Genomic DNA, 128678 nt, shown 5'->3' on the forward strand with positions numbered 1-128678 from the left:
AAAAAATCTTAATTCTCACATAAATAAATCAAAAGCCTCATTATCATCTCAGCAGTTTTCCTAGCAGCTGTGTGTCTTTGAGGAATTGATAAATAGTGCAAAGTTAAGGTGTCAATGATTTTGTGTTAACATCTTTGTGATACAGTATTCAGTGCAGGGAACAGATTGCACAGAGGGATGGCACTGGAAGCACTGCGGGATGGCCTGTCCCATGGACGCTGCTGCCCAGGAGGGTGACCACCACGCTGGCTGTGGGAGCCCATCACCGTTGCAAAATGAAATGCGTGCTGAACTGGTTACTTGCAGCTAGCCAGATGCTGGCTGAGCCTTCTGGCAAGTGGTGAAATATTGTTAGATGCTGCAGCTACTAATTGTTTTAACCTTATTATGAGCAGACAGAAGCCATCTTTAGAGCAATCATGTTATGCTGACTGAACATAAAGTCAATTAAAAATTATAGTGAGGACAAGCAGATCTCCCATCTACTTCAGAGGGAAACCCACATGTCAAATCTGACTTTGAAATACCATTGCAGTGAACAGGGTAAATACAATTAGATAGATACTAAGATATTACAGTATGTTTTAAGTACTTATGTTGTTCCCTGAAGCCTTTGCCCAATTTCCCAACATTTATGTTCTTTTTTTGTTGTTTTTGTTTTTTGTTTTTGTTTTTTTTTTTAATTCTTTACACAAGAGGAATTTGTGTGCTTGAAACAGCAAAATGCTGGTTTATTGTGCTTTGGAGCAACTTCCAGTTTCTCCAGTATTTATTGTAACTGGATTTCCTGCCTGCTTCTTCTACTCAGCTTTTGGTGCCTCCCTCTCCAGCTCTTGCTTTACTAAGGCATTGCCCTACTGCTGCTGGCTTTCCTTCATTCGGTGTCACTTTGCCACCACTCTGCGCCTCCTGAGCCATACCTTCTTGCCACTCATCCGTTTGCTCTCCGGTGAGCCCCTGTGACAGACAATCAGCTATTTTCTTATTCTAGTTTTAATTCTTACATTTCCTAATTATAGTTCATGTTTAACTGCACATTTATGTGTCCACTTGTATACTTAAGTCTCCCTCCCACCACCCAAAAGGAGACACGTACACTGGCTTTGCTTCCTGCTAAACTATCATGCTTTGAAATTGGCTGGAAAGTCCATCAGTGGAATGAAAACTTAGAAAAATTGCAGTTCATAGCAGACACTGAGCCAAGTTTGCCAGCTTGGTCGACATTGTTCTCATGCCAGCTGCCCACTAAAATAATTGTTATGTGTTAGAGAGGTTTTGCACTGGATAAAACGTATAACAGGATAGTGAAGACAGCACCCTTGAAATGGAAGTCAGATGTGAAATTGTCTATTGTGCTGAAAGACACACTGCCTCACCGTGATTTATTTTTATATTTATCCTTGTTTTCTGTAGCATGTCAGTGTGAACCTGACATGCTTTCTTACTTATTTCAGCCTCTTTTATGTCTTAACTCAGGCATGAGTTAACAGAACTAGAACCAGCCTATCTGAACAAACCAAAGCATGTTTTAACAAAACTAGAACCAAACGCGTTTTGGAAACACACCGTGTTGCCCACCGAGGGCACAATGTGACCCCTCGTTTGTTCCATTGGTAGAGTATTGCATGACTCCCTAACACTTTGCCTCTGTCTTACCTTGGTTTTGGTACATCGGTTTTCCTTGCTGGATCAGCAGTTACTTGCAATCAGCATTGCAGTTCCTGTGGTTAATTGCTTCACACAACTCTCTCTAACACAGCATGACTTCTCAGTAGGCTTGTTTCTTCAAAGGGTAATCTCATAGGAGGTGGTCTGGATACAGGATTACTCGCAGAAGGACAATCTCATTAATAGCTTCCCCTCCTGAGATAGATACATTTATGTATTTTTGGCAACTCTTCATTGTTATTGGTAACGTAATTCCACTAGAGACAATGTTTACCAGAAGTTCTTCCTAAACCAAGCACAGAAACTCCATTTTATTTTTTTTCCCAGGGCGTTTATTACATGTGAAGACTACCAAGTAACATAAATTCAAATCTAAAGTATCATCCCTTCTTAAAGCAAGGCAATTTGGAAACGATAAGGCATCCTCTCTCTTTGAGTCCAACGATAAACGCAGTGAACATCCTACAGGGCTCTGGTCATTAGGCTTGTCAAATATTTAAATTTGAGACTTAAAAGCCTTAGAGCATCCTAGACCAAAGAGCTCCAACAAGCGGTTCAGTCAGTTTCCAAAGTGGAAGGTTTGAGGTTTTTGCTGCTTATCCTAGGTAGGCATTTCAATTAAGTGCTAAAAAAACCTTCTAAAATCCTATAAACAGTAACAGAGTAATGGCACTCACTCTTCTAGTTGGGATTTGCACCGATTCCTCGTACAACATTTCTCTCCCTTTTCTATAACCCTCTCAACTGGAATATTCTGAAATTAATCTAGCAGCCACCCAGATTAAGCCCCTCTGCCAAGCACAGGAGCATTCCTAGGCAGAGTACATCACTCGAGTTGATTGCTGATGCTTTCACCCTTCCTCCCAGAAGTATTCTACTACTTCAGTGGCTCACACAGCAGGGTTAACCACAAATTCTTGCTTAACCCCCCTCCCCACCCTGGGGGACCTTTCTGCTGCTGTTAAGCACCCTGCACTGTTAGTGCTCCACTTATGCCCATTAGTGTGAAAAGATATTAACTGTAAATATACTTTTCAGCCTAGAGTTCATATCATGTTTTCAGGATGAACCAAATCACTTTTAGCAGCAGCTCACAACTGCTGAGTGCTGCCAGGCAGTTCCTCTGGCAGATTTCTAATTCTAACTTCCCTGGTTTTGCTCCATGGCTTTTATTTTTATTATATCAGACATAGCTGCATCGAATGGGAAAATGGTTTTTGTAGCACTAGTACAGTTCTGCTTTGAGCTGCTATTTAACCAGGGTAACAGTGCTGCATTTTGTGGTGAACTTATTATGTTCCCTAAAATGGCACATACTTGGGCATTGGTTTGTTTAAAAGAGAACAATGAAGTGCTTCATGGTGATGTTCTCAATAGTTGGCTCAAGTGGGTTCCATCATCTGGGAATACCTTTCCCAGATATTCCCTGTAGTATCTACACAGCTATGTTCAGCATATTTTACTACTACAAAGTCAACAGGTGAAACCATGACCCTAATGAATCAGCAGTGAATTTCCTTTCACTTCAGTGCTTTCCCTCAGTTTTTTTTAATCTTCCTCTGTTGGGTTGTTTGGTTGTTTGTTTTTTTTTTCAGTTGGTATCGTTTATCAGGCTTTTCTCCCTCCCCAGTCCTACATGAGAGAAGCGTATTAATCACCTCTGACAACTCCTGCAGCAAAGTTTACATGCAGAATTTTACATGGCTTATTTCTATCCCCTTTGCTTGCCAAAACCTTGGGTTTATGTGCCATGAGCTTCAGTAATATCCCTGACATCCCAGAATAAACTTGCCATGGTAAAGGAATCATGGGCTGCTGGATGTCTGAGAGACAGGAAAACCAAGCCCAGTTTCTCACTGCTTCTTGTACTGGGCAGGTTAAATGTGAGGCAGTGAGGAAAGCCAACAGCATGCTGGGCTGTGCCAACAGCAGCACAGCCGGTGGCTGGAGGGAAGCAATCACTGCCCTTTCCTCCGCCGTAAGGATAACTGGGGTTGGGAGTAGTCAGCAGGAAGACAGAGCCAGCATGGAGGAGGAAGAGAGATGGTGAAATAGGAGTGGTTCAATCTAGATACAACGAAAACATTTTTGACTCAGAGGATAAACAAACACTACAACAGGGACCCAGAAACGTGGCAGATCTTGGAGGCTTCATGACCCAACTCAACAAAGCGTTCAGCAACCTGGTCTGACTCCAGTGTGTATCCCACTTTGAGCAGGAGTTGCCCTGCATGACCTCCAAGCATCCTTCAAACCTGACTGAAGCATCCATGATTTATATCAATTTCACAACAGAAGTCACATCAGATCTAAGGTTAAGCATGCAATCATTATTTGGTCAACAAATGAACTCATATCAATAGTTTTATATGGATACCATCTATCTTAGTTTAAATTATTCTCTATTCTAAAATTTCAGGCTGCATTGCCCTGGAGAAAACAGTAACTTAGAAGTACAGCATTTCATTGGAAGACCAAGATCACCGAAGGCTACTACTCAGCCGATTCTGGCCAACAGATTAATTTCAAGTGACTTTACTCTCCAAACATATTCCTGGGTAGAATCAAACTGCAGGAGCCCACTTGTCTGGCCACAGATCCATTAGAGAGGGACAAGTTAGACAATAGAGCCAAATGAAAATCTGCACAATACAACTTCTACTTGGCTGTTTCACAAGTCTTTCCTAATAAACTAGTCCACTACAACTACAAGAACAAAAGCAACTGTTGCTGTAATTGTTTCTCTGATATCTCACTGTATTATCATTAAAATCTGAGAATAAACAAAAAGCTACAGCATATACAAAGCAACAAGTGAATCAATACAAGAGGTGGGTTAGGGAGAAACTCTGGCATACAACATATATAATAGCTGCTAAATAATGAATTAATGATGAAGTTAGCAAGAGCACTAAACTTAATTTGTCCTAGTAGTTTAATGGGAAGTTAGTACATTGGCAGGAGAAACAGCAAGAAGTTTTCCCAGTAACTGTGGAAGTGGGTCACCACAGGCACTGCAAAAAAGTCTGCCAGTGTTTGGCATGTTGACATGAACAAAGACAACTGCCTTTTCCTTATCCAAGAAAGAATTGAAAATACTATTTTTTTCTATTTTACCTGTGGATTAGGACAAAAATGCTAGAAAATTGTTTTCAATATTTGCAGGCATTTCGTTAGAGACTCCTAACAAAAAAACCCAAACCAAACCAAAAAAAACCCAACCAAAAATATTTTTAATAACTTTCTTTTAGCTACACCTAACACACAACTGCATTTTTTATGATTGTCCCTTTAGGTGAAAATGAAACATTTAAGTACCCTGACTTCATCATACTCAACTGGTAAATTATCCTCATCTCTTGTTTTATACCACTGTATGTGTTTTCTTCAGAAGAATCTATTTTGATTTTTAATGCTATTTACCTTGATGAAGGAAAGTGTAATTATCTTCCCACTTCTATTTGGAAGACAATAAATAAGGCAAGACAGTCCTCCATCAGTTAAAACTTCTGGGGTATCTAAGATTTGTAGCTCTCACAGGGAGTAGGGTTTGCTAATGAAGCTTTTGAAGCCACAGTGCAGGGTCTGATTGTAATTGCTGAAAGGTGACTCTTGAAGAGGTTTATTTGCACTAATCAACACCATGTTGTGCCTCAAAGCTAGAGTTCCCTTAGATGCACTGTCCCTACCGAGTTATTCTGCAGCAACTAAACAGGCTTTTCTGTTTACTTCTGTTCTGGCACCATATCTGTTTTTTTAATGGGATCCTTTGAAGTGGCTCTCCAAACCTGTTGTACAGTTAAAACTTTGTAATTTCTAACACTTTCCTCTTGCAGCCCCCAACCCCTTCCTCTCTGATACCTGAGCCAAAGGGACCTTCAGCAAAAGTGTTAATGTAAAATATCCAAGGGCTCAGGGGTGGGCTGCAAATATTGAATCTAGTACGTGCAGAGTAACAATCATTTCTTATTTTCCTGATGGTGGCCATTTAGAAACATGACATTCACAGCACTAGGTGCAGCTGGACAGTATTAGAGTGATCCTTGTTCACAGCTGAAACAGCTCTACGCTTCCCTTAATTTTTGTTGCCTGCGTTCTACTGTACAATTGCTCTCCAGTAAAGTAGAAAATAACCTGAGCATCTCAGTTACGAGGTGAGATTATTGTTCATGCTTCAGAAGAACTGCTGATCCATTAGCAGCCACCATATCACTGAATAAATTTCCAGAAAAATAATGTTGATCTTAAGGGGAAAAACAGAACAACTCACCCCAAACTTACTCCCAGCATGTTGTATTATGTTTGTTTTATCAACTCAGAATAAATTGTTCTAACTTTGCTCTAAATTCCTTTCAGACTAGATGTAATATGTAGTTCATATTACATATTCAACAGTCACATTACATAGGTCCTCCTTTTTTACAAAGTCTTCACTCGTGGATGCTGAGCTCACTGAATTTATTAATGCTTATTAACATGAGGCAGTTGTGCTAGGTTTGGATTTGTAGCACTATCACTGTGGCAGCCTAAGCCAATTACAGATGTTGCCTTAATGAGCAGACCTTTCCTGCATAGACCCATTTCCCTGGATGTGCACAGTGCCTGTGGAAGGCTGTCACTGAAGCCAATTAAAGAAGAAAATTGAAAACTCCATAAAGGTGTTTGGAAAGTGAGAAATAAATCCTACCTGTCATTTCTTACTCAATCCAGCTAGCAAATCGTGATTCATTACCACCCTTGCACGTTGTAGCTAGGGAAGGATCTAGCTCTGAAGAGCAAGGATTGCACATCACTTTGGGGACTGTGATTAGCCCAAGTCATAAGTAAATGAGCTTGAAGCTGACAGTTCACTCAATACTCCAAAGCCACTAAGCGTAGCTGGCACATGCTGTCACCAGCGGCGCTCCGCGTGCGGTGGAGGCTTAGTAGGAGCGAGCCAGGAGGCTGAATTATGATTCCTCCTGCAGACAGGGTGAACCTTGTGGGCCGAGGCTGAGATCATCGGCTAGACACTGCGAGGAGCTAAGTGGCAGTGAGGCCATCAGACCAGAACAGAGATATAAAGCAAGCGCTTCAATAAACAAAGAAGCTTTTGCAAGGAATTAACACCTTCTCAAGCGTATGACAAAACACCCACGGGGTCACCCACCAGCTCTAGGTTTGTGGCACTTGTGTGTTGTAGCTCTGTAAGGAAAAGGTGCAGGCTGCCTGCTGGACACTGAGCAGGGGACCCTCCCGAGTCCCTCACCTCCTCCTGGCTCTTTATTTTTTTCCCTCAGCCCACTTCAGAGAATTTCCCCCACCTGGGTATGTTCCACATATTCATTTTTGGAAATGCTTTAAAGTAGAACATGAGGGTACTTTGGCCACTAGTTGCTGCTTGTGCTATGTCTCAGTCCTAGAGAAATATTGAGGTGGCAGAGAATACCTGGTGTTATTTGCTGTTTCAAGATGCTGGTCACTGTGATCCTACATCCATGTGCGTGCCATTCCGTGGAACACTGGCTGAGTGTTGCTGGAGTTCAGAACCCAAAGTTGGATTTAGCTCCCTTAAGCCATAGTTCTGAGGTCACCGCCTCATCAATTCTCAGAACAGCAAAGCCTTCTCTTGCTTGTTTAACTATATCAATGCATTATTACAGTCACAGATTAAACATTTTGCGTGGGTACAATTTTACACAGATCTGTCAGCAGCTTTTACTGGACTGTAGCAGAAACTAATCTCAAAGTGATTTATTAACATTTTGAAGCTATCTGAGGGTCACATACAATCAAGATTTGAGGCAAAAAGAGGAGGATGCTTGTTTAAAGCAAACAGGGGTTTGATTACCCTTGAAACCTTTCTGAGCCAAAAGCTTTCCTAGCAGGCAGAGGAGGTTCCCGCTGTCAGCCAGGGTAACGAAACCTTCCAGAACTGACATGCAGAAGGTGCAGGTTCATCTGAGTGTTTCCAGCTCTTGTGCTGATGACTGACAAACAATTTTAAACTTTCAAAAACTTTAAAATTTAACCAAAAAAATGTCAATCAAAAGATTTAGAGCCCTAGATGCTGAAGGCAGATGACTTTAGGAGGCACTTAGTTGTCATTAAAAACACGTAGTCCTCATGATTGCCCGCAATCAAATGGTCAGGTTTGGGGTGGGAGGAGGGGGGAGCTCCAGAGTTGTTGCATTTTACATTTAATCTGCTGGGTCTGGCTGCTAGTTTTTGTGTACCTGGAGTTGGTGGCATGAGGGAGGGGTGAACTCAATCAATAATCAGTAGGTCTTTTTTTCCACTGTGAACACTCAGGGAATTGTCATCATCAACAGTAAAGTCTAAATGCCACTTAGCTGAGATTTACAACACAAAGAATTAGAAGCCTCCTTTCCTCAAAGTTAGAGTACATACAATCCTTGCCCAGAAGACACTGATTATTTATTATTTTTACCTTTTTCCTCACACTGCAAAAGGTTTGATTTTCCACAGAATGTAAAATCAAACATCCCTTCATTCCTGACCCACATTTGCTGTAGGTCAAGTAATTATGAATGAAAATGCCACTTTGCTTATATGAACTCCATTTACGACAGAGATGAAGCTATGAAATTTGTACTCCTGGCATCTTATTAATACTGATCTGCAGTAAAATTCCTCAGGCAACAGGCAAAATAATGACTTAAAACTGCTACAAGATAATTACCTTACAATGCAGGCATTTTGAAGATGAAGTTAGCTCTGGATTTGAAAACACAGTTTTTTTAGGACCTTATCCTTCCTATGAAAGATTGTGAAACACCTACAATTACCTTAATTTATTTCCATGACACTTTGGTTTAGGTCCAATCAATTCCTAGTACATTAAGGAAATTCTTGTCATTATTCAATAACGGGATTTAGCTATTCAAAGTAATTTTCTTAACCTTTAATTTTGAAAAGGTAAGTCTTCAAATCTTAGCAAAATTAACTTCATACCATGGTGAGACACTTTGATCTATACAATATCTTTATTGCATCTGGTGTGCCAAGATGCTTTGATGAATGAAAGAAATCAGCAAATTCAGCACTTCCCTTCCACTCCCAGCTGAAAGCCCAGTGTACATGTGCAGAGGAGCGATGCCCTCCCTGATAAAAGGCCACAGAGGAAGGTTCCTCTGAAGCCTCTCTATAGCAGACGACATAAACTACATCTAAAACGTAAATGGACTCTCTTCAAAATTAATTTGATTTAGCTTCCTCCACTTTCATATGAAGTAAACCAAGCTTCTTTCTGCTTAGTTTCTTTCTGCATCCACAATAACGTCACAGTTCAGGATCATCAGCTTTCCCAAGAGTCCCCTTGTAGGTAACACCTGACGGGGAAACAGCACAACAGAGTAATTCAGCAAATGAATTTCCTTTGTGAGTGGAGCAGGTCAAACTCCTGCAACGGGAAAAGATTTTCACAAGCGCATTTCACCCTTGTCAGTCCTGCAAAGCCAACAGACACCAGAGGGGACACCCTGCCTCCGTCACACATGGATACAGTTTCTCACGTGCCCAGTTATTGGAACATTACAAAAGGAGACAGCAGCTACTCAGGACCATTAACAGGGGAACACTGCTACTGATGAAAACGCACAAGCCCATGGAAATATTTCTCTGAAAACCTGCTTTCTGGTGTTCCAGCTACACAAAGCAAAACAACTTACCCTAACAAGGCAGCCTGGAGAAAATTTTCCATGAATTTCTTATTCTCAGTTCTAAAGTTGCAACATTCTGGCCAGGTAAGGTGCTTATTCTTGTCGTCTCCCCACTGAAGCCCAAAATTAATTCAGCTTACCTGGACACGGTCAGAGCTCACATTGCTGTCTTCAGAAAAATATAAACTTTTTTTTTTTGCCCTGCTTTCCCCCTATAAGCAAAGCAAAACTACTATCAGCATCCAGTCAGGACAGTCTTTCACAAATGGAAAACATTAATTGACCAGGCACCTAAGGAAACCGTTACAGGTATTTCTTCTTGGACGCTTACATGCGGGAGGTGGCAACCCAACAAACAGGAACACAGAAACAAAAATCAGTTGCCTTCCTGAAGTGTTTCCTGCCCTCTTTGCAAAAATCTGCAAACGTGGAAAATTAAGGGCTAATCAGAACACACACACCCCCCCCACCCGCCAATAACTGGTCTTGGTAATGATTGCTGAGAGAATTTATGCATTATATTTGGAGAGCATGACTAAAGCAGATTCCTGTAATAACTCTGGAAGCATTGACGTTTACCCCTGGTTCTACCTTTGTTTTCCTGGTTTGGTTTGGTTTCTTTTTAGAGGTACTGTTAGCAATTTCTGAGAATGAATGTAACTGTTCCCCAACAATTAAAATAATCATCTATCTCCATAAAGTGAGTGTAAAAGACAGGTGAAAACAGAGTCTTTGAGCAAGAAGATGCAGCTTTTCCCTTTTGCCTCTTAACACATTCCTCCACCCTGAAAAGTATGCCTGGCTGCTCAGTAGCCACTACAGAGCACGTCCAGCCAGGACTTACAGAGGTTTCATTTCTCAGTTGTTCCTAATGTAAATATCAGTTTACACAAAAACTAGTCAATATCGCACTCCCCGGCAAAAATACCAGTAATGCCTTTAACCTTTAGCTAAGGTCAGACATATTAAGAAAGTGACATTAAAACAGCCATCCTACAGTAACAGCCTGCAGAATGGAAGTCGGCAGCTGTGTAGGGGCAGTGATTAAGTGCCGGTATGTGTACATGTATACCTTGCATCCAAACTGGTAGCCATCTTTTGCGGCACTGCGTTGTTTCTTGGTAACTCTAAATACGGACTTTAAAAACAACCCTACTCCACTGCTTCTTTCCTCCCTTCCTATTTAGCAAACGCTTTTTTATCTGTGCAGAATCTCACTTTGATAATATTAGTTGCAAAAGAAAGCAGCTATAATAGATATAAAAATTCCAAGCAGCTGCAGAAGGCATCTCTTTAAAGAACAAAAAAGCCCTGCGTCACTGAACTGGTCTTTCCAAGTGAACGTGATTGAGAACAGGGTAGACAAAAAGTGTCTGCGGACAGTTTTGTGCAGGGCAGGTAGGTAGTTACCTATGTATTATGTGAAATCTCCAAGAGGAGATGTACACAAACCAATATTAACACTCAGAAAGAGGAGCCGGGGCTTTTCAGTAACCTTTACTTAATCAGGCATGCTTTTATCATTTTACACACAGTGAAGAAATTACCTCATTGTATTTTGCTGCTCTGAGAACTGGGACCAAAGTGGTCCTCTTAGATACACAAAAAGGGAAAAAAAAAAAAGCGGGGGGGGGGGGGGGAACAAATCTCCCATTTTTTAGTATCACCTGTTCAATTTACCATTAAAAAACCGAAACACTAAAACCTCTCTTTTTTCTTGTTGTTGGGCAGGTAAGCTACAGAAAGGATTTTCAGTGCAAACCTTTTTCCATTTGATCTAGAGCAAAGCTGCCTGTCAGGCTGAGGTGTGTGACCTGCGGATAGCAGCCAGCCCGGTGGCGTTGTAAAGACAGCGCCATCTCTGCTGCGCGCAGGAGCCGCTGTCCTCGGCTCGGCAGATTTACAGCGGATCGACCATCACGATCTGTGCTCCCTGGGGGCTGTGACAGCTTCTTCAAGCCTCTGCAGCAAACATCAGAAGAGGGTGGCGCAGCGCTACCACGAGGACTCGGCACATACCCATGCTGCCTTTGACTGCGCACCAAGTGCCACTTACCAGAACTGTCAGGTAACCCCGGCTGACAGCTCCGTGAAGTAGAAGTTGATGGTATTGCTGTAATGGGGTTACCAGTGACAGATACCTCTTATCCAGCTTCTGGGTCACACTCACTTACGCAACGATAAGTGAAAATGACATACTATTAGCACAAAACAAGATCATAAATGCTCAGTTCTTAGCTAAAAAACCCTCAGCTTCAGACAACTGTGGCATCTTGCAGTTTCCACGATTATGGCTGTTCTCACTCTTGTTAAAACTGTTCCACAAAACAATGAAAGGTGATGTTTTGCAGATACAAAAAAACCCCCACAAACCAAAAAAAAAAAACCAGAAAGGAAAAAAACCCAGTCATCCATCCAGAGCAAATATTGCATCACCCTACGCTGGCTAATACACAAATACATCTGTGAACCTTAACAGAGTTTACAACAGCTTTTGGTATCCCAAGGTCCGACATCCATCTGTCCATCCTTCTGTCATAGAAAGCTGCTTAGGCTGCGAGCATGCAGGCTGGAACATAAATGTCAAAACTTGTGACATTCACTCGTCTGGGACTCCACCACCCAAGTATGACATGGGTGGGAGGCCAGTGGTTTGCCGTGGAGAAGACTGGGAAAATTCCACAGGGAAGCAGCCCTTGCAATTGTGCTTTGCCCCTAAGGGGTTATCTCCACAGGCTCCAATTGCTTTTAACAATTAATAACGCATATTCCTGAGGGTGTCCGCTGATCACAGTTAGATTGGTGACAGCTTGGGACAGGAGACTGGCAGCTGCTTCCCCTCTGCAGCAGTGGAGTGAGCACCTTCTGCGTCCCCACCACCTGGGACTTGCAGGGTACAACACCAGGGGCACAGTCTCTCCTCTACCCAGTTACCTCCCTACCAAAAGCCTGTCATCTCCAGATTATCCCACACATAGCCAAACACCACCTACAGAGGAGGACACCTTTTTGGACATTTACACCTACACCCAGGAATGACAAACTGCTTGAGGACGCACCGAGACCTAGCGTGCGGCAAGAGCCAGCGTCACACGGGGCGCCCTGCCCCGCCACAGCCAAGCTGCTCAGTCCTGCTTCTGCGGGCACGCCTGCTGGCCCACGTCCTCGTGACTGCCACTGCTGCTGTGCGACACACTGAATCCTTTGGTGTCAACACTATAAACTTTAGTAAGTGCGGCTTATTAAATAAAAAACAAAACAACAAAAAGCCGAACTCTAAAAACCTTGAAAAACCTAAATCCTTAAGAGCAATCAGAAATTGTACTTTATCCTGATTTTCTGCAATACTAAAAAAATTAGTTCCTTACCGGCTTAAAACAAGATTTTTGAGTAACAGTTCTATATCATCTCCCTTCGGAGGATGTCGCTCCCACTTTTATAAACCATGCAAACATTTATGCAACATGTTCATTACTCATATCTGTTTAGGGGTTTATATGTTTTTATTTAGTTACATTGCCTTCATAAGGTTCAAAGAATAATTGCTTGCTTGCTTACCAGAAGCAAATAAGCAAACTGGGAATTAACATTGAAGCATCTCCCTATGCCCATACGCACGTATGAATTCTCACATTCATGCCAACACCCTTCCAATTTACAGTAGTTCCTTCCTTTTTACGTTGCTACGTGGATGGGAGCAACTGTTACAATATTGTACAGTAAGAATAAATCATTTAGCCATATTCTGTGTGTCAAAATACTGGAATTATTAAATTTATTGCTAGAACTATCTGTAATATTGTGCCACTGGCATTAAAATGTGCTGGAATTTCTCATTCCTGGAAAGTATGTTATGAGACAAAGCACACAATATCGCTTCAGTCAGAATTTTTTTAATCGTATTCCTACAAAATCATGTAAACATTAGCATACAGATCCAGAAAAATCAATATAATATAAGGGTGCATAAACTGTAAGTTTAGAAGAATGTCAGGAACACTTCAACAGTTTATAAATTAATATATACAGTAATGGGTACTCATCATTAGATAAGAACACCTCAAAACTGAGGAATTTGGGTGCAAGAGCTGTAAAACAACCGAAGTGCTCAGACACCAAACTTGACTAGGAGGCAACATTGCAATCTACATGACTGCCTGTTGTTTCGTATTAAGCATTCAATTTAGTGCTAAAAAATATAAACCAAAAGTTTTGGTAGGAAGTTTATTTTTATTTGAAATCATATAGCAAATATCCCTAAAATAATAAAAAAAACCCCAAGAATCGGAATACTCCATAAACAGGTTTCTAGAAGAGTAAAACTGAAGCTTACTAGGCTGCACAAAGAGATCATCGGCATCTCCACTCCACGCTACTTCAGACAGAGCACCAAAAGCCATTTCTAGGTAGAAAAAAAATCAGTTTCAGGTGGTTTATAAATGGAGTGGCAGGTGGAGGGGGGGGGGGGGGGGAATATGTACCGGGCCAATGCAAAATTCCTGCTTCCACATGCAGCACTGTGGGCAGTTTAGCTTTTTATTAAATTCGAAAGCCATGGGAATGTAACACTGTTGTTATTTGTTAACACTGGGCTATTTTACTTTAATAAAACCAAACAAAAACAAAAACCAGACAAAACACCAAAACAACCAAGAAAAATACAATCTTCAGCCTGCCTGTCATCAAAGTCATATTCAGAGTGTTCTTACACCATTGCCCACTACAAGACGGGGGACACAGTAGAATGCAGGATGTATCACACTCATTCTAAACAGAAAAGTTGTTACTTTCCTTTTCTCCTGTCATATTTCATGGGATGGGATAGGGGGGCAGGGGGGGAATGTATGGGAACATATGGTAAACACGTCCTAAAGAATGATCTCAAATAAAAGGCATTCTTCCTCATACTAGAAATTTCTCGGGTGTCGGTGAAATTACAGACTACAAAAAATGACTGGTATCATCCTGGGGTCACCTGGCGCTGCAAAAACTCTCTGAACTGGACACCCTACAATATGATCTTCAGAGAATCTTTCCAAAGTTAAATACATTTTTTCTGTTTCTAGAGTTGAAGTAGAATTTTACACCATCTTATTTTGGTACATTTTTCATACCTGACCAATCATTTCCCCTCACAATGAAAATTAATATTGCACTAATAAAGATGTATTTACTTACAATTAAGAGGAAGTCATGTCTAGCCACCTAAAGGTTTTTGCTGTATTTTCTTCCAGTTGTTTAGGAACAAATTCTGTCCACCTTTTCTATAGGAAATCCTGAGTAGTAAGATGAAGAAGGTTTGGCAGATAGCACCAATTTTTCATCACTTGTCTTAATTAACAGGGTACATTTATCATCAGCAATGCATCTAGAAGCACTACCACAGCTGAACATAAACACCCAAATAAGAACTTATTACGAAACACTGTTATTCCCATGCCAGAATCTGAGCCAACACTGAAACACCAGGAGCAGGAGAAAAGATTTCTGCTAACTCCGAGGACACAAGTTGTAAACACAGAAAAAAGCCTGACGTTCTAACCCAAATCTTTTCCTTGTAATGGATGGGAGAAAACTACAGCTGGTGGGAAGAATAAACCCCTCAACTGCTGTGTCTGTCACCTTCCAAGCAACACAATTCCAGGCTGCCCGCTCAGCAGGAACGCAGAGGTGCAGCGCTCCGAAGATGTTTATAAATCGCCCAGACTCTGCTATTGCTTTCACAAGAGCAGCTCAAGCAGCAAGTGCTTTATTGTAAGCCAGGCCGCCAACAGCTGCCAGCGTTTAATTACCATGTCGTGTTTCAGGCTTGGAGAAGTGTTACCTGACATTAGCCAAAAGAATTTCTTGATACTAGAGCCTTAGCTCCCTACATTCCCTGCTGCAGTTTTCACTTGTATTGCTAAACTCATAACAGCAACCATGACGGACCAGAAAATCTAACATAGAAAAGGCTAAACTTAGCAATTTGGGCTTAAACAACTAACAGACAAACATTTCATTGGATTGGCCCTGTATGTAGATGTTGAAAGTTTTATCACAGATGTATCTTCATTTTTCTGTAAACTATTAGTGTACTACAGCAACACTAATTTGGTATTCACAGAGATAGTAACAGCACAGTTTTACACATCTTTTGCCCTCTCTTCATCATCATTCCCATGCCTGAAGACACACGGGTGTGAAGTCCTAACAAGATGGTACGTTCTTATCTGTAGCCCGCAGACTTTCCCCCCACTGATATGCAAGTGATTGCCATTTCCTCACTCACGTTATCCCATGGGGACCTTATGCTCATATATATGCATACTGCAATAAAGAAGAACTGATATGACAATATAAACACAACTAGCAGACCTTAGTTCAAATGACTATCGCCAACAGCGGTGACCCTTGAGAAACTTCAGATATACCAACATGTCTAAGACCTTGTTCAATGTTGTAACAGATAGCACCAACAAATGGCATTGCAGTTTCACACGGAAATATTCCCCTCTGCTTCTAACTTTGGTCACCTTTCTCATTTTCCCACCCTCCCATACTTTCTGATTTTTCTCTACTTCTTCATGATAACTTTTATGTCTGATTCAATAAAGACCATGCAGTTATGAAATGCACTTTAGCTCCTCCTGATTCTTTTCCATTTTTAGCTATTTATTAAAAAAAATAGATTTAAACCAGGACATTTTAAGTGAAATGAATGAAAAAGTTGGTAAGAACAATGATGGTACCATGGCCGTCTTAAGAGATAACCACATGATGATAGTTTTCAGTAAGAACGATCATTACAACGCTTCTCTCTGCAATCATCCCAGAAGTTACGTGGCTGCCTGTACTCCAGCACTAAACTTACATGAGAAATCTAGGCAAGATCTCCGAAAAATAAGGACAAATGAGTACAGAGAAATCTTCTGAAGTCTTCCAGCAATCTCTGACTGAAATACTACTGAAAATATCCTTCTTAACAAGGTATAATGCAAACCAGATTTACCAAAGAAATCTTCTCTGTACGCATGAACAAAGTTTTCATGTATGCAACCATCAAACAAAAAGAATCTTTCAAAGGTGGGATTTTTTTTTTCCTGGGTATTATACAGAACTATCAATGCAGTCAATATAATATATTTAGTCAAGCCAATGCATACATTGTACCCAGCAATTCACACGATATACCAGTGGGAGGAGATGAACAATATTCTGATCAAATACATTTATTTTAATCCTCAAAGCACAACCCTTTTCCTTCTTCATCATCATCATCAGTAGAATCTGCATAGGACTCAATGGCGTTGTAGATGAAAGAGTACAGCTTGACATCTGGTCCTGAAGTTGAACAGCTTCTGCATTCCTCATTGTAGTATCTCAGTAACAGCCTATAAATGTCCCCTTAAAAAGAAAAAGAAATAATTAAAAAACATTAAGATCATACAATAGGAAGAACATATGACTGCAAATGAAGACTAGAAATGAACACTCACACTGAGGAAGTGGCTAGGAACATCTCTTTAAATGAGCAGTGAAAGAGGAGGCAGATAGCTCTATAAGGGGAACATGAGCGTATCCAGGTTTGTTCAGAACACAGGGTGGGCTCCCTCAGCTTTTTGCTGAGCTCTCTACACAAGCTATCCGAACATTAGGCTTGCATACATGTTACTTACAAACATACTGCCAATTACCTAGCTTTGTGCTTCTGTCCCAGACATTTAACGATTACAGTGGGGAAATGGATACACTGCTTTTCTTGTATTGCTACTAGATAATACGTCTGACCACATCTTTCAGGATCAAGGCAGAACCACTGTGAGACACATCTGCGTCAAGAATGCGTAAGCCGATTTTCCCTTCTCAAAGCATTTTGAACTATATTAAAAAACTTTTGCAAATGTTCTGTCTACCCCATGTACTGTATTTTCCAAATTCTGGAGCGTAACTCCCAAGTGAATTAGAACAGGATTCTAGAAGTCTTAACAGGTTAACACCGTGCAGCTGACCCTGAATCAGAAGAGTTTGCACCTGTTTCCAGAGTGGACAATAAACACAGACCCATTTGCTTGTGTTCAGGACCTGATGACAATAATTCTTATGGGACAAGTTCCACTTACAGAGATGGTTAAGTCTCTTTACTGCATGAAAAGATTTCTTTACACTCACCAATAGTTTGGCCCTTCTCACAGAGAAAAGTGTGCATGCTGTAAATATCCCGCATCAGCTCCACATCTCCAAAGGTAAAATAAACAACATCACGTCCAGCCTCAGCAGCTGCCAGTATCTGTATTAAGGCTGAAACCACAAAAAAGATGACACCCATAAATACGGAACAAAACAGTTCGCTGATGGGAAAAACACCGCCTAAGTTTACAGCAAATAATCATACCACCCATCTCCAGGTGAATGCTGCAAAGCAATTTGAACCGTGGTTAGATAAGTATTACCTCCACTTTTAAAACAAAGAAAAGAATACTGGGCACTGCAGCTCAGAGTGTTGAAGTATTCTGCTGGAGTCAATAGTGATGACCACACTTACCTTCCAGATGAACAATGTGCTTAAAAATGAAAGGGTTTTTTTTTCGGTCCGTGTCTGCCCCCAGCAGCATGCAGCCATTAATATCCAATAAACGTGGGTGACAGCATAAAGACAGAGCACCATCTTACATCCCGGGTTAAGCTGCTTGCATAGAGTCACAAATAGCGGGGTAAAAAGCACCCGCTAGCACATCAGTTTCCGTTCTCTGCCACCCTTGAGAAGGAAGGGAGCCAACCCCCCCACCGCACAAAGTACACTACACAGAGCAGCCACACAAAGCAGGTGCTGACCCAACTTTCAGCTCCCCAGGGGAGCTCTGTGGTTCTGCAGCCTCTTACTGTGCAGCGTGAAGGTGTCCACCTGACCCACCACAGAGGTATGCAGCGTGGAACACAACGGCTCTTTCTGACCTATGAGAAGTGAGTGGCGATGCCAGGAATGCAATTCAGGTTATTGAAGTTCCAGCTTTATGTCAGACTCGCTGGGCCAAACTGCATCCCAAGTTCTGTGAACAGCTAACATTACAAAATAGACTCTGTTCTTCTATATGGAAAAGAAAGAATGCTTCCTATCTTGGAAACAGACTTTTGAAGATTCATCTTGAGAAATCACCTGGGGTATTGACCAATGGTCCAGCTGAGCTGAATAATGACCCGCTGCAACTGCAGGAAGTGGCTCTAGTCCGGCTACATTTTCTCCCTTGTCACCCACCTCCTGACTTTTCTGCAGCTCTCAAGTGCTCAAATATTTCACTGAGCCAATTCCGTTCACAAACCTGGCAGAAAAGTTACACACAAAAGAATAAAAGCCTATTGTTTTCTGCCAGATTAGCAGCTGAATTGCCTGAGTAAAGGGTTTGCTTAAGCGCCAGAGCTGATGCAAGAGAGGGCACTAGACCATACAGCCAGGAAGGAAGGGGGGAAGGAAAACCAAAACCCCTCTAGGCAGCACCAAATTCTTGCAAGAACGCAGCTTTTTCACAGTACCGTGAGGCTGGGGTGTCACAGACGCATGCAATCAATTACACATTATTTGGACTGTTGTAACATTACCTGAAATGAATGGACCCAGCAACTACTTAATCTGGTGCAGCTTGTCTTATTTCAGGGTCTGCGAGTGCAGTTCTGATATTAATTCTTTCCTTTTCTACCCAGTAATTAAAATGTGATTGTCTCAGTAAGATTAATTTTAAATAAAATAGTGCACATGCTGCATTACCACCTGCTACTGGAAACTAAATAGAAAGCTGCTCATAGCTCAGCTCAAGATTCTTTCACATTTTCAAACAGAAACCTAATAAAATAATGCATTCTTTAATCAAGAAAACCTCTTGTAAACCCATAGCTAAAATTATAAATTACACTATTCACATGTGAAATTAATCTCAGTCTGGGAATGATATTTTAATTAAACTACTGAACCAGCTGTGGACTTGGTAAAGCTTCAGCAGTTCAGCTTTTAAAGGGTCTAATTAACTAGCTTGCATAGGGGAACAGAACCTAATGGATGTTATTATTCATTCCAAACAAACAACGCAGTTTCACTTTACAGAAGATATTAAAAATATTCTCCTGCTTACTTTGAATTGCTGTAAACCTTCTGAAATGAGGCTCAAAATTTCTGTCAAGAATCAGGCTTCACAATCCTCTGTGCATTGATGATATACAACACCATGTGAAAATCTCGTGCTACCAGTACAGAAAGGAGCATCGCAGGAAGAGCCATAGAGCCTGTGGTACAGGGGTCTGGAGGGATGTGGTCTCTCTTACCCCTCGCGCTCAGCTGATGAGATCCCATTTAACTCTTCTGGACTCACACCTGAAGGAATGGCTGCGTTGACACACCTTCTTCTATCACCCAGCAGGGGTGGCAGAAGCAGAATACAAATCCCTCTGGGGACCCAACTATCCCTCAGAGGCCCTATACATCCCTTTTATCCAGAGGAAAGAATGTTATCGCCAGGGGCTCCCCTCCTGCAGTACTGTTGCGGCAGTGCAGCCAAAGTCCAGAGATCTGTGCGAGGAACGTGGCAGCAGAGACACAGCTGGGGCAAGCAGAGCAGAACCGCACCACTGCAGGCACAGCAGCACAGCTCTGGGCAAAGCACCCAATGCTCCTCGTGTCATCGCCTGCTGTGTAAGCTCAGAACTGCAGTACTATCACGGCCGCACCTCACTATCGTATGCATTGCCATGACGCAAGGCACATGCTTTTCTCTCCTTCCACTAACCCTACAAGGGTCTCTTTAAAGCTGATGGCAGTCTTCCCATTGAACTTTATTTTCTCAGATAAATAAGAACACCAGTTCAGCTAAAGATTACATCCTCACAATCATTAGTAGTTAAATTAGGTATTTATGAGATGCCTCATCAGAACATCTCCTTTGCATTTTCAATAAAACAACACTTTTCCCATCTTCAGACAGTTGCAACAGAGCCCCTGCAGCTATTAATTGCTAAATTATCCTCTGGTTGAAAAGATAAGCTCTTCCAACCCCTTCCAATCATATAAACATACTTTTTTCAGTATTGAGAGTCTTAAGTTTATACTAAAATTTTGTGGAAATATCCTTAACTTAGCTGGAATCCAGCTTGTTTACATACCAGGCCTTTAATTTATTAAGCCAGATAATTTTTTTCCTCCCTTAAGAAGACTTCAGTTTCTTTAATTCATGACTAGAAAAAAGAAAAAAAATATAAAATACCATAATGCATTATGGCGCTTATCCAGTTACATCAAATACTTTGGTGGTTCTGAAGCCTCTGTTACAGATCCAGATACTACTTCTGAAAGGACAAGGGTGTATATTTAGGAACATTAAACGAAAAAGCAAAATTTTAAAACTATGAAAACTATTTTGTCATTGCAATACACTGCAAAGCCTGTGCAGTCAACAAAAGCTATTTATTTGGGTTCAGTGAAACTGCAATACTGCTAATCTCAGAGTTTACCAAGACATGTTCTGAAATGAAGTATTTATGACTCCCTTTGAAGTGTAAAAGATTATTCACCAGCGTAAGAAATTTACTTATAATGAAGTGAAACCATTGAGAGTATTTGCAGTTTAGAATAACCCTACACAGCATTTTAGAACATAAGGGAGAAACAACTTTAGCACTTATGACTGTGCAGGGAATATCTAAACTAGAAAAGACTTCATTTGTTTATCACACACCAAATGCAACTCTATTCTGACAAAAGCACACATGACTAACTACTGTACCCTTCGTTGCTCATAGTTTACAAAAAAAAAGAAGCCATCTTGTTTCTCATCAGCATCAGCTCAGAGTAGAGTATCAAATACTAAACGACTAGCTCCATATCCATAGCACATCACTGCTGTTTAATTGTCTTTACTGATTTTTCAGGGTCAACTAAGAAATCAAGCTGTTCTACAAAAAGAGTAACCGAAATGCAAGTTAAACCAACGTCTGTCTTTGTAAGGTCTGCCAGAAGAATAGCAGAAGACTTGAGAGTGCACACATAGATTTAGATTTTTTTTCCTCACAGCAGCAGTGCTGTTAAGTGTTAATTCTCACAGACTTTTGGCGGGGGAGGGGGGGAAAGACTGACCAAAAACCAGAGGAAAAGTTACATAAGTGAAAGCTCAAACTAAAATATTAAGTTAAAATAAAACTGAGAGAATGTTCACCCTTACATGCTCTTGTTTTGCCTGGAGTTCCTAGCCAACTTACAAAGCACCACATATCTCGTGGCTCATTTCTTGATCTACATTGAAGACTTTCCCTATGGGCTGCCTCACCAAACGGGCTCAGCTCTGGTGGTCTCTGTCAGCGTGCTTCAGTTTCGAGCTCTGACCAACAGGCAGAGGGAGTAAAGCACTGCAGTGAGCAATCACTATTCTAATAAAGTCCAGTGTTGAACAAATAATGGCTTAGAGCAGATGAGCCTTATTTTTATCAGAAACCCAGACATTAAAAAATACACATGGAATATCACAGTTCAGATCCAGTAAGAGACCTTATGCAAATCAAAGCATTTATTAAACCTTCCTAACATAATCATAATCAAGCACGATCAGATCCTGCAGTAAAAACTACTTCTGATATTGACAACCTGTACTTGGCAGCCCATTTTATCTAATGGAAATCAAAAAACAACTGTCAGGAAATCAATGAGCATGGGGGGGGGGAAAATAAATGCTCAATGAATAAAAAGCATTAAGAAAGAAAACTAATGAAGCTGGTAGCCTGATGCTTGTTTGTCTCAATGTAACTACCAAAAGCTGTTCAGAAAAGCAAATTTTAAATAGTCTCCGAATGTTTGAAAACAACAAAAATGTAAATGTCTACTTAGAACCATACGAATCAGAATATCAATTTAAATGTCAGGATCCATCAGTTCTTAACTTGATGGGAAAAAGTCTTGAATTAAAGTAGGCATGTGATACCTGCTGCATTATAAATACTCTAATTAAAAATAAAAGAACATGGGAAAGTTAGTGATACAGCAAGCAAGTCAGGAAAGAAAGGCGTACTTCTGAGTGACTGGAAACCTCTCTGGCATACAACATATTAAGGAGCAAAACTAAACATTAAGAATTGCCAGCAAGTTTGTGAAGCCTTGCAAATTACCAGGAACTATAAACAGCTTTGCAGACATACAAATTTTAGGCATAATCTCTAAAGACTGCTCCACAAAGGTCAACTGATTTATAGCACTGCAATGAACATGTTTCTTTTGTGAACAAATACTGTGTGCTTGCGCTTTTGGTTTCAGTGCCACAGGTCCTGTAAACGTGACATTTCACCATCACATACTTACCTCAAACAAAGCCAAACCCCAAAAATAACGTAAGAGCAATGTGCATTTTTATTGCTAAGGCCACATTACTCATGGTCTAAAGATCAAAGCTAATGAATCAGTTCTACGGACAGTTTAACCATTATTCCAATTCGTGGCTAAAATGTATTAAATTTGAATAAAACCAAAAAACGTACTTGAACAACAACAAAAAAGTCCAAGAACAAAAAAATCAACTTGATTGATTCATTTGGACATTAATGATTTGCTAAAATTTACCTTTTAATCGGGAGTCCCCTCCAAAGGCACCACATCCCCAGTTTCCTGTGGCTATTGCAGAGAGATGTTGAGGTGGAACATTGGGTCGAGAGAAGCCACAGTAGGCCTGCAGGCAGACAAGAGTCAGAAGATGAAGCTGACAGGCAATCTGGTACAGTATTTTCAAAAAATAAGGTGGCAACAATAATCAGTACTGTCTTCTAGCAATACCAAATTCAAAAGACTTCAATACACAATTAGTCCTCCTTTAAATTTAAGGTGAATCACTAAAGACTGTAAGGCAAGAATAATTTTGCCTCATCAAAGTGAAAAATTAAGATACAGATGCTGACTCCTAGGGATTTCTTCACAACTACAAGAAACTTGTCAGGACAGCCAGAGCACGGAATAACTTTAACTGTAGATTATGTCAGAGTTGTTGCTTTTTGGCTTATTTAGCACACATGACAGCTGAACTGCTGTGTCCAGTATTAATGAAATGTCTCAAAACTAAAAATAAAATACAAAATGGCATCTTAGAATACAGGTCTAATGTAATAAATGAGGTTAGGAGGAAAAAGTGCAATATTCACTAAGAAATCTTGAGTAAAGGCAGGTGCTTCCATACATGGAAAAAAGGATAAAACTCTTTAGGATGTTTTTCAACAGTACAAAATGGTATTGAACTGGTACAATTGTCTGGTACAGACTGAAATACCCATAGTTTCACTCCAATCTGATCTAAGCTGCAAATTCAGGCTTGTGTTAGTTACAATTTCGCACGATACCAGATTCAGAGTTTGCATAAGGAGCACTTACACTTCATCGGGTGCATGCAGCTGCTCGAGCTCTTTCAGGTCAGAGGTATTATTAGTATGCTTCATGTCCAGAACACATTTGTTTTGTACAAAACTAGTGGACCAGGCAAGCTACTACTCTGGTTGCCTGGACAATAATTCTTCAAAATCCATCCTCCCAGTGAGGGAAATGGATTGGTGTTGTGATAAGTTGCTGTTTTATTTTCAGCTTTTACTTAATGGGCATGTATTTCTCAACTCGCCAGGACACAGAGAACAAAAGCTGTCTCAGACACAGTAAGGAAGTCAGCAAATACTTGGAAGGACTTCAGCAGCAGTGACAAAAAATATCTAAGTGCTCCTGTATGATCTTTCTTTGCAAATAAAGGGTAAAGATAAAAATAATCACTTTTTTAAACAAGAGATTATGAACCAATATCTGAAATAGGTTTCGCCTAGGAATATGAAAAGCAGTTTTAAAGCAGGTACTTTTCTATGGGAAGCAGAAGAGGTGTTCCTCTTGAACGACATAAATGAATCTGTTTTTAAGCTGTACAACACAACTTCAAATAATTGGTGTCTCATATTTAGAAGTTGTATCATGTTTACTATTGGTTTGTTTTCATATAAAAAGTGTTATATATAGTTCTCACTGTTAACACTGAAACATAACTGTTTGGCTTACCATAACTCTTAGGGAAGCATTTCTTGCCAGATACGAAGCTGTAACTTTTTTTTAATTGCTGACTACCTAAGTAGGCTTAATGACATCTACAAATGGGATTGCAAGCCCACGGTAAGTCAGTTGTTCCTTAGGATTTGGGAAGTGGAACTTGCAACGGGAAAAGTTATTGCTAGTGAGAGTCTTTATTAGGCAATAATCTCAAGGGGCTACCAAGGATGAAACAGTGACATCTCTTGCACATACATCTGTAAATCTTAATGCTGGAATCAGATTCAATGATTTTTTTGTTTCTTATTCTGAACAGCTGACTTCAGACAACATTAATCTTGTTTTCTCAGTACGGCTTAAACCAGCAACAAAGGTCAGCCTCAGACAGCTACCTTTTGAGAAAACTAACCAAAAGTGAACATCTGGTTCTTTAAGATAAATGGATTTTATGCAGGAGAAAACATACAGGCTTGTAAGAAAATACAGGTTGCAAGAAGAACCACTTTTGTTTCAATCATTTCCTAACATCTAACAACAGACAAACAAAAGACCCTCTGAACACTGAGCTGTGTCTACTAACACACAATACACTCATATTTCAAAGCCTGTGTGCATATACTGTGCATACTGAGTCCTGATTTATTAAATCATAATAGAAATAGAATTGCAGCTTATTCCATCCACTTGTTCTCACCCACAGTCTTAAGACTAATTTTAAATCAAACCGAAAAAACCCACCCACAGTACGTTCAAAAGTATAGAACCTCCAATAAGTGTAATGAAATTTTTACTGTAGTAAACAGAATTAACTCAGGCTTACAATTTTCTTTAAATACCAATCAGTCCTCAAACAACACCAGCCATACTGACACACTGTATAAAAGCTGCATATATCTACCATAATTTATTTTAAAAATCCAAACCAAATCAATACCACTGAAAATTGTAGGCAGATCATAAATTCACTGGAGTAGGTAATTTGAATTCTGTTCTACGATATCACTGAAGTTTACAAAATTCGTTTACTGTCTTTTTCAGGGCTAATTTCATTACCAACCATGAAGAAACAAGCTGATGAATGTTACTTTAGTCAAGATACTAAGATTTTATGACTAAATTAAATTAGTCCTTCAGCACCGTACATCATTTCTGGGAGGTGCGTGTGTGTGGGAAGATGAGCTTCCAGGTATATTCCTTTTGCATTTCCAGCTGAGAATACGAAACACATTGCCATATGTTTGTTTTGAACCCAAATACAAGCACAATAATACAGTATAACTGTATAAGCATTCTTGTACTCAACTGTCCAATAAAACTATCATTGCCACTGCTATAACAGACCACAGACCTGTCGCTACCCACGCCTTACACTAGCCATGCAAGGCCCTCGTTCTGCTCCATTAGCAAATACTTAGAAGTTAATAAGGTGGCTATGTGAACCAGAGACTGATACCAGGCATTTCTTGTTAGGAGATAATATTTGTGCCTGGGATAACAGCAAAGGCCTTGAAAACATTGGCACAGGTTGAAAGCGAAGGTCTCAGAACTATAAACAGCTCAGCGATGGCAATTACTAGTCACTGAAAAGGACAACAAAAGCTGGGAAAAAACTGTCTTAGCCTCAAGAAAAGGAACAGCAGCAAAGCAAGAATTAAAACAAGTAACATGGAAATCTCAGCCATGCAAGATGATAAAGCACCTGCCATGGCTTGGGAAAGTAACCCCATGTTCACAAACATTACGCAGCACACAGTCCAGGGCAGAGACCAAGGGCTAGGAACCATCTAAAAACTCAAGTGTCTTACAATGACAGGATCCCAAATTAGGGAGAGCAAAAAGATGCCCACCACACTTCCACCTTCCCTTACCAAAAAGCTCTTCAGCCTGGCAACTTAGATGACCAAGGCCACCCTATCAAGGACCGTAGCCATCAGATCACTGCAGTTTTGCATACATACAGCCAACGCAGGGTAAGGCCAAGGACTGTCTACTTTGACTACATAGTGATAATGATTAATAATGTTTAAGAATTGTTAGTAGGGAGTGTGCTTTTGCTGAATGTCAGTCTAAAGTTTTGTTAAAATGGTTAAAACTGGAAACATGAGGCACCCCCTTCTCTACCTTGACTGCAGGGCTGAGTAGGATTCAGCAGAGCCAGTCACAGGAAGAGAACTTAAAATCATGATTTAGAAGCAGGACAGGGAAGAGTTAACAAAATGTATATCCAAACTTCACTTGTATTTTTGAAAGTGAAGTAAAATACACCTTTGAATAGCATATGAAATGGTAAGAGTCGTTCTATTTGACAAGCTTCTGCTTTAACACTGGACAGCAAAACCCTGAAATACATCTAAAGAGACACAACTAAGCAAGAACTTCCTTAGCTGAAAATAATAATACAAAAATATTTGAAGTAGTACTATAAACATTAAAATGCAGACTGTTGTAAGAAGTTACTGGCCTTGTTGAGCTCTCTTCTAATTTTCTCTGGACCAAACTGATCAAGGAAACGTCTGAAGTGAAATGCATCAATAGCAACAATTTCAGTGTAGCGTCGCTGCCATTCATCCCTAAAATCAGAGGGAAGAGAAAAGCAGATGACATTAGTTTTTTTAATGTTGGTCATATAATCATGATCCAAAATGAGCAATTCCCTGCAGAGCTTCTCTGTTAGAAGCAGCTAGAAAGGTGAGCTCATAACAGACAGTGGGTCAGGAATGAAAGCACCATCAGAAATGAGACAGGTCTCCTTAAAAATTCAGAAATAATCTGGCCAGACTTTGGACATAAATGTGAAACAAATCAAATTACACAGTACTATTTATTACGTAAGAATACTGCAAGGTCAGTGAAAAGCACTTTGGCTCTCTGTCTTCCTCCAACATTCAAATGAGAATGTATTATGTATGTTTCTACACCAAATGAATAACTTTGTGTATACACTATGGTAACAATTTTTAAGAAATTCAAGACCCTACTCAGATCCATTTTATTAAATCTTATTTTGCCACATACCAGCTGCACTGCAGCACCTGAGGTATCATTGTCAAACTTTTTGTGACATTACAATCCAGAGTTCAGTCAGTACCTTAACAAAGCTTTGGATTGAATACATATAACTGTAAAAGATGTTGGTTTAAGAACTGACATCTTGGCAGGTACCATTTATTAGCATTAATATCTCATCATTAATAAGAGATAGCTTTGTTAGCTTGTTGGCTCTACCGAAGAGAGCAGGATCAAACAGCCAAACTCTCCATTAAGGCAAACACTAGGAAATACTTAAAGCACCAAGTTTTCAAATCTGTAACATTTAACTTACGCTTTCACTTTAAATGTTTACATGGAACTTTACCTTGGGGTCTTATCCTCATGGCTTCTTGCCCACCGGTAAGTTTCTGCATAGCCTGTATACTCACTGTACTGCTCAGTACCTGAAACAAATGATTTTTCCACATTATTAAAAAATATGTACATATTTTTTTATCTTGGCAAATCTTTCATAGGAATCACTGCTTCTCCGAATGAACACACAGCTCTCTGAAACAAAGGAAAACAGAATTCATATCTGCACCAAGAATGCATTATCTTCTACCAGCAGAAGCTTCGTTTCCACAGATGATGTGTAGCATCCACCACAGAACACTGCAAGTGCAGATCTATGTATGCTGTCCAGTACATAACAAGACAGTTTTCAACTTTGCCACTCTCAAGTTCAATAGCTTCTCAATAAACTGCCTGTCATCTTTGAAGTTTTACTGGCTAATATCTGGTTAAGACTGTGAGCCTTCGGGCCACCAGCATACATTTTTTTCTTCTTTTTTGAGGCTACTACCTGTAAACATGATGATAAAATAGTCACTCCGCTATTGAAAACATGGCAACTATACTTCATCACAATTTAGCAAACATCTGGGCTGACAGTTTAGGAAACACAAGAAAAATATACACAGATTCAAAAGTGTATGTGGTGAGCAATACGTTCACATGTTTTATTTCTCTAACAAGTTTTGTTCCTCTAACAAAATTAAAATCTATAAAGCCAAAGAAAACCCTGACGGTCAAAAACGATGCAGATTTCCAACACACCAGTATTAACCAGTTTGCTGCCCTGCAGTCTCACTGCCCAGTACACCTCTTTCCTTGTTACCATTTTGCCTTACACTTTTTCAGCAATTAATGACACTGACTGAACCCAAAGATCACTGCTGTCAGCTGGAGTGGTCAGTGCCAGAAAGCTACTTTATAAAAACTTGAGGAGCCACGAAATCATGGTCTGGCATGCATCTGGCTGCTCTGTCAAAGAGTCCAGCAGGGTATGTTGGCAAGCACCAAGAGCTGTAAGAAAGTAGCTCACTAAGAAATCCGGTATTTTTACCTATTATGCTCCGCTATACCAACTCCTTTTCAAAGGTTTATCTGAAGACCAAGGAGGAGAGCATTTTAACTGACAGTAAGGATCAGAACCTTTCTAAAAGGCTGCCTTTCACATGTCATTTTACTGAGCTTCAGGACCTTGCTTCAAAACCTGGGAATGCACAAATGCTTCAAAGAAATACTTCTAAAGTAATGCCACAGCAAAATCACAACTTTTCCCCATTTTGAGCTCACAACAGCCAAATTTCAAAAGCAGGGGACTGAAAAGAATACCTTGTTTGGAAAATTTCAGCTCATACCTGTACAGTTTGGCACAGGCTTAAGCAGTAAGAGTAAGGAGATAACTGTTAAGCAATCCCTTAATTACAAACAGTAACACCAGCTATGCCTATATATATAACAGAAAAATAGGTTTTAGAAAGATGTGTGTCAGCAGGCAGCACAAAATGTCTGATTACTAAGACAAGATTAATGCCTAACTATTGCACAGGTTGGTGATACTCTGAGAATACAAATGTTTAAATCTAATCTCAAAGTTATTCAATTTCTAAATAAAAATAAAACTGAAGTTGAACAATCAGAAACCTGGAACTATTAACTTTTAACCGCATCTGACCAGGGAATTTGAATGCTAGCTATCTGTAGTCTCAAACATAGGAAACACAAGCTGTTAAAAACTGTTTAACATGATACATCTACTTCAAGACATTTTCCCCGCTTACCCTAATTCATTTTAAGTGAAAAGACTTATCAGTGCTTCTTTAAATCATCTGCCCTATTATTCACTCATTCATTTAGATTCGTCTAGATGATTAACCACACTGAGGGCACACAAATTCCACTCAAGGCTATTTTGAAAAGTTGCTATGCAAAATGAGTGGGATGGTAAAAGATTCCTCACCAAGAATTCACTTCCTGTTACAAAATCAAAGTCCCCCAAAATTGCGACGGCAGAATATGCCTGTATATTCACACACACCCATGCCCTCGATCAAAGGACAACTGTGAGCAGCTTAAATATTCAGAACAGTCTTCTAATAGAATTTACAGGCTACCAACCTTCAGTAACTTTTCCTGACACGGGCAAAATTCAGTTTTATTTATATGCTTGGAAAAAGTATCTGAGCAAATAGTAAGCAAAAACAGAGAAGAGAAGTATAAGACTTTTCTGACAGCTCTCTTTAGGGGACAACCTAGCAAAACTTCCAACTTGGAAAAGGAAGCATTGCCTTTGGTGTCTAGCATGTGGAAAGACAAGACTACCCTCTCACAGTATCTTGATAACCTAGATTAAGTGACAGTCGAAGTATTAAGCTAACTTTTTCAAGGTTCATTGTTTTCATTATTTTTATCGAAGCGCAGTGTCTGATCACAAAAGCACCAGGAAACAAACAAACAAGCAAATACAAACACACACACATATATAAAAAAATAATAACAGAGATATTCAAAGAAATCACACAAAATCTATACTCACGTCCCAGAAACCCAAAGTTAATGAAAATCAATGGGTTTTCATAAGTGAAGCTCTGGAAATATGTCAGACAAAAATGGGTATTCAACTGGCAGCACTTTTGCGTATGAACCACCAGGATACAAACTGCTGTAGCTGGGAGAACAGAAGCAGTACGGGATAAACTGGATATGCTAATGTTTCTAGTGAATTTTTTTTCTTCCCATAAAAGAAAAAAAGGGGTAAAAAAAGCCAGGCCACAAATACAACATAACAGTATAGTTCCATCAGAAATCTAAAAACAAACTACAAAAACTACAAAAGCCTTAAGTCAAAAGAAAGTATATACAGGTATCCCTCAAAACTACATTCTTTGTGAAACTTGTAATAACCACAGCATCAAATGATAAAACTGCCGAGTGTTAGTGCTTATGGGACCTCATCTATCTAGAAAGACTTGCAATTATTACTAAAAATAAATATTCCTTTCTCAGACTCTATAGTGTAGCTTTTCATTTTCCTGTCATCTGTATGGCATTATAAAGTTCCCAAGGACTGGGAAAAGCCTCACCATGCTGTCCCTCTAGTCTTTCTTACGAACTAGAAACTATGCCTCGGAAGAGCCAGTACCAGTAGCACTGAGTAACAAGGAGAACATGCGAACAGTGCAAGTATAGTTTTGTAGTCACCAATCCAAAGAAACATTTACTGCCAAAAGTGAAGGGAAGGTCCTTCTCTCCCTTTCAACCAATTCTTCTGATCCTTATCTTGTGCTACTGTTAATCTTCTGGGTCTCCAGACAGTAGCACAATCAGCCTGCTAAATCCAGCTGAAAAACAATTTTTCCCCTCTGAGTAAATTTTCCACTGAACCGATTATCTGATCTCATTTACTGCACGAGTAATGTGCTTAGAGGTCTCTGAAAATGCATCACTAAGATGCAACCAGTACTGGTTGTTGTTCAATCTGTAGATTTAAAGCAAACATGGAACACTGCTTCATCTGCTCTTAACACCGCTCGAGTACACATGAACTCAAGATGGGGCTGGGGCAGGAGGTGGGTAAAAAAAAAGAAGAAAAAAAAAGCCTGAATGAGAAACACTGACCCTTATTCACAGCTGTAGCAGAAATGCAGCTGTAAGACTCTCCGGCAGTGCTACTGACATTTCTGTAGGGAGATGTCTGTGCTGAAGAACCTGAGTGTTTGCATGGCCAGTTCCATACTCATTACAGCAGTGATCTTAACCAGATACTGTGCAATCAAAACAAATTTAATTTCTCTCCAATTTCTCAGACTCTTCTGCAAATCTAAGCTACACAGTTATACCCATTAGGCTGCTAAGCCAAGACGCATCAGAAAGAATGTAATTTATCAAGAGGATTGTAACACGCAGCAAGGAGACTTGGCTAAGAACTGAGGTGGAAGAGCTCCAAGGATTAAATGAAAATGATGGAATGGCCATTTCCATTAGAGAACAACACTGTAACACAAATACTAATTGCAAAACACTATAAAGTACTCAAAAAAACCAAAAAAACAAAACAAAAAAAATATTGCTGTGAAAAAATATCCCCACCTTTATTTGTTCATGCCAAATCGGTGTTTTTTGCAGAGGAATGGAAGATGCTCTTTCAAAGCACTCAGTGTTTTCTCCCCATCAGTTATTACACAGACTGATAGCTGTGCTCTGCTTTTACCCTTGTCAGAAGGGCCTCACCCAGAGGACAGTACTTCAACATCTTAATCTTGTTATAGTATCATACCCAAAATACACAACAGAAATCAGCCACAGCCAAGAATTTTCTGACTCAATTTTTTAAAAGGTAATCACAAAAAGCCAATTTATCAAAAAGTTCTCACAGAAAAAGAATTAAGCTTTGGCAGGGTGGAAAAACAAAATAAAACGCTGTCTTAAAAAGATTACCAAGTGTAAGACTGAAAACAAAAGATGCTCTGCCCAGTACAATCAATAGCTCAGGACAAAGTAAGATTTGCAAGATATAAAATCAAATTCCTACTGTGCATGCATGTGAAAAGTGCTTTGGAAGGACTTTTCCAAGAAACGTGTTCTAATACCTATACAAATTACTGACTGTTGAGGCAGCTCACGTAACCAAACCCAACATTTTTACTGAAAAAAATATACATAATTATTACCATATTTGCCTAGAGGACTTCTCTGATCAAGTTTTGTGGATTTTTTTTTTTTTAATAGCTGTTCTTTAGAGTACATAAAAAAATATTATAGCATCATTTTATTTTTCAGTCATGACAAATGCTCACTGTGTTCCCATGTATGAAACAGACATATACAGCACAACCTGGGTTTCTCCAGTTCTTAATAGTGACGTTTAGTGGTTTGATGCTCACTGTTTTGATTCAATGGATAATAATAAAACATTCCAAGTTCTGTAACAGAGGTTGAAACAAAAGGAAAAACTTCCAGTAAAGCACTGGACAGACAGCGCATCTCCATACACAGCCCATCAACAACATACTGGAGAAGTGTTTAGTTTTTGATGTTGTAGTTACAAACTCATAACTAACTTGCAAGTAACACAAACATGGTCTTGTAAGTTATGAACAAAATCCTTAACAGACATTTCCTGACTTTCTAACCTTTTTTAACAGATGTTTATTTTCTCCTCTTCCACTTCCTCCCCCTTTTGCTAACTAAAGGGCAGTTACAATGTTACAAATTCCAGACAGGAACAAAAAAATCCCACCCCTGCTTCAAGGTAACAGAAGCATTACCAGCTAATAGCTAGTAATAGTGGCTTTTACCTATATTGCCCAATATATTCTTGAGCTAGGCCTAAACACCAAAGTCCTCAAATATGTTTCCTTCACAAAACATCTACTGGAACAGCAGCCCTAAGGTCTTAAGAGGTGGAGTGAAGAAGGAAGCTCATTGTCAAATGAGTATTAACTTTACTTTTTTTCTTCCTTTTTTTATCCCTAAAGCATTTAAACATACTAAACTTCCAACCTGAAATGTATCATCTATACGTAAAACCAGAATAAGATGCGAAACATTTTCTGCAAAAGACCAACCTGTGATGATAAGACATTCATTGTGATCCAAGACTTCAGTGATGAGCCTTGATACAATCAGTTCTGGGTTGATTAAAAACCGAATTTCTTCCTGGACTAGTCCTGCCCCAGTCACACCACCTCCAACAAAACGGTTTGCAAAATCAACCTAACAAAAATATATTCACGAGGATTATGAGACAAGCAAACAGCACAAAATTCTTTCATTTACCAAGGTAAATAAAAGTCCTGTACAAATTTCAGTACTTCTGTTGAAACCTGCTATCACTTCAAAATACAAGCAGCCTCATTAATAATAATAACCTAAGGGACAGAGCCTTAATTAACAGTGTAACTATCTTTTTTTTTTTCTCTTTCTAATTCTCCAAAAACTTTAAACAAGCAAGACATTATACAGCAAAATCAAGTTTTGCACCTCAAATGCTCTGAATTCAAGTTTTGTGGGTTTTCTTTTGAAGAGCACATACTGAACAATGAAACACATTTCAGTAAATGTGAAAGATGATAATAGCACAGTATTCTTTTCGCATTTTATGGACATGGAACAATTATTAAGTTGTCCTTTAATAAGCATTCTGCCCCAACTGTCCACAATGAAACATTTTAAGATTAGCATTGCCCCCCTACCAGTTGCTCTGCACTTAGAAGAATCTCTTATGAATTCTCCTTGAAATGCACCTGAACAAGGCAAGTAATTTTGATCATTAAGGTTTCTACCTAAAAGAGAGAAGCTCTGGACTCTTATTTTTTGCTGCAATAATACATATTTTGCAAATCACATTTTTATATAGACAAGTTTTAAAAGGATTTGGTTTATCCAATAAAGTGATTACTATTTACGCAGATTAACTGCCCATATAAATTTATAGTTTAAAAAGTCAATTCATCTTTCAAATGCTATTAGCTTCCTACTGATTTTTATTTAGATAGCTGATGAGAGCACATTTTTTTTTTCCCCTCCTGTAAGAGTTGCTGGAGCAACACGAACATCCGTGTAGATTAGAAACTGATTCAGGAGTCAAGAGTCAAGTCTAAAGCACAGCGAGAGCCAGCCACCACAACAGCATGCGTTCCTCCAGTCTATGCTGGAAACGGCAACATGCTCCAGTTGTTTAAGAACCGCTGAACTTGACTACGATAAAAAAAGTAACACAAAAACAACCCAAACGTTCAGTGTCAGAGCCCCAAATGCACATGAACTGCCCTGAGTAGCCTCACCTTGGGCCCCCATCCTGGCTCCCGTGTAAACACACATCCTTGTCCTTGACCTCACCTGAGACACATCATGTATGGGCCCATGCCCAGCCCTGTTCTCTGCGGATGCCCACTTGCTGACCAGATATCTAGGATTGACCTTGGTGACCTGACACATCACTTTGCCTTTGTCTGATGACCACCAGCCTGTCGGCAGAAACTGTCATCACCACCATCCCTGCTCTGCTTATCCCAGCCAGTGACCCTGCCTGCTGAGGCCGAGGTCACTGAGCAGAGATATTTCACTTGATAAGACTGCAAATGGCCAGGAAGAAACATATTACATCCCAGGCAATATTCACTTTTACAGAGTGCAACAGAAACAGTACATGAAAAGGTATAATTAAATCTCTCACTTCTGAGGTTATATAGTTAGATAGAGACAACAGAAAAATGGTTATTGAGCAGTTGCTCAGTTCTTAATAATTTCAATACACTCAATTGCATGCTCAGGTTTCAGTCACAAGGCAAGTTTGAGCAAAAAGCATCACAGAAAAAACTCCTATTCACCTTCCTCCTCTTCCTTCCAGTACTTGTTCCTGGCTGAAGTTGTAATTTTTATTTTTTTTAAAAACAAACTCTAGAAGGCACTTTCTTTTTTTAAAAAAGAAAAGCAAAAAGCTAACAACTAATTTGAAAAGTCTGAGTGTGCTCCGTAGATATGGACAGGACATCCTCCTTATGAATTTCTTTTGCTGACTGCCTCCCAGACCGGAACAGTGGTGCTGGCAGCAGCAAGAAGGTCTCCTGAACCACTGACCTGGTCACCGTCTGGGGCGCAGAATAATTTTTTAAAAACAAACTGAAACCCTTGACAACTCATCAGGATCACAGCCTGAAACTTTTATCTTGTCAATCTTTAATCCTGGCATGAACCATAAGACCCGAAGCTGTCCAGAGCTTCTGATTTTCTGTCAGCTCGTTCTGTACCAGGTAGATGGGCAAACCTAGATGGGCTGGGGAACACTGACAGCACCAAGACTGGCCACGGAATTAATTCTGATGTTTCTTTTAAACTGCATAACATCTTGTCATTTAAGTCAATTGAGGATAAACAAATAACTTCGTTATGCTGGCAGACCACAAAAGTATGACAAATCCATGACATAAAGCCACAGTTACCGTTATATCTGCTTACCTGTAGCATACCTTGTCCATTGCTTTCAATGGTGCCTTCATAGGTGACATGCAATCTAGACAGTTTTTTCTGAGATCTATCATTGAGGAAAAATATTGTACGAAAGGACGATTACAGAATCTCCACACAAAGACATCCATTTAAAAAACAAAAAGATATCCCAATCCAAACTTCTTACACACCTTAAACATAAGGTGGTTTAAAAAAACCCCAACCACCTGACGGATTAAAGTGCGTTTGCCTCTCAGAAACAATTTGTAAAAGTTTAACACAGTCAATTGTGTTAAATTTGAAACTGAAGTTCGATGTTTTTTTACACAAGTTTGTCCCACTTAAACTTGCTAACCAGCAAGAAAGCCATAATAGTCGTGTTTTTATGCTGGTTATCACCCATACTTCATTATATTTCCCGTGACTTCTGAAATCAAGTCATCTCTTTTTTTCCCCACTCAAGCAACAGCACCAAAGATGTGCTACTGTTCACTGTGTAAAATTCACTTCAGACTTGTTGGCTTCACAGGCAAACATACTGTAAAACCCAGGACACTCAAACTACTTGTGGCAGTCCACCCACTTCCCTCTGTACTTCTCTCCATAACAATCCATACCAAACATTGTGTTCTGTAGTACTTCCAGGCCTGAATTAGTGTCATATGAATAGGATTCAGTTACTGATTTAAGAAATTTCTTACGTTAATTGGATGTTTGACTTACCTTTCCCAGTCTGGAAACTCCTGGAGACACTGCCTTGTAAATGTCACCAATCCCGTAGGTTCTACAGGCAAACCAACCCCAGAGGAAAACGTATTAACTGCTGGAACTTTAGTCCTTAGATTATTTTAAGTGGTAAGCTTTTAAAATTACAACATCATTCTTGGCAGAAACACAAAAGCTTAACTTTCCTCAGGAGCAGCTTTGAATCTTCCCCTGACAGCCCATGCTCAAACTGAAAGCAAGTAACATGAAGACCAAAATACTCACTTCTCCCTTTGGAGTTTGAGTATTTTTCTTTTTCCAGATCAAGGAGAAACTATTTATCGAGTGATTTTTAAACTGTAAACACTAATAGAAAGACTTGATAGTTGGAAGTAAAATGTGCTGCCACTTAGAAAAAAAGAAACTCTGAGCGTTTAGAGGTTGCTGCTGTTCAGAGTCAACAGACAACGCACAAAGTACTCAGCCTATGGATGGATGAAGCAGCAGCTCATGTTTCCAAGAAAATCCTACTACATCAGCATTAGTGGATTCCAAATCAAGCTGTTTTCAGCCCTGCCAGGATGCTAGTCAAATTCACTGTATTTCAACCGAGAAATGACTCCTGCCCTCAAGAGAAAAAAAGGAGCTATTGCTCACTGCAGGAAGGAAACATTAGCATCTTCTCTCCTTGTTTTACTCAAAAAAGTTCGTTTTGCAACAGAAAGTATCAATCTTTAAGTCATGCAATCCTAGTGAAAACTGCATTTGAGACTCATTTCTGTGCTCCAGTAAGTCTATGCTTGTGAAAAACATTCAAAATAGTTGGTAAAGCACAAACATATCTTTCCAAAAGCCTTAAAAAATCCTATGCTTTTCTTCAAAATTACAGGGGTTTAGGGGAAATAAAAGGACTACTGGCTCTTAAAAAAATAAGTGCACAGCTTTCAGTAATCAAGTGGTTTTCCACAAAGGAGCTCTGGTTATCAGTGGCAATGACTTACAAATGAAGCATTCACCTTTTGAGCACAGTCTTCAGTTGATATAGTCTCCACTGTGTTCTTTTACAAAGAATTCAATTACCATTTCCAATATGCAACAATAAAGAATTGCAAGATTATTACAGTAATTTACAGAGCTAAGTTACTTCAGTCTTACCAATTCCTTGGACAAAAAAGAACAAAGAAATGGGGTCTCTTTTGGACGTATGATAGGAATTCTTAATTCAAAAAAAAGAGCACTCAAGAAACTCATTAAATGTTATTTAAAGTTATCATGTTAGGAAATGCAGTTTCATAAAGCATGTTCCCAACAGATTTCACATGCACAGGGGGTCAGGGACAGCTGCATAAATTTAGGATTTGGTTTGCATGAAAACATTATTACTCAACTGAAAAAAAAGGCTAGCACTCTGTCTCTCTTCAGTCCAACACTTAGATCACAATTTACTTTTTACATCAGAGATTTAGTTCTATTGACATTGCTGAAAGTTTGATAGCTGAAACAGGATGTAGCTGGACTTAATTTGTGGTGAACTAAAATTATGAACTGAAGATGGACAGAACCAAGGAAAGGGATTTTAATATTTAATATCTTAAAGCTGTCTGTCTTTTAAAAAACCCTTCCGAGAGAACATGAAGCTGATAGTGAAATACTGACATGTAAAGAAATAAGGTTCTTTTAAAAAAATACTGTAATGAGGATATTGCTGCGGATATGATGTATGCTTGCTACTGCAGTAAAATCTCTTTCTCCCGCAAAATACAATATATAAGCTCTAATAAAATTATCACAAAAATTTATTTTTGAAAGCTTATGCAAATGTTCAAATTCATGGCTACAACAAGAGATCTGACTACGTACGCTAAGGAAAATACTGCACTAAGTTCTGAAGGAGTTGGGGATCTCTCATGTCTTGCTATCAGTTGTTTTATTTGAGCAGTGCAAACTTCACAACAGCTTTGATTTAGGAGAACAGAAGGTAAAAAACTGAAATATCAGCACAAGTAGGGGAAAATCCTTCAGAACTGCAAAGGTAGTCAGAGGACTAAATGTGCACACTGATGGAAATCTGAAGCTTGAATCAGAATCTTTAAGCCTATGATTTTAATGACTACATATGGTGCTAAGTTCCCTCAACATCCTCACTTTGATGCAGTGTAGCAAGTAGTTGCATATATTACAAATATACCTAAGTATACTTACATATACACATTTATATACACACAATTTGTATAAGGGGGGGTGAAAATATTTCTCTGCGTATTTTACACGTTCCCCTCATATCCCCCTCTCAGAAAAAACAAAGCCCTGCGCAAAAAATTTAATTGCATGCATCATCTATATGAGAAGAAGTTACATTAATACAAATACCAGTGTACTTAGCAAGCTGGCTTTTGTTGCACACTTCCATCATAATGCTGGATAGCCATTTCTAAATTTAATGGGATTAATTTTTTCACGTATCTGTTTGTAGCTCAGAAAAAGAATAAAGGATATACTTTTTTCTGTGACTCTTCTAAAATAGCAGAAAAGGGTCTTAAGTTTCTCAGGCTTCCTTGGTGACCGTCCTTCAAACAATCTGAAAAACAAGAAATAAAAGCAATTAATTAGATTTCAGGGATATAGTGCATAGTTATTAGGCTACGAACTGTGATTGATTTTTTAATCATTATATGCACATTTTGATTAGCCTTGCATTTAAATTCTGTACTGTGGAAAGAACTCTCTAGACAGCCCCTATAACATGGGCCTTTAAGAGTAACAAGTTCATTCGCTTGCTAAGTTTCTTATTAAGATGCTAAGTGAATGCCTATCTCATATTGATACTGTAATATCAAAAAATATAACTTCAATATGAACATCCAAGAAAGCTAATAGTTTGTTTGCAACAGACTGGCTTGGATTAAAGTAAGTAACCAAGGGGTGACAATACATACATTGAGTACTCCAAGATCCAAATGCTTTACCCTACTTTCAGCTCAGTGAGTTGCACAGAAGAATTAACGCAACCATATTGCTTTCAAGAGTTGCATTGCACCAGCAGCATTTCTAAAGAAAAGAACCTACCCCCAACAGAAACTGCTTCATCCGCTGGGCAACTCCTGGCATTCTAACATTCATTTGTAAAAACCTAAGCATTAAAAAGAAGCGCCCTATTTTTAGCCATTAAGTGAATGTATTCTTTTAAGGTTAGCTGAAATACTTTTACTGCATCATCTGTCCTCCAGCAACTTGAACACGCATTAGTTAATTTCACTTCCAACAAAGTGACAAGGCATTGTTACTGGCAACACATAATGGAATTTATCTGGAAGGAAGAATAGCAGCGACTTCAGAAATAATATCCTTTGAGTAGGAAGTTCACTAAAAGATGTATGATTCAGTGAAAGCCCCAAGGATGTAAGATTGTGCCCCAATAAACAGTCTAAGTAAAGGAATGACACGACATTATTTATTTGTTTCTAGGTACTGGGATGACAACCTGCCTTTAAAACCAGAATGCTGTCAGGTGATTGCAGCTTTTAGTAGCAAACTACATTTTTTCAGTACTTAAGAATTCTTACGAAGTATATATGCTGAAAAGATCAATGTCGTCCGAAACATATATTAAGTCACAGTAGCAAGTTTTGAGGTGGTTAAAAAGGTTTTATAAAATCTCTCTCATTCATTGAATAATGAATCAGGCAAAGGCGGCAAACTCCAGACTTAGTCTATTTTAAAATGGGCCAATATGCAAGTTCTATCAAGAAGTTCTGCTTGCATGACTAATAAGGTGTTCATAAACGGAAGAGTTGATACACGTGTGTGCGCACGTGTGCAGGTCCTCCCTACGTGCATAAATAATCTCTGACCTTTTATCTGGCAGTCTCATTTGGTATGAATCCTTTGAACTGGTTAATTTATCTGTTCGTCCAATCATACCCTTACTAGCTTTTTGCCTCTTTACATCAAATTGAAATCTCACTTATGTTGCAAACTCTCAGGATGTTCTTCGTATCACAAAGGCAATATGTGACTCAGCATAACTAACAGACTGGGGAGGAGAAGTCCAGAACTGGAAAAAAACATGACTAAAATAAGTCACATCAAGCTAAAAGGCAATGGCAAGGCAGATGAACTTTGTTTCATCCATTACAATTACTCATCAAAATGCAGCCACTCTGTCAAGTAGGGAACTCCAACCAAATATTTTCTCTTGTTAAAAGCTGCGGTAACTACCTCTCTTTTTTTCTCCTCTGCGATCAAAGCTAGAGTAACACCGATTTGCTTCTGAAAAGTCTCATTTTATTTTACAGCAGATAAAATATTCCCCAAACAGCATCTATAATTACAATAATGAGAAGAAATACCTGTATTTCTGTTCCAGCCCTACATGGCTGGGTAAAGACCACAAGGCAGCACAAAAGAATCTGAGAAGCTCTGGGTTCTGGCACAGGCATCCCTTGCTCCGGAGGGATAGTCCATACCATGGAGATTGAAGAATACTATGGCCTTCAAAATTACCTGTATTTTGACCTAGTAGCTGTATTAATCCAGTAACTACATGCATCAGATCTTTTATAACAGTTAACCCCAGAGCTCTCATCACCCTTCTCCGCACAGCATTTCCTTTTCTTTGCTACGACATAACATAAATTGTACTTTCTCTTTGAAAATCCACTGTTAAATAAAAAAAAAAATAAAATTAAAAAATGTTATTTATTAAAAACAAAAGCGTGCAACACTAGTCCTGCACACACATTTTAGGACCACAAATCATGTTTGTCTGAAACAGAACACACTCATAAAAGGATAGCCATTTGTGGCAGGCCAAAACCACCGCGTCTTAGATCAATTAATTCATATTTTCTGTGTCTAGGATTTACCTTTACTAGTGAGCTAATGGTAAACTGAAGATAGCTATCTGCAAACATGCTTTTTATTTATCTATAATGTTTGAAAAATACAAAACACTAGTATATCACTTGCATATTTCCATATAACCAGACCAAGGAACTCTTGTCTTCAGTTATTTCAAGTGAAAGTGCTTTACATCATTAGGAATTTGATTTAAAGGCCAATTAGACCTGTGGAAAAATCCCCAAGGATTTTAATGGGCTACAAATTAGCCTTAAACCCTCACAGTATCTAATTATTTAAAGTTATTGATATTCATTCAGTTGAAACTGATTGCTTCATATGTTCTCTCAAATTTCCATAGAAATCATGATATCAATGATTCGGAAGCCTTCCACCAAGCTATACTAAATTCAGAAGAAAAGCACAAGAGAAAACCCAACACCTCCCCCTGCAACACACACAGGCAGCCAAGCTTCCTGAAGTACAGCATAAAGTAACCAACATGCAACAGTAAAAGCAAGTGATACCTAGAACAATCAAAAATGGCCCAGTCCTGCTCCATTAATTTAAGTGAAGATATAACATGGCAAAGTTATGAACGTTTTAACCTTGATCCTTACTTCTGAAACGGATCAATTAGGCAACATTATGATAAGTTCTATTTCTGAAGCAAATCTCTATTTTGAAGAACAAAGCTGTATGAGGGCATCAATAAGATATTAAATAAAATTCTTCCTCAAGCTCTGTGACACAGATCCTACTAAAAAAAAGCCGCCCAAAATTGTAAGTGGAAACCACACAATCAATTTCCTGACAGAAGAACCCAAGGCCAAAACCCATTAATTCCAATTAAAGAACTCATCCAAATGAAGTGCACCGTAAATCAAATGCAAAGCACTGCAAGCCTACTTTCAGTCGAAGTAATTGAAATATTACTGGCAACTGCATATGTAAGCTGTTTTGCTTTGTACAAGATGTTCTCACTGCCATGCAGATAACTTCAATTTAGCAGATATGGGAGTTAAGAAAGCTTGCAGAGCTGATCGCCAAACATAGCCACAAATTTATCTCTGGCTCTCCAGCTTCCAAGCCAGGGTAGCAGCAACGTTAATGAATGAAGACCTCTACAGGGCCATACTTAAGTGTTCGAGGAATCAAGGTCAGAGATTTAAAAACATAAGAAAGCAGATGCGTGAACGATGCCATAAACACAAAGTAGACTGTTAAAGTCATTCTGGCTAACCAAAAACTCTTTCCTAGCAAGTATTCAGACAATCCAATTGTTCTGAAGAGAATTCCTATATATGAGAAATATTAAAAATAACAACTGGTACTGGGAAAATGTAAAAAAAAATAATTTAAAAATTATTCAACGAATGTCAGTAAACATACAATGAAGTTACAAGGCAACAGTGTATACTATTTCAGTAATTATTACAAAAACACGTGCATTTCTTTTGCTAAATTTCCCTAAATTTTAGGGTGGTGAAAAAGCATTTTAAAACTGTAATCAATATTCTGTTTTCTGTAGTCTCACTGACTGCAAACACAAAATGGTCTTATTTCGTGCTCTCTGACAGCACAAAAGCTGGAGCCAAAAGCTCTAAGGAACCTGCTCTTAGGTCCCTGGAGTGCTGAGACAAGCGGCAAATCTTCAAGGGACTTCAAAGGGTGCACTTCCAATCAAACCAACATCAACATGATTTAACATTAAAAGCTACGCAAAAGTGACCCTGGCATGCACATAATGCATGCTTAAGTGAACAGTTCCAAAACACATCGCTTCCGATTAAGGTATGATTAAAATACAGAAGTTTACTTGCAAAATTTAATTTCCAAAGGTGCTAAACTGATCCTTTCATGTTACTTGAAGAAATGGCTCCAGTAATTTTTACAAGCAGAAAGAACCATTACAATCACGTGGTTTAACCTCCCAGTTAAATAAATCTGTTATCTGTATTTCTATCCCCAGCCTGTATCTTCCCACCCACAGGCTGGGATTCCTTTGAATGTTTCTTTTTCAAGATTATAATGATGCCTTTACTGAAATCTGAACCTACCAAAGGACTCAAAGCTGCCCATGTGAAAACAATATGCAAAATTTGCAGTGTGAATCATACTTCAAAGAATACTTCCCATTCATAAATCCATGACATTTCATGTGCGCTAATTTTGCTAAAATAGCAAAAAAAATTTGCATTTTTGCTATTGCAAAAGCATGGATGCACAAGTTTATACTTATGGTCCCCACAATTAACTATGCATGCTTTTACCTAACTGCCAGACACACTACACAGTGCCTTTTTCTTTACTACTGTAGTTGAAGACACACTTGTACTGTTTCTTGTATTTTAGTGTGGTCTCACTAAGGGCAACACAGCATCTAGACAAGGGCAAGCCGTTTTACTAAAACCTCATTTTTCTCCTACAAATAAAGGTGGAAGAAGAAGGATTTACAAGGAAGTAGTATGGACAGATGAATTTCACCCAGTAAAGGGACTAACCAGGGGGAAGGATGGAAAGTTAAGGCAGAAATAAAAATATCAAATAGACCTTACCTCCAATATCAAGAACAGAACTAATCACTAAACAGAGCTTTAGTCTAATGTATAGGATCACAAAATACTTGGGAAAAAAAAAAGAACAAACCAAGCACCTTGCTTTTTGTATCTTATTGCATTTCAAGCCTAAGCTTTTCTGATGCGTATGTGTAGGGGTGGAAATACTATGCTTACCTATGTTATCGTCAAATCTGTATAACTCTCCATATGACTGAGGGCTATTTTCATTAAAAGGCTGAGCATTCTCAGATGCTAGCAGTCTCAACAGAAAGTACTAAAATTTCATACTGACACACAGAACCCTGAAGGAAAAACTAATACAGTGTTGAATGGCACAATAAACTCATCATTCAGGATTACATCAGTTGCACTGGGGAGCACATAAGCAGCCTCTCTTCCATCTTTCTCCTGCAATTTTTTTTCCCCCGGAAAAAAAAAAAAAAGTGAAGTTCCACAAACAAAAGCGCAAAACAAAACTCTCCCTTTTTCAGAAACAGTATCATATTTCTAATGAAGTATTTTTTTAAGCTTGAATATGCAATGCTAAGCACAGTTGATCAAAACATTCTTTTTTCAGTAAGGGTCTGTCACGATATTATTTGACATTTTTATTCAATTGTGCTCAAGGTAACTATCACATGCATATTGAGGACTGCCTACGATATTAGTCTAGCTGATGTCTAGGAAATCTGTTTGCATTATGCACACGGAGAGAACCCCATAATGTAAGATTTGGAATGTGTATATAATTATGTGTGCTTATCACATGCTTACACAGGACAGAGAACAATTTCTTTCACTCTCTCAATATGGAAAAACAATTCAGCCTACCATATAGGAATAACTGGAATTACATTAATTACCTGTGTGCTTTGCCTGAAATATTTTCTGGGAAAGCCATTTCAATCGATTAGGTATTGGGTGGGGTTCTTCCCCATACAGAAATATTTGTCTGCCTTTTAAACCAGACTGCTACATCCCTGAAGCTTCACTCCAATGAAGAAGATGGAAGATTGTTCCAGTCAGTTACTGGTCAAGGACTTTTCATGAAGAATGGAGCTGCAACTAGTGTTTCATTGCTACCATTTATATTCCACATATCAAAAGAAATTAATTACAAAATGTTTCCTTCCTGCTTACATACCTGTATGTTGTGAAGAGCAGCACCCCAGACCCACTCTGGTCTCCAAAGCCCCCAGGGGGTGTGCAAGTCAATCCACTAAGATTCAGGTAGAAAGTACTTTTGCACCATTCATTAAAATAAAATAGTAATATTTTTTAAAGTAGTATTTACTTCATCTTTAGCTCGTCCTTTTAAAATTTCTCTTTTTGTGCACATATTAGAATGTAATATATTGATACAGTAGCACATGTATGTAATTTGCAAGTAAATAAATATGCGTATGTTGGGGGTGCATGCTCAAAAATTTTTTGTTCATAGGTATGCGCAACCAAAAATGCTTGGAGACCACTGCCCTAGACAGCTTTAAGTACTTAAACATCAATAACATGACGTAAGATGACAAAACCTTAGTAAATTTTAAATGGGAAATTCTTATAGCCTATATAAAACTTAAAACCCTTACTACAAAGTCCTGCTGCCATTCAAAAAAATGTAAGTGAGAACTAAAAGTAAAGCTATTCAGAATATCAAAACTTCAATTCATGCAATGTGGACTTTATATAAATCAAAAGCAGAATAATCCAGATGAGAAATTCCTCCTAGAGAGATGGAAGGCAGACAAATTAACCAACCAGCTCTCGGACAGCACAAAAGGAAATGCCACTGTCCAGATCTTGCACTTCCCAGTAGGGAAACTTAGCACCACCTTACACAAATCAGGTACAGCAACCTCAGTTCGGCTTTTCTGGTGCCTAGTATATGTCTCTTCCACTTGATAACATGAATTCCACCTTTCTGTATCAAAACTGCTTTCCTTTTCTGTTTACCCAGGATGGAATTTACAGTTTTTTAATTCCCTTCGTGTCAAGGAGAAAAACAATACGTTCAATAATTCAACCTCATAGGCCATTTCGCATTTACTGTCATGTGTCCTGGGTACAAGCTGTTGTCATCTCAAAGTTATATAACAACATCACACCATTCAACACCCTTATATTTAATTATAACTTCACCTCTAGATTAAATACTGACTTTCAAGATTCATACAAAGAAAAAAATAGAGCAATGTCATTCTGTTGGTAATCTGGATGCAAAAACTATCTTTCCAGCTCAGACATTCACATATACCCACATCTCCATTCTCTGTGCCTTTCATTTTGTACTTTTGTTTATTGTGGAAAGTAATATGGAGCACTATAAACCTGTTTTAAGGAAAATTTTAGTGATTTGGGACTCCTAAAATACACCAGATTGATAGCTGACTTTGATGAAATGCTAAGATGCTAACTCCAAGTACTTGCCGTATTTTACCCTAAAGATCTAAAAAAAAAAGACATCCCATAGCATGGTACAACTAAGTTCTGGACTAAATTACTACCATTTACAAAGCTAAAAAAAAATATTCAGATTGAGTACTGCTTTAATCACTACAGGAAAGTAATTATGCCAGGCTTGTTAATAATAGTGTCCTTTTGAAGTTGTCTGTTTAAAGAGTATTTAATCATTTACTACATGCAAATGTTGATTTTAAATTTCTCAGAAAATTACACTCTACTTAAAGTATTCCATCCAAGGCTAATTAGAACATATACTTAAGGCAGGCATACAGGATCAGTTTTGTAGGATCAGCATCTGTAAACTCAGAAACCCTAGAACCACTTTTCAGGAGTAATGCATCTCAGTCCAAACCAAGTTCTCTCAAAGTCGCTAGGTAATTTATTCCCCACAGAATACTCATTAGTGTTGTGAAATTGATGTTGTTTATGAAGAGACAATTGCATTACTAGTAAATCAGATTTCAATTCTCCTGCATAAATGTACTATACAGTTTTCCCATTTCCTTTCATGTATTATACATTCTGTTACAGACATATATATCTTAACTAGTGGGTTTTTTCCCCCTCCTTTCCTATCACTTGAAATTACTTTAAAAGGTCTGTTTAATAAAGATGAAGAAATTCAGTCCTAGTGGAATACTGGCAGTTTCAGACCACAGCATCCACTAATATATGTGCCAAAAGATAGACACGCTACCTTCAATGATGAATTCAACCTCAATTGCTTTGATGGGAGCTATTACAGCTGCACAACAACCTCCAGTTTAAGTACAGTCAGTTTTTTTGAAAAAAGGCAAACAGAGAAGTTATTGTCACTTGACATAGCTACGAACAGATCTGTAGCAGGTCAAAGACACAGCAAAACCAAAGTGTGTTTTTGACAAACCTGTCTCCTTTTCAGTCATCCTGAACTGATGCAAGATTGCAGAAGGGTTTTTTCCCCCTTATACTTTGCTTTTACATATAATCAGACTAGGTAGTTCCCCTAAACTACCTAATTCTGTAACGTCAAGACACAGGTCTGATAACTTGGTCAACAGGAGGGAAAAAAAAACTTCCACAGTACAAAATCATGTGTGACAGTGGATGGCACCTGTTTCAGCATCTTACCCAAAAAAAAAAAAAAAAAAAAAAAGCAAGAAAGCACAGCTCCATCTTATCTTTAATATATCTCAAGAGGAATATATTTTTTAATGAAAGTGCAACATTAAACCACCAACTATTCACGAAAAAGATTAATTACGATCATCACCATAAGAAATGACTTTAAACTGTGCAAACAACATCATAATTGTATAGATTATGTCAGAAGAGTCAATGCAGTTCAGGCTCTACATTCAACCAGCATGCAATTTCCATGGAAACTTATCCAGCAAGGCAAAAAAAATAGCAAATTTAATTATTTCCTTTTCTGTGATGGGATATTTTTCATAAAGCTGCCTAATCTATTTCCATCATATATTATAAAAGTTTTTTTTAAAAGAAAAACTGAACTCTTTAAAGTTAGCTCGATATTTTGAACAGAAGCAGTACTTTACGCTATTTAGTATGATCTAATGTTTGGCTACTGAACAGATGTCATTTTATCTACTGAAATTCATAAATATTAAAGCTCTCCAAGTTAAAATATGAATTATATTTTAGTAGCTACATTTGAAATGAATTATGTTGTTAATGACTTAAGAATCATAATAGGTCCATCCTTGCCAAGCATGAAAGGGAAGAATTCAATTAAAGTACCCACTATTTCATTATACACAGGTGACTTTCAGTCTGTAGCACGATGAACAATCAAAACAGCGTCGGTGTCACAACATACTATTAAACTAAGTGCTTCACTGTCAAAAGAAGAATGCATACTTTCTTTCTCCGCTCATCTGGCAAGACCAACACGCAGGAGAGGAGAGGTAAGTACAGATGACATGTCAATACTAAAACATACAATGGCCTTCCTTCCAATCAGTTGCAGTTATTAGCACATGCACCAGCACTCAAACCACTTGCCATCATCACTGCAGTAACAATGCCAAGCACTGGTGCACCAGAAAATGATTAACACAGGGAGAAGGGGATGGGGGGGGGGGGGGGGGAAGAGGAGGGAGCAGGGGAGAAAGAACAAAAGAGAAAAAATAAAAAAGGGGAGAGTCTCAGTATCTTACACTGACTGTCTGTTCGATTTTTACCTTGGGGGAAATATGGGTGGAAGGCAAAATACAGTAAGTCAATACCACATAAAAACCTGAGGTAGAGAAAAGACTGGGAGGGAAAAAGGAACGTTACAGAATTTAAATGTAGAAACCATTAACTGTTTTATAGTGTATGAAATGTTTAAGTCTGCATAAAGGGAATTGATAACTGCTGTGTAAAACTGAAAACACAAGAAAGAAACAGCTTATATGGTTGTGTTTCTAATTTGAGGGACAAATTTTTTTCAGTCTCAAGGAGTTGAGGGGAGGGGTGGAAGCCTTTTGTATAGATGCAGAAAGGGCATACACAGCAGAATTGAGAAACACCACCACTTGCTAAAGAAAAAAAGAAAAAAAAATCCCTCAAATGCAAGCATCCTCTCAGTAATTTTGCTTTGTTAGGGAACCATGGCAGATTTATTTTTTTTTTTTTTTTACCCAAAGAACAAAGTAATTCATTCACAGTCATGTAGCAGATGAATTATGCTAAGAACTAAGTCCGGAAAAAGCTGCAGTCCATAATATTGTGGGGAGAAAGAGCTGCTGTGTGGAACAATCTGTTATGCCCATCCCTAAGCAGACAGAGCATAACAGCAACCTCCAAAACCTTTACAACAAAACAGTTATAAGGGGGGGGGGAGGGCACAAACATTTTAACTTCAGTCATTACCTACTGCCTTTTGAGTATAACCAGCTTCACGAAAGGCTTTTTTGTAAAAGCTGAGAATACACACTGCAATCAACCAAATCTTGCTGTCTTTACAAGTCTGCAGTAATAGCTGAAAACATGACGTTTTATTCCTTGCCCTCACTACCAAAGAACTAATTTGCAGGGTGAAAAAATAGAGGGTTGACAGGAAGAAAAAGAAATAAAATCCTATCCATCCTCCTTCTCCCCCTTCCTTTCAGATTTCAATGAAATCAGGTTACATATCGTAGCACAATAAAAACCTGTAAATTCTTGTAGTGCTCTCTCCACCACTTGCTCTCTTCAATCTCCTTTTGCTTTTATCCTGCCAGTCTCCCTCTCCGTCATACATTCCTTCTTATTTTATCTACTGCCTGTCACCCCCTATTCCACCTCACTAATCTGCTCATTATCATATGCAAAATACACAGGGCAGGGGGAGAAGGAATTTTGGTCCAACAAATGGTTAAGTAAAAAAAGGACTTGAAATGGCAACTAATTATATATGTTAAAAAAAAAAAAACATCACAGAAATTGGCAAACACTGAGGACAAGCCACTTTTAATCCTCAAGAACCAGAGGACATCAACTTCCCTTCTTTCCTCCAGTTTGGCAACAATATTCTTGCAATTACATGGATAAAAATGGCTTTCTACCCTATGTGACTAACAGCTGAGCATTACCTCATCCATAAGGCAAGAGGAAGGCCTGAAGGCTGTCTGCTGTATTACCCCTTTAAATAACATTGCTGGGACTTACCATGAATGACAGCGCTGGGAAGCCAAGACAGAAAACAAAGGAGGACTGACTGGAATAGGACAGAAACCCCTGAACAGTTCATACTTTATACTGGTCATTCTTCAAGTCTACGGCAGGAAACTATTTACCTAATAATTTAACAAGGCTTTTTTATTTTAAAGTAGTTCAAAATATTATGCCCAGAGTTAACCACTAGTACTACACTGTACTACTGTGACTTTATACTGCTGTACAACTCCATAGAAGACAGTATCAGTTTACTCCGCTGATTTAGCGGTATTTAATTCTGTAGTTGGTAAGAATTTAACTGCTTGATTTATAACATGCTTAAGTTACAAAACCTTTAATCTTCAAGCCCTTCATAAATAACCTCAAAATTCAGCTAGAAGTGTATAGCTGGTACAAAGAGAACTCTTTCCAGAACTTTACTGTCCTCCTTCACTGCTTTGAACATAAAATCTTCTTTAATTCATGGATGGTACTTTTAATTTATTTGTTCTCATGAACTAACTGTGGAAAAACATGCTGAATTGTATGGTACATTAATGTCCACCCACACTTCCATAACCTACTGCACTGCTGGAACAAACACCAAGACAGTGACCCTGGCCTCTCTTCTGAAATTCACAATATAGAGAAGCTTGTGCTAGCCCTTAAGGACAGCAAGCACCAAAACAATTATTAGTACATTGGCATGCCTGACAATTTATTCTGGGAAGTTCTAGTCTAACAGAGCTCTTATGACACACATACCCAAGTGTGCTGGATCACAGGTGACAGTATTTTTATATTTCATCTCAGTTTTCAGAGTACACACACTACATATGTTAACTGTGAGGAATGAGAAAAACTCTACATCAATAACTTATCTAAGCTCCAGCCTAATAAATTTAAGGTTGACCTACACAGCCTTGTATGGAGGTGCCCAGAAGACAAAATCCCCTTTCTAATCTACAAGTTCGTGTGAACCATAACATTCTGCAGAAGAAAGCGTCTCCATCCTCTTCCCCCATTTAACATTGAAATAAGCTTATTTAAAAAATAACAGATGTGAAGAAAAATTTCTAATTGAATCTGTAAGCTAGCACCGAGGGGAAAAACATAAGTGTTTGTTTAGAAATCAGAGTAACTTTAATTAAATTCTTACCATGGTCTTGAAACCCTTTTAGGCTAACTTGTAGCAAAAAGGATAGGTTTATTTTAACATGCAGCTCTACAACTGCCTTAAAATGATAAGAGAGATTGTAAGGATGCTGAGGAATGAAGTCCTATTGGTCTAACCAAACATGCAGATCACTGATGCTGACACAAAGGATGTCAGAAACATGGCTGGGGAAACACTGACCTTTGATTTAAACATATGGAACACTTGAAGCATAACTGAAATGTACCGTTCACAGACAAATGGCTTATGAGGAGGTAGGGAATTGTATCAGCCTAATTACGCCACAGCAAAAGCGTGTCTGTGTGTGCATGAAAAAAAAGAAAAAATTGGAATATTAAACATATCTTTATGTGCACAAGATCCTTTCTTTAAATAGCTGCATAGTTTTCTTGTCCCTTAGAGGTAAACAGAAAAGACAGAAAGCAAACTACTGAAATTAGTGACAGAAGCATAAAAGAAATGAGTTTCTCCCCTAAATGACTACAATAATATTTTCATTGAAGGGTTATCAGCTTCATTTACCTCAGAGTGCCATACCTGTTGAAGTTAATGTCTGGATAACTAGAGTACTCGGACTTCATCTTTGCATTGCGACGTGGAAAAGTACAGAAGAAAGCATTGGCTAGAAAACTAGCAATCTGTTCCTGTGACATTGTGATGGAGTGATTCATCTTTTGTTTCAGTAGAGGTATTGGCTACCAACAAAAGGAGGGGGGGCAGGAGAAAAGGGAGGGAAGGAGAGAGAAAAATAATTAGCTTACCCCTTTTAAATGAAAAAACAGGAGCACAAAATTACATTTGTTAAATTAGAGCAAGAGTAATTTAGGCCATTGGTGAACCCTTTAATCAGCCGCACCATTAAAGTCAAGAACAGATTATTCCAGACAATTCAGAAAAAGTTTGCTTGACAAACTGCAGATTTCTATCAATAATAAAAAGGAAGACCAAGAAAACACAACTTATCAAATAAAACCATGGGGAATGGAGAGGGGGAAAGTAGACGGGATGCTGCAAATCCTGAGCAATCTAAAAGCTGAAGTAAAACCCCACTTTCACAAACTGTACAGTTAGGAGCCCTTAAGGAATGCTTTCAGCTACAATAACTTTATTATACTTAATAAAGAAATGCTGAAGTCACACCACAAATCATCATTCTATGACTTGCTTTGAATTTCTTTCCATCCTACTTGAAGAAGTAACACTGATAACATTTGCAGAAAGTGCATGATTATCTGTTCTTTTATAATCAGAATGAACGGAAGCTCAGCTTTGCTTTGCTCTTCGGCTTGGAGTCTTCTTTAATATAAAACTAAACAAAGGGGCTGGGGGAAGGGGGGGCACAAAAATAAAACACCCTGAAGTTTTTTTGGAAAAAATCTTCCATTTTATCAGGTTTCAGCCTCCTGACATGGAATTTTCACTCACTACATTCATGGCTGCTGCTTTTTTTTTTTTTTTTTTTTTTTTTTTTAAGTTATGTGATAATACGGGGGGGGAGCGGGGAATATAATTCTGGATGCTAAGGAGTCCAGGAACTATTATAAGCCCACTTGACAGGAGAAAGGGAACACAGCTTTCACCTCTTCTCCCAGTATTCTCAGCCATCATCATCAGCCTAGCTCCAGGAGAGCCGAGTAGCTATGTTTTAATCCTTTCAGTTGTGAATATAGAAATTGCTACTGATTTAGATAGTTGAATACACAGCCCTATTTACTCCACAAAACAAACAAGTTTTCCTTCATTCTTATAACTACTACATTCACGTTCACTGAATCTCATTCTGTCTTCTGGCTATTTAATTAACAAGCTGTATTATGATGTCTGAAGTCACACAGCTAGAGGGGGGAAAAGAGCCTCAGAAGCTCTCTTTAATTAAAGTTCTACAAGCCTATAAAAATAGGATATTTTGGACAGTACGTTATATTGGAACAAATTTAGCTTTATGTCTAATGAAAAAAACCCGAATCTGACAAAGTTCTTAATTTGCACTGCCTAACAGTACATCATCTTTATAAAAGGCATTACTACATGAATTTGCAAGTCTTGCATTTGACTTTGTGTTCAGAAACTTCACAGCATTCTCAAAAACTTCCCCATCCAGTGACTAGTAAAAGAATTTTAAGAAATATTCATACTGTCTGAAATTACACGTCTACTGTAGGACCCCTGCAGCAGAATGAAATAGGGAGGTATTTTCCCTGCTCCCATCCAACAAAATCAATTTTGAAAATTGTAACAAAGAAGCTTACGAGTCATTCCCCTGCTAATGTGTTACCCATCATACATTCTCACTTACTTGATGAGTCCTATTCATTTTTATCAGCTTTACTACCTACAGAACTGATTCTCATAACAATAATGAACAGTTAAGGTTTTTATGTGTGCAAGTATTGTGATGGTCTAACCAGAATAAAATATGCTCCCATGTAAACAAAGGCTTTATGAAAATACTAATTCCAGGATTAAAAATTTTCTAAAATAAAAAAGACGTTTTAAGATTATTTAAGTATTTCAGTTTATAAATGTGGTTTTCAAAGCTGAAAAGCTGCATTGTCATTTCATTTAAGAAAAGGAAGGAGCGACTCCAGCATATAGAAAGGGAAGCGTTACTGAAGTTCAGACTAAAAATACGACAGCGAGATACGTTTTTTTACATTCCATTACAGATGTGCATTGTCCATTCTGCACTCTAGGCTTCAGCTACACTCAACACAAAACCTACAGCTTTTATTAAGAACATAACGTGATCCTGACATTTTGACCTTAGCCATTAGTTACAGTTTGAAGAGCAGCGGTCTGCCACAGAGCACTTAGCTGCGTTTACTTACCTGGGTGCAGATACTTGGGAGACAGAGCGCCAGCTTGACCATATCAGGAAGAATGGACTGGAACAAATGTTGAGCCTCTGCATCCTCAAGAACCTGTTACAAAGAAAGGAAAAAGGGAAAAAAAACCAAAGCATCTTTTACATCAGAAATAATGATTGTACAAGAAGTTTGTGAAAGCAGGACCCATCCAAAAGAAACGAAAGAAAACCAAAAACGTCCTATTAGCCTCATGCAAACCTGCAGCACTTTTCACTGTACCACCTCACTACATTTTCCCTTGCAATAGTCCTTTAACCAAAACACAGAAACAACTCTCAGAAGTTGCAGTTGAGAAAAACACGTCACCAAATACTGCATAAAGGAACCTTGAATAAGTTATCATTTGACTCTTTCCCCAACAATGAACCAAATTATCAACTTATAAAAATCACTACCTAACCACAAAAGTACTGGAACTATTTACTTCCCTTTCATATTCAGGTCAAAGTCCAAGACAAGTGCCTGTGCCATTCTCCTCTTAAGGACATAAGAAACACACTGCTGGGTCAGCTCAGTTGTCCTCTGCAACAGCAAGAAGCTACGTAAGAAAGCACGCAAGCCTGGGCCCTTTCTGCTGCCCATCCCCACCACCTTCTTTCAAAAACTATAGCCATTGGGGCACATACCTTAAAGGGTGCAGCCTGCCTGGTCCCACACTCTGAAGTTGCAATCTTTTCAGCCTCTTCCTGTAAGACAGCTGATCCTATGACTATTTTAGCTGCCCCTCTCTACCTGCTCTAACATTCTTCCCACGGAGAGACCAGAATTGACAACGCTCAAAAAAATGGGCATACCAATGCTTCACAAGGCTTCTATACTCAAGACAAGTCATATCAAACCCTTCTTATACTATTCTCAATTCCCTTCCTATTGACATGTTTGGCTGCCGAAGTGTATCAAGTCAAGGTATTCAGAGAAAGTGCAGGGTATCTCTTCTAAAGTTGCAACTGCCAGTTTTGAGCTCAACATCACGCACCCAGTGTTTAGATGAACCCACACACCCCCTGCACCCCCATTTGTGTATCATACATATATTTTTAGAAAGTGCAAAAGGCTCTTTAGATGGCCAATACTCTCCTTGAAAAGCTAGGATAGGCACACAAACGGGAGACTGTAAAACGAAAACCAAAAAGCTGTGCAGCTGCAATATGCAAAATGGCACAAAAGCATGCCATAGCCTCCAAAGTCTCATGCTCTGCTGTACGAACAGGCTGAAGAAGGATGAAGGAAAGAAAAACACATTCTCCATCTTTCTGTGCAGTGGTGCAGTTTTTCCCCTGACCTAATCCAGGCACTAGATGTGACTGGCTGTTACGTTGGCATGCTGTGTTTAGGGCAAGAAGCAGAAAGAAGAGAACACACAACATGCACTAAAGCTGGGGAATGGAAGATGAAGATCACAATTTGGCCTCCCTCCTTCCCCTACAACCAGGGAGTCTGTATTTGAGACAAATACCTTCCAGCAGTTTCTAAATTAAAACCATTAAAATTCTGAAACTGTGGCTTTAAAATTATAGAATATTATTTTTCAATTAAAACTGGAAAATAATTGGATTTACTACCAATTTCACACAAAAACGTTAGCAGACAGAATGGATGGAACAGCATCAAGGTATTATCAGCTTCAGTCTCTGCAACACTTAAGGCTAATTGCGAAATCACATAAAGTGAGCTTTTTATTCATATAATTAAAGCTTTGTAATTCACAATCGAAAGTTTCACAGAGACTTCAGAATGTAAAAAAAAAAAAAAGATACTGGCAATTGTCTTGAGAAGAGGAAAATACGATGCCTCCGATTCAAAGCATACTGTTCTCCATAAATGCCAAGCTGAAAATACTGTCTGAAGGCTAACAACTTCTGTTCTTCCAAGATCATTAAAATAACTATAGAAGTATCTCTGCTCTATTCCCTCCTGTTCCAAGTGATATAAAAGGGATAAGAGCACTCCGGAGATTAAAAAAAAACAAAACAAAACACAAACAAATGTTCAAAGGACGAACAACTTATGATAGGGAAGGGGGGAAAATAAAACAATCTCAATACCTACACAGTTACTTTCCACACATTATGTATGCTGCTCACAAAGACATACAAACAAGGTTTTAGTTCAAAATTTTAAATTGAAACAAGAACTTAGAACAGCAAACCTAGAAAACATGAAAAAACCCCTGAGATAATAGAGGAGGAATCCATGTAATATACAAAGTATTAGTGAAAGCCGATTTTTTTTTCAAGGTTAAAAAATGAACAAGATGCATATCTCTCTCTCCCCCTGCCCCCGTTCTTGGCCGTGTAGGTACCTGCGTATTTACACAGTACAAGTCAGATATTCAAAATTATGACCAAACCTTTAACACCATCTGCTCTAGCAGGAAACTTTGCTCTGTTCTTAGGCACAACGTTTTTAAGCGCCATGAAGTAACAAAATGAGCATTTAAAGGCTGGAATTTCAGATCTCAATACTAAAATGAATATGTAAGTTAAATCTAATCATAAGATGACATTTAACCTCAGATGTCTACCAGGCTGTCAAATTCTGATATTTTCTCCCCTTTGGGTAACACTTCCTCTTTTTTAAAGTTGACATATAAATAGTAGCTGCTATGCTTTGCTGACTGCCACAGACTATACAGTATCACTTATCTGGTGACACATTATGGCACTGGACTTTGTCACAGCTGTCAAGACTTCAACCTTTTCTTTATGCTTCTTTGAAAACAATATCATAATAGTATGAGACAATTTCTTCCCAAAACAGAAGCAGCTCAGCTCTGATGCAGAATGCATAACTACAAAGGTCACTTACACTCTGAAATTCTCCTTACCTTCCTAATGTACCAGAATATACTCTCCTCTCTACATTATTTCTATGCATGACTTTTACTAGACCTCCACTAACAAAAACTTCAAAATTTGGAGCTCTTAATGCCCAGAACTGTTCTCATTGGACTTCAGACAGATTATTCTTATATGTAAATGACAAATAAGCTGCCTTTTTCTTGAAAAGCCTTGGGTGCCATGAAAATCTTACTACACTTTCACAAGACCCAACAACTTCAAAAAGATGGTAACTGAGTTCACAGACCTTAACAAGAAACTCCTAACTCTGCATTGTTCTCTAATCAAACCATCCAGCAGCCTAAGCACCCTTGTTCTGAATACTCCCCTATTTAGGGAGAGATCTCCTAAATATTGTGGGGAAGCACATCAATAGTTCTCAAATTCAAACATAGCTTGTTTCTTCCTGGAAATGTTATGAATTCACAAAAGAGCTGCTGCAGTATGTAACCTAAGAACACTGTTGTTCAAGGACAGGTGCTGTTTGTTTCTTTAAAAGAAACCTCGCAACACTATCACCATCACAGACACACACACAAAAAAAAAAGAAGGCAAAAACCCCAAACAACCCCCCCAGCTTTCTCCCTAAAAATAACTCCTTGGGGAACTATACAGTCCTGTGCTTACCATTTATATCTGGAGACTATAACTCATTATTGAACAGTGACAGTAAGCCAGAAATATGTATCCCTTCTTGCTTTAAGTTTCTTTAAAATACTTAACGTAACTTGAGTCATGGCCACCTTCATGTAATAACAACTTACCCTTTCTGCCCATGAACTCTTCCTGCACAGCTAACATTCCAGCGAGGTTTTTATGAAAAAGAACACCTGCAAACCCTTGGCTGCTTGGCTCTTACCTCTTTTGTCCACTAAACCAGCATGCCACCACAGTTTCAGCTTTGCAGACCAACCATATCAATGTATATTCTCAGCTATGCTCAGTGCAACACCACCTGGTTTTATCTGTGACCATCTTTTCAGACTTTGAAAGCAGCAAAAAAGAACACTATCATGGAAAGTAAAAGTATTCCAGGATGTGGAATGCTGACACCACAACTACATCTGGCAGACATCACACAACGCAAAGGCCAACCTGAGAGAACCTAGCAACAGCACAGAGCATACCTGGTCCCAGAACTGAATGAAGATTTATTTAGAAGGAAACTCTCTTCAGGAAGCAGTGACTTGTACTGATGTAAAATCCAGCCTAGAGTCACATTATGTATTTTACTTACTTGTAGCTGCTGAAAGAGGGATACGTCAGTCTATCCCCCCAGACACACACACACACCACGTTTCACCAGTTCCCATGTTCATCTGATAATTTCTTGAGATCCTTCAGCTTGCTAACGCTACAGGAAAATAACTTGGGGGGTGGGTGGTATCAGGCGGGATAGTCTTCCTCTGCATTAATAAATCAAACCAGCCTACCACAAAGTCATGCATTATTAGATGTTGCACAGGGTGGGTGGTAGGTGAAACAGAACCAGTCACGCCCCTTGCCAATGGGCTATAAAAGGCAGATACCAGTTGCAACTCTTCTCGCTGAAAAAGCGGTTAGAATGAAGCTGTTACAACAAGCACCTCACTTTGAAGTAAATCTAGTACTTTCTACTCTGAAGTAAATCTAGTAGAAGCATCTGTATTGATTCACTAAAGCGCTTTCAACTGCGTACAAGCTTCTTCAAGGCTACAACTCTGTAAACCTTAAGAGAGACCACTGGATTTCCATTTGTTAAAAACTAACATCTGTTTTATAACTTCAGAGAAATTCTAAAATATGAAATGGTTATCAACAATTTTTGATAAAGGAAAATACATCAAGTATCATAGCAACTTTGTTTGTAAACAACTGATCAGTTTCTCCTTTCCTTATTATGCAAACATGTTCTTTGCAGCTTCCTTCAGGATTTGAAATAAAACCAAAACATATTGTTGACTTTCTTCACAGTCCTCCAATCGTGCAAAAAAGTTATTTAGGAATTAAATAAAAGCAGGGGTTATGCCCCAAGGGAAAAGTATATGGAAGCAGAGTTGCAAAGCATGACTTGCCTTTTGCTAAAGAAATCACTCTGTGATTTCAACAGTATTTGCAACTAGAGCGACTGATTAAATGAACATGACTTAGGGCTCCAATTCTTAAGATGCAAACAGCTCAGCGAGCTGTTGCAGAGGTAAGAGCTCTTGGTGAAACCTGCATTGCAATTTTGCAAAATGAACATTTATACTGCAGCAAAGAGGCCTGACTAAACATGGTCATAAGTAATGGCATCTTGTCACTATAAACCAGTCCTCCAAAATGTAATGAACAAGTATGCCTGACAGTCCTAATAAGAAGGATCTGAAGCAGCATGGGGTGATAGTGATGGTAGAGAGTTTATATCTAAATCTGACAGCTCATCAAACCAAACAAACTGCACATAGAGAACACAAATTTGGACAGCTCTATCTATCTCATGGGAAGGTAGAGTCATCACACCAACAGGCAACCAGCATGCTACGACAGCAATGGCTTAATGTTTTCAATTTGTTTGGTTTTATTTCCCCGTATTAACTTTTCTGGCAGGACAAGAACCAACTGAACCATGTTCTTAAGGATGAAGGGGAAGACCAGAGTGCTTCCTTCAGACTTTGTGTTTTTTATTTCCTAATTCTAACAGATTTTGACCTGACATTCTCCTTCCCAGCTGCCATAATGCCTCATGCACTTCAAATCACTTTGTTTCAGTTTATAAGTGCCCTGTACCATGTTACTATACTGAACTGCCTTTCCAGTAGCAGCTTTCCTAATTACTTTAATCATATGGTTAGAGGTGGTAACAGCCTCCTAACTAATTAAACAAGCTGCATAACTTCTGTACTTTATTCATAGTACATTCATTCTCCTAATTTCAGGAACAATTTTTTTCTTTCTTCGCTATCTTCTGATTGTCTCAAAAAATATCTCTGTATACTTTTACAGGGCATTAAGATCCACATGATGAATACTTCCACACTGAAAAACCTGGTTGCAAATAGAGGCAGACATAACATCATTACTGAACCTCCCTCAAGTCTGCAATTCAACAAAAATAATGAAGACAGATACATGAACAAAGCAATACTATTCACATTCCCCCAAAGAGAAAGATTTGCTCGGTGCCATATGCAAGGAATATGCAGGAGGAACATATCACGAGATCTAGGACAACTTGGAATGTTCTCCAGAAAAAGTTGATTGGCTTTTGTAATTTTGCAATTTTGGTGAAGATAATAGGGAAAGCAAAAAAAAAATGAAAAAAGTAAAAAATTGTTTTGGGAAACAAAGACAACAGGAACTTGTGTTTGAAGGCTTTGTTTCTTTGTAAGACTGTTAACAGTCACGTTCTACCTGTAAGTATTTAAAATGCTGCTTTTTTCATTCAGTACATAGACCCTATCTCCCTTCCAAAGGCTCCCATTTCACAGTTAAATGAGATGTAGAATAGTGCAAGAGCACAACTGAACTAGTTACAAGACATTGGTTCTTAAGCACTTTTGGATAATGTTAATTTTAATTTAGCTCTTTTTTGTTTTTTTAAAGTGTATTTCACAGAACTTTCCAGGCATCCTGAAGCATCCCCCTCACCATTCCCTTCCAGCTAAGGCTTTCCTTTGAGATGACATACAAAAACTTGAGCATACTTAAGCAGTCACAATATGCGGGTGCTCCTTTACTGCACTAAGCCATGTTGTCTTTTCTCTTTCTTCCAGAGCACCCTGTACTTACTTACTTGTTCTCCTGCCTCATACAGAAGCTACATACTTTTTATTTGCTGTTTAACACCTAAATTTGGTGGAGTCTAGATCCATGATTAGAACTACAACAGTGCCAATAAAACAACCAAGGCACTGTTTACAACATTTAAGTCTTACCTGAAAATAAACCAATGTCAGACTGCCAAACTACTCCCCCTTCTTCCCCTAATCCTTGTCATAAGTGCTTTTAAACATTATAGAATCCTAAAGGCAGACTTTCTCAATCTGTTATCTGGAACAGCTGGAAGAAGAAAAAAAAAATAATGAAAGAAGCCTAAATAAGTCCTTATCAGGTGACTAATGTATTTAAATTAAAACACACACACAAAAAAAAGCCTTCACTAAGTCATACCCTCTACAAAGCGTTTTCCTCTGGACAGGGAGTAGCTGAATTCTGCTTAAACATACCATGCCACAACTATCAATGTAGCTGGTACACAGAGAGGGACACTAGGCTGCAACCCACTAACTTGTGTATGCCTATGTAAAACAGCTTCTTTGTCATGTCAAATATTACACATATAAACAAGATTGAAACCTAGAGGCAAGGCGTGGGGTAGGGGGGATTTTAGTTCCCATTTTATTAAGTTAATAGCACCCAAAACTGCAGAAAGAATACTCTCATCTGCCTCCTTTAGTTCCCTTACAAAACCAATTCAATAGAACACACTTAGCTGTCAAATCCATCCCATTTCTTCAGCACTCGTCTGATTAGAAACCAAAGGAAGGACAAAGTAATCTTTGGAGGGAAAAAGGAAAAAACAGATAACGCTGGATTATGCAGAGAAGAATCTTATTTGAGAAGAAGAATGCTTCTGACATTTATCAAAACCACAAACTGACACTTCAAAAGGAAAACAGAAGACAGCTTACAAGGCAGAGGTTAATTCATGTTTAATTTTTTTTCCCCACTAAAGGCTCATTCACGTCTTCTGCCAATCCAACCCTGGAATGATTTCTCAGGTGTATCATCCCTAACAGCTGCAGCTTTGTTCTCAAACCTTTTCAACATTCTAAATAAAATCAGAGAGAAAAACATGTATTTATTTTTCCATCTCCTCTTCATGGGTTTAGAAGCCCAGTTTATACTTCCAAGGCACTGGAAATCTAACCTCAATCATTTCCATTACCAGTGAAACCTCAGTCCTGATTCTCTACAGGCCACCAATAGACTCTACCTGTACGCTCTTGCAAAGCGACTCTAGCATGACTAGAAGCATAACAACCATTTCCAAAGCACTGATAGAGTCCTGGAAAGAAAAATCAAATACTGCTTTCTAAATACTTTCTGGATACTCTCGGGAAGTACAAAGTAGTGGAAAGGACAATGACCTTGTTTCTACAGCAGGGTTGTAACACAAGGAGGAGGAAAAAGCATCTATCATCTGACTGACACACTAAAGGTGAAAACGATCCCTTTCCAGGTTCATTCAAAACTTACATTTCTAAACACAGTACGGGGGGGGGGGGGGGGGGGGGGGGGGGGAGAGATTAAATTCTGCTATCATTTAAGAAACTTCTGCTAGGAAGCATAAAGTAGAAACATTTGAAAGCCATCAGATATTTAACTACAACTTTTTTCAACCGCTTTGGAAATCAATAACCTTGGCACCAAAAGTTTCATGAGACACCACAGCTATTGCCCTTACAAAACTATTTTCTTTAACATTACAAAAAAAGTCCAGCACAGGCAGAAGGGAAAAAAGAAGGATCAACTAAAAACAACACAACACTGTAGTTTTCAACAAATCTATAAACTGCTTTTTGCTTGACTCAAAATCACAAATATCTTGAGGAAAACATCCAGTAATTCAGATTATATTGGCCAGATAAGAACCTCAGGCCATCTCCAGGGTACACACACTGCCACCTTTGCAAACCTGCTCTTTAAAGAATGCATGGCAACTATTAATAAACTCTGCATGGAAGCAATATAAACAAATTCAGTTTTTAAGATTAAAAAGGAGGAGAAAAAATGAGGAATATAGTTATAATACACTTCATTTACACTTTCACAGTCATTCTAACAATGGCAATGCCTCTTTATCCTTTCCCTGGTTCCACGTACACTTTTTCAGAGTGCTTCTCTTGAAAGCTTTGACCAGTGTTTTTTATTCTAACTACTCCAGGCATAAAACCAAAACAAAACCCACTGAAGGCATAAAGCAGCTAAGGAAAGCCACCACAACCAAAAGGAGGAGCTTCTCTTAAGTCATTTGGGATAGACAGGTGACCACATGAAAATAATGATTTACACATAATCCAATGGAAGCAAAGAAATCTGTCCATGAGCCCCCAGCCCCCAAAACAAAAAAAAACACCAAACAAAAAAAAGCAAACACCAGAAGATTACTTTTAAAAACACAACCTTTACATTTACTAGCTTTTTTCCCCTCTGTTTTTTGAAACGGGAATGTTCTCAATACAGTGAAAACTATGGAAGAGATCCTCAGGATGTATCTTTACATCGTCCCAAAGCATCAAGCATGCACAAACACTTAAGACACAATGTAATTACAACTCTACAGCTGGTATGTGTATATACCCCTTTCCCTGGTAGTTCTGAGTCAACAGTCTGATGCAATAGGCATTGCAATGGTGCTTACAAAACACCACTTGAAAGATACTCAACTGTTTTGCTGAGAAAGTACAGAAAACTAACAATAAGCTTGTAATTCAGTACTCAATGCTATTTCTCTGCTACAACACTTAGCTTCTAATGTTTTGAACGTGTACAAGATGCATATTGCCCCCACCCTAGAAAAGTTCACATTTTGTTCAATATGGGGATAAATTCCTTTCTGCTGCTGTGAAAAGAAAACCCTTCACGGCACACTCAAAAGACCTTTCAGTTTAGATTTTAAAAAGGTAATCTGATGTAATGAAAATTGTTTGAAGACATCTGGACTAAAATGAATCCAGCATGAAGCAATGGATAGGCTATTTTCAGCCTTGGGGCATTTTGTTTCTTGCTTAAAAGCCTACGTTTGTATGCTGACATCTTTGTACAACACTCACTTCTGTTAGTACTGTCTAGACAATTATAAAAATGATTTATCAAAAACCCAGTCACCAGAACAATTTGGTACCTTAAAATTCCTTCTCTTCCAGTATCACCGATTACAGCAATCATTTTTTCAAGCAGGTCATTCAAACAACAGAACATACAGGAAAGACTGACATGGTTCATAAGACCTGCTAGGAGACAAGACTGCAGTAAAGCCTTTTAGAACATAAAAATCTCCCAAGATATGCACATACTTAACAGTAGCAGGTATTCTTAAGCAGTTAAGTCTTTTTGAAATAAGCGAAAATCCAGAGCTCAACTGTAATCCAACCAGACTATGCTATAGTCGCATCAGCTTCAGATGATGCATTTACCGTCTTTTTTTTTTAGATGAAAAATTGAAATAATGGTAAAAAAAGAGAAGTATGATTTCCAAAATTGTCCAGGTAATTTCAAAAATTTCTTAAGGTTATTAAGTTTAAAGTTATTAAGTTAAGGTTATTAAGGTTCAGACCACACACACACACTTAAAGTCTGTGTGGTTCTGTGGCTGTTTGAAATCTTGCAATTGAAGTACAGTACTTCGTTGACAAGACCGTTCTTAACGTCATTCAAAACAGCTCAGTGATACCAAAACACAACCAATTCTTCTTGGAGAAGCAGCAGATATACTGCCAAATTTTGCACATCTGATTTTTCTGCTCAGTTCTTACACATTTCATGTGCTCAGTCTTAACTCAATTACTCGCCTCTGACACATTTTCTGAAAGTACCAAAGGTCAAACGTGCCAGTATATTACATAGTAACATACGTTCAAATGAGAAACTATAGTCTGCCAAAAGAGTGCACTAAGCATATTCTGTAGATATTATCCCAGGTTTTCCTAGGTTTATGCCACACTTCAGCAATTCAGTAAGACACATTTGTTAGTTTTTCAGTGAAATATCAGTTTTCTTCTATTTATTTTAATTATTCCTAAGTGCAAAGCATTGACTAACAGTAACAAGACTCATTGTAGTATGCTCCACCACTCCTCACTTCAAGAATAAATCTCTTACATTCTGGAATCTGCTCAGAACACCTGTGGTAGAAAAAGTGATACCTTAGAAAGTGTGTGCACATATCCATATGAATATTGCTAGGCCAAAATTTAAATAGTAGGGATCTGTGCAAATGAAAAGTAATTTCTACTACAATAATTATCTTCAATTTTGTTTTTTTAAAAAAAGGAAAACAGACTTTTGGAAGAGCAAAACACCTGTAATAAAGCTGTGTAGTATTCATGGAAAATACATAAAGTTTTTCTAATTTAATTTACATATTTGTCTTGCATATTATATATCAAGTGTATGTATTTCTAAATGGTATTTATGGAAAATTCAAAAATGGTATTAAGTGAGTTTCTAGAAATTTACAGTCGACACTTGCACATAAAAGCAGACAGTAACTAAGCCTCACGTCCTGACTGCTCCAGACTTTTTTAAAAGGATCTAGCATCCAGAAGTATGACTGTCATGCAAGTTTTAATGGAAAGAAGCAGGGAGAAATAGGACTCCTTTTCTAATCCTGTTTCAAAACTAACGACAGCTGTAATTGTAAGACAAACATTTTTAATAGCCCATATTTTATATCATGTGAAAGCATAACTAAAGGGTAAATAAAAATAGCAATATATTCCTTCAGCTTGACAACTGACCTGTTTTCTGGCTACACAGCTTTTTATCAGATTTTTGGATAAGCTGAGAATTGTGCCCTACCAAAAAACCCACAAACAAACAAACCACCAAAAAACCCAGCTAGCAGCCAGTTTGGAGGCTAAAAACATTGAACTTATGCTTGACTGGAAAAGGAGAAAAAAAGCACAGATAAAATGGTCTGGTACATTCTTCCTTCATGCTGAAGGTTCTTCTCTGCAATTAAGTATGGACAGGAGGAGAAGAGACTGGTCTTTTTTAAAGAACACGATCATGTTTCTTTCAACCTCTTGGATAAACCCAAATGTCAAAGTTATTCAGCTTCTTTCATAACACAGAAGGATTTCCTGATGCTGAATTTATAAGGAAATCAACAGCAAATATGCATATCCTGGACATTAAACAGATTGACCGGCTTCAAACAGCTTTCCCAACAGACAAAAAGACCACAAGACATCCATAAGCCGACACACACATGCTTTTTTCCTACACTAAACCCCAAATCTTATAGTTGGAAACTGAGTGTTATACAGTGGAGAAGATGACAGCATCTTTGTAAAGATATCGACAGCATATCCCCCCTTTAAGTCTTCCTGCTTACGTCAAGTAGGCACCAAGGGTTTCAAGTTCTGCAGAGAGCTGAAAAAACAAAATTTAAAAGGCCTAAGTGCCTTCAAGTGATGTTCATTTGTCCTCCTAAAAGAAGCTAGCATATAGATCCCCATGCCTTTCTGTCAGCAACGTCTCATATTGGTACTACACCACAATGGGGGTACTACACCACAATGGGGCCCACGTGACAAGGCCACTTCTGCCTCTCAACTTCAATCCAGCAGTTTAAGAATGTAAACACGGACAAAAGCTCATGAAAGCCCATCAACAAAAGGTGCCCAGAAAAGTTAACAGCACAAAAAAACAAGCAATCAGCAGCACTTCCTCACAACACTTTTACTTGCAGTGATCAGTTTCAGAAATCTCCAGAATCTGTCACAGTATCTGTGTAGATGTCAATGGGATTTTTCTGCCAGCAATTTCTCCAAATCCCTTCAGAACCTGGTGTAAAGCCATAGCATCCTCTACATGCCCAGACAAGGAGTTCCACAGCCTTTCATTCAGTATCTAAACAATTACTTGCTTTTGCCTGGTTTTGAAATCCTTACCTGATAGGAACACTCCTCTGGTGTTCTTTAACTGTTGTACTGAAGAATGAACACTCATTTCCTCTTCACCCTCTCCTACATATATTTTGGACACCGCTGTTATACCCATTCCTCACTCCTCTCAACTAAAATGAAAAGATGAAACACTCCTAGCTTATTCAGATATTCCTCACACGGGAAGTATTACATACCTTTACACCATTCCCGACTCCTCTCGTTCTATATTCTCCATTTCACAGACAAACTTTCCACCAAGATGATCAAGCTCAAAGAGTCCAGACAAACATAAAAGTAGTTATGGATACAACGTGAATATCTACAAGATTTATTGTGATCCATTTTCAGATGACTCACAGCTCCTCAGACACCCACTGACTATGCAACACAGATTTACCTAAACGCCAATCTTCAGTCTGTGCTTCTTAAGAGATTGGCAATCAAACCTCTACCTGAACTATTTGCAATTTCCAAAACATGAGTAATCATCAGGTATCACAGTTTTCCTTTTAATGACACCCCCGAGTACTGCATTTAATCCTTTTCAGCTCTGAACAGCGTACAGATATTAACTCACAAATTAACATTTTAAACACAAGTATTTGGGGAATCCTAAATGCTAACAGTCCTGCATACATGAGTCACTCTTCCGGCTTTGCATACACCAAAAAGCAGCAAGAGTAGCTAAAACTCAGATGACTAGATCTGATTATTTCTTTTTATTGAAGTGTATCAGGAAAGCCTGTAACTTCGATAACTTGCAAGTAAGACTTGAAAAGCATATGAGCCTTATTCCTTAGTTTTCCTGCACTAAAATGATGTACATGCTATAGTTCTTCTCTATGCGTCAAAGGAGTTTAGAAGACTGAAATTAATCCACGTGAGAAATAAAAGCCCCCATTGTTGTTTTGGTGCCTGCAGAGCTCCTTTTTGCCACTTTCAGTGTCCTACATATTTTTTCAGTAGATTTGTTATTAACTGAAGTACTGCTGCTAAATCTCACAAGTTCTAGATGGGACCAAGTAACTCGGTTTGATACAGCTCTACTGTGAAGACAAAAATGTTTAAGTTGCGAAGCTGTTCACCAACTGATTCACCTCAAAAGAACTTAGATTTTAATGACAGAGGTTCTATATCATGAAGGTTTCCAAAGCTTCACAACATAAATCCTGCTGACTAAAGTTCTTGTATACTATGCAACTAAAACTGGATTTAAAAGAAGGAGGACCTTTAAAGAAAGTTATGCACTGCTTATACGATGTCATGTCATTTTCAGATTTAAGCACTCCTCTGTTCCTGAAAGAGCAGGGCAGATGCAAGCAGTAAGAGGAAGAGTTCATAAAACAACATTAACAAGAATTACGTTTAAGCTCTGAGAGATTTTAAAGCAATATGATAAAAACAAAACATGTCCAGAACAAACAGGCCCCATCTAGAGCAGCAGACCATGCGACTGTCTTAACTGATAAAGCCTTACTTCTCCCCTTAAATAAAGTTGATGTTGCAGATTAGCCTAAGACACAGGCCTTGAACAACCTCACTTTTTTTTCTCCACACACTTGGGAAAAAGCAAAAGAATTTACTCTTGCCTGGAAATGGAAGGGCAAATCTACAAGAAAGAAAAATAAAAACTATTACAGTATGTAGCGCTGTTGATGAAAAACATGTAATAAATTCCCAGCCTATCATCATTCACACCAATAAAGCTCATCTACAACACACTGTGGGTCCAGAGACAGCTCCATCCAGAGCTGTTTCTTCTCCTTTCCTTTTCTGTTGGTTAACTCTTTCCCGCCTGGCTTCTACATAAGTTCTGGAGAAACAGATGCAGGGATAATTTCCAAGTGACAAAAATTTTGCAAGTAAGAAGAAAAATGTTAGCACTAATAATTTTCATCCACTAAGTAATAACTTGAATAAATCCTAAGCCTCTTTGCAAATATTAACAAACAGATGGCAAAACAAATCAACACAACTGTGGAAATTCTGTAGAGGACAACCAAAACCATCAGACATCTGAGGCAAACCACTAAGAGCTTTACGTACATTACTGTTTCTTTTCAAAAACTCATGGTACCCATCAAAAAAACTCAAAGCTTCCAAACTTACTTCACACTACAAATAGGAATTTTACTTCCACACATTAACTGGCATCCAAAAGAATCTTTTTAAAATAATAAGGGCTCCCTCTTCTGACAACACTTGGAACAAACTGTAAAGCTAGTCAGCCCGTACATGTCAGGGGATGCTGTTTTGGAAAAAAAGCCTGGCTCACATACATGACATTTATTTCCCATTAGTTAAGAAAGCTGAAAGTGTTTGAATCTTTATTCTATCTATATCTAAAGGAAAATAAACTTAAGTCAAATAAACCTGTAATTATTGTTAAGATAAGAAAACTGATTTAAATCCTACTTGTAAGATTCAGAAGTAATGTATATTTTTAATGTGTAACTTGGAAAGAAACTACCTCAAATAGGAAACACAATGTAAGACTGATATGAAAGCATAGAACAGATATTAATTTTAATAATAATGTGAGCTGTGTCCAGAATCAGAAGATAAAATAACAAACGGTCCTTTATAATTTATGAAGCACAGACCTACTGAAGTAGTATCTGAATACAGTGGTCTCAAATCAATAGACACCATTAATTTGTGGACCCAGCTCCCTTCTAAATTAGACAACAAAATTCTTGGTTAAGAAATGCATTGGAAGTCAATAGTGTCCAAGAATGTAAATAGATGAGGATGACACTCTGCTTTCATCTTTTTTGTTTAACATATATTTGTGACTATTTCTCCCTCTGCTGAGCTGCTCCTCCTCCTTTTGGGCTGATTACTCAAGCCAGCTTTCCTTTCAACCAACCCTCTCAACTTTTGCTGAGCAAAAGTCACCTGAAACAGTTCCCCTGTTCCCTCAAAACCGTAAGATAAACAAGAAAATACAAATGCCAATGGTAGACTCCTGAACATTAACTGTGAAATGTATTAACCTCAAAAGCCACATTTCATTACAGTGTATTTAGGTCATTTCCACAGAAGATCTCAACTTCTAACTCAACAGCTACTCACTTAAACAAGGCATCTGCTTTCAAAGCCTGTTTTTAGTCTGTCTATTTACAAAACCTGAGTTCAGACATCCCTTCGTAACAGAAAAGATTTAAACATCTCCCTACAAGATGTATTCCCTCTGTATGTTCTGTTCACTGAACACATTCAATAAACAGAGCCACAGTAAAATCTTGCTTCTGTGGTCTACAAGGAGCCACCGTCATATAGCGCTTCACTATTCTTTATTTAATATACTGCTGCACACTCTTCACCTTGGTCTAAAATTCATGTTTTGAAACAGCTCTCCCCACTTCACCTGGGAGCCTCACAAGTAAGATATCATTCCCAGGTGACAGAAATTTCCTTTTGACTCTCAGTGAAGGACTGATGCCCAATATTATAGTTTATTTTCCTATTGTTCCTCTCTTCTCTGGAGAGAGCTGAGATTACTTACTCTCCCTGGCAGATGACCTCTGAATCTGATTATCCACAGTTTCGGAACTCCCAAACGCATAATATGAACGCATCAGGGCAAGCTCGGTTGCATTTGTAGCAATATGATGCAAATCTGGTATCTTCCCAAGTCAGATTTTTACATAAATAGTGCTTGTACTTCAAAACATTCTAAAAATTTAAATATGTATTCTTTAATAACACAAGAATTAGTGTGTTATGAATAGTTATGTATAGAAGACAGCAAACAGTTGAAGAGGCCAAGGTAATTTTGGTTAGTACAAGAGTCAATATGAGCAAATAGGCCAAATATCCACAGCCTCTACCATCCAGCCACGACAGCCTCAAAAACAGAGACACCCCACAGATGACAGGAGGAAGCACTAAACTGGCAAGATGGGCAAACAAAGTAGCTCTCGTGGCTGGTACATATGATACCACTTTTACAGGTGTCTTCTGTCAGTAATAACAAGACTGTGTTGCATGCAAAACAAAACTCGCTCTGCAAAACAGTATTCCCCATACACTATGGAAACAGGCAATAGAAAGAACAGTTCTTCTGATCACATGAAGCAAGCAGATATTATTTTAAACATACGTAACTAACAAAATGAGCTTCAAATCAAATTCATTTTCCACTGAACCTTAATACAGCTTAGCAAGCCCCTCCTAAGAAAAAAAGCGCACGTGTTTTTAAAGCACTTCTGAGCTGGTGGAAGAAAAACACAATTTCTGTTGCATCTCATTTAATCTCCCATACCACTTTAATTAGCATAGTTTCTGATTGTCAGTCAGGACGTACATTAATAACGGTCCGACTTGCATTTGTCACCTACTATTGATTTTTTTTTCCCAGCCTCTTCCAGGAAGGCAACATGAAGTCATAAAACCCACCGCAATCTTTCAAAGACTCTACAGTTTAGTTTCATCGTCTCAGCATACAGCAAAATCTTACTGTTAGAGCAGCAAAGCACAGTCTATACAAACACCACTGCAATATAACAGTAAAGCTGTTTAAAAAAGGAAAAATACGACCAACATTTTTTTAAAAAAAAAGATACCATTACGCTAGAAATATTACTACAAGTCCTTAATAAATCTGGTTTTCATAAAACAGAGAAAACGCATTTCCCACCTTACCTTCAGTAACCTTAGGTGTTACTGAAGCACCAATTAAGCCCTTAAGATTTAAAATTAACCCAGTTTATAAAGTATAATTATCATTTCAACTGAAGTTACCAGACGAGTAACTGTCCACATTGGTGTCTGCAAAATCTTTACTCTCAAAAGGGGAAATAAAGCCAAAAGCATTGAGATACAGAAACAAAGCAGTCACTTAGATTTTACTTTTCTTCCTATTTGAAATCAACTTGGTTTACCTTCTCACAGAAGTCGCTAAGAGCTGTGAAGTCCCATTTCTTGGAATAAGCAACATTGTATCTCAGTATAGCTTCCTAGGGAAAGAGCACATCAAAATGAAGCTTAGAGATACTTAACAGAAGAAAAACGATGTTATGAAATTTCATTTTTGAAGGGACAGTACCATCTAGTGGCTAAAACCTGTCACAGAGCCCATCAAAATCCATAGAAGTGTATTAATACGGTGCAACTCCATGACACTGAATCCTGTATTTTAGGTTTAGCATTGAATAAGCTTTAGCCTACAGGCTTTTCCTAGCACAAGACAAGGCATCCTTGGACCTGCCTACAACACACAACTAACATTCCACAGCCTGTGCTTGCTTGCTTTAAAAATACAAAAAGAGTCCCTCAGCAATATAGCAGAAGTTTTACCAGTTTAAAAACTTACAGAAGCAGGACCACAACAAAGTTAAACAGGTACTTCACAACAACAACCACCACCTTCAAAAAATTGTCAAGAAAAAATACCAAATAAAATAGTATCATCAAGGAAAGTTTCATTAGTTGCTGGGGGAATGCTATTTATTTATTTTTAAAGTTTATCTGTAGCTTTTCCACCCTTCTCCTTCCCTGCCTTTTAGGTATAATCAAATTATTATTCTTCACAAAAAACGTAACTGCAATTTTAAGCTTCTCCAAATCACAATTTGTTAAAAGCCAACAAGAACTCTAAGAGTTATTACCAGAACATTTAGTCTTCACAATTTACAGATTTTTGTCAGCGGTTTGAATTGTTGCAATTTTTGTGGACTCCACCAGCACGAACACTTACTGTTTGAAACTCTCTCACCTGTGTGTTGCCCTATGATCTGGTTACAGAAAAAGCCCACGTTACGTTTGCCACAAACTAGTAGATACTGCCGGACAAACACAGTTTATAAATGACAATTCATTTTAATAATAGCTAATAAATTCAGTGGCAACACATAAGACTATTAAAGACCCCTAATTCATTAGGGAATCCCTTGAACAGCACAGATTTTTTTAAAAAATTATTTCTGTACGTGAATAAGCAAATAGGACTAAGCCAGAATCGCTAACAGTACACAGTGAACCTGAATGTACTTTTTATGCATATAGACTTGATTTCAAATTGACAAGCTTACCTTCAAATCATGTGAGCACGTAAATTTGTTAAGTAAGGCTGTTTGGATTAGTTCCCATCGACTTCCAGCAGTTCTGTCTCCATTCTTTAAACCAAAAGCCCAAAACAAAGTCAGATTAAGTTATTCAAAACAGAATGACATATTTACTAATAATTTTCTTCCTTGCCCCATTTTTTGAAATAAAGTTTGCTTTATTTGTGAAGGCCTTTAAAAATAAACCACATATTCTGAATAACTGTGAAGCACTTCTGCAGTTCTAGAGTCCCCTGCATTTAACTTCCTTAAGGTTCCCTTTTAACTGAAGCTACAGATAAAACATGACCACACTTAATAAAATACACAATTCAAAACTCAAAAACTAACTTTATAAAAAACAGTATTAAGAACATTAAGGGCACAGATTATAAAAGCATATTGCTGTGGCTGACTTGCACTAACCCAAATGTAAGACAACCTGTGATACTGTTCCTCAACAGAAAGTCTTACTGCCCACTGCAATCAGTAACAACAGTTCCTGTAAGACCACCACGAGGGCAGATACAACTCATCTTGCTCAACTGGCAACAAAGACCTTATCAACACTTTTCCTCTGAAACATCAATTAAATTCATTTTATACTGTATCTTTAACATTGAAAACTTAAAAGATTTAATTTTTTAAGAGTACTTCCTAGAGGCTATAAAAATCATCTGTTTCAGATTCAAGCATCAATAATCATGATAGTGTCTTCACTACAGGACACACTTGCTGATGTTACCACAGTCTAAAGCATTTCAGTGGGTACGTTTAAGTAAGTCTCGAGCAGTAACAAGAAACTGCAAATGAACAAACCACGCAGGGCCAACCCTAACCTCTCTGCCATTGTTTCATCAGAACAGCAGTCAGATACACCTCACTATCAGCAATACCTGACAGAGTATTATGAATTTGAAACCACATTTTGATTATTCACATCTGTTGGCATCCCAAATTGCTTCACCAAAAAAACCCCAAACCCAAACATATAAATACTTATACTCCATATCAAAATATATTCATGATCAAATCACTGGCTAGGTAAAACTAGAGAGAAAAAAAACACATTAAAACAAATCTCCTGCTCTGCCTGAAGCATCATGACCCACAGTCCAGGTTTTCAGACCAGGTATGTTCATCTACTTGATTTTCCAATTCCATATATACAGTCTTCCAACTAAGCAAATGCAGTAAACTGAAAACTCATCTATATGAAAAAAAGTTTATTTGGTTACACAACTGTAAATACTTGACCTTACCTCATCCTCTACAGGGTATAAATTCTGTTCTGAGCAGGGCATTTTAACATGTTTGTTGTCCCACAAATCTTTGTAGTGAGTTGGAAAAGGTTTAGGCACCTCTCCTTCCCTCAGAAGATCTACCTGCAACACAGAAGGAGGTGGGGGAAAGTTCAGACTCTACTTTCAAGTTTTTAAATTGAAGAAATAAAAAGTAAGCAAAAACATAGTTAAAAAGACGTCTTATCTACGGCCACCCTTTTTGGAAAGGGGAAAGCCACAAACTGACCACGACAGATACTCAGAAAAAAAAAAATTCCATCTGTTACTCCTACACATTATACTTTGTGAAAAGAACACCACCTTATCATTTGACCTCTTGAAAAACAATGAAATAAAGGTAATATATGCAATTATCTCATGTCCAATTATCAACTAAAGACTTCCTCATTTATGAATTTAAGTGTTTACATAGTTTCATCCAAGTATTTTCAAAATGTAGCTTCAAATATACCGATAGTCATGTGCAGAAATAATGTTTTTTAACCTAAGAACGAAGAGGATGAGAAATCATTATAGATACAGCAATATTTCAAATTTACTCCACAGAATACCAGAAATGTAAAAATGATGTGATGTACTTAAAGACTTAATCTGCTAGACAGCCTTCTGACAGCACTGATTCTCTCAGAACTTGCATTTAAACTTAAACATGCTTTTCTTTTGTTTGGGATTTATCCATGACCCTACGGTTTTCTGGTCACATGTTTTACTCCAAGAATAATATGACTGCATACTACTCCAAAAAATTAAAGGTAAATACATCAGATTTGATCTAAAATGCAGTGGTAAAACTCCTTGAAAATCCTCTTCATGTTTTGTCTTTTTTATATCTTGAGCCTTTTGCGTATCTTGAACCCAAAACAGAATCATATTAAAACAAAAATATAACATGAGTACAAATTTTACTTGCAGACATATTTAAATTCTCACAGTTTACAACTCAGACAAGGAAGTACACACATACCTCTTTGCAAAAGAAAAATACTTGTCCCTAACGAGCCAGAGGCAGTTCAAACAATTACATTTCTTGTGGATCTTAATATCCTAATTCTGTGCATCAGAAAAGTCAATTTTCAGGAAAATCAGTTGCCCTAGTCTGCTTGCAAGGAATGGCAAAGAAAGAATTCCACAACCTGCTAATACTACAAGACTAATGTTTGGCATTTCATATTATTGAACAATTCAGTAGGAAATTTGATTTCAGGTAATACACTTAATTATCGTACTCTGACGGTTACTGTATGATTGGCTGAGGGTCGCAGATGAGGAAGACGGGCCCCACACATAGGCATTCTTCTCATCTCTTCAATTGGTGTCCCAAACCATTTCTTATTAGTTGGAAGAGGAGGTGGCACATATTGAGGCATCTTCCTTCCTGGCCTCTGGGGTTTGAATTCACACTTGTCTTTCCTGCTGTTAAAATAAAATATGTTGAAACAATTCATTTCCACTGAAAAAAACTAGTAGGCAAATACACGAACTTCCACTCCAGGGTTATGTTTGTAACAGAGTCAGTTTATTTGCTAGTCCTTGCTGTAGCCCCAGGCCAAAGCTTTATTTGGGGAACTCTACCCCTGCCGCCCGCCCGCCCGCCCTCCCCCCGGCAACTTTCTCCTCCACCAACACACACAAGTACCCAATGTCTACCAAAACACTCCTCACCACAGGCTTACAAACACGTTCACAGAACAGCGGTGAGTTAGCAAGGTACAGTTTTCCTCTGCAGAGTCCCAACTGGATCTGTTTATCCAGGGACAGGAGACAGACTCACTGGTCAGTATTTGTCAGGATAGCCTCTAAAGCCCCTTCTCAACTATTAGAAAACAAACAAATGTGCATGCAGAGATGCACATATTCTTTCTTCAAACTAAAAAACCCCACCAAAAACCCAAAACACTTCTTAACTACCCTTTCTCACTAGGGTTGTATTTTTCATGTCAGGCATAAAACACTTGCAATGGAAGTAGACATTTAAAAGTAATCCAAAACACACCTGTAAAATTCAATTATATGCAAGAGCAGATGAACTAATCCTCTTTGATGGTCAAAGGTATTTGCATGGATCTGATATTCTGGGGAAGAAAAATCTGAACCTGCTGTATGTTTGATGTAATATACCAGATGTTTCTCACGCAAGAGGGAGGAAGTTCTCAGAGTAGAACGCAAAACTAGTTAAAAGCCTGCACTCTGAGGTACTGTTTAGACCTCTAAATTCCCCTTAGCGAATTTACTCCACCCTCGGATAAAGATGTAGTCCAACCTGTTCGCTGCATCTATGCATATGCCAGTATTGCCAGGTGCAGACATTACCTCCAGCCTGGCCGATCACATACAAATGGTGTAGCCACATCGGCATGACACTGGGTACAGGCCCACTGCGCTCATCTGAGAGCCAGAGGGTAATTCTGGCACAGCATTACCGATGACTGAAACCTGTTTGATACACCACTGCTTTCTTCTCTGCGAGTTAGGATCTGAGCCACTCTACCTTCTGCTGTAGGCCTGGCGTAACAAAAAGCAGGAGGAAAGCTTTAAGATTTTCTGATTGCCCTCTTAAGCACTATAGGCAATACCACTACTTTGCCCGGCACTGCAGTTTATAACCCTCACATCCTCTTGTTTAGACCCCCCAAAAATAAAAGCAAAAATAATCTCTCTGCAGCCTCACACACTATCTTACTAATTATTCCGTAAAGTACTGCTAGGATTCCCACCTATCCACACAGCAAAACTTCTGCATGAGTTTCCCTTTCAAACATGGACTTATTTTAACACACTATGCTCTAGCACTGACAAACACAAGCCTCAATCTCTGCTGCTTTGCTACAATTCATTTCAATTAGTGAAAAGAGTACTCCCTAAACCCATTATTTTAAACGTTAGGACCCCCTTTTCCATACTTCAGCAAATTCATCTCCAATCTCAGCCCACTCATCTCTTAAGATCTGTCAGATGCAAGCTCCCACCGCTAGTTAGCCAATCTCCATCACCTTCTTCCTCTCCTCCTTGAAAAGTATGGTTTGTGCTGCTCCTCACACCCAGAAAGGACCTCCCAGAAAAGATGTGCAAAACTACATTCTTGCCCTACTTTAAAGACTTGAGTCAACTAAGAAAATTGCTTATTACACCAATACACACTGCCCTCTCATTTCTGCTTGTTCCTTTGCTGTTTATTCACTTTTGTCTGCTCCCACTGAAATCTAAGCTCTCGGAGAAGAGATTACCCTTTACACAACATCTAGCATGCAGAGTCCCGGGTCACAGCCGCAGCTTCTCTTTCCAGTGCTGTAGTCTGTATCACCAGCCCTTCTCTCTCCCGAATTATGAATAAAGCCAAAAAAAACAAACCCTGAAAAATATGCATACACATCTCTACAACTGTGTTCAAAAGGGAGATTTTTCATGTCTATTTCAACCAAAGCATCAGCAGCACTAATGCTTCAACAAAACAGATTAGTATTTTTAAAAGATGAAACTAAGACGACCATTAGTTTCTTCACGTATTCTGAAATTTTTGAGCATGAAAAAAAAGATGAAGAGGCAGACAGAACACTACCTTTTCTCCTCAACTTTAGGTATCCTCATGAAGTGAGAGGTGATTTTGGAATCTCTCTTCACACCCTGTTTTGCACTTTTGCATTCTAATGACGGAGCAGGATACAGCGCAGGTGACTTCGTATGCAGACTGTCCTCTTTAACAGAATTATCTGTTTCCTCAAAGCTTTCACAGCCCTTGGCAGAAAAACGTGACTTTCTTGACTCCAGTTCAGCATCCCCATATTGAATTCTAAAAGATTTGTTTATGGATTTTGAGATATTTATCTCCTCTCGCTCATCGAGAAATGGACTTGTTTCTTCATCAGCCTCTGACCCATGACAGCTATTTTTAGAATTATCTACATCCATCGGTGACTCCGGTTCACTTTCTTTCTCAAAAGCAGGTGAATCCCCTGAACTGCTCTGACATTTGCTCAGTTTCCCAGGACCTCCAAGATCAGATACACAAGCATCACAACCAGCATCTGAAAGTGGACTTTCTGGAACTACATCCCCTTCTTCTTGTTCACCCATTAAACTGACAGAATTGCAACTCTTCAGCTTTTGTGAGTTGCATGAAGCCACTTGCTCATCTGCCTCAGTATCTTTTGAAGAAAGTTTTGTATTTCCCATTTTTAAAGACTGGCCTGATGGCAATTTCTTCTGAGTCCAATTGTCACTGCTTTCTTCACAGCCCCTCTGAGCCTGCTTGCCAATTTTGTGCATCTGGTCAACGTTGGCATTTTTTAAGAGGTCTCCAGACTGCATCCCCTTCACAGGCTCTGTGTCCAAGATTGCATCTTTGTCCTCAGCCACCCAGTTACACATGCTGACTGTCTGAGGCAAATTTACATGCTTTGTCCGAACTTCCACAGATATTTTTGAATAATTTTGCTGACAAATATTCTCTAGCTTTTTCACATCATGCTCACAAAAGTTCTCTTTTTTAATGGAAGTCATCTTGGGATTTGCTTCAGTATTGTTATGGATTTTGCTGTGTAAGCTGTGGAAGAGAAGGGAATTTAATGTCTTGTCTCCAAATGAAATTTCTGTGTATATATATTTTTAAAAAGAAATTATTATAAAGATACAATAGAAAATACAGGATTTTATTCATTATACTCTGTAAGTGAGCACTAACAGGATCAAGAAGTTTTACTGCACCAGGGACTGTATCTCCATGACAACCTATTTCCATTTAAAGGATCCAAAGGATGATGAATCAGTTGCTTATCTTAGAAATCTATTCAAGTTATTCATTATCCTTATTTTCAAATCTAAACAGTATTAAGCTGTTTAGCTAATTTTCTCCAGATAAAAAAAGTTCAAAGTCATGATGAAGTCCTCCTTAACTTTCATTTTAATCAGTTAAATACAGTGAAAAAGGAAAGCAATGGTTTTGTAGCCATTCCCTCAGAGCTACAAATTCATCTTTTAGAAGACCAGGACACAGCAGTCCACAATTTCAAAAACATCCTATTACTTCCTTACTTTTATAAACAGTCCATGACTTTAAAAAAAATAAAAATTACAAATACAAAAGCATGAGTAAAATATATTTAGAACTGGTAAGAAAAGTTAAAGAGAAAAATCACCTAACTTGTCCTGTGCTGTCTTACACAAAGAACAGAAAGAAATGCATCCTAACGGTTACACAGGGAAACGAAGCAAGTTTTGTATGAGCAGATTAAACTTTTCAAGACGACGCTGGGAAGTAATTTCACACTTATGTACTAATTTTTGTACCAGTGTATCGATAAAGAAAAATACTTAAGACACCATATAAATATTAAAACAACTGACTACTCTTGGTGATTATATCACTCCAAACAATACCCCCGCCTGAATCTATTGATACATATTACATACAACCAATGCAAACTTAAGTACGCTAAACTCTGTATGTCTGGTTATTGCCCAGTATCCCATCTACATAATCCTAAATTCAGCAACTGAATATCTTAATAGATTCTTGAACACATTAATTCTCTCCATGAATGGTAACAGATCCTCTTCTAAAAAAGCACTCGGGGTAAAGAAACAGCATTCACACCTTTATCATTACAGAACAAAAAGAGAAGAAAAAAAGGTGCTTGGAGCAACAGATGACAGCTTGGAACCTCACGCATAGGAAAATTATTTGAAAACAAAAGGATTTTAGAGGGTTTTATATTATGATAATGTAACTTCCCACCTAAACATTTGTTTCTGCACTGAAAATTCTGATGAAAAAAAAATTACTGCTGCCATCTCAATAAATGACTGTTTAAAGGTATTGACAATATCTGTTGTCAGCTTCAGATAAGAAACACAAAGACTGTTCAAATTCAGATTGTGGTATCAACTGCAATAGAAAAGCACATTAAATGCTTACACAACTAACCTGCTAAAAACTGACTAGGCTGTAGTCTGTCAGCAAGGCTGGGGAAGAGCACACAAAAGCAATACTCTAAAGGGAAACTTAAAAAAAAAAAAAGTATTTGCTCCCCCCTTAAGCATCCTCTTAATATCTTTGCTTTACTGCAACCTGTGACCCTGTAATTGAGTCCTATGTAGTTCTGTATTAATCATCCCAAGTTTTCCTATTTTAGCATTGCTATGGATTTCCATTTCTATTTATTAACAAACATCAATGAAATATAAACCAACAGATTTGCAAGTGGAATTACAGGAAAATAATATCTGAAATTCCTCTGCAACAGACGGTTAAACTCTTAGGTGTTTAATTTTAACACTGCCTTGCACACATTGCTCCTGACAGATTATGTTAGCAGGAAACATCAAACTTTACCTGGTTCCATTCAGCAGCAAAACTTTTATAAAACCTTCACAGAATAACCTGAAGTTACATTTGAGCACCTGTAAATTTCGGTCCAAACTAAATCAAGTTGCACATGTTTATACTACAATCACAGTCCAATGAGACAAACCAAAACAGACCTTTGTCTGTAAATTAAAAGAACTGCAAGTTGAATGCAGGACCATCAGCCCAAATCTGTAACTGTTACTGCCCTATCTTAAACAAAAATAAAAGCAGAGCTGTTGACTAAGGGCATAGCCTGATATTACAGCTAACTTGACCTAGCAGTTCACCGCCACTGGAAGCAGCAGTCCCACTTGGCCTTGCCCTTGCTTTTTCTTTGCAGGAGCAGCAGTGTTTATTCACCTAAAGAATGAGGTGCTTCAGGAAGCTAAGCAAGCAGAAAAGTTTGTGTTTGGGGACTTAGAGGGGAGGGGTGAGGGACTAGTTAGCTTTCTGTAATGAAACTGTCAGTCAGTTACACTCAAGAGGATGTGCCACGGTAAGGAAACCAGCAGAAACAGGGTTGCCTTTTTTCAGTAGCTAGCTGTGCTGGCAACCCACAGTTTTGAGTTCCCCACAGGCCCACTCAAAGAACACAACTTTTGAATAGGTATGCTGTACATTTTACCTTTTGGACTCAGTTGTCTTGGGTCCTTTATTCTCCAACCAAGTGGTAATTGTCCGTTGTTTACAAACTGAAAAAACACATTTCACTATATTATTACATGAAACATGATAGAGCTGCAACATGATTTCATATGAATAAGGTAACTTCTTCTTGACGAAGATAAAAACACCTCAACTAAGTCCTCATTATCTCTACTACAAGGAGCTTCCACTAATACTATTAAAACTACATGTGATGCAATATTTAATTTTTAGCAGTCAGCAACTGTAGCTTCTGTAATAGTTTTTATAAATGCCAGACTTGGGGGGTGTGTTGGTTGGGTTTTTGTAGCCAACTTTTTTTTAATATGGTTAAAAACAAACAGTCAATCTCTAGAGGAAAAAAAAAGACAACTTCAACTTTCCAGCTCTCATTATCACCTTTAATTACCACTACAGCGAGCCCTGGAAGACTTCTGTTGGTTTGGAATGAAGAGACAACATGAAATAGCTTTAAAAAACCCAACCAAACAAAAAACTACCAACTAGGCATCTTAGAAGACCCAACTGAGAAACTTACTTATATGCAACATACTGTGAAACATGAGGCTTAATATAAAGATTGTACACATTAGAAGTGACAAGTGCTGAGAAAAGGATTTTGTCTTCTCCCCTCCATCTGTAAACCATTTGTAAAGCCTGTCAACACTTACTCCCCTAACAGCAACAAAGTGTGAAGGACTTCTGGAAATTTACTATTAACACTCTTATCTCTGTGATGATGTTCAGACAAGCTTTCAAAACCAGCAGCACATGAACTAATTATGTAGAGACTTGAGGGGGTGGCAGGGATAAGGAGAAAAAACTCAAAGCAGTTATTTCGCAACTGGAAAGTAATCTTAGGATTTTTTTTTTTAGTTTAGTTTTGTTGTTGTTATTTAAAGGTAATTCTGAAAATCTAGCAACTGCTTTCAGTTTTTCAGTTCCTTTTCTTTCCTTTTGTCAAGAGAAGTTATCTACCTGCCACTACTAACTATGCAAGGCATTTACCCACTGCTTTCAACCAGGTATGTAAAATTTGTAGTTCCCCTACGGCAACAGTAGTTTTGCAGAACTTAAAAACCAGTACAGCAGATCTGGCTATTCCAATTAATAGTCACTACATAAAGACTCAGCACTTTACTGCAAATGGAGGTTGTGTAGCTTGTAGCATAGGTAGCTTAGGCCATAGAAAACTTAAAGAGACATTGTTTCATAAATGCTTTCCCTAACACTCCAGACCTTGAAGACTTCCACAGCTGGTTATTAAATATCGTCATCGAAAGTACAGTTTGTAGAACACAAAAATAATCTCCAGAAAATATGTAAATCCTTTTAGTTTCTTCTGAAACAATAGTGCAAAACTGCCATCATGTGACTAGGTCACTGGGGAGTAACACCAAAGCTGTATGTGGAGTGCAAGCACAAGGATACCTGTGCCATACTCAGCCATTCAATTTTTTTCAAAAAACACACAGCTTCACCCCACTCGGACAAAAATAACTGAAGGATTTTATTAACTAGAAGATCGTTATTTCTAAAGATTCACTAAAACTGAAGTCTATTAGTCATTCTGTTTACCAAATTTCACTTTATTTGAAGCGTTAACCCACTGCCTCCAGGAAAAGGGGCAGAAACAGTCAGAAAATAACTTGAAGAGACATGTTAAAACATCGGACAAATAAACCTCTTCAAAAGGCAGCTGACTACTTCTTGAGGTATAAATTTGCATTGAGGCAGGAATACTAATTCTCTAGCACAATAAATAGAAATTATAGCAGCAGCACAGAATTAAATGGTTTTGGTCTGAATTTTAACATCTGACTAAGCCCTTTAAGCCCTATAACCAACACAGTACGCATAATTTTAATACTACTAACATCTCTTTTTGCTACAGAAAAGGTGGTAAAAACATAAGCAACAACAAAAAGACAACATATGCTTACATACAGCATAAACAATAAAAGCAGACTTCGGTGTAATTTCTTTTAAAATTGATCTCTAAATTTCTGCTCAAGATTCCACAGACAAATTCCCACAAAGAAACCATTCTTCAGAATCTACCACTGAGGAAAACAACTGAATTTGCAGAACATTCTTATTTATCGCTCTGTAGGAGTGCATATGTATATAACTTCGAACCATTGTCTACTGGAAGTTGCCTCTAAGTTACTGGTTACTGAGGTTTAACTCATCAACCGAGGACCACAGCAAATCTGTTCAGGTTTCTTTTCGTCCCTGCACTCCTTCCTATTCCTGAAACAGGTACTTTATCGTGCATTGAAATTTGATTTTGACAGCATTAGCTCCAAATAAAAGTCTCCCAAAGAGGCTTGTGGGAACTTTTTATACGCAGCTTTGTTTCAGGGCAGGAGGCGCAGCCCCCATGACCAGCAGCACGCCAGGCCTGCAGCCACATGCCCATGTGGACTGTCACCACCCTTAGCTCTCACGGCCGCGACAGCCTGGCACAGCACCCCGCCGAACGTCATTTCTCTCGCAGCGAGGATTTGCCCCCTCACACGGAACGTGCTACCTTTAGCGGCTCACGCCTCCCTGGCACGGCTGCACCGCTGCCGGAAAGTCTGTGCAGAACCAGGCCCAAAGCGATCCGGCACCCAGACCCCTCTCCACATGGAAGCAAGGCGCACTGCCCCACGCCGCCGGGGGCGGGTGCCCGGGGCACGCTGGCTGCGCGAAGCTCAGCTAGAGACGACGAAAGCCCCAGCACTGAAGGCCGGCTCCGGGGAGGCTACGTGCAGCCGCACAGGCGGCCTCCCGCCACGTCCCGCTGCCCTCCCTCCAGCGCATCACGCGAACAGGGGCCGGAGGGGCCGCAAGCAGCAGGGGGGACCCCGCACCTCGGCGCAGCCCCCGGCCCGGCCGCCGCCTCCCGCCCAGCCCCAGGCGATGGAGCTGCGCTCCGGGCCGGCCTGGGCGAGCTCCGCACTGCCCAGGCCGTGCGGGCACAGCCGCCCCCCGGCACCCCGCAGCCGCCGAGAGGAAAGGGAGGTGGGGGACCCCCGCCGAGGCCCCCTCCGCGCCCAGCCCCGGCGCTCACCTGGCCGCTTCCCCTCGGCCCGGGGAGGGTGCAGCCCCGGCCGGTACAAACCTTTGTTCCCCACGGCGGTGGTGGGGCTGCCGCCGCCGGAGCTGCCGCCCCCAGGCCACTCCTGGCGGGGACCGAGCAGCGGCCGCTCTCCCTGGGAGCTGCCGCCGGGGCTGGCGGTGCTCGGCCGGGCTCTCTTCCGAGGGGGGTCCCGCCCGCAGCCCGCACTCATCCTCAGCGGGCCCGCCCAGCCCGCCTCAGCCGCGCGGGCCCGCCAGCGGCCGCCGGGGCCAGGCGGCTGCCGCCCCCCGGGGACGGCGCGACGATGCGGCGGCGGCGGCTCTGCCCCTCCGCATCCTCCGGCCCGCGGCGCCGGGCGCTTTCCGCCAGCCGCGCCCTCGGCGGGAGGCGCGGAAGGAGCGGCGGGGCCGGAGCCGAGCCGCGTCTGGCGAGGGGATCTGGGGGCCACCGCCGCTCGCAGCAAAATGGCTCCCCGCCCGCCTCACCCCTCTCACCATGGCGACCGCGCTCCTCCCCCGCCGGCAGCGGCGGCGCGGGCCGGAAAGCAGCGCGGCGCGCTTTACGGCGGCGGCGCGGAGGTCGCTGCTGCGGCGGGCGGCGGGGCCCGGTGGCGCCATGGAGGGCGGCGGCAACTCCAAGGGCACGGGCCTCGGCGGCCTGTTCGGCGCCGGCGGGGTGGGCTACTCGCACGCCGACCTGGCCGGGGTGCCACGTGAGTACCGGCGCGCAGGGGCGGCCGGTGTACCGGCCGCCCTCGGCCCGGGTGGCGGGGCCGGGGTGGGGGGGCTGTGTCCGCTTTCCGTCAGCGGGCAGGGCCAGGCGGGCCTGCTGGCCCGGGGCGCGGCGCCGCCGGGAGATCGGCACGGCGCGTCCCGGGCTGGGGCTCTGCCGGCCGCCGAGCCCGCGGGAAGCCGAGCGCAGCGCTTCCCCCGCCTGCCGGGGCCGCCGGGAGCAGGGTGACACACGGGGCCCGCCGCAGCCGGGCCCTGGCGGGCAGCGTGGCGCGACGGGCGATGGTGACGGAGGCGGCGTGTCCGTCCCACTCGTGCCGCTCCCGTAGTCCCCCCTGAAAGCGGGGGGTTGTCGGCCGGGGCCGTATTTTACTCGGTTGTGCAACTTAAGCTTCAGCGCACGAGGTCAGCCCCCTTTTAATTCACTGGGTGGGAAATTGTTACTGGGGGAAGTGGTGGTCACGTGTTCTGGGTTTTTTTCCTTTCAGTAACTGGAATGAGCCCTTTGTCCCCGTATTTAAACTTGGATCCCAGGTATCTAGTCCAGGTAAGAAGGCAGCTTCTTTTTATTTTGTTGGACTCGATTCCGTTGTTTGTACAGTCGTGCGTGAAGGCGTCAGAAACCCACAGTGCTGTGCAGTGTGCACTGAAGTCTTGAACTGTTGAGCAGGTGAAAGGAACGATTTTTTTCAGTATTGTTCCTAATAAAAGCTTGCAGCGCCATGGCATCTAAGAGAAGAAAATCAGTTTAAATATTTAGGATAAGTAAGACCGTTGCATCAATATAAGTGTCTCTCTCCATTGAAGAGGGGATGTCTCCCTCCGTACTCAGGCATACAGCCCCAAGCGCTCTTGCACAAGTTCTGCCATTTGTCACGCCCTCCACTGAGCCCCTTCAACCAGTAGGAGCAGCCAGAAACTCTCCACTCTTAAGCGAATCAGTTTTTTATACTGTGATGAGTTTCCTCCGTTTACAGAAGTGTTTAACCAAACCCCAGACCTGATACAGGCTTTGTCATCGGATGTGCTGACTTCACAGCACTTACCTTACGTCATTTCCCAGCTGAAGGGAGACCATCATGAAGTAGAGCTTTCTGGTTTATTCTACAGAATAATTATCATACTTACACAGCTGAACATTAGTTAACATCAGCTGATGGCCAGTAGGCCCCCATAAGGAAAATAAAATCCTAGAATGTTTTCCTTTCTCAACAATATTAACTACAGCTGAAAAGGTGTAGTTAATCCAATAAGGATGCATTTTTTAATGATTTTATTTAGTTAATATATATATTTATGACTTGGGTTATCTGAGAACATTAAGTTTTGTAGGAGCACTGAAGGTAAACGGTTGTGGAATGTCTGCTAATCTGTGTGCCTATTGTTTCACGGTATGCTGGGTCACAGCTTTTTTTAAGTGGAAAACTCTGCAGTTCTGGGGGCTGTTTTTTATATTCCTCTCTCACTAGAAGCTGTTGTAGTCAAGATTACAACGTAACGTTCCCGTAGCAGTACAAAACAGGGGATATGCCTCTGTTTGAAGTAGATTCCCTAGTGTGATTAGGTGGCCTCCTGTTGAGTGGTCAAAAAAAACACTAAGTGATTATTTAGACCTCTTCTGAAAATACCCTCTCTAAAGCGGTCTTGTTTGGTTAGTACAGTATATCTGGAAACATACTGGTGTCAAAAATGGTATAACAGAATTTTGTTGGAACAATATGTGTATGCTAAAAGATTTTTTATTAAAAAAAAAAGGCTTGCTTGAAGAGAAAGTGCTACTGTCATGAATAACTTCTGAAACAGTTCCTTAGTGATGGAACCCTAGAGGTTACAGTTTGTGTTGTAACACTTCTCTTTATGTTCAGCACTAGCGAGTACATTGAAATAAATCTCACATTAAATGTGAGAATAAAACTTTACTTGGAACAAGTTGGAGACACAAGCTGTGGGGTCTCCATCCCTGAAGCAGCACAAACCCCAGCTACGGCCCTGAGCAGCCAGCGGTAGCTGGCCCTGCTTTGAACAGTGCTTTTAGGAGCACTAAACAGTCTCCACAGGTCCCTTAAAACCTGAACTATTCTGTGATTCTAAAAACCCAAGGAAAAAGACATAGCTAATATTTTAGAATACAAGAACTTAAATTATTAGCCTTTAAAATTGGTTTGTCTGTGAAGGTGTGCGTGGAATGATGAGGGTCTCCTGTATTTAAAGACCATCCACTGGCTTTCAGAATGCAGAGGGAAAGTCAGCCTGATTGTTGAGAATCTTACATTTCGGTCCTGGCCTTCCCATAATGATGAGTGGTACAATGGTACTCATGAGTTTAAAACCCACTTTTTTTTTTTGTTGTTAGTCCAGTAATGCAGGCACAAAATGTGTTTTCTGCAATGCTTTTGTTACCTTCAACAGGTATGCATTATAAAATAGCATGCCAGCCTTTTGTCAGAAACCTAAAGGATAGCCCTCCTAGGTGTTTATAGAAACATAGAGGTTACTTACAGACAATGACAGCTTCATCCTGACCTTTTGGACAATAGTGAAAATTGTTGGGAACTGCTAAGTCGTGTACGCGCTCAGTTTCTCGAAATACCTAGTGACAGGAAAGATAGAAACCATATTATAGGTTCAGCTTATTGCTGAAGTATTCAGAGTTTTAGAAGCTGGGGTTATTTTCTGTATTGCCATCCACATTCAGTGCCAAGTATGGACTAAGTGCAATTATTTGAGCCTGCGGTTGTTGCGGTCATACAAATTGGTTAAATAGGGGGTGAATAATACCATAACTGGAAAGCACAGAAGCATTAAAAAAGAGATCTTACTGCTTTAGCACCTTATTGACACGTGTACGTCTTGTCGGTGTCTCATATACAAAAAGTGCTTTGGACCACCACCTCTCTACACATATGCTTGTTATCAGCCCATTTCTCTAGCTTTTTAGACCAATCTGATTTATGAGAACATAGGCCTGTCCCTGTGGGAGAAAGGTGGACATGTAAAAAACTACCAATCCCATATTTCATGCCTAATCATCACTTATTCTATTCCTTCCTTTTTTCATGTCTTTAAAATAGGTCACTTAGCGCAATAAAATACAGCTTTCAGTACAAGGGCAGTTTTTCTTCAAGGTCAGAGTAGTGGGAAACCTTAATGCATTTCTGCATCAGTATAGGTTGCTCAGTGCTGCGTAATCAGACAACAGGAATGTTTTTAGAGGGGAATGAATCTTGTGTTGTCTGCTGCAAGGATATAATAAATAATTATGCAAATAGTAATTTTTAAAAAGCCCAAACAACATCCCACACAGTATGAATTCCTTGGCTGCTTGATGTAATCTAGGATTACAGCTAGGTGGAAAAAAAAAAGCTCACTATCTTTTTTAGGTCTTTTTTCATTCTTGTTAAAGCATACACATAGCATATTCCATCTCTATGCTTGCATAGACAACAGTTTTCCAGAAACACTGGTTGTACCTGTCTCTTCTTTAGTTCATTGTATGGATTAAAGAAAAAAGAAATGTAATATGGCCTACATTTTGAAGCTGGTATGCTTGGAAAATACAAAAGCATTTTTTTTTGTTTTGTTTCCCCCCAGGATACAGATGAGTTTATTTTGCCCACAGGAGCCAACAAAACTCGAGGCAGATTTGAGTTGGCCTTTTTTACCATTGGAGGATGTTGCATGACAGGTAGGTCTCATTGCTTAGTTTTTTCATTTTTCCCAACTGTCCAGGTAACACCTGTGTACTACAGTAACTGACAAAGATTGTTGAGTTCTGTCTTCTGCAATATAGCCTTACATAAACAGCTGTTTGACTTCAGTCTATACACTGAAGTCTCTTCTCAGTATTTGCTTCTAGTATTGTTCTTTTTGTTCCTTTTTCTTCTTAAAAACTAATAACTGACATTATGCTAACTAGGGGCAGCATTTGGTGCACTGAATGGTTTGCGACTTGGCTTGAAGGAGACACAAAATATGGCGTGGTCAAAACCTAGAAATGTACAGTAAGTGTTTAATCTCAAAAAACAGTACACTTCAGTGACAGAGTTGTTTCTTCCAGCTTCTACAAGGTTAGATCTAAATATGCTGCAAAAATAAATGTATTTTTGTGTCTTTAATGGGGAAAAATGAGAGTCAGTGTTTGTCTTCATCAAGTCACGAAATGTTTTTGGTTATAATGATGTTCGGTTCAAGCTTTCTGCTTTTCATTTAGTGACAAGTGCTATGTCCTCTGACTTACCTTAAATATTTGAGAATAGATCACTACTTTGATATTTACGAGTAATCTGCTTCAAACTCAAAATGATGGTTTTATATGATGACATATTCCCAGAAAAAAGCCCCACAATTTTGCTTTGAGCTGTTTTTCTCTGTCACTTACTTGAGAGTGAGGTCTCTCTCCTTTCCCAAACTTTTCAAACAGGAAGAAATGACAATTCAGGAGCAAGGCCCATGTGGATTTGCATTAGGCATGACATTGGTGCATGCTGCTGAGCAAGTGTTGCATGGTGGAAGTTGTTCTGGATTGTGGTGTCCATGAACACCCACGGCATTCACTGTTTTCACCTTAGCAGATCATTTGAAAGAACACGGTAAAAATAGAGAGGCATTTTTTCCAGCAGTATGTTTCTCCTTCTAGAAGTACTGGTAGCTTAGACGTAACTGTCAGAAAACTTAGTGCCTCTGAAGGAGACATAGGAAACTAGAGGAATGGTATAACTGGGGGAAACAGTTTTCACTCCCACAGTACTTTGGAAAAAGGGAATTTTAGAGGAGGAATTTTAGTATTTCCTAGCACATTTGTCCAGGCTCACCTCCTTTTTAAATTCTGTTTCTGTATTCTTCATCCCCTTCTTTACCATCTTTAGAGTTAGAACCAAAATATCACCCACCATAATTATGACTCTTCTGTAATGTTCTAGATGAACAGGATTGTATTTTACATATTCAGAATGAGCCAAGTCAGACAAAACCACGCTCTTAAGCACAAGGGTAGCTGGTTCAAGCCCAGTAGGTGGCAGCCAGGCCGCACGCTGTTGGTAGGCCTTGCCCTTCAAGGGAAAAGGCCTGTTGAAGGTCATCACCTTGCAACAGTGTATTAAGTTCCATGTTTTCCTAATCAGATGCAGGGACCAGACTTGCCTAGCTAGTGTTTCCTTCAAATTTATCCTTAACATGTACATTATTTTTTTTTAATTTGAATTTTGCTGTTAATATTCTGTCATCAAATGTTTCACAGTATGTTATGGTTATTAAAATTACGAATTTTCTCATCCATTCAGAACTGATGCAATGTTAACAAAATGGGTGTTGGGGGTGTAATTAGGGGGAGATTGTCAATACCCTGGCATCTTAAATTTTTATTCTTGTTTCAGTGTTCCATTATTAAATTCATTACTTAACCATATTCAGTAATGGTCTGTGTCTCCTAATGAAAATTATAAAAAAAAAGGAAAAATAGTGGAGAATGAACTCAATTCAGAAGGAACATAACTTGTGATGATTTCATTGCTTTAAATGATAAACTAAGTTCCAGTGGTAGTCAGCTGTCCAGAGCAGTACTGTGCTTGTGACAGTGTTACACTGCTGGAAGATAAAGATCAGTCATTTCTTCTGGCTGCTGTTGTCACCATTCTGGAGACAACTGATGCCAAAAAGAAGTGGCATTGTGCTTCCCTGAGAGTGCACTAAAGATTTGCTTTCCTTCTTTAGTGCTAGTCTGGAAGCATACATACAGCAATACTCAGGATACTTTACCTTTTGTTGGGTGCTAAGTTTGACAAATGGAAGTGCAAAAGATTGCCTCTTTCTGACTGGCTTTTAATACCCATGCCATTTGTTCAGGCATCGCCATGCTCCCTGACACATGGTCCCTGTATTGCTTGCACCTTCTAGAAGAGCATTTAAGCTTCCTTGGAGGTCTTTTACCCAGTTAAGTCAGCATAAGTGTATCAGTCATTCTCAGTAGCTATGTGTAGTCGTCACGTACGCAACATTTATCAACTGGGGTTAGAAAGTAATTCAAAGGGAAGAAATTGGATTCTTAATAAGGGCCAAGTTTGACCTGGAAAGAGAGAAAACCTTTCCTAAGACTTGAGGGGACTAAATACTTGCTCTCGGTATTGCCTGTGTTACTGTTTGTAGTATCTGTGATAGAGGAGATTATGTATTACCAAGCTGTGTGCTCTTCCTTACTGTTTTCTTTTGAAGGGCTTTTGGTTCATTATTCCAGTGTTATTAATGAGATGTGTAGTGTAAACACATTATTTTAATTCCCTTCTAGAATTCTAAATATGGTGACAAGGCAAGGAGCATTATGGGCCAACACTCTGGGATCTCTGGGTAAGTAAAGTTGTTGTATTGTAGGGAAAACAGTTTAAAGATGTAACTGATGGGAAAGTATTCTTAAATTTTCATTATGAAATCCAACAGAAAAATCTGCAAGTTTTTTTCTTTGGATCATGAGGACATTTCAGTAGACATTGAAAAGGAAATTAAAGGCTAAAATGGAATCTGAAGCCTAAGTAGCCAAAAGCCTCTAATTAAAACCCAATATTTTTAGTATATTACAAACAAGAACTCTAGTTGCAGAATAACAGGCATAACTGAAGTTATAGATAACGTTTACTTGTTAATACATGGCAGTGAATTCACAACTTAAGGCAAAAAATAAAATTAATACATCTGCAGTAACTTTAATAACCTAAGACAACACTCAGTGGTCATGTGAGCAACTGCCAGATGCCTGTTTCCTGTTAAAGAGTCAACAAAATGTTTATCTATAGAAGAAATAGTGACTATAAAGATTTATCCTTTTATGATGGCAGCTTAGCTAGATATGATGCCACCCACTTGAAATCTAAACGTTGCTTATAATTAATACAGGTTAGAAAAAAAGAGAAAAATTATCAAAGCCTAATGTAAGGAAACTTCTGTGAACTGAGGCTGGGTTGGCAAATAAAAATCACATCAGTTCCCTCAGAAAACCCACTCTTCACATGATCTCATAGAATTCAGTGGAATAACTAATGCCCTAGAGCATACAGGCTCTTTGGCTTCCCCCCAGGTCTTAAAAGACCGAAGGGTGCTCCATTACTCTGAAAGGAAAAATCAAAAACTGATGAAATTATTCTGAAGATTAATGATGTAACTCGTTGCCCCACAGAGTGGTAATAAAAGAGAAATCAGCAATATTTACAATAGAGATTACATCATGTTGCAACCCAATCTACTTATATTTGAATCTTGAAAAACACATCAAAGGATAGGTTAAGTTGCATTTACTACATTTGGTTTGAGTCTTATTTCTAAGGAGTAGATTAGTCTGCCATTTAACCGAGACACCAGCTTTTGAGCCACAATATAGAGGCCATGGTTAGAGATGGGATTCTGAACTACAGTAGGAACAGCACTTCTCATAAGAGTTGCATATGCCTAGTGAGTTTTATGGTGGGATGTATTTTTGTTTTTTCTTATTTTTTATTCCAAATGTAATGAAAACATGTCTGAAAACTGAGATGCAGGCACAGCGGAGTTCAAGGTTCCAGGTTAAGTGACACATTAACAGGTTTTTCCAGCTGTGTTTGAAGAAATTACTCAAGAAAATGTTTGTGCATTCCAGTAACAAATGGTTATATTTCTTACAAAAGATGGCCTACCAAGTCACAGAGTTAAGCTGAATTTAGTATTTTGGGATTTGGTATAGCTTTGCCTTTTCCTAGCTACCAGACAAGTTCCTTTCAAGGAGCTGAAGTTTTTTTGCATGTTCTTTCACTTGTGCAGCATTTCTTTTGGCATTACTGATAAGAAAAAAGATTCCTTTTGGCATTACTGATAATTTTTGTCATTCTGTTCCTGAACAAAGGTAGCAACATATGTGTTAAACTATTTTTAAAAATGTTGTTTAACTCAGCTTTTCATTCCCCTCATTGTTAATACTACATGCTGCTAAGACAAGGTAAAATACCATTGCCTATGCTGAAAGGAGAAAGATGGTACTGTTCAACTGATCCACATTAATATGGTTGTTCATGAAGAATTTACCTGCTTTTTTTTAGCAAAGTAAAGATTTGAATTTCTTGGAGGACAAGGGATGAATTAAATTGGCATTGTGTCTTTGTCACTTAAAGAACGGTAGAATATGTCATTATTTTAGTCAGCTTGAAATATATCATGAGGTATAAAGGATGGGCATGCCTTCTCCCTTCATCAAAATGCATACATTATACATACCTCCATACTAAAAGACTGTGATTTCACGTTCTGTTCCTTTCCAGGACAGTCCCCAAAGTTCTCCAAAAGCAAAAGGCCCTTTGGGAACAAAGTTATGAGGTGAAGCAGCTGTCAAATCCCAAGCAATTTAACAGTCCTTTACAAGGGAAATGTAGCCCATTGTACTCCAGCCCTTGATAACATCACCTGAATGCAGCACTTAACTTGCATTTCATCTTGGTCACATGAGGTCAACAATTTTCTGTGCTGCCTAGAAAGCGTTGTTGCCTTTAGTTTCACATCACCCACAGAAGACAGTATGAAGCCTGCCAGTACAGTTAAACCCTCAAAAGTTATTTCAAACGAATTTCAATTAGCAAAACAGGCTTAAACTTCAGTCAGTGCTTTATGTCACATATTTATCATGACTTGAGGCAGTACTAGATGTCATGAGGAATGCTACTTTATAACCAAACTATAGCTAGAGAAGGGAAAATTATCTGTAAAACAGAAACAGGTCTGGGAAGAAAAACCACCAAAGACAGGATTTTGCAGAGAAATACCCTCCCTTTAAACAAACAGAAAATCTCTGCTTCAGAAGTGTAGTCTAGTTACACCAGGCCTGGATTCTGAGCCCTTTGTCTCAGAGAATGGGAGTTTTAACTAACATTTTTCTTTCTCAGCTCTACTTTACAGTGCATTTGGAGTCATAATTGAAAAAACACGAGGTGCAGAAGATGACCTGAACACCATAGCTGCTGGAACCTTGACAGGAATGCTATACAAAAGCACTGGTAGAGTAGCAACGTGTTTCTAGTTTTCCTTTTCTTGTGCTTTATCCTAAAAATTCTCATTCCTTTTACTAAATACCGTCCTGTTGTGAAAATTGGCAGTGTAAAAATGGTACAGTAGGAACTAAGACTTATTAGTTCAGTGTGTACAAAGCCGAACACTCTTTTTCACACAGCTAAGACTACTTAAAGAAAACTTGCACTCCAAAAAAAAATTTCCAGCTGAGTTAAATGGATTCTTCCCAACTTGCACAGCACTAACAATAATCAATGAGAGCCAAATTATGTCTGTTACACATCTATACTGAATAAACACTCAAATGTTTACTGAGACTTATAGTGCAGCTGTGTGAAAAACATGCTCGGCTCATTCTTAGCCATGTTTTTCAGGTATAGCAGGAATAAAACCAATAGTTTCTCAAGTCCAGGAGTGGATGCAGGCAAATGGGAACTCCTTTCCAAAGGGAAAGAGGGCCAGGCAGGGGAGGGGAGGAATACACAGAGCACAGCTTGACTGCTTCAAGATGAAACTTAAAAGTGACTGATGTGATAGTATCTGGAGCCACAAAACAACTATACATACACATAGAGAAACTGATATATTTATAAAGTTATTACTTAGCCGTTTGTGAAACTTGTCTTGTGGTAGGACTCTAGGCTTTGCATAGTGGTCAAAACCAACAATGTTATTTGAGAACACCATGGATTTAAGGTTAGTTTGCTGATGCATACCGAATTGTTTGCAGAAGAGAGGGTGGGTCTGAGCTTCATCAGCAAAACACCTGTTAACACATATTCCAAGCTCAACAACTGGATCATCTTTTTTTTTGAGAGGACTTCTGGATACCACAGATTAACATTACCACAGGAAAAAATTATAAACTTTTAAGTACCTTGATGGAGGTTTGGCTATGTGATTCACCTGTATTTTACTGAGGAGATAATTCCAGAATTAGCCTATGTACTTTTACATATCTAACTGAGCTTCAGTGTCTTAGAAATGTTCCTGAAGGCCAGCAAAACAGTTTAAGAAGTCTTATTTTCCTGTTGGCCTAGACTAATTGAAACCAAAAATAATTGGCTTTAGCAGCCTTCATAAATACAACGTGTTTATGCAAGGTTAAGTGCAAGATTAGTAATCTTTTGTAATCAATTATTTACTTGGGATTTCATGAGTGATATGACAGATTACCAACAACAGCTGGATAGAGTAGCCGTATAGAAGTCTTATCATTTTCTGTAGGAAGTCATTAAGAACTACCATCTTACGCTCCAGCAGAAGCTTCTGCCTTACCTTTCAGAAGCATAGGGTTGGCCTTATGTGTAATCTTTTTTTGGCACAGTGCAACAGCTACAGTCACATGCACAGTCAACCTAACACTACAAAAATTTTTCTTAGCAGAGCACAGGGGGATTTTTGTTTTGTAACATAAAATCTGCTGAGCTACTAGTGGGGCTGATAAAGGTAAATGTAGTCAATAAGTCTGTATCTATTACAATATTGGATTTCAAGTGTGTCATGCATATGAACTGTAGTGCACAGAAACTCAAAATAAATAAATTTTTCACCATATGCATGAAATCAGAGTAGCACAGTAGACCTAAAAGGTCGAGGATTAGTTCTGGAAGTGAAAAAGATAGTATTTACATCTGTCTGAAGAACTTAATTCCAAATCTTATTTTCCTTTTTCATGCTCTATCCCTCTTGTTGCTTCTCCCATGCTTCCTCTCCTGTCATCTTATGCCAGAATGCCCTTCCTAATTCTGTATGGTAAAGCTTCCCTCCTTTACACCTTTACCCAGCATCAATATATATTTACCTTAAAAAAACATGAATATTTAAACCATATGCAAATGATTAGTTCATATCTGTGACATATATCAAGATTGTAATCATTTCCAGTGTTACACAGAATGCCATGTTGTGTTGGCATTAAAAAAGGAAAATTTGAAAGCTTTCAGGGACATTTCTGTTATACATCCTCATATTTTAGTGTCAGCAAGAAACTCCCACAAACATGCCATTTCAAATCAAGGCTGTTCTGCAACCTACAAAGGGTGGCTATAGAGTTGGAGGCAGTGCTGTTCAAACACTCAGATTTCCCGGTACCATCACTCCTGTTATTGTAAAGAGATCAGGAACATATTTAAGGAGAAACTAAAATATGGCAGGTTTTTTATTACAACTTTCTGGTCCACTTTTAAACATAGCCCTGATGGAAGAACCCTATCAGCAACCCTGCTGACCTGAAAAACACTCTTGCGTACATACACTACATAACCTAGATTGAATTTCTGAAACAAATAGTTAAGCCTTTGCTGAGGGGAATATGTGGACAGGAAAAAAAAAATAGTGGGAAGACACTTTGAAGGCTGAGATTTGTTGCCCCGAACTGGTCCCAGTTTTCACGATTTGTCCTTGTAGAAGTGTTAATCATTACCAGAATGCCAGCAGTCAAGCAAAAGAAAGAGGCTTTCCAGAATATGCATGTTCTCAAGCTGTTAGATTGTGAGCAGTTTTGTGCAAGGCTAGAACAACACAGCTTGTCTACGAGAATATGAAAGAGCATTAAAAAGTCTGCAGGGGAGGACTGTGGAAGTTCAGCCTGTCTGTGTTCACTGGAAGTGGTGTAAAGTCACTGAAAGTTCCCCATTGCAAGTGACTGAAGCCCCTGAGGGTCCTCCTTGGAGCAAGTCAGATACTATTAACTCACCATTATAAATCAAATGTTAGCTGAAATCTGCCTCAGCATGCTATATGGCTTAAATTAACGGATGTTGAATTGAGTTTCAAAGTAAAACTGATTTGAGGAGTTTTGAAACAGCATATTAGGTCATCCCTTCGACCAGAGTGACCTCTAGCTTTCAGACTTATTTGAAATGGAATCTTAACATCAAGATTACTTACTAGATTTTATCCTAAATGTAGCAATGCAAGTATAGTTATTAACTTGTTACACTAGACTTGCAGCTTCATGGAAGCTGACTTTTGAGCTCACAACTTTAACTGAATGTTTTAGGTAGAAGTTAAGTGACAGGCAAAAGAAACCCCTATGTGTTCCTTTGCTGGTGGTGTATGTAGTAGAAGCGTTGCAACTTGGTCAGTCCTCTTTGAGTTTTGCTGAAAGGGAGTGATAACCTAAGTGCATAAGGATGGTTTTTCCATTTAATAAATATTATTTATTCTTCAGTTTCAAGCAAAGACAGAAATGAAGATCTGTTATGCAATTCTTTTTCTGATAAATGTTGCAAAGCACAAATACCAACATATCTTAAAACAGATATTTAGCCCTCTTGTATGTGTTTTCAACCTCTTTTCTAAATCAAATGTCGTTGTTTTGTCGTAACTGTGTTAGTCTCTGAAAGTAGCAAAAATCAAAAATATGATTGTCACTGTGCACTATGTCACTATTACCCCATTCCACTGTGAAAATGCATGTGGTTCCAGTCATCACTCCACAAAGGTACAGCTGGCTGAGGATCTTACAATTCTCCTCAGGCATGCAGGACTGATCACTCAGGGAAAAAGATACTGAGCTGGGTAGGACTTTGGACTGGCACCCAGTGTGACAGCCATTGATTTCTCATTGAAATTCCTGACAGAGACTTCAGTAAGCAAAAAAGTTAAATAACCTTTACCTCTTATCTGAGGGTTGCACAGGTTGTAGATGATCTTTTTCTTAGATAATTTTTTTCCCCCTCTTGAGGTTAAGGAAAACAGGAGCAAAAATAATGCTTTTGAACAAACTGAATTATTTTGTTTACTGTACTTCTGTGCAGTAGGAACACGATACTAGATAGAGCATCTCATGCCTTTTGCGCAATAGACGTTACGTTATCTGGTATAAAACGGTGTGCATCTGAAAAGAAGGGAATTGCATGCAAGTGGTAGCTGAAAGGAGTAGTTGCCTTTTAAGCCCTCAGAAAACAACCCTGAAAAATCAATACATTATGAATTAATTAAAGAGGAGCTAAATGTTTTATTGCTAGCAGTAAAGTCTGGCCAGAGCTAGAGATCAGTTTTGTGACATTCAGTGGGTAGAAGTTCAGGGCAGTTGTGTTAGCTAACTGCTTCTTCAGCTATAAAAGCCTCTTCCCTTTGGGCTTAATCTGTGTTTTTCTTTGGGCCAGGCAGAGCTTTTCTCCTTGTTTCTGTTGGGGCGGGGCAGGAACGAGGGGCTTTTTGCAGATTGCTGCAGCTATGGCCCAAGGATATCTTATTTTTCTGCATTATTTGGAGAAAAGTGAAGGATTTGCTTCTGAACTTCAAAGTTCAGGTCTGTCTGGTGCTTTAGAAATAAAGAACCTGTGTTAAAACCTGCTTTTAACTTAACAAGTCTATAGGACTCACTCTAATGGCATTTAGTGAAAGGATTTTGTTTCGGGTCTGAAATAAGGAAGAAATAAGAGCAAAGTACAAGCAGGCACTACAGGTAGTAGCTTGCAGAGGCTTTCTTTGTTACTTGGGGGCTGATGTCTAAAAGTACACGTGGCCACCGAGAGCAGCACTGCCTTCTGCGTGGCTCTGCTAAGCAGAAACGGTGAACTGAGTTCTCAGTGTTGCAGGGTTCTAGCTGCCTTTTACGGTAGCTTGAGTAGTCTCCTGTCAGCTAGGTGCTGCTGCTTTCACTCAGTGAGAAGACAGGGAATTTTAATAATGTTTTCAAAGTAATTTCAACAGCTTCAATACTTACAAGTTTGTAAATTAAATAGTAAATTTTTACTGGTTTTCCAATTTATCCTTCACTCCACAGTAAGTACAGGAGACATTCCCTGTTTCAAGCTTTGTGTTTCTGTATTTTAACCACAATACTGTCTTAGCTGCAGCAGTCTGAGAGCAGAACATGCTTTTCTGGAATGTATCTTGTTTCCAAAAAGAAGTTTGCCGGTTTCCGCAATAATTTCTGTACCCACAGACTTTGCCCACACTTCAAAGGTTTCATAAAATGACCCTAGTGGAGCAGCAGGAGGAAACTCTTCAAGTTTTCTACTGACGTGGGACCACCCACAGATGTTCAAAGGAATGTCTGGCTGATGGTTCAGTGGCTCTGGTTAGCTACCACTGTGCTTGACCTTGGAGCAAAACTGAGCTTGCCTTGTACATTTGAAAAGTCAAGCCCTTTAAACCATTTTAAATGACTTTTGTTCATGGAAGCCCTAAATGAAGAGAAACTGTTTGCATTCTGAATATCTGGGAGAGAAAGACTGGAAGACAGAAAAGTAAACACAACAACTATTAACACTTCTTTTGTTTGGCATAAATATGTGGGTCTGGGTTTTCAGTTAAGGTATTTCTAGTGCTTGTTGTTGGATGGTTCTTGCTTTAAACATCCCACAAACTGTCCCGGGATAGTGGAGTAACACATTTTGAAAACAGAGGCAGTAAAGTCCTAAACAGAAGATTTTTCCCTCGTGTTACGCAACATAGATAATGGCTTTACCTACTCAGAGTTAAAATTCAGTGTTAGGAGTGGATCATACCATGAAGAAAAGCAAAGCTGTTCTGTTAGAATGCTGTGTGTCATTGCATAGTGTACTCTGAAACCTATTTTAAATGTATAGAAGAGGGACAATACTCTGGGGAAAGGGTACAGCAGCTAAAGAAAGGCAGAGAACTAAATTCTCATTTAAGAGAGCATCAGATGTATCTTTGGAAACCCATAGCAGTTCTCAAGTATTGTGCAAGTTGCCTGATCTCAAAATACCTGCTTTCAGAAATGTTTGTCAGCTGGAACTTTTAAGTTATCTTACTCAGACATGCAAGATTAGAGGCTTAGAAACAACCGTGTTTCTAGCAGGGTTTTTCAAGGCAGACTTGGTATCGGAAGCTTGCAGGGAGTGATTGCAGAGGAGGGGTGGGAACGTGTTGTATCATGCAAACACAGCTGGGACAGGAGTGGAGAATTTTTTTTTTTCTCCTTCTAACAAGGTAATCTTCTCAGAGGGCTTAACATTTCCTGCCCAGCAACTGGGCTGCATTCTACAGTGCCTTACTGTTTGAAGTCTGCCACAGACCTGGAGGTATTTACTCAAATGCAATTCTAACCAGTTAGGGAAAGGAAAGTTTTTTCTTTCCCTTCTTTAATAATTACTGTGGATAGTTCAGAAGCCAGGTACAATTGCTACAAAACAAATAACTAATAACATTTTGTAGCAGAAGCATAGGAAACCTGGTCAGAAACATTTCCTGCATGCTTTCTTCTTGGATTTTTTCTCACTCAGTAAATGCACCTATACCAACTGCACAAGTTTAGTTCTTCCTGTTCACGAAACAGATTTCCGCTGAAGCATCTTCAGCAAAGTCCCTAAGTTTTCTACAAGAACTGCAGACTGCTTTAGACCCTCCTAAGTGGATTCAGAGCTGCCATCCTCACCTGGCTGACCTCAGCATGTGAAAATATTAACAACATTTTGTGTTAGGAGCAGTATGTTTTAGCAGCACTCTGTCTTAAGTCTGCATGGATGCTAGAAGGTGGCTCAGCTACCCAAATTAAAGAAAGTACCTTTCTTATACAATCCCGACTTCACAGAATCTGGAATCTTCATCAGCCTTCAACCTAGCTTTCTTCCATAGGAAGGATAGGATTTTAAGGGAAAAGTAGAGGAATTGAACCTGGGGGCTGAGGGAAGCGTCTGCAGGAATAGTCATAGCTCTGTACAGTGAGGATGTTCTGCATCTTGTGCATTTTCCTGTACACTGTAATGGTAAGGAGCCCTCTTTGGAGGTTTCTTCTGTGAGCAATTGCAGAATTTCTTCTGTGAGCAGAAAAATCAGGCTTGTCTAATGTTTTATTAATTTTTCCCCAAAAGTAATGAGAAGTTAGTACATTTCCAGATTATCTCAAATACTTGTTTTGCACAGTGTCCTTTAAATTTCACCTGTGGCCTTTTGCCAGAAGCTGCTTGCACATGGTTAGTTCTGTTTACCCAGCTGCAACCCCTTCATGTGAAAAGCCTTTTGTGCAACAAGTTCAGGATGAATTATCAAAACTAAGTCTACATTTGTGTTCCTAGATTCTGATTTAGGCACGTAGGTGCATAAACAGTATGGCTTTCCTTATAGCTGTTGAATTCTCAACAGTTAGGGCAGTGAATTCAGTTAGGTGTATATCCCAAAAAACTCTCAGATAGTCGCAGCTGGTCTGGCAATGAAATTTCTAGAAACTATGGCTAGACATGACCTCTAGTACCAAGTCCAACTTCTCCTATCAGTACTGCAGCTTCTTGGTTTCATTACCTGCCTGGGCAGTGTGAGTAGGTTTAACAGCTCCAACGAAATCTTACTTAATCTTGCAGCACAGGTAACGCAGTCTCAGTCTGGCTGACGCCAGCAGCTTGTTGCCCCGCTACAAGCCTAAATGCAGTTCTCCGAGACAGCTTCATGATCCATAATGGAGGGAAGAAAAAAAAAAAAAAAAAAAAAAACAAACAACCAAAACCCCACAAAACAAAAACCAGCCACTGATTACTGAGATTCATTGGTTTCAGGTTTGAGGAACCTGAATTCCACTGTCAGTTTTACCAGTAAAGCAGGCAGGTTTATCTAGCGGTAGAGCAGAAGCTGGCCTTGTTCTATATACTGTGCACATTATCCAGCTTGATTCAGCTGGGATTGATGAACACTGCAGAATCAAATTCAGTGAGGTCTTTCTAGTGTTGAGGGTCATACAAGATCTTAGGTATTCCTGTGCATTTATAGCACTTTCTGGAAGCTTTATGAAGGCATTTTCTACTGCTGAGGAGTAGAAACATTTTGCCATTCGGAAAAAGCAGCAGTTCTGCCCCGGCGCAGCACAACCCTCACATGGATGGAATGGCCTTGCAATGCCATCTGACTCCCAGCTCCAGCCAGGTGCTGGCTGCCAGTAGCAGCCAAACTTGCCCAGTATTTTTACTTTCACAGCTTGCAGAAGCTTCAAGTCTTCAGTGAGCAGTAGGAATTTAAAAATAATTTTTAATCACCTGCATGACTCAGGTTTTGCCATTGCAGGATGATGATTTTGAACATTAGTAATAGTAAGAATAAAGTTTTTCAGTGTATGCCCTAGCAAATTCTTGCCAGTTGATCCCTTTCATCTACTTTTTCTTTTTTCCCCAAAAGGCTTTAAAATTTTAAAAATCAGTGATAAGTTCAGAGTTGTGGCCCTCATGAATCTCTGCAGCCCGCGGCCGCATCCACATCAGCTGCTGTTGTGTTCACTAGTTCCCCTCCTGTCCTTTCTGCCCCTGCCCCAAACCTAGTTACTATAACTGACAAACATTATTACTATTCCTCATCTAAAATCCTAAGTGGATGAGTTCTTAAAGCAGAAAGAGAACATATCTATCTGTAAACACCTGTGTTGAGGACAGATGGAATAAAATAGGGCCTGGGAGAAGCCAACTTTGCTTTGAGTGTTCTGTGGTTCACTGGGGCAGTAGGGCTAACACAGTTTGAGAGGAAGCCATACCAGCAGAATTAATGTCGGGATCAGGAAGGATCTTTCTTGAGCCTGGCAAGAGGTTTGAGGGGAGGGTAGAATTAGCAGAGGTACCCTTTCTGCAAAGTTATAAAAAAAAAAAAAAAAAAGCAGCTGCGTTTCATTAAGCTGACCATTTCCTCAAGTGTAACTTTAATGGGTTTCAATTTGTTTTTCTTTTTCAGGTGGAGTGCGTGGGATAGCACGAGGTGGCATTGCAGGTCTGACGCTTACTGGCCTCTACGCTCTCTATAACAACTGGGAGCACATGAAGGGCTCCCTAACCCGGCAGTCCCTCTGAGCAGGGCAGCCAGCGCTGGGCAGAGGACACGCTTGCATAGTCACCAATCAAATCAGTTGCGAGATCTGTCTGGTGCCCCTTCCTATTTTATTTACAATTAGTGTGAAACTGAAGGAAGCTATACTGGAAGGAACCTTTTGACACCGCATAGCTGGACTGGCCCTTTCCTTTCTGCCAGCCAGTCGCTGGAGAGGCAGCAATATTTGTTGGACCTGCAAGTGAGCAGAGTGGCCACCAAGATAGAGTCTCCCTGACACGCTCACCAGCTAGCCCTGGGCCAGAGCTACGAGGCATGCTCAAGCCCCATAGCTGTACCTGCTGCGCTGCCAGGTTTGTTCGGTTGCGTGAGCTACAATGCTAGCGCTGTGTAATAAAGTCTGTGTCCATAGAACTATTCACTGCGGTCTTCCAGTGTGCATCGCCCGGCCAGCCAGCGCGTTAAGTAGCAGCTGGCACAGGGCAAGGCTTGCTGCTCTGACAGCGCAGGGTAAGCTGTAAAAAGGGACATCGTCATTAATAAAAAGGGTGGTACTGATGCAATGCTGTTCCTATACTTTGCCGTTCCTGGTACTGATAAGACAAAAAAAAAGTGTGCTGTATCCAGTGACTCATTTACAGTTTTGTTTTGAGGGACCGGTGTGATAAAATCCTGGGGGAGTTAGTGGGCAAGGGGAAGCGAATTCACAGGCCGACTGTCTCCTGATGCGAGATTATGGCGAGGCATACAAGGGCTTGACTCCAGTCCCTTACTTGCTCCAATAAATAAGGAACTGGTTGTTTCTGGGTCAAGTGCTGTTGCAGAACAGTCATTAGTAAATTATCAAAATGGAGGTGCTCCAGTATCTCAGATCTTGTTTAGCCAGCAGTTGGAAACCAAGCAGTTTCATTGCCTATTGCAATTTTTATTTTGCATTTATTTTATATTGTCACTAGTTTTTAATTAGCGCCAAGCTTCCCCCCCCTGCCCCCAAGTAATGTTTGTAGGTTATTAGAGGAATGAAGATGTGATGAAGCCACGCCTCCAGCATTAAAATTAAACCACATACCAAACATTGCTTGCAGATAAATCAAAGGGCAAGTCGTGAATTAGTTCAGAAATTAAGAGTTATTGTACAAGAGCTCATTCCTTCAGTTCTTAAACAATTAAATAGGTCTGAGATATCATGAAGGCAGAGCAAGGGAAAACCAAGAAACTTACTGCTCAGTAAGCAACTTAATGCAAAACAAGTTTACTTTGAGTTCTTCCTATTGAAACAGCTCTTGATAGCTACACCACACCCAACAAAACAAAATATTAGAGAGAAGATAGTAGTACTTACCTTCCCCTAAGAAGAAATGCACCTTTGCTAGAAACCTCATCAGAGGATAGCTACTGAGACTGGGTTTTTGTAGAGTAAGTGCCACAGCTAACGAGCCTTCACAGTTGAACTCAATTAGCTTTCTTTGGCTACCAGTTAAAGAAAGATGCTTTACACCAGCACTTAACTAGGTGTAGCATAAAGGAAAGAAACCAGGCTCTTTCTGACCTGCTTTTGTAGCTGCTGTTCCTCATTAAGCCTTATGTCCCAGTCCGTCAGCCGGCTGTGCGTTACTGTTGCGGTGTTAGAGCTGGACCTTCTAGCATGTATTTGTCAAGGGCTGTACCACCAAAGAAACCGTCTTTTACATCGCAGGCTGCAGAAGGGTGACATGGGCACAAGCTGCACGGCACTGTCACATGGGACGTCAGGAGAATGTGTGCATTTTCAGAGTTTTTCTCCCCATTGGCATCGGCAGGTTCCCCCCTACTCATGTTTCTTGGTCACCATTAATAGAACTTAAAATTCTACATGCTTGGCAATGCTGGATGAAGGGCTGGTAGCTGCTTTATGGGCTGATGGTGTCAGGAACTTTGTAACGTATCTTTTAGGTTTTCTAGAGACTTTTCCAGGACTGATACATGACCCAGGAGCTCTCTGCCCCTAAGTGGAATATTAAAGCTGTGAGGCTCAAAAAAATGTCTCTCCTCCTTTAGATGCACTGGAGATAATGTAGGAACAAGCTTTTGTAAGTACAAAGTTGCCACAACCTTAAAGCTAGGCTGCCTCTTGAGACAATTTATCATGTGTCTGGTCTGCATTAACCTCAAATTTCCTGGAATTGCTTGCCTCAGGGGCAGGGCTGAGCGCATTTGTCTGAAGTAGCGGTTTCTAGGGCTATCAAAAGGTTTGGTTCATAACTTGTTTGTAAATGGAGTGATCCGTAGCTTGAGCTGTGAAATATAACCAGCACGGAGGCAGCAGTGATGCAGGTGAATTGTAAATACGGAGTACAGAGAACATCTTGATGATGTTCTGTGTCAAGATTTACTGTGTTCACAGTCTAATGGCAAAAAATCAGTATAAACTTGCCACTTAAAACTGACCAAGAGAATATTTGAGTTCAGTAGGAATAAAAGGAAGTAAAATAAAGTTGCGGACAGGATTTGTCAAGCAAGTTACAGTCCTCCCATGCAGGACTGCACAAATGTGAGCATGGGAAACTGTGGCCGTCTTGAAGCACGGTGTTTTATCCTCCTGCAGGGCCAGTCATGGTGTCTAGTTTTGCTGGTAGATGCGAGACAGCTTGCCATGCTGCAGCAGCAGGTGAGGGAGTCTGAGACAACAGGTCTAACAGAAGCTTTTTGAATCTTGTAAAACTGCTTCTGTGTAGTCATTGGAACAGAGAAAGGCAAACCACTTTCACCGTTCCCTGTCAGCAGGTGACTTCTCTTACAACTGGGGGAATGTGTTGAAAAGCCACTAGTCGGGTGGCAGGACTTGCCAGCTTCCCCCATGAAGCAGAAGCTGCCTCTGAAGATAGGAGGCAAGTGTACGTTAGGGCAGAAAAATGATCCAGTCAGTGTTCACAGCTCGCGGTTCCTCGAGCTTATCTGGGACTGAAAAGGGTCGGGAAAAATCTTTTTTTGTGCTTTAAGAGGTTACCCCCTGTGCTTAATAAATTCTAGATGGCAAACCGGTCTGTTTTAAGTGAAGCTTTGTGTAGTCTGGATACTGACCTGTGCTTCTAACAAGGAAGCTCTAGCACATTTGTTCTCTCCATGGTACAGTGCAGCCTGGAGTTTGTAAAGGAATGGAAAATCCTTAAAGGAGGAACAAAACGCACAGGAGCCCAGCGTTCAAAAACCAGGAGAGCACAAGAGCTGGAGAGCAACTAACTACCAGTTGCACAGCTAGACCAGAGGTGTTCTACAGCCATAGGAAAAAGAAGACTGAAGGCTACTAAAATATATAAATCCTCCTGAAGTATTTAAGTGCAATAAGAAACATGTTATTTGGGCCAAATCTGTGTTTCTTACAGTAGCTGGGCAAAGGCTGGGTGATGTAGCCACACTGGCCGTGTATCCCAGGTGTCATGCCGCAGTGTGGCAATGGGCAGGTGTTGTCCATTGAGCTCCTGCCTGGTGCCTGGGCTCGTGCCTGGGCTCCCTGGCTTTGGAGTGCAGCTCCACGCAACTGTGGTAGTGACAAGACAAAGAACTAAAGGCATGTGAATCCAGCACGGGGCGCAAGCACGGCTGCAGCAGCACCCAGAGTTTAACTAGGCAACGCGCCGCAACATTTTTTGTTAACCATCCTGCAAGGAAGATGTACCACACCCTTTGGTTGCAATTAGTTTTTAATGGAAAAGACTAATCAATGTTTTACATAAATATCAATTAGTGATAACAAGTCAGTCGAGTAAGTAAAGGAATACATACCCCCAAGTTTTAAAGGCTCATGAGCTGACCAAGTAGCACACAATGACAACTACAAGGAATTGTTAAGAGGTGGGCTGCACGTCGGTCACCTTCGTTAAGTTCCACTGCCAATCAAAATAGGTTGTTGCTGGAGTTAGTCACAGTGCAGTCTTCCCATGTAGCAATGACGACACGTTCAAGGGGAAAAGGGAACTTCAAAAATGTCTTTCTTCTTCCCGCAGAAAGCCCCAAGTGCTCCACTGATGTTAAGCCCTTTCAGGGTCTGGTTTCAGATGTGCAGTATCTTCCTCACTGACTAAAAACTTACTTATAAATAAATGCACAGGTCCTACCAGACAGGAATGTGTTCACACTTCAAAACAATACCAAGGTTGGATCTTGCTAGTAAGTTCTTTTCTACAGGATTGTGAAGAATTGAAATCACTTCCATTCCCAGGCAGGCTGCAGGGATGGGGAGAAGAGGCAGCTTAATCCGATAACCATTAAGAGCAATTTAAGTGAGTACAAGCTGCACCAGAAACTACATAACTTAATGGTTTTTCATGCAAGCTGACAGGTGTGATCCACATTTCCATCTAACATCTCCACACTCTTTCCTACAGGCTCAAAATGCTAGATACCTAAGGAGGCATTGCTCATGTTATAGCCACAGCTATAGGGATCAGTTACTCGACCCCACTTTCATACGCATAACAACATGGAAATCCACAGATTTAAGTATCTTTCAAATGCATCAGTGGGAGCCACAGTTTGTCAAGTTAGTGTCTCCCAATTCAACAGCATGACATCAATCTGATGAGAAAGCATTTAACTTCCCAAATATTACCTCTAAATACTATGTGGCTAAGATGCCTGCTTTCCAGTGGTTTAGCCATGAATTACCTAGAACTAGCAGACACATACTCTTTTCATCTCACAGCTTTTTCAGTGAAATTCACATAGTTATTAAATGCTGGGGACACGGTAGGATCTGATCTACAGACGCATGAAAATTATCACCCTACCCTGTTCTCTGAATGGCTCAAAAATTTGCAAGAAAAATACTCATTCAGAACTAAGTCACCAATTCTCCCATCACGTGTCAGGTCCCATAAATCTGTGTCTTTTTCAAACTCTGGACTACACATATTCCGCTGGGAGACGCACCAAAACAAGACGCAAATGAAACCTTTCAAGTTAGAAACTGCTCAATAAAAGAAATTGCTTCCAAATACAGCCCAAATTATCTTGCAATCCCAGCAGGCTGGAACCCAACTCATGACAAAGTTGCAGCAGCTGAAATGAATGACACTTCCAAAGTCACTGCCAAAAGGTGGACGTTTCACAGCACCAGAGAGATTTTGCTTTATACTTGCACTGGCTTCAACATATTTCAAGTGACAACCCATTAAAAGAAGATTCACGTAGTCCCGTAACAGATACAAATTTACTAACACCTCTATAGTATCAGATTGCTTATGCTCAGTGGGTTTATATTTCAGAATTACTCAGAACAAAAAGGCATCTTCTGCACCATCACTCTATTATATGAGTAATCTTTCTTTTTGTTAAAATTTTAGAAGAAAAGCAGGCGGCCAAACACAAAACACAAGAATTCAGCTGGCTGCAGTCGTTCAGTGTGATGTGCGATCGATCATTACGAAGGGGACAATTTCGATGCTTCAGTTCTTCACATCTAAAAAAAAATAAAATGGGGTTATTACGTTTGATAAACAGAAAGCAACACTTCTGGGGAAAAAAAACCATGTACAAGACATCTGGAGCGGGGCAGGGGCCTCATATTAAAATACAGAACTGAGTATCTTGCCTTTTAGGGTTTGAAGTATGCCTGCTAAGGACTTTTTTCATTAATTTCAAACACAATGATAAGGAGTTACCTCAGCAAAAAAGGAAAAGCATGACATCAGCTGTAAATACATTACCAAAATAAGAAAGCAGCTGCCTGGAAATTCAGACATTAATTGCACCTTCTAGTTACAGCAGAAGTTACTACAATTTTATTAAGTGCCAATCAGTTAAAGAGTGGTTTACTCAAGAACATAAATGAGCTCTCTCCCTGGCTTGTGATAAAAAGAGGAGGAATAAAGACCAAGTGGAATGGTCCAAGCTGTTAAAAAGGTATATGGGAAGGAAGTCACAATGCTGTTAAACATTACATTTAGAGAACTCTGAAGGTGACAGCTGCCAGTGTCTGTATTCTGTACCCCCAAGTCCTGCTTAGGCTCAGCTATTCTAACACATTCTGTGCATCCTACCTGTAAAGGAGTCCGATACAGCCATTTTTCTTTATCTCCATTGAGTTTCATACAGGCAAAAAGGTCACAAACTGTAGGAAGGCCAAAGTCCTGAAAGAGAAGTCACATTAATTACCAATATCCAAACAGAAACACATTCTGAAGTATCTTCAAATTCTGTCAAGTGTTCAAAAAGAAAATAAAACTGACCTCCGAGTCTTAGATATGTATACTTTCTTCATTTAGTAAAACATACCAACTCGTTTTGCGTTAAACACTGGCCACAGCTACTGAAGTAACTAAGTAATAAACACTGAAAACATTAAAACAGCTATGAAACCTAAAAACTGCGAAGTCAGTATTATCCAGAAGAGCTATGAATTTGGAAGAGAAGGCAGGCATTACACTCAGTAGAACAATAAACCCAGCACATTGACTTAAGACACAGCAGTAACAGAAACATGCTCACTTGCGCTTTCTTGCGTAGAAGCCATTTATCTTCCACTGGAGGTGGGTTAGCGTTTTCTAGGTTGTTTGAAGCCAACACCCAACTGCTTACGTTCAAGGGGAGATGGAACGGAGCCAGGAGGTCTAGGAAAGGACTCTTGAAACTATTATTTGCTTTTTCCCTACTCGCCTTTTCTTCTGCACTTTCTGCTTTGTGCTCAGACTTAGCTAGCCAGCTTGTCAGAGGCCTTTCAAGCAATACTTTCAAGGGTTCTGCGATCTCTGCTGAATAATCTGCTTTCTCTGCACTAACGGGTTCCCCTGTGAGCTGCTGCATGGGGTTAAGCCAGGTATTGGCAGCAGACTTGGTCTTCTCATGCTCGAGGTTTGAACCATCTTTCTGGCTGACCGGAACTCCATTTTTATCCTTCCCTTCCTTCTTCAGAAGCCATTTACACAGAGCCTCTTTTCCACAGTTTTCATCACACACGCATTCTGAAAAGCTGGCACACAGCTCATTAGCTTTGCATACATCTTCCACTTTAAATGTGGCCTGGGGATGCTGAAGAAGCCAAGCATTTACAGCAGATGTTGTGGGTGACTTCTTTCCGTCAAGATGCTCATTCAGGCACTTCAGATTTCCCAGGTTCTCAATTTCCACGCTCTTGATCTGGCTGCTGCGACAACTGGTACATGTTTCAGCTTTGAGGAGCCAATCATTCAAATTAAATTCTTCCCTAAAAGGTTTAAATTCATACTTCCATTTCTCATCTGAAGCACTGCTTCCATTTTCTGTGTCAGGAGCAAGCAGCCAGTCAGAAAGGTCCATCTCTTCTTGTCCAAGGGATCCCAATTCCTCCACCTTGTCAAAAGTGGAAAAGGATGAGTTGAAAGTAGAGCTGGAGTCCTTGTGGCCAGGGGAGTCTGTCTTCCCAGCAACATCACGCTGTTGATTCTGCAGGAGCCAGTTTTCCAAATCTTTCAGATTCCCCCAGGCTTCCTCAAAATAACAGACTTTGGAAGAATTTAAATCCTAGCAAAGACACATTGAAATACATCTATTAACACTGAAAGACAATGTGCAGTTACCGTTTGCAGTTACCGCTTGGAGCATTCCGATAGTAAGCCCGGAAGTGTTAGCTGAGCATGAGGCAGAGAGAAGAGAATTACAGAAGGTTTAATTCCCACCGTATTCTGCCTGCGATCGCATAGTATTTTCCCCTTTATTAAAAAACTAGGTTAGTGCATACAGGCTTACCTGGCTGGGCTCTGACACGCATTTTTGCATAACCCATTCTTCAAGATTGGTGCTGGGAACATACGGAGCCTGGCAAACACCTGCAGGTCTGCTTCCAAGTAGCCAGTCAGCAAGTGAGGCACTCACTGTCCCACACTGGGGGACTTTCTTCTGCTGAGAAAGAATGTTCTTAGTTAAGAGACAGTCTAATTGCCAAAGCAATCTATGGTGAACATCAAAACAGACACTCAACATGCATCAGCACTTCTGAACCAAAAAACTCCCAGTCCCTTCTAATTAAGAAAAAAGTATATCTTCCATCGCCTGTATGACTTTAAGCCACCGCACTGATAGCTATTTTTGTGATCCCAGATTCTTCAGAGAATAAAGGACAAAAACGGGAAGCGACAACTTCTACAATGCACAGTTCTGATACGTGTAACCCAGCCATAACCCTCCTTTTGACCACAACTCCCATGACTAATTTGCCACCCGCCTTCACTGATGCTGTTTCTGTGCAGAGCCCAATGTAAGACTTCCCACTAATTTCTGCATTAAAAGGAATTGGATAGTTCCAAGTCCTGGCTTGACAACATCAAGGAACGGTCACTTAAAAAACTCTGACTGACAGTCACAATCCAAATTCACTTTCATACTATGTTCTTGCATGCCTGTTCCTGGAGCAGCTAGAACATCAGATCACTAACGCTCACCGCAGTGACTGTTACTGACTTCTCAAACTTCTGAACAAACAAACAGAAGTCATTACTCAAGCAAGCTAACATACTGTGCTCAAGTTACTCTTTTTCCTTTAATACAACTAAACTTTCAGATACAGGTAAGATCTTAACCTTACCTGCTCGCAGTTCATCAGGGCACAATTCTGCCCTGGGAACCAGGGAGAAGTATTCTCTCTCTCAGAGGTTTGCTGTAATGTAAGAAAAGTAAAAGTTAATTTACATGTCAATTTTGTTTAGTTTCTAGGATTAATTCTACAATAAAGTAGAAATAAAGCACAGTTACAACTGGTCAGTTCTTTGTGGCTAACTATTTTCCCAACATTTAAAAACAGAATGGAGAAAGATTTACTACCTTCAGTCCACTTTCTTTAAGAGAATTATCTCCAATAATACAGGAAATACTGTGCTTACCTAAGAATCCCAAAATAATTTTATCACAGCAAGCCATCTACAATGTATAACTATTAATATCTAAAGAATACCGTAGCATTAATTTTCAGTTGCTGGAGTAAGAATACAACCACTGTTCCCTCAGTCTCTGCCAAAATCTATTAAAGTAACATGTACATAACTAGAGCTAAGTTCGATCAACTACATGCAATAATTAATAAACCACCACATGTATATTATACAGCTAAAACTATATGACTCACACACAAGATCCATACAAGGTGTAACTAAAAGTAGAAACATCACTTCGAGTATATCACACTATTGCCTCTAAAAAAAAGATATTTTTTTCCAAGTATTCCAACCCAGGAAAGCCTTAGTGCTCACCATCGTTTTAATTGAACCAAATGAGGTAATAGCCTGGCGAAGGTAAGATGTGTCAGCCTCAAAATTCAGGATGGAAGACTCCTCTGGTTTAAGAGTAAGACTTTCCAGTCTGAAAGAGTAAGGTGGTAGTTGCAGAAAGAAAAAAAAATAATTTACAATCTTCATCTGTCATGTTTTAGCAATCAGTCCATTATTTCATAAAAAGAATTCCAAGCTGACTTGGTATTAATTAGGTAACAAAAAGACTTCTAATTACATGCATAAAAATAAAGATGTCCCTCACAAACACAAATAAAGAGGATCCACAAACCAGGAACAGAACAAAGAGACAGCAAAAACCAAGTTTCTCCTTCTTACTTTAACTGCCATCAACAACTAAACATTTGAAATACTCTGCACAAATGAGTGCCTCCCCTGCTCTTTATAGCCCTGTACTTTCAGTCAAAGAAAAAAAAGATGAGCGGAATCCTGTCTCAGACTGCTTTGAAGATCTTATTTCCAGGAACCATTAAAAATGTAGGAACAGTGAGTTAGATCTATTAGAATCAAAAATCAGATTAAATTTGTGAGTCAAAATAAATACCAATTCATTTGCACCATAAAATGTATTTACCTCTCCAAGCAAGCTGAAATCTGGTTTGCTAGTTCGTTACTGCAGGAACGCTCCAGCTGATGAATAAGACAATTGAATTGTCCCAAGTACTGGATGGAACACAAAACACATGTTACTGTTTTGGCTTCTAAGAGTAAAACTGAGAAAATACTTGCAAGGACAAAGTTTACTTCAAAATGCCAGTGCAACAATTTACAACCCAACCTTACCCAATAGAGCTGCTGCGCCTGCTGCTGCAGTGCCTCCTCCTTCAGCTGCTGGATGAGATCCACCTGCTCAAACAGCCAAACCTCACGGCTGCGCAGGCATTCCAGGTGGCGGCTTATGTGGCTGTGAATCTTCGCTTTTACCTGTAAGGTAACAGGTAGCGTTTCTAGAACATCTGTCAAACTGCATGAACAAGCATATGCTGCACCAATTGCAAAATAGTATTTGTCATAGATAAGTGTTATTTTTGGAGCAATTTATTTCTCAAGAGCTAACCACAGTCACCCAGAGCACCACATGACTCAAGTTAGTAAAAGTTCCACGGCTACCTTTAAAGAAATACCAAAGAACAATGTCACTTGCAGTATCTCTCTATACGGGCGTTTCAACCAACAGCTTTAGGGAATTCTGCGTGCCTAAGCTAGTAATACAGGAATACCTTTATCAAGAGCACGACCAAATTACACAGCAAGATGTTTGCAAGTCTCTAGGGAAATTTCACACCATCACCATAATAGGAAGTACTCTGGAATAATAAAAACTGGCATTAAAGCCATGTTAGTTATTAAAACATATTTTTTAAAAAAAGAATTTTAAGTTACCTCCCGCCAGTTCTCTTTAATCTGTTGTTCAGCTTTGACAATTCCAGATATAGCTGTTTCCAAGTCCTTCTTTGCTTGAAGGCACTTTGCCAGAGGCTCACTGCTGCAGGAGCTTCTACTTCTATCTTGTGTTGGACTCATTCTTGAAGTGTTCCTAAAACTGAATAATAAAAAAAAAAAATCTTAAGTTTCTATTCCTCTTTAATGGAAGAGGAAGGGCATCATATGAAGAACCATCTGTTCTACTTCACTATAAAGGTGAACAAAAGATCTGCTAAGACCCTACACCAATGCAAGTTTTCTAAACACAGATAAAGCTTTCTCCAGGAGCAACAACGGTCTCTCAAACACTTCGGCCCATGGAATTTGCACAATCGAAGGAAAACCAACACATATTTGACAACAGCTTCAACCACAGGCACTTAGGCAATCCTCCTCTGCGGCTTTTATGTTTAGCCAGCAAACTCCAGCAGCTGAGGCAAGGTTCCACAGCTCTGCCGGAGCTGGGGTAGAACGGCCTGGCAAGGGCCAGGAAATGTTTCAGTCACCCTTTTTTCAGCTGCAGGCGAATGAACTGGCTCCCATGAATGAGAAAACTTCTAATATCGTTTGATCGACTGAAAAACCAAGTGTTGATACACAGATCACTCTTTACTAAGCTGCAAAGGTCAAAACTGAGAGCAGCTGCCCATTATTTTTGTCCTGGTCACTGCTGTGGTAACTTAGCTTCAGCATATCCTCAAGTAAAAGGAGCTCAGATACAGAATTTCTACTCAAGTTACACTGTTAAGGAGTCTGCAAGTTAAGGGGAAAAAAGCTAAATATGGATATTTAGTAAAAATGGGAAGCATCAATATAAGCATTTTTCCTAAATGGCAGATATTTTGTTTCAGCTCTCCTGTTGGTTTCATGGGATTCCTGAAGCACTAATTAAACATTTGTAGCAAACATTCTATTTAAAAACAAGTCTTCAGCAATGACAGCTACAGAAATTCCCAGCAGAGTTGATTAGAAGCGTACACATATGCCAATCTAAATATTTCACAGATTTTACCACTCCTCTGGAGGGAACTGAAAGAGTATTTTGAATATGACAAGGTGACCATGGAGCTTGTGTTACCGAGCAGCTATTCAGTCTGTGATTTCTGAGCCCCATAACCATATAAACTGCAACCCAAAAATCCTTCTATAGCCAAGGCCCACCAGATACATGCAAGTTGTGTACATCAGAGAGCAGAGGGCCAGGAGTGGCTCACAAGTGGAATCTGGCAGGAAAAGCAAGGTTCGCTGTGAGGCAGCGGCAGAGGCTGCATCTCCCTTAGTTCCCTCCACACCATGGGCTTCCCATCTCCCAGGTGCCCCCAGCCATGAGAAATGGAGCAGGCACCAAAGCCATGCCAAGCCCCCGTACAAAACTCAATTCCATCCTTGACGTAACATCTCACCTTCTAGGAAGTGCAGAGCAAAACCAGAAGAGAAGTGACCTTGAATTTATTTTTTAAGTTTATGTTAATTCTACACCAAATTAGACAAAGTGCGGAAGTCCAAAATACCTCATTTTCCATTCCATGCTATGAATGTCAGTTTCGTCTTTGTATTTGCATACTCTGTAACACATTCACAGGTTCAATACTGCAAGATTTCATGACCTTCACCTTGCCACTGATGTTCAATAAAAGGTAAGCTTTCTCTTTACAACACCCCTCCCCCAGATTTTATCTGGCTTATCAACTCTCTCATGTACAACCTACAGGAAAGCATAAGCGGGAGCCCTAGCTCTCAGATGCAACCTAAAAGTATTAGTGCAAAGGCAGAGATATAGCCAGCCAAGAAAACCAAGGCGTTAGATATATTAAGAGCTATCAGATACTCAAAAGTCAACAAAAAAATCCTATTGTTCTTCATTATTTTATTCATCATACTTCTATGTAACAACCGAGTCAAAGTCTGAAAAGCTAAACGTAATTGCCATGTTGGCTTGCACAGCAGATAACGTACTTAAAATTGTGAAAACTATGCTGAGCTGTGTATCTACAAATGCCAAGTCCAATGTATGCCGCGTTACCATTTATGTGTTTTCTGAATTTATGCCTCGAGGGAACTGGGCTCAGTATCTGAAGAAATACTACTTTTTCACACTGCATTAGCAACTACATACTGGGGCAGTCAAATGTAAGAAACTTACACATTCTCCTCTATCTCTGAAAATACTTGTGTTTGTTGCTTTTCTGCTTTTTCATTTGCTTGGAAGAGTTGCTCTCCGAAATGTATACAAAAAGAATGAATGCTGCTTTCCTCCTGCCAGCCAGCTCTTGTAAAACAGCTGTTCTTATGCTTTGTCAGTAGCCAATAAAACTCACGTTACAGTTGAGGAAGAGTCACTCCACCCTTCCCAGTTTTTGCAGGCCTCTAAGGAAAACAAGTGGGGGTAACCAACTACTTCCTTGCTGCGCAAGTACCACCAAACAGCAGTAGGGGTTCAAGACACCCAAGATCACGTCTGCAACAGCGTACACAGCTGCAATACAGAGGCATCATTTTTGGCAAATTCCACGCCACCGAAGTGTTCCCACCCGCACGGAGCATCCCCCCGCGGGTACCACGGGATGCACAGGCGCACACACACACACGCCCCTCCCCATCGCCGGGCTTGCACTTACTTTCCGAGCGAGGGCAGCAACCCGGCAGCGGCCTGCTTATAAAGCTGCTGCCGTTCGCAGCCTTCCATCCCGCACAAGCACGGCCCCCGAACGCGCAGCTGCCTTCAGCCCCGCTGCAGAATCCGCTCCAAATTCCACCGACGGAGGCGAGGCAGGCGGGGGCTCGGCGGGCAGCCCACCGCGGCCCCCTGCGGCGCCGCCCGCGCTTTATCGGGGCCGCCAGCCCGCGCCCCGCCCCGCAGCCACGGCGCCACGGCGCGCCCGCACGTCGGCAGCGGCCGGGGGAGGCGCCGGAGCCGCCCCGGGGGGCGCGGGGGGGGGCCGGGCCCCGGTACGGCCATCTTACCCCCGCCCGGCGAGGGGGCGGCGGCAGAGCCCCAGCCGCGCTCCCCTCCCCCGTCCTCTAGCGCGCCGAGAGCCTCCTAGCATCCCCCCGGCAGCTCAAACCGCAGAACCGCAGCGTTTTGCAACAAACCCGCGATGTCTTGCAACTTCAGCGCTGTGGCAATGCGCCTTTTTCACACAGGCGATGCAGCAGAGCGCACCCGAGCGCGCAGGCCTCCAGCCCGCGGCCCTTCTGCAGCAAGGAGGGCTACACGGGGCTGCGAGCCTCCACGCCGGCCACATGAGATACCCCTCCCCGTGCCCGGGCGCACCCAGACCCCGCAGCGAGGCTCCCCGGCACGGCACGGCACGGCACCTGGGATGTTCCAGCAATCCTTCTGCTAACAAACGGCTGGGCTGTGGCCAGCTCCGGAGGGCCCCAACTGAGACCGACGCGCGCACAGCCCTTATCTGCTCTCGCTCCACGCTCCCGCACGCAGGCGAGGAAAGCAGAGGTACGTGTCTGCACGTAATCAGTTAAAATGTTACAGGGCTGAAACCGAAAGAACCGCCCAAATGAGGCAGGAAGATAGTAATATTGTCTCTATTCGCAAAATAACCGGTGGCCTTTACGGAAAGATTTTTGTCTTCCGACACCCAAAAGCCTTGCCGGGGAGCTGTCACCACCACGACCCTGCAGCCCAAACTCCTGGCCACTGTATCGCTTCTCCGCACAACCTCCAGTCTTCAACAAGCTGCCTGCCCTCTACTCCCGAGGTGTCTTCTTTTGCTTTTATTTGTAGATCAGAAACTGCTGGACAAAAATCATCTTTCTCCATTTTCACTAAATCCCACGTGGCTGGGGCACAGGGGAGGGGGCGAGCCTTCCTCGCCCACGCAAGCTGCTAACCAGCCAGCAGAAAACTGGTTTTACCAGCCTTTCAGCCCAGCCACCCCCGGGAAGATCATTGTTTTCCATTTCAAACGAGTGTTGAATAACCTCAAAAAGATGGCCGTGCCGGGAACAAAACCTCACATCGAACAGGCTCTATTTATAAATGCGGAAAGACTTCTTTCAGCTGGCAGGCCAAGGCTGTCCGAAAGGTCTCTCTGACCTGACTTCATGCGGTTTTAAAACCAGCTGGCTTGTTTGAACTGGAATCACGCTTAGTCTCCATTTACTCCACCAAAAAACAGTACTTCTTCTGAAGTACCATCCCAAATAAGGTACGTGGGAGTTGTGGTCAGAGAGTGAAGTACTGTAAGTACACAAGCTGAATCTCAGAAATTTCCATTTGCATCCAAACATAACAAGCATTTTATACAGTACAGCATCAGCCTCACAACCCAGGACCTTCGTGGACCTACTGCTGGGAGGATTATTTTCCTCCAAAACAAGTATGTAACACCCTGTTTTGTAAGCCACAAGCAGAAAAAATGACCTCTAACAGTTCTGAGTAAAAGACAAAGTGAAATTAACACCTTAAGGAATTATAAGGGAAAAAGTTCCAGGTAATACATTTTCCTAAAATTCAAGTAGTTTTCACCTGCCTGCACTGTACTGGATCTGGGCCACAGACCGGAACACATGCAACTGCCTTTTCAGCCTATTTTAGCCTTGGAAGAGGCCACTCAGCGCACAAAGTACAGATACCAAGACTTCTTCACCAGAGCTGGGTTCTGAAGAGTCGCAAGTTACCAGTGCAGCTGAGACAAGAGGTCTGATCATCGCTTTATTCTATCCATCGTAAACATTTTTTTTTTTTTAAAGGACAGCACAGCAGGCACATAAAGTACAATCACAAAATATCTGAATACAAAAGCCTGAAATCATGGTGCCATAATTGCATACAACACCAAAGTAGATCTTCCAGAGTGGAAAAGACCACTGTTATCTTAACACAGGTTTTATATTACAACACATCTATCCTTCTGACTTTTGCATTTAAAACCCTTTGGAAAACAAGTGATAGGCCCCTAAGGTAGCACTGCCACGCTCTTTGTATATCCATCAACATAACGTTATGCACTTGCAGAGTTCTGAACCCTATTTTTTACTTGACTGTCAGCTTCCTTCCCCTCCCATGATGCATGCCTTACCTAAAACCCCAGTGGAAGAAACCCCAGTGGAGGACAATCATTTTGCTCTGTCGGCTTTTCCCTTTAACCCCAGCCACAAATACTGAGGTTAAAGCTGAAAGAAGGCCTGACAAAATCCCTGAAAGCTCTGGCTCGAACCACTTACCAACCACCTAACAACGCCGGTTTTTCAACCTGTCAGTAAGCATGGTGTACAACAACTCCTGATCGTTTCTAACACCGGCTGTTAATACTTACACAACCTTTGACAAGCGCTGACACAAGATTCTGACTTTTCAGTTTAGGGGTGAGATGACTTTAGGAGTGCTAGCGGCTCAACCCCTCACGGGCATAAGAAGGAAGCGAGATTAGTGAGAAAAAAAAATAAATCCACCATGTCTTCGTATCCGACCACTGTCAGCCCTCCACCACCGAATGCCGGTTCCCGGACCGCCCCGCCCGGCCATGCCGACCCCCGCCGGGCGGGCCCGGGCGACTTCCCGCCGGCTGCTGGCGGGTGGCCCCGCGGCGGGCCCGGCACCTCACCCCGCGGCGGCCCCGCGCCCCGCCGGCCTCGCCGCCCGCCTGCGCGGAGCCCCGGCCCGCGGGGGTGCAGCCGCCACCCCCGGACAACGCGGACCGCCCGTCCAGCGGGCTGCGGCAGGCGGCGACGGCGGCACCGCCAGAGAAATCCCCCACAGAAACTAACCGCACCACCGGCCCTCCCTCACCACCACCACCCCCCGCCCGCCGCACGGTAACGCGTGTCCGTCCCCGCTGGCGCGCAACCGCCGCCGGCCCGGCCCGCGGGGGGGCCCGGCCCAGCCACCGCCCGCCCCCGCGGTGCCGCTTACCGGCGCCCGGCGCGGCGTCCCCTCAACCCAGCGCCGCCGCGGCTGCCCGGCCAGCAAGGGCCGCTCTCGCGAGAGCGCCGGCCCGCCCGCCCCCTGGCGGCGCGGCGGAGAGCCTGCGCGGCCGGGCGGGGCGCCGCCATGGCAGCGGGGGCAGGGAGCGGGGGCGGCCCGAGGGCGCGCAGGCGGAGGGCGGTGAAGGGGGCAGCACGAAGGCGGAGCGGGGCAGAGGAGCGGGCTGTGTGTGTCTGTGTGTGGTGCTGTTCCGCAAAGCAGCCAAACACCGTGAATCGCAGCAAACCCAGCACAGCAAATCCTGTCAGACAGGCCCGCAGCAGCGCGGCTCGTGGCCTCGACACCTCTGTCCCACACAAACCTCAGGGCCCGCCATGGCGGCGTGCGGCCTCCAGCCAGGGCGGGAAGGCCTTGGTGCTGGTGAAGACACCAAGCTGGCGGACCCATGAGCTTCCCAGCACCGGTGCGGCCCACGGCAGGCCGGAGACGGGCCTCAGCGCCCCTCACCCCACGCAAAGCCGGCAGCCCTGCCCCACCGGAGCCTCTGCCCCAGGAAGAGGCCTTGCAGCTCGTGATCCCTGGCGTGCCCCCTCCATCCTCCCCTCTCCCGTTTTCCCTGTGGTGGTGGGAGAGCTGCCCAGCAGCTGGGGTACCCGGCAGGCAGTGGGAGGGCTGCCCGGCTCCCTCAGCCCTGCACAGGCCATGGCCAGCCGAGCCGCGCTGCCTCCGTTCGTCTGCAGGCGGGACGTGCTGAAGTCCACCACCACTGACGGCCTGGCCCACCTCAAAACCTCCGACAGCACCGGGTCACCCTCCCCACCCACGGCGAAGCAAAGCAGAGGGGAAGGGTGAAGTCCGGTACATGGCAGGGGATGTGGCCAGCCACCAGTTTTGGTCTTTTTCGTGCTCGCTGGGAAACTGCCAATGGGCATTGCTTGGTTTGGCTTAACACAGTACTTATATTGTAGTATTTTGTGTTTTCCCAAGTGTGCAGCATAGCAGAACACTTCCTAATACCTGCCATCATGGTTTTCAGCTGGGAAAAGAATCCAGTTACTCTTCTGGAGGGCAGCAAGAGCGGGCTGCACTAAGGCTGCCCATGCTTTTAGCTGTTAAAGGCAAGCAGATGCCAGCCTTCCCGGGACCACCCAGCCAGCACCTCCAAGGATGCATGTCTGTGAAGCCGCTGCCTTTTATAGGTGCTTGCACAGTATTTGAAACAATTAACAGAGAAAATGGGTTTCAAATAGAAACCTAAGTAGCTGTGCAGCTCTGCATACATGTGCTAGCTGAGTCATCATTTTCTACACATAGGAGCTCCTCCGGTCATGGACAGAGGAGGTGTTCCTTTGAACAGGGCCTTACTTGTGGTTAGGGCTCATGGCTGTGGCCAGAGTACAAATAATTTAGTGCTGACATAAGAGAAAGTAGAAGCCAGCCACCTAATCCCAGTTGCGCTGTTACTCCAGGAACACGCATTTCAGGCATCTGGCTTCCTCCTCGTGTAAATACTTAGGAGACACAGGATGTGTTATATAATCCTTCTCTGTGTATTTGGATGTAAGAGAAAAAAATAATAGCAGCCCTGTCTGACCTTGAAAACCAGCAGCGCTTCTATACCTGTTGCGTCCCTCCATCCAGTTCCCCAGCAGGACTGGGTCGGGTAAAGCGAGCAGCCTCTCTCGGGCAGGCAGGCACAGCAGACAAAGCGGCCTGCTGTCATGTCTCCCATTGGCTTGACCAAGGCAATATCATAATCTAGATGGTTTTCATGGAGCCACTTGTGCTGGCAGGCTTGCTTCACACAGTATGCTGTCTGCGTGAATGCATTGTGGTTAAGGTTATGCTTTCCTAGGAGGATTCACCAGCTGGATACATCTTCCATCTCTCCCTTAAAGGAATTTCAGAGTAAGGAACTGTATGCATATTTTTAATGAGCTCTTCCCTCTCACCACTGATGGCAGTATGTGCTGCTCCTCCCTCTGCCATACCCTTAGCCCCATCAGATGCGCCTTTTTATGCAAACCTGCATAGCGGATCAAAAAATGGAATTTAAAATGGCATTAGTCTAAGCAAAGGACAAATTGGTAGTCTGCTAAATTAGGGGTGAAGGTTGGGTAGAGATGCAATTTTGTGGAAAAATAAACAAGAAGATCTCCTCATGTTCAAACAGTAGCAAAAATAAAATCTTATGTACTGTGTTGTTCCTCAGTGCTGGATAAAACTCCGCATCAGTATTGACAGTAAGCCTCCTACCAGGGTACAAAGAGAAGCATTTTAGATGCACAAGAAGCAACTACATACACATCAAAAATAGTTAATGAGGATAAACACATGCAACTTTTCCCTCGGGAAGTCTATGACACCACATAATGCGCTGCTGTACCCAGAATTCAGTTCTGTTTCCTGCTAAATGGTAATCATACGTGTAGTCCTGCAGCATAAAGCCCATCCTTCCTGACAAGCCACTGCTTGGCTTTGCCTTGATTCTGCAAAAGTGCTTAATGACCCTCTTTGTACACTCCAAGACATTCTTCCTTGCTGGGCTGCAGCGTGAGAATGAAGGGCAGGGTGAGATTCATCCTTCCACACCCTTGAAACAGGAGCCTCAGTACAGAAGTGGAAGCTTTTCCTGCAATTCTTCGGTATTGGCCTGCCAAACTGTACTACTCTGCACCACCCAAAACACAAAGAACCTGAGGAATGTTCTCTGCTACAATGATTTTGTAGCAAGTTTCACGGGGGTCTACGCACATGTTCTTAAAGAATGTTTCTGGTTCCAGTTTAGACCATTCATCTTTCAATAGCTGCAATAGTTTCAGCTGAAGAGAAGCAGTTGTGTTAACTCCTATATTTAATGCCTCATAATGTAATTTCCCAGTTCTACAATTCTACCGCAGAGTTAAGCAGCACAACGCTGCCTTTTGAAAGGGAAATAAAGAAGTGCAGCACACTGATGCGGCGAGGCAAGCATGGCACCGCTAGAGGTGAAGCCAGATGCCAAGGCAGAGTTGCAAGCTGATGGCCGCTCCTCTCAGAGACAGCAACAGTCCTAAAGCAGAATATGAAATTATAGAAGGGTCGTCCTTATAGGCATTGGGGAAATTCATGCAGCTCCCGGGGGAATCACCAGTTGCTTCAAGCTCTGCTGCTGGAAGTGGGTTGTTTTCTCTTTGTCCCTGTCAGCCTGGCTGCATCCCGCCCTCATATCCTCTCTGACGTCTGTCCTTGGTCCCCTTCCAGGCAGGCCGTGACCTGGTGCTCGGTCTCACAACTGCATGCCAGATCCATCCCCAGCCTTCCCCCAGAGCTCATCCTGCCCATGGCCAGAGGCCAACCTCGCAGTCACCAAGCAGCCCAAGGAGCCGAGAGGGGCAGCAGTCAGTTTTGCTTAAGTCCGAGGCTTTACTTCCCTGCAGGGGATTTTCAGAGCTCTCTGTGCTGTATTTACGTGCCTTGAATCTTTGCGGTTTTTTGTCAAGCTACCTCAATTCCAGAGATAAACTAAATATTTTTGAACTCCCACACAAACAGTTTCATACAGAGGCTGTGAACAGATGTTGTAATGGTCTTTTCCTGCATGCCACACTTGGCCTTTTCGCTTCTTCTAGGTTAAGGATTTCTCATTTCTGCAAACTTTTTTAAATTACTATCAGCCTGTCTCACATATAGTCTATCCCACTTCACATGCAACAGAAGTACAGACTACACCTAAACTCCACACGCAGCTTTCATTTAAAGAGATTACCAGAAAGGTTTTCTGTAGCTTCTCCAGGAAGTCTAACCAAAAGCAGAACTTACTTCTGGAAGCAATGGGCTGCAGTGAGAACCCAGCAATCGTGAATAAGGGTCCCACCACAGACGTGAACAAATCTCTTACTTGTTGTGGTCCAAACCTATCAATGTAAAAAATAACAAAAGTTTTAGCCAAAGAAACGTCATCGCTGAGTAGAGGGACAGAGAAGAAGAACAGATGAACTTGTGGCAACAGAAATTATTTCTCTTGTGCAATAGGGGCTACTAGCAATTGTAGAGGGAAATAACATTATTTGTGTACTACTTCATCATGTATTCAGTGAAAGTAATTAAGACTCCATACCCTATGCACAGACATGTTGGTAAGCACATACCCAAACATTCAGATGTTTGTCAACACAGCATCTTTTGTGTGATATGTGCCTAGGCAAGTAGTTTTTCCTAAGAGTCCCACATGTTCTCTAAAACAAAACCATGGGTATGGCCATTTTAATCCTTGCCCGTTTTTTCTGCCTTTTTTGTTATTGTTGTCGTTATTTTTCCCTCCTGAAATCGTGCCAAGCCTCAGCTGGTAGGTGCATCTCAAACAGCGACCACTTCATATACACATAGCCTTTTGCAGAAACAGGAGATTCTTTGATGGCCAGAAATTCTATGTCTTGCCACCTATCAAGGGGAAAGGTCAGGTGTGATGGATAGGTACTGCAACTCACATGCGCTTTACAAGCAAGAGGAACAAGCGTCTATGTGTTGTGGGTTACAATAGACTTGACAACATCTTTGACGGCAGCAGGAATAGCCCAATGGCTACACAAAAATGTGCCGAAGTGTTACTTGTCAGTAAGTGTGTTACTGACTTCATCAGCAACCTCTTCCAAGACGGTGATATTTATATTACTGAAAAATTGTCATAAAGGTTGTGCATACCTGCAAGGAGACTTGCCAAGGCCAGGAGTGTGGCTTTGCTTCCATGCCTGATATAGTTCTCCCTGCGGTGTTTGGCTGAAAGTAACACTCTGCCACAGTTTGCTGGCCAGTCTACAATACACAGAGAAAAACACTCAATAAGCAAAGTCATATCCCAACAGTGATTCACTGATCCTAGACTTGGTGGCTCCTACAACTATTGAAGAAGAATGAAATATTAAACATAAATCCTTAGCCATGTTCCACATACACTACAATGTCATTTTTTTAATAACTGCCTGGCGCACTTGAGATGTTAAAAATGCTGTAAATTCAAGAAATCAGAACGTCAGTGGGCAAGTTTCCCATGCAAGCTCACTGTTAAAAATTCAGAGACCTCTAGTTTCCCAAAGAGCTGGGTTTTGTGGTTCAACACACACACACACACACCCTGCCTCTCAGCCTGCAAGCGACTGGCTTTTGGGACAGGGCAGCTGCTTCGTGTTTGGCTGCTTGGAGGATAGCTCAGATGCAGGCTAATGTAGAGCAATTCAAGAACTGCATGAAGATAAATTTGAGTTGGTTTCAAGACGTTATCTCCATTTATTCCCAGGGGCTCACTTTGCATTTTAATCAGAAAAAAACCAAACAAAAAGCAATTGATCCTGCACAATGTATTTCTCTGGATCGTTCATCACCTCCTGCTTGTTACAGCAGGGTTGAGGAGATGAGTTAAACCTGGTGAGGTTATTTTTTAATCATCTTTGGCGGAAGATAGTTGGCTTCTGCGATGCTAGAAAGGTGGGAAAGTGATACAGGAAAGAGCTGGTGTCCAGTACAGGATAGAAACCTCCGAATCTAATATCCCCATAGAGGGAAGTACTTTATTTTGTATAAAGGCATGTAATACCCAGATATTCCATTTCCCTATGACAGAAAAACCAAAAGACTTAAATAAGAACCTAATGAGGAGAAAATGCGCAGGGAAGGCACAGACCTGGTGCCCCAAGTAGGGCACTGGTGCCAACACAAACATGAGGGAAGGGCCTCCAGGGAAGGTGAAAGCAGAGGAGATGCTTGTCCTGCAGCCCCAGAAAAGGTCCTGGCACCAGCGCTCAGGCAAAGCACCGAAGGGCCCACACTAGGAGGGAGGGAGAGCGCATGTAAACAGCATGTCTTTTCAAACAATTGTAACTAATCAAAAATTGTTTTTACAAAGCTTCAACCTCCTTCACAAAACTTGTTCTGTCACAAACGTAGTTTCAGCCTGTAGTGAAACAAGCTGTGTGATTTTGGTCACTAAACATTGTGCATGTGACCCTCCCAACACCATGTAAAAAAACCCACAAATATATATATATATATATATATACACACACATACATATATTCCAGCCAAAACTGGAGCAGGAAAGGACTCAGCACAGGCTTAAAGCACAAGGGCTGTTTTATCTGACAACTATGCTATGTTACGGCTCTAGGGATTGCTCTTGCTTAAGTGGGGAAGTGGATTGTTGAACAATGGTAACACATAATCAAAACAGGCCTCTTCTTCTTTCTCAGGAACACTTGTCTCAGCTTTTTCCAAGATCCCTTTTAAGAAAGCAGCTACAGCAGCATGCACTAAATTAACCCCTAACTCTACCATCAAAGTGAGTCCCACGCTGAAAAAAGCATGAAATTTAACAAACACAGATCCCTATGAAAACAAGGAAGGAATTACAACATAACCCATCACATCATAAATTCAAATTAATGTATGGGCTTTCCTAAAATTGGATTCTCTGAGTCAATGGCATTTGTAGGGTTTTCCAGGCAATGTGAACACAAGACAGCACTTAACTCACCTACATGCAGGAATTTCTGCTCCCAATCTGGAGCGAAGCAGTTTGCACTACAGCCAGTGCCAGAGACAGGGTAAGCAAATTGTATACAACCATCACAAAAAGCAGTCAGAGGAGATGAAAGGACTGACTTTATGCATGTGTCATTACTGAGGGTGTTGTGTCCGTGGTAGGGGAAGGACCAGAAACGCCAGCTCCTGCGGTTGCTGTCAGGGCAGTAAGTACAGGGCAGGTCAGATGACGGCACCCAAGCCTGGATAGTTCTGTGTGCTTCATCGACTGCAAAGAGCTGCCTGTCAGCAGTTGTGCACTGGAAAGCACAAACAAAAGGGTGTTTTGGCAAGGTTCATGGTGCAGGAAGCTGGGACCCCATCTCTGCTTTACAGTTAAAATCGTAGGAGGTGAGAAGGTACCAGAAAAAATGCAGGGGGAAAAGCGTCTGTCTGCACTGCTGGGCTGTGCGCCAGGTGGAGCTAGGAGATGTAATCCTGGCCCGCAGGAGTTCACCGGAGCTCCTGACCCAGATTTGTGGTGCTACGCTGCTTTTAGCATCATGGGGGACAACCTCTCTCCTTCATCACACCGCTGAGTCACCTGCGACTGTTGTTGCTGAGCATCGTCCATTGGACCTCGTTGTTGCTGGAGTTGCCCTTTCTGCCCTTAGGCGAGCAGGGGGTGGCCGGGACAGGATGGACAGCTGCAGTGTCATTTCCTTGCTTCTGTTTCTCCCCTTTGTTTTCTAAGCTTCCTTCTCATGTTGTCTGAGTGGCATAGCCCGTAGCGTATTGAAAGGCTGATAGTAAGATAGATGACATCTGTTTAGGTCACATATTAGATAGGATTAATGCTTCTAAAGACAAGCTACAGCTTAGTTCTCTGCTATCTGAACACATTGGCCCTTGTACATGTGATGGCTGTCAGCTCAAAACCCAGCACTTCTCCAGCTGGAGGAAGATGGAAGCCGGGCATCCGAGTGACCACAGCAAAGGATATGCACCGTTCCCTTCACTGATGCAGACCGGCAGTAAAAGCCACAAGCAGCCGTGAGCTTAGTCCTGTGAAGGAGCTCCCAGAGGAGGATGAAATGACCCCACAGCACTGGTTTTGCCCAGAGCGGGGCTGCTGCCCCGTGGAAAATGGATACACTCATTCCAGCTTGCAGAGGTGAAAAAGGCGCACACCCATTTTTGTACCGGGCAGAACTTTTGGCTGCAAGTTTCTTTTTGAGTGAGAAAAGAAATAAAATTCTCATTAACCCACACATCACCCACAAAGTTTACTCGTCCCTTCCCCTTTATAAACCACATGGCTCTGTGGTTTATAGGGGAAGGGGAGTGGGATGCCCTGGACTAGAACACCAGTGGAAAGCACCAGGGTCCCTCCCTCAGCAGGCACACGGTACTTGCAGACACGAGCAGCCCAGGGCTCTACACACAGGCTCGCAGGCATTAGATCCTCCTTATTTGCAAAGGGTCAGCTGGATCTTGTGACCTGCGTAAACAACAACGCTTTGGAAAGAAGCTCAAAAGGCACATTGTATTCTTCATTTCAGATCCATAGTTCTGAATGGAGGAAAAAGAAATAAAACTTAGAAATCAAAACTTGCTTCACTTTTACAGATCTAAAGTCCCCTGAAAGGGAGACACAAGTGACTGACACAGCAAGTCCCACCAAGGTATTTAACTGGTACTGTGGGAGTCGATGAGAATTATTTATTTCCAACTCATAAACCCACAGGCTGCCTCTTTCTCTCTTGCCAATTAACAGTATTACTTAGCACTAATAGACTGCTTTCATTTTCAAGGGGCTTAAGAAGATAAATTAATCACCTCAACATGTCTGAAAGGAACAGATGGTAATGAAGTATTAACATTGCAATTTCACAGTTGGAAAAGCTCCTCAGAGAGGGGGCCACAGCAGTGTCTGGAGGGCACCTGGCCCTGCTCCCTGTTTGGAGCTGGGGTTCCTGGGTCTTGTCTTCCATCCAAGATTCTGCTTTATCCCAAACTCACCACACATTACTTTTTCTAAGCAAAGCTACACAGTTTTTCTTATTCCATCTTTAACAGGGAGTAACATCTTTCCAGAAGGCCTCTTACCTCAGCATGTCTCCAGACAGGTCGTTACTGCTTTGGATTTAAAAGACTAAATGTCTATCCAATAATGCAATTAGTCCAGCTTGCCATTATTTCTTACTGGCTATAAGCAGAGAAGTGATCAGGAAGAAATGCATGCCCCTGTCCCTGCACTGGAGATGCTTTTTTCCCTACAGGAGGGTACAGAACAGCTAATTGTATTTTCCTCTCCACTGACTCCTGTCTCGGAGGACCATGGACACGCAGGGAGCAGTGCTGCTCCGTGGTGCCTTTTGGCTCAGCTCTACAACACATCATTTTTTCAGCTACCTCTGGAAGGAAGATAAGCTTACCCTAGAGCAGGGCTTCCTACAGTAAAACTTGTGTAGGAAGGGTGAGGTGCGTGGCCGTCCTTAGCAGAACCAGCTCAGGATCCAGGCTGTGTTAGTAAAAGGTCTCTTCCAGCAGCATGAGGCCAAAGGCACACGGTCTGCAACCACCACAGACTGAACTGGGACTGAGAGAGAGCCCACAGGACCCCGTCACGGGGTTGCCATCTTTGGACAGCCCCTCAGCTGCACACCCCCATCCCCATGGCTGGCTCCTCATCACCCTAGGGACAGCAGGAATCGCTGGGAAGTTTGTGATACATCTCCTTTGTTACTAAAGCAAGATAATAATTCAGAGTGAAATGAAATGTTATAAATTTTTCAGAGCTATTTCATCAGCATAGTGATATTAGCATCAATTCCTTTCAGTCTGTGCTGAACCACTGACCTAAGCATCTCAGCCCATTATCAATCCCATACCCACCAAGTATCATATACAGTTCGTTCCTTCTAGAGACATTACTTAGTGTCCAGGGATGACATAACATACCCAAAATGCTGCATTACCAGGTGGCTGTTCCCTATTTAAGGGAAAGAAGGAGCACTGAGGCAAGAGGGTTAAGTTCCTCGTGTGCCATGCAGCCCTCACTGAGGGTTTGTGCTAAAGGCAACCCCAGCTTGATCAGCTGCAAACGATAGCTGACCATTCGGGCTGGGGAGCAGAGGCAACATGACGCAATGCAAACGGGTTTTCAAATGGGCTGAAGGAAATAATGCACTCTGATTTCACCCTAGCTTGACATGCATCTGTGTTAAGCATTGACCTGCTCAGTTATAAATCTAGTGGAAGTTTTCCTTCTGCTTTAGTCATATTTAAAAGTAGAATGCAATGGATTCGGATTTTTCCAAGTCAGAAAAAATTAAAAAACAGAGATAAGAGCTCTCACGTTTACAAGATTAACACTTGAACAGAGCTCTAATATGAAGAAAGCTTAATATACAACCTAACCGCATTTAAATTTTTTTT

The 128678-nt window shown here is 40.6% G+C and overlaps 3 protein-coding genes and 1 non-coding gene across 16 annotated transcripts; 2 read left to right on the forward strand and 2 right to left on the reverse strand.

The window, feature by feature from the left end:
• Positions 1–13202: 13202 nt before the first annotated feature.
• On the reverse strand, positions 13203–84284 carry PARG (poly(ADP-ribose) glycohydrolase). 8 transcript variants are annotated; one of them, XM_037398995.1, is made up of 18 exons: positions 84222–84284; positions 80641–80707; positions 77229–78212; positions 74899–75085; positions 73631–73753; positions 72357–72440; positions 71208–71282; positions 53805–53897; positions 51499–51671; positions 38817–38896; positions 36337–36397; positions 35623–35698; positions 33231–33378; positions 27701–27779; positions 26807–26915; positions 22897–23002; positions 17481–17609; positions 13203–16715 (listed from the first exon to the last, which is right to left on the reverse strand). In XM_037398995.1, the coding sequence occupies exons 3-18, from the start codon at positions 78167–78169 to the stop codon at positions 16546–16548; spliced, it is 2634 nt and encodes an 877-aa protein (XP_037254892.1). In that variant the 5' UTR covers positions 78170–78212; positions 80641–80707; positions 84222–84284; the 3' UTR covers positions 13203–16545. The 8 variants fall into 8 exon arrangements, 7 of the variants coding, with proteins under 7 accessions (XP_037254892.1, XP_037254890.1, XP_037254889.1 ...); XM_037398993.1 differs by lacking the exon at positions 84222–84284 and adding an exon at positions 83770–84215; XM_037398992.1 differs by lacking the exon at positions 84222–84284 and adding an exon at positions 83719–84215 and having other exon boundaries at positions 51514–51671; positions 74899–75082.
• A 3-nt stretch (positions 84285–84287) lies between these two features.
• On the forward strand, positions 84288–102757 carry TIMM23B (translocase of inner mitochondrial membrane 23 homolog B). Of its 2 annotated transcripts, XM_037399005.1 has the most exons (8): positions 84288–84439; positions 84947–85005; positions 88050–88143; positions 88375–88459; positions 90739–90797; positions 93350–93460; positions 99387–99478; positions 102102–102757. In XM_037399005.1, the coding sequence occupies exons 1-8, from the start codon at positions 84343–84345 to the stop codon at positions 102117–102119; spliced, it is 615 nt and encodes a 204-aa protein (XP_037254902.1). In that variant the 5' UTR covers positions 84288–84342; the 3' UTR covers positions 102120–102757. The 2 variants fall into 2 exon arrangements, with proteins under 2 accessions (XP_037254902.1, XP_037254901.1); XM_037399004.1 differs by lacking the exon at positions 99387–99478 and having other exon boundaries at positions 84292–84439.
• Positions 89987–90189, forward strand: LOC119154184. The gene has a single exon (XR_005106359.1). It is a non-coding gene; the product is annotated as a small nucleolar RNA SNORA74 (small nucleolar RNA).
• A 3099-nt stretch (positions 102758–105856) lies between the features above and the next one.
• On the reverse strand, positions 105857–118841 carry NCOA4 (nuclear receptor coactivator 4). Of its 5 annotated transcripts, none has more exons than XM_037398997.1 (10): positions 118731–118841; positions 112814–112973; positions 112214–112354; positions 112005–112093; positions 111392–111500; positions 110731–110802; positions 109896–110048; positions 108660–109670; positions 108212–108301; positions 105857–107631 (listed from the first exon to the last, which is right to left on the reverse strand). In XM_037398997.1, exons 2-10 carry the CDS (start codon positions 112952–112954, stop codon positions 107626–107628), a joined length of 1812 nt encoding a protein of 603 aa, XP_037254894.1. In that variant the 5' UTR covers positions 112955–112973; positions 118731–118841; the 3' UTR covers positions 105857–107625. The 5 variants fall into 5 exon arrangements, with proteins under 5 accessions (XP_037254894.1, XP_037254898.1, XP_037254897.1 ...); XM_037399001.1 differs by lacking the exon at positions 118731–118841 and adding an exon at positions 118135–118299; XM_037399000.1 differs by lacking the exon at positions 118731–118841 and adding an exon at positions 116174–116327.
• Between the last annotated feature and the right edge of the window lie 9837 nt (positions 118842–128678).

The sequence above is a fragment of the Falco rusticolus genome, chromosome 9 (assembly GCF_015220075.1).
Source record: "Falco rusticolus isolate bFalRus1 chromosome 9, bFalRus1.pri, whole genome shotgun sequence".
In the NCBI taxonomy this organism is placed as follows: Eukaryota; Metazoa; Chordata; class Aves; order Falconiformes; family Falconidae; genus Falco; species Falco rusticolus.

Excerpts from the sequence above, each read along its gene's own strand:
- PARG (XM_037398989.1), bottom strand. The coding sequence starts at position 83,938 with ATGAGTGCGGGCTGCGGGCGGGACCCCCCTCGGAAGAGAGCCCGGCCG. Across the intron at positions 36,398-38,816 it reads TAGAAGAGTCACAGAAAAAA|AACCTACGGGATTGGTGACA; the intron begins GTATATCCTTTA and ends GTTTGCCTGTAG. Across the intron at positions 26,916-27,700 it reads CATGAGGATAAGACCCCAAG|GGATGAATGGCAGCGACGCT; the intron begins GTAAAGTTCCAT and ends CTCTGATTTTAG.
- TIMM23B (XM_037399004.1), top strand. The coding sequence starts at position 84,343 with ATGGAGGGCGGCGGCAACTCCAAGGGCACGGGCCTCGGCGGCCTGTTC. Across the intron at positions 88,460-90,738 it reads TCAAAACCTAGAAATGTACA|AATTCTAAATATGGTGACAA; the intron begins GTAAGTGTTTAA and ends ATTCCCTTCTAG. Across the intron at positions 93,461-102,101 it reads AATGCTATACAAAAGCACTG|GTGGAGTGCGTGGGATAGCA; the intron begins GTAGAGTAGCAA and ends TTTCTTTTTCAG.
- NCOA4 (XM_037398998.1), bottom strand. The coding sequence starts at position 115,541 with ATGGAAGGCTGCGAACGGCAGCAGCTTTATAAGCAGGCCGCTGCCGGG. Across the intron at positions 110,803-111,391 it reads TTGGTTCAATTAAAACGATG|CAAACCTCTGAGAGAGAGAA; the intron begins GTGAGCACTAAG and ends CTTACATTACAG. Across the intron at positions 110,049-110,730 it reads CCCTGATGAACTGCGAGCAG|CAGAAGAAAGTCCCCCAGTG; the intron begins GTAAGGTTAAGA and ends ATTCTTTCTCAG.